This window comes from Cupressus sempervirens, chromosome 4 (genome assembly GCF_028749045.1).
Source record: "Cupressus sempervirens isolate cs-2001-9-10 chromosome 4, ASM2874904v1, whole genome shotgun sequence".
Taxonomy (NCBI): Eukaryota; Viridiplantae; Streptophyta; class Pinopsida; order Cupressales; family Cupressaceae; genus Cupressus; species Cupressus sempervirens.
Window position 1 is genome coordinate 399,740,582 of NC_143121.1, and position 144,179 is coordinate 399,884,760.

The following is a 144,179-nucleotide window of genomic DNA, read 5'->3' on the forward strand; positions in this document are numbered from 1 at the left end:
GGCTAAGTAAACCCTAGTCCCAAGCTTTTACCATCTTTTTGGAGATCAGATTCCATTTTGATTTTGTAGCCCCATCTCGAGTGATGCTAAAAATTGTAGTGTTGTCTAGTACAAAGTCATTAACTAGTAAGTCTCTCCAACCATTCATCATGGGATTGAACTATCTACTCTATTAGCTCCAAGTCATCAAGTAAACTTCAGTCCCAAGCTCATCCTATCTCATTGAGAAATTAAACATTCTCGGGCATACCAAACCAAATTGACCCTAAGAATCACTAAATGTCATAGGGTAGTGATATTTTATGAGGCATATCTTAGAGCTCATGTGAGATATGGATAAACTTCTAGGTACTATAGGACTATGTTTTTAACACCTACAATAACCTCTCTCACTTTTTAGAGATCAAATTCTATTTTGATTTTTTGGCCAGATGCTAAAGCTTGTAGTATTGGCCAATACAAAGTTTCCAACTAGTGAATCTCTCCAACCATTCATCATGGGATCAAATTTTCTATTGCATTATCTCTAAGTGGCTAGGTAAACCCTATTCTCAAGCTCGTCTTGTCCTATTAAGCACTCAAACATTCTTGGGCATGCCAAAATGAATTGACCCTATGAGTCACTAAATTCTTTAGAGAAGTGATCTTTGATGTGGCATATCTCAGAGTTCTTGTAAGGTATGGATGAAATTATAGGTTATATAGGATCATGTTTCTAACACCTACAATAACTTCTTTCACTTTATGGAGATTTTATTTTGTTTTGATTCTATAGCCCCATCTTGAGTAATGCTAAAACTTGTAGTGTTGGCCAATACAAAACCACCAACTAGTGAATCTATCCAACCATTCATCATGAGATCAAACTATCTATTCTTTTATCTCTAGGTGGCTAAGTAAATTCTAGTCCCAAGATCATCCAATCCCTTTGAGTGGTTAAATGTTCTCAAGCATGTCAAACCAAATAGACCATAAGAGTCAATAAATGCCATAGGGAAGCGATCTTTGATGGGAAATATCTCAAAGCTCATGATAGGTATGGATGAAATTATAAGTTCTACATGATCATGTTTATGATACCTACAATAACCTCTCCCTTTTGGGATTGGATTCCATTCTGATTTTGTGACCCCATCTTAGGCAATACTAAAACTTGTGGTGTAGGGTACCTAGGTGGAAACTATATATGCCATTTCATCTAATGATGGAGACTGATGATAGAATGTAAAGGAATGATTATACACCTCATTTTTAACATGTTAATTTTTTATAGTAAGAAGGCAATCCTTGTTTGTAAGGTCAACGAACTTTAGGTCACCTATAAACCCAAGTTGCCTTAGTCCTAAAGATTTTTGCTTTTTTGTTGCTTTGTTAATAAGTTGACTCAAGAAGTGTTTTGAGATTCATTACAACTTATATAGGTCTAATTTTTTTTCAAAAAACAACTTGGTTAAGTTCTAGGAAGAATGAGTAATTTTAACTTCTTTGAAAATGTTGAAATTAACCTTATAACTGAAAAAACCAATGAGTAATTAGTTGGAATGGATGTAAAATAATCAAAATATCCTCTAAAAAGTTAGAGGAGGCATAAGGTATTGGTGATTATTAAGTTCTTTTGATATGGAAAGGAACCATTGTTGTTGTTAAACTCGTATATAGGATCATTGAGTTATTGTCAAATATCATTACTCCCTATTTTAGAACATAAAACCCATACTTTTTAAGAATGAAACATCACTTTAGCAGCATGTTATCATTCAATGGAGTTAGTGGAATATGTTAAGGATCTTCTTGGTTGTCTTAATATCCATTTAATGGGTTTGAAACATAATCACTTCCCTTTGTGAAGAGTTGGTCAAAAATTAGCAAATCACATGTTGCAAAGAAAATACAGTCATAGGATGTTGGAAGGTTTTTTTCACTCATAGGATATTTGAAGAATATATTTATAGGATGGAATAGATAATAGACCATAGTTTTTGAGATAGTTATTAGGTGTTCCTTGAAGTGTCTAAGGTGTAAGTTGGAAGCAAGAAGTTGATTATGATCCATTTCTCAAATTTGCTCATTTTTCCCTTATTGCTTCACAAGTCTTGAATAGGGAAATTTATCAAGTACTTTTGTGAAGTTGGGTAAAAGTTTGTTTAGTATTTTAACCAAATTGGAAAGAATCTTTGAAGACACTTAGGAAGGTGGGAAATGTAGTTTGCCTTAAAAGTGTTCTTGTTAGGAATCCACTAGCCTTTGGTGTGAGAACTTTGCACCATTTTGGATGCAAATTAAATTAAAATGAAATACATGAAATGTACTTAAAATGTAAACAATAAAAACAAGATATATATTATGATAACCAATAATGTCATACATGAACTAATAAGATATATATTATGATAACCAATAATGCCATATATGAACTAACATATAATATATTACGATAACCAATCATGACACACATGAAAAAATATATAATATATTATGATAACCAACATTGTCATACATCAATAAACATATCATATATTATGATAACCAATAATTTCATAAGTATAATAATGTCATGCATCAAATGTATGTCATAAATCAAATATAAAATGTCATATATACATCAAATATATTTTAAATATGTCCACTAACACCTATAGATGTGTGTCTATCCATATATCTTCTCCTTTGACAAGGGGAAGGAAAAAAATCCCTAGAGGTCTTTGATTGTTGCATGGAGGGAGATGACAGGGTAATGGGGTCTTCCTCACATGCTCTCTAATCCTCTTATTCAGGATCCTCTCTAAATGGAGTTGATACAAACAAACACACAAAATTAATTATTTTCTTACCACCCTCAAATAGTCACTTTGTACATCCACCTCAAAGGCTCACATATGATTAGGAGTAATAATACTAGTACATTTGACCCCAATTTTTGACCATCTAATAAATTGGGATCAATTTGGTTGAAATGTGCAAGGCTGACATATACTTTTTGTTAAATGTGAGCCCGTGTTGGTCAAAATTTTGACCAACATGGGCTCACAATATGTCAAAATTGTAAAAAGTGATGTTTTTCGCCCTAATCTCATTGTTACATGACCTAGAACTGAGCTTGTGCACTCGACCATTTTCTACACTACATTTTGTGGCCAGGAGTACGTGTCAAAAGGGTTTTATAGCTTTAGCACCAATAGGGTTTGACATCTTGGGTTCTTTGGTGCTTGATTGTAGTAGAGAAGAGCTCGTGAATGCTTCAAAGTTGATCCATTAAGAGAGATTTCAGAAAGAAGGCAGTGTGGAAGGATTAAATAATAGCTAGAAATATTGAAGAGTCTCCTTCCCAGCATTACGAAGGCAAGTTGAAGTTTTGTACGTTTTATAGATTTACATTTGATTAATCATAATACATTTGATTGAAGTTTTATTTTATAGATTTGTTTTATAGTTGAAGTTTTTTTTTTATAGATGTGGTATCCATTTGATTAATTCATTCAAGAATGAAAAGAAAATGAGATAATGGGTTATCAAGAAAGGTTCATCATACAAGACTAACTAGAAATTTTGAGTACAATAGCAAGATGTGTGGTATGAAAATGAATAAGCTCATCATATTAAGCATCAGGCCTAGAAGGGATCAACTACGGCCAATAATATGATTCCTTAGCATTATCCAAAATCAAAGGAACTATGAGAAATCACTTCGAAATCAATATTTCCCAAATTCTGTCATTTATCATCTCCACAATATTTGTGTCTCTCGTCATCATGATTATCTAACTAATTTATTTCATTCATCAACAAATCAATTCTTATCAAAATTAGGTAATGAAACTTTGTCCTTCCTCTTAAAGGATGAGTAACTTTGAACCTTACCAAGATCCAACTCTTGATTATTGTTTAGATACCTCCATTTAATGTACATGCAAAACATATCCTAGTTCAAATTAGCATCTTGATATAATATCAAAGTAGCCCTGCAAAGATATGGATTTCAAATTAGACTCCCAATAAAGTTGAAAGTTGCATACACCGAAAATATTCCAATTTAAAGTTGTCCATGATAATCCTACATAAAAATTGCTTAATGGACAAGCAATCTTGTAAAGGCAGACTATTATGCTTTGCTGAACTAGGATTGGTAGCCCTTAACAAACATTGAAAGCAAAAGATTATAGTCCTTGTTAATAATATATCTGAATGTTGAAGTGAAATATAAGCTAAATGAAGAAGCAATTATCATAAGGAAGCTACGGATAGATGAGGAAGGATCATTGTATAAGGAGGAACAATTATATTAAGCTTGAAGAAGTACAGAAATCATCAGCATTTTAAAGATCTAACTACCCTTGCATCATGAAGAATGTGTCTTAAACTAACTTATATTTATGGTTGACCACATTCATCAGGGAAAATATAAGTACTCTCTATTGCTGAGAGACTTGTTATGTCATGTCTTCCTTGATTTTTTCTACAAATTATAAACAATGAACAAAAACAACAAATCAGGCATCAATCAATATTAATATATATAGAAGTGATTTTGAAAAAGGATTATAACTTATAATCATAGGAGTAAAGAGATGTAAAAATGTTATTACTTTGAAATTAAAATAAAAATCAATACTAAGGGGGCATCAACTTATTAAAGATTGTACCTATGCCTGAAAAAGAGTCAACTTCCAAAAAGATTTCTACTTTCAAGGAGATATTAAGATATATATGGGAGAAGACCACAATGGGAAAAAGATCAAGGAAAGAAATCTAATAAGCATTGGTGCTAATAAGAGCAGAACAAGTCATAACATCGATCAAAATCAAAATTAGAAACCAATATTTATTGCAGGCAATAGCATTGTCATTCATTTGTGGTGTGGATGGATATATCTTTAATATATTCTTGATGTATTCCACATAAGAATAATTGAACCTGGTATTCCAATGCAATATGTGATGTACTGGTGGGTGATATTTCTTGTATGACTACTTTGCAGTATACAACAATGTCTCGTAGGACTCACCTCAACCTGCACGCACTTGCCACTTCATAGTGTATGAGACACCCATATATGTACAGAGTGGTGACACTCTCCACTTTGTACCCATATGACTCACATTGTACAAAATGGATCACTATACGATGACTTCAACTACTATTCCACTAAGTCTTTTACAATAGTTTAAGAGGAGATATAAGATAGAACCAATACTTAGTATGGTGAAACAATTGCACAATTCCTTAGCTATTAATATAAGCTATAATATGTGTACAAAAGAAATATATTTGATGCATAACATCATATATAGTTAGATATAAGCAAAGATGTTGAATTTCTAGCTTATCCACTAAATGGTAACAATCAATCATAGCAAGGTGGGAGGAAATACAAGGGGGTAAACTAACACAGGGTTTAGTAGCCACCCCATCTCATGAAGGATGGATAGAAGGTCACTTGAGGTTCAAGAGCGATAGTATATCTGCTCTTGGGTCTAGGGTAGATGATCATTTCAAGCACCCTATCGTGTCTCTGTATCCAAGCCTCATTGTGGTTAAACACATAATAAGTTATATATGTTATATGATTAAGATGATTATAAATATATTTTCTTGGACTCTAGAACTAATAAAAAAAATTATAAATTGTATCTTCAATAATCGTCTAGCATGATTGCAAGATTTCAACAAGGATATATCCTACTTTTACATTCTTTACGATAAGTTATATCTCGAACTATAATATGTTTCTTGTTTTTATTGAATTTGTGATTAAGGGTAATCCCAAAATAAGACATCACAATTGGCATTAGAGATTTGATCCTACTGGTGTACAAGGTAAAGCTATAACAATAAGATGTATTCTATTCAAAGAGATTTGAAGGGCTAAGCAAGGGATCTATAAATTCTCCCAATAATAGAATCAAGTAGGCCAATATTGCTCTTTTGTGCATGTCTATGCCTTTCAAATGTGTGTTCCATCCCTTGTGTATTTCTATAATTTTTCATGGTTAATGCCTTGTGGTCTTCATAGAACATGGTAACCCAAAATTTTATCCTTCCTAAGCCAAAAGGCAGTCCACTTGTGCCCCTTTGGCCTCATGGGGACTCCCCAATCACAACCATGAGGTGGTCCACTTAGAGGGTGACCACATTACCATTCTCTCAAAGGCAACAACCTCATTTTACTGACCTTTATTGATATAGCAATTAGGAACATAACATCTTTACATATTTTTTATATTAAGTCATTATACCATCAATATACCTATCATTGCTAAATCAGATAGTTATAAAACACATATAAGATCATTGATATATAGATGTAGATAAGTTTGTAGAAATATCTACAATCTACATATAAAATTACCCATTATAATTTATGTTCCTAAAATGTACACAAAGACCAAATAAGAATACCCAATAATCTAAATCATATGGTCTTCTTGTCTTTTATATTTCTTTATTCACTCAGGATGATTGAATGATTAATATAGATTGATTGAATTAATTGAAGAATTGATTGCAAGTCTATTTGATTCCCAACTAATGTTTGATGAATGATAGAATGATTTCCTTTGATTTGACAATTTGATAGTTAGTGAATGATGACTATATGAATGTTGTAATTCATAAATTGAGGAGTGATGATTGTGTGTTGATTTAATGTATTTGGAAGTGATGATTGGTAAATGATCATAAATTTTTTTTCTTCTTTTATATATTATTCATGGAAGGTTCAACACCTGTCATAAAAATTGAATCACCACTTTAGATTAATATGTTATTCCCCAACTTTATCTCCCTTGGATACCCTCCTTAAATGAAACCTCTTCTTTATATCTTACCATGTAAGAGTCACTTCTCTTCACCATAGGTGCCCCTTGCATTGATCACAACCTTTCACAATTACCACTCTTCAAATAAGGTTAAAATCTTCATCATTGTTGACCAAATGAAGGTACTTCCTTACTATATTCCCCTCCCTTCTTCCATCAATCCTTCCTTAATTCCTATGCTCCCTTTATGCATATCTTCATGATGGGAGAGTCAAAACCTTTCATTATTACAACTCTTCATCCTTTATGCCCTTTGAAAGAGTCACAACCTTTCATAGCTACCCCCGTATGAAAGAGTCACAACCTTTCTCAATTACCACATTTTGGGAGAGACACGACCTTTCCCTTTGAAGGAGTCACTTTCCTATTCTTTCTTCTCCATTAATTCTCTCTTGATTCACCTTCAAACTTTTTCATCTCTTTATACTTCTCTATTAAGTTTGCATCGACTTTCCTTTTCAATTTGTGTCAGCATATTCCTTTATATCTACACATATTCCTTCTTTATGTTTGAATATAGTGTCTATTGGTATTATGTATATGAGAGACTTTAATATATCCTAGCCATGTAAGCACATGCATTCCTTGCTGGTGGCAATATTAGTTCAAATGCTTGGCGAGTATTAATCATTGCCCATGAACTTATTTTTCCTACTTTTTTGCAAGTGGGTACCTATCCCATTCTTGGATTGATGCTTTTATATATTTTATTTGGGGGATACAAAGTGTCATTCACGGGGTTGTGTCCCTTTTTTAGGATGTCCATAAGTATATTTTCCACTTTAGGGTTAGCATTGGTTACAACATGTTAGCTCAAAAAAGCCGATACAATAGCCCCAAAAATAATTTCTCGAGGCTTGGCCCATCCTTGAACTCTGTCGAGGAATTATGGAGAGTGTACAAGATTTCCCTGATCAATCATCAAAATCTAACATATTCTATATGTTGTAGTGGAACAAACCTCACATCAATACATAGATACCAAGCTTTTGGATCTCCCAGATGATCTTGAAAATAAGGTTACAATAGAACTTGGAGGCATAAGTGCATTCCATGTAATCGAGAGGATGAAATTATTTGGTGTGGGGCCAAACCTGGTCAATAGAAGATACAAGACGAGCAGGAAAGAGAAACGGAATGGACCTACTTTTATGTTGAGATCAATCAGCTCTCCCTAATGCTCATACATTCTAATGGACGGTGATACATAAAAAGGTGCTTAACCATGGATAGGCTGAATAATATGGGCATTCATGGTCCCTCCTAGTCTGTCTTATGTAAATGGATGTGGAGCCAACTGATCACTTATTTTTAAATTGAGTTCACTGATGAGTGTTGGAACTGGCTTCAAAGTACATTGATATGGATGGAGCCTAGACCTAGATGCCTATTACAGTTCTTACAAGGATGGTCTAATGTGTAGAAATGTAATGTGGGCTTCCATTTGGACCATTGCTCCTTCTCACTCATTTGGAATAACTAGAAGGAACAGAACTATAGAATTTTTAAGAGAAAGAGATGTTTTGGGAGGCTCTGATTACCAAAATTATTTATGAAATTGTAGAGATGGCCAGTGCTGGAATTAAAATCAAGGACACCAAGTTCTCCAAGTGAGAAGAATGGATTAAGAAGGAGTGGGTATATTTAAATTGGGCTGCATTTCTACTATCCAAAAACATGATTCATCATATGTAGGTATTATGGTGCTACCCCAAATTCCACATATGGGATATGGAGGCACTGGATGTATCATTCAGAATTGGAGTGATGAGTGTGAATGACCATCCTCAAAAAGATTAGGTGTAGTTTCCAATAATGAAGTTGAATTTGAGGCTTTCATACTAGGCTTAAGATTGTGTTGAGATAAAGGCAGTCGAGTTGTTGACATAGAGGGAGATTCACAAATTTGTACCAGAGCAATGATTTGTGGTTCAATTCATAATTGGAAGCTAAGTAATTGGGTCCAAATTGCTACGGATATTCATTTGGAGTTTAAAGTCATTACTTTAAAGTACATACAAAGAGGCTAATAAGGCTATAGATCTGTATGCTATTGTTTGGGTTTGTCAAGAGGAATCAATAGTTTCAAGTTCGGATATTACTATGGCCTAGACTGCAAGGAATATTGTTGCTTGAAATAGAGTAGAAGCTTCATGGTAACAATGGGCAGTTTTTGTAGATTGTAGTGGTAGCCATATACCTTGCTCTATCATTTCTCCCATAGCTGTATGTGGTAAGATTGTTGCAGATTCCAAATATGCTGCGAGGCATCCAATCTATTGATTGATTCCAATTTTGGTGATGATTGAAGCTGAAATCTATCTTTGGCTGAATTTTGTGTCAAATTGGGTACCAAAATAGGTCTGGCAAAGTTTATCAAGTGTTACAAATGAACTTGAATGTGCTATAAAGAGATTATAGAGTAACAAATGAACTTGAATGGGAATGAAAAATGGGGGTGTACCACAACAATACCAAGATGATATATAGCTTAGATTTTTTTCTTAGATTTCAAAGACAAAAGTGGGGCATTTTATACCCAATTCATTTGGAAAGTTAAATGATGCATGTACATCATAATATCTTGTGCTATCATTCATTTACTCCATTACACAATGTCAATTTTGTCACCATTCATGAGGCTTGATATTATATCAGTGCTCTCTATACGACCCTTTTATGATCTCCTTTATTACTTTTTTGGTTGTATTTACTAAAAGATGACTAATTGAAGAATTATGTCCTTCAAAATATCATCTCCACTCTTCACTTTCAATATTCTCATTATATAATGAAATATATGTATAGTTCTTCCAACCTTTCTTTTCACCAGCATGTTAAGAACAAGTTATGCAATTATGTATATTTAACTATGAATATAAATTTTGGACATAGGTTTAGAAAACTTGGTTACCCTTTAAGATATATTATTTCCTATTAGTTCTTCTCTTGAACACACAATTTAAACTTCATAAATGCCTACAATAATACCATCAATGATATAGGAAAATATCAAAGTATCCAGTTAAAGGTTTCTTAAACCAATTCACTTCACTACACCAACTAGCCTGATGCATAATGGACATACAAACAAAGCATAGAAATTAATACATTATACCTAAACATAACTATGTTTGAGATGATATCCATTATTGCCTAAAAATAATTATAATACATTGAGGCCTTGAGCCCTAAGATTTAATACACAATGAATCTTTGAAGATTTATAAAAACCATTGATTATATAAACCTAGTATGGACTTCATGATATGGTGTTCTTTGATATTATATCTCCTTGGCCCCTTATTTTTCAAATGAACATTTTAACTTATGATGGCATTGCATGAATTCAAAATATGCTTCAACTTATGTACTTTATGTGGCAACAAAATTCCATCCTATATATGTATTCAAATGAGTAATGAAAATAACATGGGTCAATTCTGCATCTATGAACCAAAACTTTGGTGATTTTTGATAGAGATTGCAAGATTAGAGCTAGACCTTTTGGATGTATACATGTAAATTAAGTTGGGTTGATATTATTTACCAACTTCCATGCAAAAATCACCTACTTTAAATCTAATCAATTTACAAAACAACCTGATTAAAATGATGTCAAAACATGTTAAATTTTGGGACTCTAATTTGTGTATCAAAGTTGGATGAGTTACCTTTGCATCTATGAATCAAAACTAAGGTGACGAATAATAGAAATTCCAAAACTAGATCTAGACCTATAGGATTCACACATATAAATGAAACTAAAATAAGATTATTCACCAACTTTCATACAAAAATATATCAACATATATGGTCATATATATATGAAAACAACTTGATCAAAATGTCACCAAACCAAGAAATGAAAAAGGCATGGGTATGTAATTAAGGGCAATTTAGATCAGTGTATCATTTTCCCCCTTTTTGTTGATTAGAAAAAATCCATTGGAGAAGTAAGTACATTGATAAGCAAAGCATATAGGTATAGGTGTTTAAGTTGATCAACTCCTTCACATGTGAAAGTTGAGATGTCAGCATCCCCACGAAAGAGAGATGGTCATCTTTAAGACAATAATGGAGGTGAATCCTCTAGGTGAATGATTGAATGGCTCTGAAACTTCTAGGGAATGAACTTCTATTGTTTTCATTGGGACACCTTGTCTCCATTCATGCATCCACACCCAAATGGATGAGAAGTGTTCCTCATTATTAGGATGACTTGTCTTAATACCTAAATCCATACCCAAGTTGACCAAAATTGATTGCATTAATTATACTGTCTCCTCCATCATATATGATATAATTTGAAAATCACAAGGCATTTAGCCAGTCCCATATCATCTTCACATGCTTATCATATTTTCTTCCAAATAGACAGACCACTTCATAGCACATGGAAGTGATGGAAGTCTCAAAAAAAAGTCTTAAAGACCTCTTTATTCAGTCCAGATTAAGCCCACATGCATTAAATGTAAAGGTATGGAAGCCCATCAACATTGATGGAATAGAAAACAAAACTTACGTACCATGTTGGAGAGACAAATATTGTTAACTTATTACAATGAGTAATAGAGAGACAAATAATTTTCCATGCTTAAGGAAAAAAAAGGTTATGTTTAGAAATCTCAACACATAGAAGATGAATAAATAAAACACACTAATTGTATTTCTTTGTAGCAAAAGTATCACAAATTGACATTGGGACAATAGCTCACAATGGAATTGTAACTATGCTTGAAATTTGACCCTTGTTTGAAGTAACTTACAAGACCATAAAATATGGGTCCTTATCTATAATAATACATATGACTCTCTTATACACATTGTCTCAATTTGTTTTTACAGTAGGGCAATTCTAAAAACCAACTACCTTACCAACTGCCTTACTAAAAATATTAATGGTTCTCTCTATTAACTCCTAACCTACTATAACTAGTAATTCCCTAAATATTTGATAAAATTAGTAGTGCCAAGGGTCATCACTACATTGAGATTGGTCTAGGTGCCTTGCCAAATGTAGAAATGTTGGATACATAACTTACTATAAATTGTAAGTGTAGCTAACTGATACAAACGAGGAGCAATCCTAAACACTTCTGCAATATAGAAGGGAAAGATCCTCTTGTTTCACTAGATGGGGCCCTCTAGCCATCAACCTTAACCTATGAGGGCCAATAATAGGTCAATCCAAACATAAACCATGGTGAGCTAAAATGAGGACATTACACTTTGTAACCAATCCTACTTGTCAAAAAACACATAGGACACTTCAACAAACACTTTGACTTAAGTACCTTTAGGAATTTTTGGCAACTTGACTGCATTATGGAACCATGAGAAAGGTATGATGACACATCTAAGCAACTCTTGGCAAGGGAATGTCCATTTGGTGTTTCTCAAATCAAATATCATGGTTAATCTAATTTGACATTCAAACACTTTCCAATACTATACATGAATTCAATTTTCAATAGTTGTGCATTTTAGGCATGTAACATATATCCTTGTGATTTGACCACGTGTTTTCATTATGAAAGTGTCTATGATTTAGCATTCAAGGTCATCCCATTTAACTTGATAGTCGTAATATTTTATTAATATTATGAGATTCCAATTATAAGACAAATGTATTAAATATAGTTTGCTACCTACATTGTTTTTTATGTTTTGAAGAGTATAATTTGGAGATTAGTTATCATACAATTCTCAAAGTGGATATATAAGACCAAAATACCTTACAATTTGAGAAAATACTTGTAGAAAAGCTCCTGAATTCCCAGCTCAAACTTTGTTACTTTAGAGAAGCAATTGTTTGGATTTTGTGCTTGTACAATTGCTACAAGAGTCCATGTGGCTACTGTAACTGGAGAGTGTACAAGAGGGGTCTGTTGAAGAGGGATAATTTGTGATCTTTAAAAATACACTAGAATGTATTTTAGGTTAGTTCTGCTCAACATATAGAGAAAAATGTTCAACCATTCCTGTTAGTGGATGAGAATCTCTCTTACTTTTCTTTTCATGTTTACTTTTGAAACGATGATTTTTGCTAGTTACTTTAGACACTTCAAAGAATGTAATCCATGGTTGATCTGATATGATTACCAATTTTTGTAGTATTATGGAGATGGCAAGGGAACAATTGCATTGATTTATATCACTGATTCTAACATGAATTCGATTGATTCCCAGTTGGGCATAACTTATAATAGTTTGTATGGTCTCTTTCACTTTAAACTTGATGATAGATGATATATTCTAGGAATTGATACCTCAGATTTTGTGGAGCATAGAACTATTTTCAAGTTGACAGTTGTATTAAAATTTAAAAATTTCATTCAATTTTTACAAAGACTACTCTCTGCAGCAAAACAGCAGTTAGGAGAGATCATCTCAGCATTTGAATTTCTAGATCATTCTTCTCTGGACATGGTAAACACAAACTTCAATTTAAAATTATCTACATGGTGGAAATTTCTCAATAATGATATTTCTTTATTTAATATTTAGACAAGGAGACTTTTGAAATATGTTTCAGTATTATTTTTCTCCATACTAACCTATTTGACATTTTGTCTATTAGTAGTGTTATTTAGTAGATGTAGTTTACAAGATATTCTTAGATGAGACTTACATTTGGGATGTTGTATGGTGAGCAGAAACACTCTGATCGAGCAGACCTATACACCTCTCTCTAATTTGGAGAGATCTATTAAAGACATTGAAGGGTTATTTGCTAAAATAGGTATGTTGACCCATGCCTTTTCAAAGATTCAAAATATTTTATGACATTACAATGCATAGATTGTTAGCTAGACATTTTTTTTCTGATTGTGTCAATTTATATAAATGAAAATCATTATAGGGAATGGATTCAAAATTTTGTACCTTGTAAAGTAGTAGTTTAGTCTTATGGAGGGTAATAATGTAGGGACACCGTGTGAATCAGATTTTCTAGTGTTCCATGTAGAAACATACCATTTTTATAAGATGTTCCACACACTAATGTATTATATTGCTGCCAAATATTAGTCATCCTTATATTTTTGAATGTAGATATTAATACTCATTCTATTAAGCATTTGAGATCTATTTTCTATAAGCTACATTGCAAGATTCTCTAAACCTAAATAATATGATAATATTTCACCTACTCACTGCCATGAAACTATCATATGTAGTTTTGATAATTTTGATTCTATTATTCATAACTTTTAAACTATACATTATTACACCAATCACAGTGGTGGGATTGTGGATATTCAGCCTTCCTAAAACATATCCAAAAATCAGAATCATCCAACAATTAGATAGAAATTTATGGCCTTTGCACTAAGACCAATTATTATTGTCATAGAATTTATGAGTTCTTCCCTCTAGAACGTCAAATAACTTCCAAGATACAAAACCAAACAATATCAAAACAAATTTATTTGAAAGATGCATGAATCTTATTTCCCAAAAGGTAAAACTCAGCATTCTTCCATGGTCAAAATGTGTTATTTGATCAAACCCTTATCACTAGGTCTGTAAATAAGAGTTTCAAGACAATTTTTACAAAAACCAAAGGATTTGTCAATATACTTCTCATCCAAAACCTCTAATTTTCTTCAAATGAAAGAGGATTAAATATACTTCACTTCCAAATAGATTGAACTTATTTATCAATCCATTAACATAACAATAAATGCATGGAAATAGGATGTAACATGACTTCAAACAAAAAGATAGTTTTGAATTTATACAAATCATATTAAAAATTTCCTTGAATATTCTTACAAAGTTTAGCCAAATGGTTTTATTCATATGTTGACCCTTTCTTTACTTCTTTAAAAGTCTTAATTAACAAAGCTCCTCTAAGTCCCATTGTAGTTGGGTTACTCATTCCTTCTCTAGCAAGATTGGTTGATTCTAAGTCTCTATGCTTTTATGCCTGTAATTTCATGCTCACCATATAGGTCTGAAATGAGACAAGACCATCTTTAAAAGAAGTAACAGTACTAACATTAGATATTTCTCTTCCTTTGGAGGAATTGGCCTCATTACCATTGCTATCAATATAGAAAACTGGGATCTCCTTACATTATTTCTCTCCCTCTTAACTTCAACAAGCCCTATTCATCTTTAGAGATCCCATTTTTCATCACCAAATCTCCATTAATTGATCTCTAGCTTCTCATGGAGTTCCTATATTAGAAGCTTCATACATAGTATCACTTCCATCATCTGCAATAGCTGGTGATAATCCAAATGTAACCAATGCACGATTGCCAACTAAAGAAATACTAGAGCCAATGTTGAGATCTAACTCCACAATAATAGCTAATGAGTTTCCATGTTTTTTTATCAATGGGTTAATCTATTGAATTATTAGAAAATTTACAAGTCAATAAAAAAAAACTCATCAAATCAAGCTCGATGTTATTCTCAATTATAACAACAACCATTTAGGCCAATTGTTCATAAACTACATATTGATATTTGGTTCAAACTCAATAGTTTGGATGGTGAATCTAATAATTTTTTTATGGTTGTAGAAGAAGAACTCATTTTTAGCATATCCTTGCTCAAAATAGTTTTGACAAAAATTAAGATCCACCAAATATTCTACACCTCAAAATAGAAAACAATCAAATGATGCTAGTTGTGCACACCATGTTTACTTTGGTTCTAATTATCTTCCTAGCAGATAATAGTATAGGGATTTTCTATAAAACAATGCTACTAGCTGCCACATTTCTAAAATGATCAACTGCATGCCAATATCGACTATACTCTTGCACCTATGCAGTTGCATCATTAAAAGAACTTACTACAGGAGTGTTATAAACTATAGTACAAATTGCCTGAACCTATTTAGTTATCCTATTCTGAATATGAGTTGTTTGATTGCATTATGATCCAAATCTATGCAAAAGTAAACATGTTCTACTGATAAAATGTTCAACTGAGCATCTAATATCATCTTCATCTATAGATATGGGATATCTTGAGTTGGATGTGAAACTATTTATGGGAGCAGTGGAGTAATGTACAAAATGCATTTCAATATATTTGAGTTTGTGTGTTTGTCCCTAGACATATTGGATTCACAAAATTTTGAATTTTCCACACTTGGTTTTGGGTTTACAAGAGATTTACATTTTAAACACCATGCATACTAATTTAGTCTCATCTATGCAATTTTTGCAATTAGTCGAAGAAAGTGGGAGTTTTTGTTCTTAGTTCATTTGGAAATTTTTGTCGGCATCCATGGAAATTCATGCATCTTTGTATCTTAAGATGCTAGCTATAACTAAACAAGTCCTTTAAGCTATAGATTTAGGTGTAGCCAACTAATGCTAATTGTAAGGTACACAAATTTTCTATACCTTCTTACTCTGTTTTCCATTTAATCGTTGACATAATATGTCAATTTTTGGTAACTAGACGTTATTTTCAAAATTAAATATGAGGAGCCACACTTGTATATTTAATATTAATACCATTAATGTATAAGTAGAGGTGATATGATTCATCATGTTGAGAGTTTTCTATTTCTAGACTCTAGATGTTATTTATGGGACTCCTTTGCCATTATGAATCCAAAGTGATTGTGAAGCAAAATGTATTGCAATTTCTTAAAAATTGGATTTGGAAATTTGTAACAGGTTCAACTTATACTTATGCTAAATATGTTCTGTTCAGAGCTTCACATACATATGCAGTTTGATCTAAAAGGCTCATCTCAAGGTCGATCAACAGACAAAGTTGAAATTGGTGAGACTTGTTGACTGAAGAACCAATGCCCTCTTGAGAAAACGAGAGCTGTTATATAACAGAAAAAACTAATTCTTAGTAATGCAATAAAACAAAGTGGAAAAACAACAAGTATTTTATAAAGTTGTCAAAGGACCCAAGAAAGCAATCTCATTTCAACTAAATGACCACACAAAGAAAGCATTCGTAGAGATAATAAATGAAAAGTAGATACAAAAAATAATCCTATACAAGAAAAATTAGTTTTACTGACACTCAAAGAAACACCAAAGAACACTTGTACAATATTAAACCATATCCAGACTCTACACTCCACTTGGCCACATGCCCTATTATATATTTAGGTTTCCAACATTTGATGTGAAGCTTAAGTAACACTAGGATCATAGATAGATAAATAGAAGGGCTATATTATTTTTTGCATTGGCAAAGCACATACTTATGTTGGTGTATCTAAGCCATGTGTAGTAGGCAGTATTCAGGATAGCAATAGAAAAGTTTTTTATGTAACTTATGATAGACATGTATCCTAAAAACCATTGAACCATGAACTACTATAATATAAGTAATTACTAAATAGATTAAACATTGGCACCAAACAGATATGCAAAATGTAACAATTATCATCCAAGATCATTGTAGATCAAAGCATGTAAGAAAATCATTCTTTATCCACATTCATAATGGACAAATAGAACTGAGCCCTCATAGGCTAAAACTAGCAAGACATCAATCAATCATTTGATTCTAGAGAATCAACTCTTTTATTTGTGTCATTTGAGCAGCAGTGCATGTTGATCTTTGTTACTATTAAAGTTATTTCTTTATCTATGGGCAAAGATAAAATGATTTTTTTTATTTCAAGTTTCAAAATTATTTTTATCAGTCATTTTTTTCCTTGTTGGTTCTTGGTCATTGCTTTCTCAGAACCATTCCATTAATTCTCAAAATACATCTAATCAAATGGCTATTGTAGATAGTGAACAAAGAGGAAGGTCTCTATATTGTTGCAAATATTATGAATTTGAGGTATACTTTGATTGTTATTCAGGAATTTGATGCTGAAGTTGGCTCATTCATAATATTTCTCCATCAGAACTATTCCACTTTTTGCTATGTCATATTTTAGATTCATAACGATGGATACAGTTTCTAGCTCAAGTGATTTATCTTTAATACACATGCTATTATTATTCATTACTGGTAGAGTGACATTGGATCAAGCATCTAATAGGATGGGGCTAGGCCAAGTTAAAAATATTGGTATTGTTGAAAATAAAAGATATAGTCAAAATAAGCTTGCTAGAGATCAAGTCCACCTACAGCAGGGGATACAAATGACTTGGAGAGTTGACCTAGGGGGCAGACTTGGTGAGAAAACTTAAAGAGTTGACTTGGCAAGCATACTTAAATTGTTAGCTTGGTGAGTTCACTTGGAGAGCCAGCCTGGCAATTTGACATGGTGAGTGGGCTTAGAGTGGTGACTTGGTGGGGCAAGTTAGCGAGGCCACTTGGAGAGGCAACTTGGTGAGCTAACTTGGTGAGCGGACTCAAAGACTGACCTTGATGAGGTGCTTTGGTGGGGTGACTTGATGAGTGAACTCAAAGTCAACTTGGTGAGCCTACCAAGTGAGCTAACATGGTGAGTGGGCTTAGAGAAGCAACTTAGTGGGGCAACTTGGCAAGCACACATAACGAGCCAACTTGTAGAGGCAAGGTGGTAAAACCACTATGTGAGCTGACTTGGTGAGCTGACTTAAAGAGTTGACTCATTGAGGTGACTATGTGGGGGTGACTTGGTGAGCTGACCTAGGGGCAGACATGGTGAGCGAACATAAAGAGTCAACTTGGTGAGTGTACTTGAATTGTCAGCTTGGCAAGCTAACTAGGGGAGTCAACTTGGTGAACTAACATGGAAAGTCAACTTAAAGTGGCGAGTTGGTGGGGAAAGTGGGGGTGACTTGGTGAGCTGACCTGGAGAGTTAGCATAGTGGGCAGACTTGGTGAGCAAACTTAGAGAGTCAACTTGGTGAGTGTACTTTAATTGTTAGCTTTGCGAGCTGACTAGGGGAGCTGGCCTAACAATCCAACATGGTGAGTGGGCTTAAAGTGGCAACTTGGTGGGGCAAGTTGGCCAATCGACTTAGCAAGGCCACTTAGAGACATGACATGGTGAGCTGACTTGGTGAGCAAGCTCAATGAGCAGACCTCAAGACTAACCTTGATGAGGCAGTTTGGTGGGGTGACTTGATGACCGAACTCAAAGAGTCAACTTGGCAAGCATACTTGAACAATCAACTTGGTGGGGCAAGTTGGCGAGTTGACTTAGCGAGTACACTAGGTGAGGTGAGATGGTGAGTCAACTTGGTGTGGTGACTTGGTGAGCTAACTTGGTGAGCAGACTTAAATACTGACCTTGATGAGGTGATTAATTAGTGGGGTGACTTGATGAGCAAACTTAAAGAGTCAACTTGGTGAGCGTACTCGAACAGTTGACTTGGTGACATGACTTGGTGGGCTAGCTTGATGATCTGACCTGGCATGTGTACTTGAATAGTAGACTTGGTGAGTTGACTGAAAGAGTCAACTCATTGAGGTGATTGGGTGGGAGTGACTTAGCAAGCTGACATGGAGAGTTGACCTAGGGGATGGGCTTGGTGAGCAAACTTAGAGAGTTGACTTGGTGAGTACACTTGAATTGTCGGCTTGGCGAGCAGACTTGGGGACTTGGTGCGACATGTGGGTAAGACAACTTGGTGAGCTAACTTGGTGAGTAGATTTAAGTATTGACCTTGATAAGGTGCTTTGGTGGGGTGACTTGATGAACAAACTCTAAGTGAACTTTGTGAGCACACTTGAATAGTGGACTTGGCGAGCGTACTTCAATTGTTAGCTTGGCAAGTTGACTTGGGGAGTTGGCTTGGTGAGCTAACATGGTGAGTGGGCTTAAAGTGGAAACTTGGTGGGGCAAGTTGGCAAGCCGACTTAGCAAGGCCACTTAGAGATACGACATGGTGAGCTGACTTGGTGAGCAAGCTCGATGAGTGGACCTAAAGACTAACCTTGATGAGGCACTTTGGTGGGGTGACTTGATGACAGAACTCAAAGAGTCAACTTGGCAAGCATACTTGCACTAGTACATTTGGGCTCAATTTTTGAACTTTATTGGTCAAATTTTTGACCAAATTTTGACCAAATTTTACCAACCCATTGGTCAAAATTTTTTTTCTTGAAATTTTGACAAATGATTAGAGGAAATGACTATGCAATAAATCAAAACATGTATAGCTAAATGATATGGAAAATATGAGTTTATTGTTTACTGCTAAGATTGAAAAGAGAGATTACAGACCTATTATCAGTCACAAACCAAACTATAACAATTCAATCCATAGGTTTTAATGCCATATAATCAACATGTATCACATCCAGATGTTAGCTAGCTATTGTAGGCTTTTGTAGACCACTTTAAGGTATGATATGAATTATGATCTGCAATAGAAAGACTAATATTATCCTACATGAGTTTGATATGCAACCATCATATTTAGTGCCATGAATCTAATATGCACTTTCATCCACTATATCCCTTCAGATATGGTAAGTTTGAATGACACCAAATTTTTCTTTGCTTCAAGTGACTTGGAGGGGTGACTTGGTGAGCTGACTTGATGATCTGACATGGCAAGCCAACTTGGTGAGGCGACTTGGTGAGCATACTTGAATAGTTGACTTGATGAGTCAACTTTAGGAATAGACCTAGGAAGCCAACATTGTCAGCTCCCTTAAAGAGGCAACTTGGTGGGGCAGATTGGTGAGCCTATGTAGAGAGCTTCACTTGGTGAGATGAGATGGTGATTCGACTTGGTGAGATGACTTGGAGAGCTAAGTTGGTGAGCAGACTTAAGGAGTCAACTCAATGAGGTGACTCAGTGAGGTTACTTGATGAGAGAACTCAGAGTCAACTTGGCGAGCATATACTTGAACAATCAACTTGTTAACATGACTTGGTGGGGTGACTTGGTGAGCCCACTCAGTGAGCGTACTTGAACAGTCAACTTGGTGAGCCAAACAAGTGAACTGACATGGTGAGTGGGCTTAGAGAGGAAACTTAGTGGGGCAACTTGGCAAGCACACATAATGAGCCAACTTGCTAAGGCAAGGTGGTAAAACCATTGGGTGAGCTGACTTGGTGAACTGACTTAAAGAGTTGACTCATTGAGGTGACTTGGTGGGGGTGACTTGGTGAGCTGACTTAGGGGGAAAAATTGGTGAGTGATCATAAAGAGTCAACTTGGTGAGCGTACTTGAATTGTCAGCTTGGTGAGCTGACATGGCGAGTCAAATTAAAGTGGCGAGTTGGTGGGGCAAGTGGGGGTGACTTGGTGAGATGACCTGGAGAGTTGGCTTAGGGGGTGGACTTGGTGAGCAAACTTAGAGAGTCAACTTGGTGAGCATACTTCAATTGTCAGCTTGGCAAACTAACTTGGGGAGCTAGCCTGACAATCTAACATGGTGAGTGGGCTTAAAGTGGCAACTTGGTGGGGCAAGTTGGTGAGCCGACTTAGCAAGGCCACTTAGAGATGCAACATGGCAAGCTAACTTGGTGAGCAAGCTCGATGAGTGGACCTAAAGATTGACCTTGATGAGGCACTTTGGTGGGGTGACTTGATGACCAAACTCAAAGAGTCAACTTGGTGAGCATACTTGAATAGTTGACTTAGTGGGGCAAGTTGGTGAGCCAACTTAGCGAGTTCAATCAATCAAGAGGAAATAGTTGAGAGCTTAGAGTGACACAATTTTCAAATGATCATATGAAATGAAATGGGCATTCGAGTAGAAAGAAACTAGAAAGACATTGTGTACAGATGAAGGCATGAAATGGATGGTTTTGGAGCACTCAGCATAGACACTCAACATTTAGTACATATCATCATCTGAGATCAAATGGGTGTATGGGATTATATGCATAGTGAATAATAAAGGAGGTAATTGAACCCTCCCTAAGGATCATAGTTGTTGAGGTCCACTTCAGCAATAGCCCTTCCTGTGAAATTTCCATCTAAAATCTTTCTAATGAGATAATGTGTTATGAGCTCTTCATCAGTGGGATGGAACGTGAATCCAGGAGGTAGTTGTCCATCATGGATGATGGACAACTACCTCTTGGATTCACGTTCCATCCCACTAATGAAGAGCTCATAACACATTATCTCATTAGAAATATTTTAGATGGCAATGTCACAGGAAGGGCCTTTGCTGAAGTGGACCTCAATAACTGTGACCTGCAAAACAAATTTGACTAAGCATTGGTCAAAATTTTGACCATGCCATGTAGTTTTCTACCAAGCATTGGTCAAAATTTTGACCAATTCCCTATAGTTTTCTACCAAGTATTGGTCAAAATTTTGACCAATGAACTACTAATTTCCACAAAGAATTGGTCAAAAGTTTGGCCAATGAATGGCAGAAAATGTGCTAACAATCCCAACATTTTTCGACCATCGTATTGGTCAAAATTTTGACCAACCTACTAGTTGGTCCAATTTTTGACCAAAAAGTTTTCAACCAATGCCCTGTAGTTTTCTACCATGCATTGGTTGAAATTTTGACCAATGCCCTATAGTTTTCTACCATGCATTGGTCAAAATTTTGACCAATGGCCTGAAGATTTCTACCAAGCATTGGTCGAAAATTTGACCAATGAATTGCAGAAAATGTCCTAACAATTACAACATTTTTTGACCAACTAGTAGGTTGATCAAATTTTTGACCAATGTGTTGGTCGAATTTGGTCGAAGGTTGGTCAAAAAATGGGTCAAAATTTCAACCAATAAAGGTCAAAAAATGAGCCCAAATGTACTAGTGTAAGGCCCTAAAATAATTCAATCAATATAATCATTTGATCATATACCTATAAATATCATTTGAAATTTCAATACTAACTATTATAAATAACAACTAAAGCTATGAAAAATCTTTCATACCTTGGTCAATGGCTTTGAACTAGCCATCGCAGTAGCAACTCCATGATCGATGGACTAGCAAAGATGAGGAGGAGTCTCAGATGTCAATAACTACAAATTATATAATTCAATTTACATAAACAAATATAATAAAATGAATTAAATTAACATGAAATAAATATACCCCTATGAAGCTCATATCATGTCTAGGCTTAGAGTCCCTTGTGAATGTCAATGGTCTAGTAGAGAACTGATGCACATGGAAAATTTATTTTTGTCAATCATTCATATGATTACTTAATAAATATATTTATTAATTTAAATGATTAAATTGATCTCATACCTCTCATTTCATTGGTGAGACATAAAATGAGGCCAAGGAATCTATACTAGGGCCATCAACACTCTTACCTTGAATTTTGAATAATGTCAAGACATGCTAATTAAGTAGTCATTCACTATACATATGACATGAGATCAAAATCATTTATTATAATTATAATTTACTTGTGTGTCAATACCAAATATGTCTCTAAGGAGATCATTAGTGACGAGCCCATCATCTATAGTGTCTCCAACATGACCTCCAATTATGCATAAGGATCCACATGATGTGCACATGTGATTGCGATGCAAAGAAGGATCCTCCTCAACTAATGGACTAGTACAATGAATGAGGGTCTATGTCAAAGCATTGATAGTCCCTAGAGTACTGGTCTCTACATGTTCCTTCACTATTAAAGGAATGATCACATGCTCACCTTGTGGCTTGACAACAGGCACCCTATTTACATTAGGGTCATGATGTACCCTTGACCTCTCAAATGATGACCCCAACCTCTACCCTAAGAATCTAACATATCAAAATAATTGGAGATTTTTCCAAGGAAAAATTTACAATATAATTTCTTTAAGAAATAAAATGGAACCTCATGATTATTGTGGGGAGGGGCATAAAGGACCATCCACCATTTATCTCAAAATTTATTTATAATATCATCAATTTTTCACTAGTGGATGGGGAACATTTTAGTTGTATGTTTAATTGTGTCTTGTTCTCCAAGTTTTTTAGACAATGCACATATGCTACCTTATGTTATTTCATTTTTTCTTACATCTTTATAGGATAATTTGTTTGCACAATATCTTCTTTGTTCTTCTCTCTTTACATGCCATCTAACTGATTACTAACACAAGCTACATGGCTCATAATGGACTCAATAGAGGATGCCAATTTTTCTAGGATGAGTATTCTTCCAAGCTTTCAACCTACCAATGATTGCTTCTAATAATTTTTCCCTCTTTCTACTTCATTCATTTATATTGTCTTGGGTGACAAGTGAAGGTCTCTGAATTGGTAGAGGTTATGAAAGTTCATTTTAATCTTATGGAGGGTTTTGATTTTGATATTGTGGAGAATTTTGATTTTGATCTTGTGGAGGGTTATCATTTTGATTTTATTGATGAGGCTAGGGATGTGATGGTTGATTATTCACATTTCCTAATAAGAAATGAATTGCATTTCAAATAAATAAACATATACAAATCAAAACTAAGAAAAATATACAAAAAAAAATGCAAAAACAAGAGTAGAAAACATACTAAATTATCCCAATCTTGATCTTTGGTGATGAAGAGGCATTTTGAGGAGTAGAGTGAGAAAATTCTTCAAATTCTACAAACTGTGTGTGAGGTATTAAGGAGAAAGAAGGCAACAACAAAAAGAAATAAAAACAAATGGAATGGGTTAGAGGTTTGCAGCTCACATATTAAAAAAATTATGTTTTAAAAGTGTGCATGTGCTATAGCATACACATGCTTTGGCTTGGACTTCACCAGCCTAAACTGTGTGGATCCCAAGCCCCAACATGTGTGTGGTATATTGTATACATGCTAAGTGTGTGTATACTATAGTATGTGCAAATTATATGACATGTTCTCTATAGCACATGCACACTTTTAGAATTTTAAAAATTAGAGTTGTGTGTCATCTTTTTGGCACCACAACTTAGTGCATTCACCCCATAATACAATACAATTTTAGAAAAAGATAAAGTAATGAAAATATCCTTAGTTTCATTTTGATTTTTATTCATGAGAACTCCTTCTATCAATGTGAACTTCCTCTTCCTTCGATTTATCCCTTTATTAGCAAACTCTCCCTCTTTATAAAATTTTTGTGAATATGACATCAAACTCTCCCTCTTTGACATCTTATTCCAAAGACAATATTTAGTGAATATTAATATAACCCCATGTACTAATTCATATGCAATCTATTTTTTTAATACCGCATAAACTTGATTGATCTTCAACATGCACTGGTTGATGCATGTCTAAACATGATTTAGTGAGCTTTGGAGAGGGGAATGACCCCTAATTTACCTCTTAGATATTAATATGCACCCTTAGGTATTGATTTTGTGAATATGTCTGCAATTTTTTCTTTGATATTTACATATTCCAATCATGCCTCTTTATCTTGCACCGATTCTCTCAGAAAATAATATTTTATTGTAATGTGTTTGGTCTTGATATGCATCACAAGATACCATATTTTTTCTATTGAATCTGTAATCCAACAAAGAATTTTATTTTTCCAAAAATGGACATCTCAAATGCCTTACTCATTTCATCTAAAAAATATTTGCACAAGTCATCATTTCCATTGAACAATGTGTCATCCACAAATATTTCTACCAACACAATCTTCTTGTCTAGTCCTTCTTTTATATATTGGTTTTTTTTATCATTTATCATTTAAAAATGAATCTTGATCAAATAGTTATGGAGTCTTTCATATCAAGCTAGCAGAGATTTCTTGAGACCATACAATGTTTTATGCAGTCTGCAAACCATATCCCCTTTTTCTAGGATCTAAAAAACCTTCAGGTTTTTCTAGGTAAGCTTCTTCTTTGAGAATTCCATTCAAAAATGTTGATTTCACATCAATTTGATAAACTTTAAATCCTTTATATGCATCATAAGAAAGCAAAGTCCTAGCATCTTCTAATCTTGCAACAAGAGAAAAAAAATCACCATAATCAATACCTTTCTCTTGAGAATAACCTTTACATAGTAAGCTTTCTTTGTTTCTAGAAGCTTCCCCATCTTCATTTAGCTTATTTCTAAAAACCCACTTTGTGCCAATTACATTTTTATCCTTGGGTCTAGGAAGAAGAGTCCACATCTTATTCCTTTATATTTGTTCTATCTCTTCATTCATTGATTCAATCCATCTTTCAATATCCAAGCATCTTTAAGTGATCTAGGTTCAAATTTAGTAAGCAAACATGTACCTTTCAATTCATTTCTTGTTATTGTACCATATGACTTGTATCTAATGATCTAATCAGGTGTATGGTGCATTTTGACATATCTTCCCAACATAGGTAGTTTGGATCTAGAATTTGTTCCACTAACATTGCCATGATCTTGTATTTCAAACTCAAGTCCCACTATCTATAACTCAAGTTCTTTAGACTTGATTTTTTCTAGTTATAGCTTGGTAGCGTTTGCCTATGACTTGAGTCCTCCATATAATGACTTGAGTTACACTAGATGCAACTCAAGTGCTTTTGGAGATTTTGGAGACTTTGGAGGTGAAGTCTCTTGACATGGTTCATAAGGAGTCTGATTTGAGTATGTCCTCAATTGTATGATATTCAAGGTATCCATTGTAGTATTAATTGCTTCCTTCTAGTATTTGATTGCAACATTCTTTTCTGTCATCAAGGTTCTTGCAGAATCCATGATTGATTTTTTCCTTCTTTTAGCTATAGCATTATGTTGTAGTGTACCATGGGATGATACTTGTTTATTGATTTCTTTTTCAGTGTAAAACTCATTGAATTCATTGGAAATGAATTCACCACCTCTATCTAATCTAAAACATTTCAACTTCTTTCCTGTTTCCTTCTCTACTCTTGCCAGATACCACTTAAACTTTTGAAAAACTCTAGACTTATCTTTTAGATATATTATAGTCATCAGTCTAGAATAAACATCAACAAAAAGAATAAAGTACTTATCTCCATTATAGCTCTCAATTCCAATAGGTCCATATAAGTTAGTATGAACTAGCTCCAAGACTTCTTCAAAATGATAGTGCTTACTTTTTAAATTTTATTTTCCCATCTTACTAATTTGACAATTTTTTGCATAGGATCATATTAGGTCTCCTCAAACTAGGAACACCTCTCACTCTTTTGTTTTTTCTTATCATGATCAAATTATCCAAGTTCAGATGACACAACCTTTTATGCCATAACCATCTTTCTTCTACTTGAGCAATGAAACATGAACTTTCACTGAGATTTAGGTAGAATAAGTTACCTTTTGCTTGGTTACCCGACCCAACCAAATTTCCTTTTTCATCTAGTAGCTTGGCCTTCCTATTCATGAATTCTACCTTGAATCCAATGTTATTCAACTATGCCACACTTAGTAGATTATACTTTACTCCTTCAACCCAATAAGCATTATCACAAATAAGTTTTGGAAGTATGAGGTAGGCAAGGTTACTAAGAGGGGAGAGGTGAATAAGGAACCAATAAAACTTAATCTTATTTTACCAATTAATCCATCATTTAATATTCTGATCTAATTGCATGTATGAAAGAATGAAATTAGTAGAACATTCATAACACTTAACACAAAATATGGTAACCCAAAAACCTTCCAAATAGATAGAAAAATTAGGGTGGGGATGATACTATTGGAGTTGATGAAATCCAACTCTACAGATGTCCAAGATCACCTGCATGCAAATAACCTGTCAAAGGGAAGCCAAGGAAGGAAGAGCGAGGAGCTAGGGAAAAACCCTAGATGGACATGAGAGAGAAAATATGCAAACATAAGAAAATATGTATTTACAATATCCAAATGTCTTGATATTTATGAAAATACAAAGAGGGAGCTCGAATATAAAGAGCTCAAAGAATCTTCTAGAGTGAGCTAGAAGATGCTAGGAGATAAGTGTGACAACTAAGCATACATCCACATAAGGTGGAAAGTACTCGAACAAGGTGAGAGGATAAGTATGACTTAGAGAGAAAAAACTCCTATATTGTCAACAACTTATAACAAACTCCTAGACTACAACTAATGAATAAATGCATTTACCTAAGTGAGCTTAAGTAAATAGAATAAATAATTAATAAATTAATTATTTACTCTAACAACCCCCCTTAAGTGCAACTTAGGGAAATGCCTTGAGCTCAAAAAACTAAGATGAAATGCAAAATGGGTCTCGGTAATGAGGCCATGTTAGGTACCCATGAAAAATATAACAAAATGCAACCTCTGTAAATGGGGAAAGAGAGAAAACCATGCGGGAAAAACCCTCCCCTAAAAAGAGGTAAGAATCTAGTGAAGAATTGAAGAAGCCTCCAACTAAGGGAATGTCCCCTAAAATAGGAACAAAGAGTGATCATGAAGAGTATCGCTGAAGCATGAAGAAGCTACAAAATCTGTCATAAGAAAAAAAAAAATTGATCTAAAGAACCTCCAAGGAAGAAGAAGGCACAAACCAAGCGTGTCTATATTGTAGATGATCCATCTCACTGAAATGCATAGGTAGCCAGCCACTGCAATCGCCTTGTATATAGGATCAACCACTAAATACATAGTTCACACTATCGAACCATCAAACAATGGATACATTATAACAACATCATAACCCCCCCTTAATGCAGACAAGGTGAGATGATAGGCAACTAAAAAGGTGGGCCAAAGTCTCCTATAGACGAACCAAGAATGATGAGAGAGGAAGAGGTACAAACACCTATAAAGACACGGTCACACTGACACTAGATGGGGCTAATTTCATGGAAGGGAAACTCACTTGACAGAGGGAGAAAGCCTAAAATAGAAAAAAAATATCCCTCCATGGTGCTTTATAAAAATAGTTCATGTACAACTATCTCAAAACAACATTCATGACCCCCAAAATGCAAGAGTGGCACTTTATCTTAGTGCGATATAGAAAGGTACTTCAAAATGATAGCTACAATGATTAAAACTAAAAACAAGCTGCAACAAAACATAGTACCATCAAAAACAAAGGAAACTATGCTAGGAAAATGATCCTCAGACCTAAAACACCCAAGATATCCACCATAGACCAAAAATGCCAAAATAATGATAGAAAGAGCATGGGGCATAATCTGAAGGAAATGATAGTATTTTTGAAAAGTAGACAAAACTCGCTGTCCAAAAATATAATGTTTTCAAAAAATTGACATGGGATGCAAAAGATATGCATGCCAAAGTCAAAAACACAACTTCAAACTTTAACTTAAAAAAAGGAAACAAAATTGCATTAAAACCTAAAAATACCTACACTAATGCCTCCATCTCAGAATCAGTTTTTTGACACTTCTTTTGCATCAAAAAAATACCTCCGTATGCTCAAGTTATGGCCAAAAAATTGAAGGTAGGTCAAAAAGGACCTAGGAGAGGTACAAGAAGGTGCTGATGTAGTATGACATCATGATGATGTCATCAATCTACAAAATTAAAATTGACAGCCAGTTAGCCATAGCCCAAAAAAAGAGAGGCCATGTGGTGTCCATGTGGTAGCCATGTGGTAGACATGATGGTGTGGCAGGTGATGTAGTAGTGGCCACGTGGCAATGCCACGTGTCACTTGCGCACTGTGCCAAGTGGCAAGAAATCCACGTAACAGTCCATGCAATTGAGCTAATGAAACAAGTGACTGTACCAAAGTTGACTGTGTAGAAGGACCAGCGATAGACACATGGTAACATGGGAGCAATTACGATAGAGGGCAATGTTGACGGTGCAGAAACAGGTGGTGAGGAGGCTGTTGAGCAGCGTTGCAAAATAGAGGTGCTACCAGGAGGGCGACGGGTTGGGCGAGCCATGGTGGCTATGGAGTGGGGGCCATGCAGTGGCATTAGTGCTTGGGTGGTGCATGGGTGGGGCTGCAGTGGTGCGGCAGTGGCCCTACATTTAAAAAAAATAAAATTTCAATAAATGCCCTAACAATTGTCTGTAGGACCTCCTAAACAAATTTTTTTTGCCTCCCAAAGCCCTGTCACCAAAATGGAAAAGTTTTATATGAATCCTAACTGCAAACAACCTTCTAGATCTAATGGCAACATCCGTTTGGGTCCAATGTGCTTTGAAAATTTGTTGTTCCCCTGATTTGAAGAAAAATACATAAACAAACTAGGGTTTGTGTCTTCGAATCACGGCTTCAAAAATCCTTCAACAAAGTAGCAGTAGGAAGGCTCTAATACCATGTTGAAGTTGATGAAATCTAACTTTGAAGATGCCCAAGATCACCTACATGCAAATAAATTGTCAAAGGGAAGCCAAGGAATGAAAAGTGAGGAGCTAGGGAAAAACCCTAAGTGGAGATGAGAGATAAAATATGCAAACACAAGAAAATATGTATTTAAAATATGCAAAATGTCTTGATATTTATGAAAATACAAAGAGAGAGCTTGAATATACAGAGCTCAAGGAATCTTCTAGAGTGAGCAAGATGATGCTAGGAGATAAGTGTGACAACTAAGCATACATCCACATAAGGTGGAAAGTCCTTGAACAAGGTTAGAAGATAAGTATGACTTAGAGAGAACAAACTCTCGTATTGTCAACAACTTATAACAAACTCCTAGACTACAACTAATGAATAAATGCCTTTACCTAAGTAAGCTTAAGTAAATAGAATAAATAATTAATAAATTAATTATTTACTCTAACATATACACACAAGCTTTTGTACTAAATTATAAATTTAACTTGGTAAGGCTTACAATTGACCAATTATGATGAGTTACCCTATTAGGAGCAATAAAGGATATGAGGATCACCTTGTGAAAGGATTTACAAAACATGCAATGAAGTATGCACTCAATAAATGGGAATAAGAGAGAGGGGTGAATCAATTACCACTAAAATAAATCCTAGATCCCTTAGACCTTAGGACATAACATAAGCACTACTAAAAAACATTGTTGATCAAAAAACATAGAGGCACTTAGTTAATACTGATAATATGATTTAACTTGATAACCACTGAAATAAAACCTTTAATTTAGAAAATTCTTAACATGAAAATATAAAAATATTTTTTTGCAATTAACCTTAATTAACTTAGTTGCATACACATGAAAGAAATAGCATGAACATAAGTGACACCAAGATTTAAGGTGGAAACCTAATTTGGGAAAAACCACCAATTACAACTAGTTATTTATTTTCACTCTTTTGAAGTGAGCCATGTTAGGAGCCAACCTTGTTAAAGGTTACAAAACAAATTGCTAGGTGTGACCTTGTTAAAGGATTTAATCACCTTGTTAGGAGTGGCCTTGTTAGAGGTCTATAGACAATTCATTCTAGAAATTCCACCTTGTAGAGGATTTACAAATAGCTATTAAGCCAACTCTATTAAGAGATTTAGATCACTACTACAATGGTTAGAGAGTAACAATGAGATGACCTAATTTTTGTTGCAACTAAATTTTTGATTATAGATCTCAATTATGGCTTGAATACTTGACCCTTCCTGATAAAATGTATCTTTGCAACTCCGTAAGTATATTTTGTTTATCCTTTGAATTCGCTTCCTCTTAGCATCTTCTATTCTTCCATACACTTTTTCTCATTCAATCCTCAACTTGACCTTATATCATAACCATTGTCAAGTTGGCATAAATACAACTTAGAATAATTAATATTCATCTCCTTAGTTAGATAGAATGGAAAAAATAAATTCAATTGAACAAAACATGCTAAAACAAGATAATACTTCATTAGCAGACCCTTCTTGGTAGACATTAACTCAAAAATGATTTTTTTGTGTTAACCAAGTGAACTTGATTAACACTACTCCTTCACAAGTTCGTTTGGTAGCCAAGTGAGCTTGGTTAATACTAATTCCATCCAACTTTCCTTTGTTACCCAAGTGAGCTCAATTAATACTCAACTTTTTCTTTGACACACAAGTGAACTCCATAGTCACGAACTTCTAAACTTGGCAAACACTAGAATGCTTGGTAGAAATAAAAAACTATCTTCATCACCTGAGTGATCTTGACATACATTGTCTAGTAAAGATATGACATTTTGTGTAACATCAAAGATAGTATACAATTAACCAATTGTTTTCAACATATTCTTTTTCTAGAACCTCAACACCAAAGGTTATATGACTTTTGTTTGAAAAAAAAGTATATATATCTCTAATGATACTTGATGGATAAACTTAAAAATAATGCAAGAAATGTAAAATTCATTCATAAACTTATCCATATAATTATCCATACCTAATTTATGCAATAGTGTTTCATATAGACCTCAAAATAAACAAAAACATGGGGAAAATGAAAGAAAATTTGAGATTTTGTTAATTTTTATCACCAAATCAACCAAAAACATTCCCTCAAGGTTTGTAAGGCTTAGATATATGTTTTCCAATAATATCCAATGTTTCCTCATATATTTTTTAAATAGGTAATTCTTGGGCACCAAAATTGTACTCTTGACAATATGACAATTTGAAAAGTTGTCAAGCAGCTTTTACAACTTTTCACAAACATTGACAATATTGCCACACTTGACTCCGAATGACTTATAAACATAAAAAAAATTCCTTGTGAACCTAATGACATTCGAATAGGAATAAATCCCATAAAAAAATGCCATTTACCCAAGATTACATCATTTTTAATGTCTATCTTTTAAAATTGAAGCACTTAATTTTGAGACCTTTTAGCCCTCATTGGTGTGATTTTGGTCCCTTTATATTGTACAATATTTCTAAATTTTCTACTTAATCTCTCATTTCCATATATTTTTCTTAATATAGGTGTTATTTTATCATCTTTTTGGACATATATTCTAGTTCTTTTAGTATTTCCCTATTCTTTTGCACAAACTTAAGACCTCAAGGTCACCTTTCCTCAAGATACCCTTAGGTATATGTTGACCTAGTCAACCTATACTGATATAGTGAACTATGTCAACTTGAACGTATAAGGATTTTAGTCTCAATGCCTTATATGTCTTGAGTGTTTAATTATTTTTATTGTACTCTAGTTAGCTTGATTTATTTTTTATCTCAGAAACTAGTATATAAGGGAGGTTGGGCATTTAATCTTGACCTATAACCTATACATGAAGAATTCAAGACAAAGTAAACACATATTCATGAGACATAAAGTAACAATTTTCAAGGCACACTTCAAGAATTCTTCATGATCTAGCATTTTCTTCTTGCATCAAGCTTCTTCCTTTGAGGTGGTAGTGGAGTTTTTTGTTCCAAGGAGGAGATCCTCCATAAATTCATTCATTTTCTTTTATTCTTCATCAAGGAAAACCACAAGAATTTCCCTTCATGAGTTTTTGGCTTACTTATTTTCTTTTTGGTTTCCTTTTGTTAAGTCAAGGCTATTACATTATCATACTTGATTACATACTAAATTAAATTACATCTATAAAGGTAATTATATTGCTCATTGTCAATTTCAATTCTACTAATTGTAAAATTTCCTTTATCATTTACATTTAAATTTCAAGTTCAATTCCTCAATCTAGGGCTTGACTAAGGAAACCCCTCTGAAAAAAAATGAAACCATTTTTCTTGTGTACAAGAACATGTTATCATAATTGTAGATTTATTTTTGGAAGCCTACACTTGGGAGCTTACAAGAAATCTAGCCTTCATTTCTTCCCTCTAGAAACATGATCATTAGGTTGTAAACCTTCCTATATAGATCAACTAAGTTAATCTATACTAGGAGGTTTGTTCTTTCTAGGGTTTTCTATTTTTGCTTTAGATTCACAATTTGATTTTCTATTACAATTTAAGATCCAAAATATTCTGAGTAGAAAGGTTCTTTCCCTTACACACTCTTGAGGCCATATTTCTCTATCATATATCTAGATTCTTACTTTAACTAGGTAGACTTCGTACATATTACTCATATATCTAAGAGTCTTAATATATCTTTGTCATTTAATCAGTTTGATCAATTTTTTTCACATTTCACATATAAGGTTAAAGAACATTGCATGAAAGAGGACTTGCTTGTGTAGTTCTTTAGTATAATCTAGGTTTAGTATTGGCATCTCCTCATCTTATTTGGATTTCCCTAATATAACTTGAGTTATATTGAGAGTTATGCTTGTAATCCCATATTTCTCCTATAGTTGAATGTTTGGGGAGTGGAAGTTTTATATTTATACATATTATTGGATGTTTTCATTTCACTAGTAGACATTATGGTGTTACCAATGTCCATTGCTACACTTTGACTATGCCTAAATTAAGATACTAGCCTTCTATTAACAAATTTATTAATAGATTTTGATATCCTTTTAAATACAATAATGATCATTTACTTTTTGATTCTCATGAGTTCCATTTCCACACTCATGATAAAGTTGAAAAAGGTAAAATTTCATATACACAAGATATTCTATTTCTTCTTCATAATATTGCATAGTATTACTAATACATATTAGGGTAACCCATTGTTATTCTACATAATATTTTTTAAAAATATGGCATAAAAGGGGGTATGTATCTCATTGTGTGCCAAAAAGTGGTGATCTAAAAAATATGTAGTTCTGAAATGCCTCAAAGCATTTCAAAATCTATTCCATCTTTTTTCCCACCCATCCCAATACTAAACTAAAACAACTAATACCTTTATAAGGCCTACTATATCTTTTGGTACATACCCTATATGGTCAACTTTAAAAATGTCCAAGAAATGTGTTTATGACATGTTCTTGTGTGTTTTTTACTTCAAATATATAGCTGACAACTTTTTTTCACCAAAATTTGATGAAATAAAAAGGGTATCTCAAGAATGCTATTAGCTTTCCATAAATGTTATTTTGTAGAATTACGAGTTTAGTAAGTAAATATTACTTATTTTCTAATGGAGTTATGTATAAAGTGTAGATTAACACACTGCTTGACAAACACCTATAACTTTCAAATGGTACAAAAAAATTTGAAATCCAAAAGATGCATCACATTCTATGCTTCTTCTACTATAAGGAAAAAAAAGAAAAATAAAATTTTGTAGAATTTTGAATTAGTTAAGGTGGTTAGACATGAGATTATTTTATTCCAAAAATTCTAACGTACAAAATTAATAATTAGTTATTTATTTAGAATAAAAATACCCAAAAATATGTGTCACATCCAGGCATGAGTCTATTTCTTCTATCTAAAATATTATTTAAAAATATTTTCATTTTATTTTGACTAAGGGGGTGAGGCATATGTCTACTTCTTATATTTTTCCTTTTTTTTTTGTACTATTGCATTAAAATTCAAAATTTTGACCAATCAAATTTTTTTTTTCTAGATAAGGCCTAGTATTTTAGACACTAAATTCATTTTTTAAGTTATTCTTTTGTCTCAACCTTTTGATATAAACTTTATAACAAGTAAAAAATTGCATGTCGAGTTGACATAATCCTAATTTGCTGATTTTTTATTGCCACTTAAGAGCATAGTTTGGTTGACCATGATCCTACACATACCCAAGGTTCTTCTCCTTGTTCTTTTTAATTGAGAAGAAATGTCCATCTTTTGTTTGGGTTCTTTATTTCTCTTTTTTGCATGTTTCTATATACTTTAATATCCTTCCTATATGTTTTTATGTTCAATAGGAAATGTATATTTTGTATCTAGGACAAAATATCAAAGGGTTCTTATATGTTATCCCACTCTTTTTTTCTCCTCTTGAGCATATTTGTGTTCTTTATAATGTTATTATTTTACATTTTTTTTGTATTGCATTTATGTGTGCAACGTTATCTTTGTATCATAGGTATATTATAGGGGGTCCATCATGTCCTCTCTTTTCTCCTTTGTGAATCTATTATCTCTTTTGTTGTTCTTCTCATGATCACTAATTATGCATAACGTGGTATCTTTGCATATCCCTTTTCATTTCTTTATCAATTTTTATTATTTTATGATACATTTTTATTTTTCGGTATATAATACTTTCTTTCATACAAGGTAATATTTTTGTTTCTTAAATCAATCTTTCCATACCTTGGTTTTGAGTGCTTGTCATTTAATAATCAAATATCACATCTCATATCTGGCATCTTTTCTAGCACTATGTGTTGATTCAAAAATTGTATAATGATATCTATTGAGGATTTTGATCATATATTTTTCATCACTAGAAAAATACTATACATGAAGAAATATTATTGACAAGTTAGACAAATAGGTAAAGAGGTAATGATAACAAGTAAATATTAGATAACTGAAAGGTAGGGTGAATCATTTATGTCGAGTTAATATGCAATCCCTTCAAATAATTCCAATACCAATATAACTTCACAAATTTTATCAAAAATCACTTAGTGTAGCCATTCAACTTATCAATTCAATGTTTCAATCACTTTACTCCGCACTACAAACGTATTGTTCTTTGCATTACCAAGTATCAATAAACTTACAAGTAGTTATATCTGACCATAAACTTAGTTGTTACTTAGTTGCAATAAATAGTAAAATAACTTGAAACACAAATAACATTCACATATTTAACCCCAATATTTTAATGGAGAAACCCTATGAAGAGAAAAACAACTTGTGATCAGAAACCCAAAAGTATTATGTCTTCTAAAGTGAGCTCTACTAGGAGCCAACCTTGTTAAATGTTACATACACATTGTTAATGTGATATTGTTAGAGGATTTTACAATAATATCCTTATTCCTAACTAACAAGTGGCCTTATTTAAAGGACTTACAAACATCACTAATCAATGTTACCATATAGGATTTCACATACTTTTTAGGTCCATTCAATTTTCTTAAGATTTTAATCTACTATAATTGTTAAAATGAAATAATATAAATAATCTATCAAGAATAGAAACTACCTCTTCTTATTCAAATCTCTATTCCTTTCTCTTTATCTATCTAATCTCTCTCTATTCTCCTTTCACTCTATAATTTGACTAGCTAATTAATGCCTTCTCTTTCTCCTTACACTACTCAGTTCTCTTGGCTCAACTATTTTATTTCATCGTCTTTTCACTTCACATTCACAAAAAATTAACACACTACCAATATGATCAACAACTAAATTAGCTTCAAACCAACAATCTAAAATTGTCTTAATCTCCTTAAATAGTCATCTCTAAGCTTCTAGATTCTTCCATCTTTTATCTCTTAATCAAATTTGTCAATCTTAGACTCATACCAAATTTCTAGATTTCAAACTTCATACAATGAATCTAGACACTCAAAAAATATAACCTTTTTAGAACTTTGTGTCCATTCTTATCCTTTGTCATTCTCCATCATCAGATTTTTTTAATTTTTTCTCTAAGTATTTGATCTTGTAAAAAACTTTGACTTATGCCTTAGACCATCTCGAACTTTATAAATTTCCATCAAAAGTTGGCCTTAGATTCCAATCTCCAAGCTTGTTCATGCAAGTGTTACTCAAGTAATATAGAACTCAGTTGTTATTGACTTGCTCAAGCAATACTATATTTCCCTTTTTATTTTTCAATCACTTGGAAAATATTGTAGTCACTCAGTGAATACAATCTCCCTTGTTAACATTATCATTTGGTTAGACTTGTATTCTTCAATATATTGCAACAATATATGATTATGAAACAATCAAATGAATATTACATTATTATTGTCCAACTCATTAAAGTACCCATTGAGTATCTTACATGTAATATTATCTTCATCGAAATTTATTCAAATCTTGTTCATCAATAAAATAATATGGCACTCTACATGCTTAACATAATGTCTAGCTAACTAATACTTTTACATCAACAATAATATTAAAACTTATATGAATATTCATAGCATTACCTATTATATTATCAGTTGGAGATATCAATCTCCACCTCTGGCATTGATGGAAATGCATAACATATTATTTTACATTACATAAGATAAGATAATCAAATGTATGCATTGACAACAAAACTACTTTTCAACTTTTTTCCTTCAACAATAGAAACTTTGTAATTCATTATGTATGCTTCAACACTAGAAACAACAATCATCATCATCATATCTCCCGCTTAGGTTATGATCTCCAATGTTCTCTTTTACATTCTTCTCTGCCTTTAGTATATTATTTCTCTTTCTTTTTTGGAAATCTTATCATTTTTATTCATTCTCCCCTTTGACAACAATGCAAAAGGTCATTATAAATTTCATCATGAAACTTATAAAATCTTGTAGGTATCCTTATACCTTGCATGTATTGATTACATTAGTTTCATCACAATTAACTTCATAACTTCATAAATGCTCCTAAAGTGTGAAGACTTACGCATCAATTCTTTAAAGATATTACAATTCATCCTTGAATTGATGCAGCATGCTTCTTCACCTAGTGAATTTTGGATAGAAGCAAGACCCCCAATTTACCTCTTAGATACTTAAAAAAATCCTTAGGTAATGGATTGGTAATTATATCATATATTTTCTCCTTAGACTTCACATATTCAGGCCTCACTTGTTTCTCTTGAACTTGTTCCCTCAAATAATGATATTTGATTGATATGTTCTATGTTTTTTCTTGCATCACTAGATATGTTAAAATATTTATGTCACTGGTATTATCACAATAAATGGTAATAGGATAGGTTACCTTTTCTTTCATCCCTTCAAACATTTTCTTAATCCATATACTAGTTGAACAATTGGTTACAAAAATAATATATTTAGCTTCAATAGTAGATTGTGAAATACAACTTTATTTCATTCGTATTCATGTAATTAATCTTTCTCTTAAAAAGAGAGCTCCACCACTTGTACTTTTTTCTATCATCAACATTACTAGCCCAATCAAAATCTATGTAGACTAAGAATTAATTCATTCTCTTCTTTATATCATAGTCCATAATCTTTAGTTCCTTTTAGATATCTAGATATCCTTTTCACATCAATCATATGAGTCTCCTTTGGATTAGATGAAAACCTTACAATAATCACAACATCAATTGCAATATCTGGTCTACTATGTACAATATATTATAACTTTCCAATCATAGATCTATATAATGTTTCATTTACCTCACAAGTAGTGTCTTCCTTTTATTAGTTTACTCCTATCACCATAGGTGTACTAACTGGTTTAGACCCATCCATCCCAAATTTCTTCAATATTTCTTTTACATACTTATACTAAGGCACATATATACCTTTCTTTGTTTTATAGCCTTATCATCTCACCAAACATAGACATCTCAAATTTAGCACTCATTTGTTCAGAAAATGTCTTACTCAACATGCCATTTTCTCCAAATATTATGTCATCAACAAAAATTTCAGAAATCAACTCCATTTCTTCATATTCATTTTTCAAATATAGGTTATTTTCTTCACTTGTTCTAGAAAATACAATCTTAATTAGATAATAGTGTAGCTTTTCATGCCATGCTCTTGGGACTTGTTTCAATCCATACAATTCTTTTTTCAACTTATAGATAATGTTCTTCTTTTTAGCTTCAATGAATCCTTTAGGTTGTTCAATCTATATTTCCTCCTCATATATTCCATTCAAAAATGCATATTTGACATCCATTTGATATAATTTGAACTTCCATATATAGCATAAGCTAGTAGTTTTCTTACTTCTTCTAATCTTAACATAGTTGAAAAAGTGTCACCATAATCAATTCAATTTCAGGAGCATCCAGTGGTGTAAGCACAATATTGTATCCCTAAAAAATATGCTTAGTTATAGTTTCTATTTAATGTGTCTTTATTTCTAGATACCCATTTGGGTAGATTCCAACTCTCGTAACTCCACTACTAGTTTTCTGGGTTAGAGTCTTTGACCACTTTGGGATAAATGCCAAGGCAAAAAAAAGAGGTTATTTTATAATTGATCCATAATTATGATGATTTATAGGTGTAAGTTGGAGTTATGATTATACTTGCAATTTAAAGCACTGTAGAAAATAAATCAAGTCAAAAGGTTTTATGGTTTGAAAGTTATTGTAGTTTTAAGTTGTTTGGAGACCCCCTTAGAGTGATTAAAATTCATATTTGAGAAACTAAACATCCTTGTGTGGGATTGAAAATTGCAGGATGATAATATATAGTCCATACAGCTATAGAGCACTTGGAAAGCTTTCCTAAAATGTAAATGGTTTGTCAGTTAGACTCCCAGATCAAAAGTTATGCCTCCCAGAAGTTGGACTACTAGTTTTGGATTCTTCTAATTTTACACCGACTTTTGATGTGTTTTATAGAACCTTCTATTTTGGTGGTGAATTCCAAATAGCATACTCTAAAATTTATTCCTAACCCTAAATCTAATTTAGGTTACTTAAGGTCATTTCTAGCATTGTAAATGTAATTTTTGGTGGAGTTTTGGAGAAGGTACTACAAGGAGGGTTTTTCTCTAGAATTTACAATATTGTAATCCCATAGGGAATGTCATTGAGTCTTTTTTAATTTTAATAAATGTAATAGTATATCACTTTTGATAATATGATTCCCCTTTTCCTATTTTGTTTATTTTTTCTTGGGTTGTGGCCTCATTAGGTCATAATAGAGTAGGTTTTCCTAAGTGTGTAGATAGAGCACAAACTGTGAGGTAGTTTGCACCAAGATTGTGTGGTTGTGGGATTTGATATAGTGAGAAGGTGCCTTCACAAAGGGAGTGTGATGGAAGGGCAAAAATTGTTCCTTCTAAAGTTAGATCCCTTTAGAGATCAGTTTAGGCATTGAAAGAGGAGATCCATAAAGGGATGAATATTATCGTAGGGAATGAAAGTGAGGAGGAAAATGAAGAAGAATGAAATATTGTGCAGGTAGGGGAATAAGACATAGAATTTCTAAATTAGATAGAGAAGAAGATTTTAAGGGTCATTGTTAAGATGGGAAAAGGACCTAAAATAATGTCGGCATGTTTTCAAGAAATCTAGACCTGAATGAGTTGATGGATTGAATCAATGAGCTAGAGGAATATTTTGAGTATGAGGATATCAAGAACCTAATAGGGTTAAGTTTGTGAAAGAAAAAATGGAAATCCATGACAAAATATGGTGGCAAGAGATTTAGTTGGAAATAAATAGAAGAGGAAAGTAGAAAATCACAACATGGGATGACATGGTGGACAAACTAAAGAAGTTGTTCATTCCTATTGATTATGAGCTTGATTGATTCAGGAAGATGCAAGGGTTAAATCAAGTGAGAAAATTTGTCCAAGAATTCATAAAGGAGTTTTATCAACTCTTTATTAGGGAAGGGCCTGTACAAGTAAACAAGGAGAAGGTTTCCCATTACCTTAATGGGTTAAGACCTAGCATTTAGGAGGAGTTCAGTCTAGTTAGAATGAATAGCATTGAAGAGGCATACAGTTTTTCCTTGTGAGTTGAGGAGAAGTTTTTTTTTTTAAATTGATGAAAGGAAAGAGGGTGCAATCAAGGAGGAAGGGGCAATGGCAAGTTATTTGAAGGCTAAAATGAGAACCAAAAGAAAAATAAAGATGTGGATACTAGCTATAACTAGAGAAATAAGGGTTTCAACTGCTCCTATGATCAAAAATTTTGAGATCAGAGGGGAAGAGGCAGAGGACATGGAAAAGGTTCAAGAAGAGGAGGATTCCATGGTACTTGTTTTCATTGCATTGTGGAAGGTCATCACACCTAGGAATCCCCTCAATGGCAAGGAAGGATAGATAGGAGAGCTAATTGTCAGGCAAGGATTGCTCATGTGGATTAAGATGCATAGTCATTGAATTCAGAGGATGTAGAAAGAGGAGAGGTGCTAGTTAATGAAAGGGTCTTACTAAGTGGTGAGACTAAACTTGGACAAAGGAGGAGTTTTCTTCATAACAAGTACACATGTGAGGGTAAATGTTTTAATGTGATTGTTGATGGTGGAAGCACTGGCAACTTTGGGTAAGAGGAGATGGTCTCAAAACTAAAGCTCAAGAGGGAGAAACACCCCATCCCTATCAAATTTCTTGGGTGTAGAATTATTATAAAGTCCTAGTTAGTGAGAAATGTTTGGTAAAGTTTAATATTGGAAGTTACCATTAGTAGCTTCTCTATGACATCATCCCAATGGATTTCTTCCATTTATTATTGGGAAGGTCATGAAAATTTGATAGGCATGCTATGCATGATGATCATGCAAATACATACTCTCTAACAAAGGATGGAGTTCACCATGAATTTTAGCCCTTGACAAAGGAGAGTGAAAAGGTTTGCAATAGTGCTAGGCTATGTCTTGTTGATGGAAGAAAATTTCTTGATGACATGAAGCATCATCATATGTGTTATGCTTTAATTCCTAGAAATGATAAGGAAGGTAGTTGTGAAGTTCGACATGAAGTTTTAGGTCTATTAAGTGAGTATGGATATGTCATACTTAATAATGTTCCACAAGAGTTTCTACCAATAAGGAAAATTAGTTTTCAAATATATTTAGTCCCTAGAGCTAGTTTTCCTAACAAGGCTTCTCATAGGATGACTCCTACTAAGATTGAGGAGCTAAACACACAATTTTAGGAGCTGTTGAGGAAAGGTTTAATTTGAGAGAGCTTGAGTCCATGTGTAGTACCTATAGTGTTAGCACCAAAGAAGGATGGAGAGTGGAGAATGTGTAGAGACTCTCAGCCTATAAATAAAATAACCATCAAGTACTAGCCTTTCTTAAGGATGGATGATCTTATGGACTGCTTGAGTGGAGTTCAGTAATTCACAAAGATAGATCTTAAGAGTAGCTATCACTAGATAAATATATGAGAGGGAGATGAGTGGAAGACTACATTCAAGACCAAGAATGGTCTATATGAGTGGTTATTCATGCCCTTTGGACTAACCAATGCACCAAGCACCTTCATGATGCTTATGAATGAAGTACTAAGAAAATTTTGGGAAAAAAAATTATTGTCTATTTGGATGATATTTTAATTTTTGGTATGTCTATAGATGAACATTTGTTGCACATTTTTAGTATCCTTGAAAAATTGAGGGAAGAGAAATTGTTGATTTATTTGAAGAAATATAGCATTTTCAAAAGGGATTTAGTCCATTTGGGGTTTTTTGTATCAGCTAAAGGTCTCAAAATGGACCAAGAGAAGGTGAAAGTCATCTTGGAATGGCCTACTCCAAGGTTTGTCACTAAGGTGAGGTTATTCCATGGTCTTGCTAGTTTTTAGAGGAAGTTCATTAGGAATTTCAATGGTATATGTGCACCCCTAACTGAACAATGAGGGGGGATAGAAAAGAGTTCAAGTGGACTACAAGAGCTACAAGGAGTTTTGAATTGCTAAAGAAGAAGGTGATAGAGAAACCCATGTTGGCACTTTCTAATTTTAACAAAGTGTTTCAGATGGATTGCAATGTTACTAGTAGTGCTACTAGGGTTGTGTTAAGCCAAGAAGGTAAGCCTATTACTTATTTTAGTGAAAATTTGAATGATGCAAAGAAGTATTTTATTTATGATTAGGAGTTCTATGTAATAGTTTAGGCCTTATACATTTTAAATGGGTAGAGTTTATGCAAAATTATACATTTATATTGAAACATAGAAGTAGAAGGTCTAATAGAGTTGAAAATGCGTTAAGTAGGAGAAAATTTTTGCTAATAGAAATGTAAGTTGAAGTGATTGGGTTTGATGAACTCAAGAATCTGTACCTTGAGGATCCTAACTTTTCAAAGAATTTAAAGCCTTGTGAGAAACCTATTACTCTAAAGATGACTAGGTGCCTAGATTACATGATTCAAGATGGTATGTTGTTCAAGGGTAGTCAATTGTGTATTCCAAGGAGTTCTATGAAGGAGAACTTGATCAAGCACAAAAAAAGTGGAGGGATGGTAGGACACTTTGGTCAAGATAAGACCATTTACATTATTAGTGAACATTATTTTTGGCCTCAATTGTCATAGGATGCCAAAAAGTTTGTGTAGAGTTGTCAAGTATGTCAAATAGCCAAAGGATTTGGTCAAAATACTAGACTCTATCAACCATTTCCTATTCCATCAAAGCCTTGGGAGGACATAAGTATAAATTTTTTTCTTGGATTGTCAAGGACATAAAGGGGTAATGACTTTGCATTTGTGGTGTTTGATAGTTTCTCCAAGATGGCACACTTCATTCCATGCCACAAGACTCATGATACAATGCATATGGAAGATTTATTTTTTAGAGAAGTGGTGAGACTATATGATCTCTGAAAAAGTATTGTTTCTGACAGAGATACTAAATTTTTTGGGTATTTTAGGAGGACTTTGTGGAAGAAGTTGGAGACAGAATTAAAGTTTAGTTTTTCACATCATCCATAGAGTGATGGACAAACAAAAGTAGTAAATAGAAGTTTGGGCAATTTGCTAAGGTATTTAGTAGGAGATAAGCCCAAAGGATGAGATTTTATTCTACCACAAGTAGAATATGCTTACGAAAATTCTATGAATAGGAGTATTGGTAGATATCTATTCCAAATTATATATGGGAGTAGTTTAAGGACTCCACTAGAGCTAAGGAAAATGGAGCAAGGAGGGAGGACAAGGCTAGATTAACCTCTAGTATATGGCTAGATTATATCAAAAGAGAAGACATAAGGAGTTCTAAGTTGGGGACGTGGTTATGGTATACTTGAGGAAGCAACAATTTATAGTGGGTACCTACAACAAGCTAAAGATGAAGAAATTTGGTCCCTATAAAATTTTGAAGAAGCATGATTTAGGGAATGCATATGAGGGGGAGTTGCCAGATGGGATTCACATTTCTCCTATTTCTAATATTGCAGACTTGACAACATATCATGATGATAGTGCATAGGAGGAGTTGATGTTGGAGCCATGCCCAATTCCTACTTTGGAGAAGGAAGAGATTGAATAAATTTTGGATGGTCATGTGTGCCAGAGTACCTGAAATAAGTAGTATGAATAATACCTAGTGAAGTGGAAAGGATGACCAATGGAAGATTCAAATTGGATAGGAACACTAGAGGTTTCCCATTTAGTTTTTCCTCTACCAACTATAAAGTGAAAAGGTCACTTCTCAATATACCTTGGGTGTTTGATGAAGGAGCATCTAGTGGTGTAAGGGAATCTTGTATCACCCAAAACTATGATTCGTGTTAGTTTCTATTTAATGTGTCTTTATTTCTGGATACCCATTTGGGTCAGATAGAGATTCCAACTCTCATAGCTCCACCATTGGTTTTTTGGGTTAAAGTTTTTGAGCACCTTGGGATTTGTGCCAAGGTAGAAAATAGGTTATTTTATAATTGAGCCATAATTATGATGAGTTAGAAGGTTTAAGCTGGTGGGATGATTATAATTATAATTTAAAGTGCTTCAAAAAAAAAAAGGTCAAAAGGCTTTACGGTTTGAAAGTTATTGTAGTTTTAAGTTGCCTGGAGACCCCTAAGAGCACCTAAAAGTCATATTTGAGGCCCTAAATGGCCTTGTACCAGCTTGAAAAATGGGGGACAAGAATAGCTAGTCCATAGGGCCATAGAGAACTTAGAAAGCTTTCCCAAAATGTAAATGATTCCTCAATTAGAGTCTCAGATCAAAAGTTGTGGCTCCCAAAAGTTGGACTACCATTTCTAGATTATTCTAATTTTACACTAACTTTTGACATGTTTTCTAGAACCTACTATTTTGGGGGTGGATTCCAAATGGCATATTCTAAAATTTATTCCTAGCACTAGACCTAATTTGAGTTACTTAAGGTCATTTTTGGCATTGTAAACACAGTTTTTGGTGGAATTTGGGAGAAGGTATTGTGAGGAGGGTTTTTCTCTAGAATTAGACAACATTATAAGTCCATAGGGCATGTCATTGAGTCTATTTTCATTGTACAGAATGTAATATCTTATCACTTCTAATAGTAATATTCCCCTTTTCATATTGTGTTCATTTCATCTTGGGTTGTGCCCTCATTAAATTCCTTCTTCTTGTGCATAAAATTTTCAAACCAATCTTTTCTTGTTCTTAACTGCTTCTTGATTCTCATTCAACTTGAGTCTAAAAATCCAATTGGTTCTAATCACAATTTCATCAGCTAGTCTTAGTACTAGTTTCTAGGAATTGTTCTTTATAATATGATCAATATCCTCATTCATATCATTAACTTGACATTCACCATCCAATGCAACCTTTACTATGTTTGGTTCAAAATTGGAAATTAAACAAGTACTCTCTCTTAACTTCTTATATGTAATCCAATAGTTTTGTCTCCAATTATATATTCAATTGAATGACTCTTTCTCACATATATGGCCAACACAGGTTCAACGCTTTGATTTCCAACACTTCCTTCATTTGATAGAGGTTCATCTTCATACTTGGGTTAAACTATCTTGTGCTCAAGTAAAACATTATATAGCTCGGGTGTCAACATACGTCCATCTCATAACTTAACATGTAAATTGAAAAAAGTAACCATTCATCACATTCAAAGAATGAAGTAAATCAACACATAACACATAAGATTTTAGTTACCCAAAAAACCTACATGGAGAAGGTAAAACTGGGATGGGGATGACACGTACAAGTATTTACTAGTATAATTATAAATTTTGGCCTATTATGAATACAATTTTTTGATCACAAACTATGATCTACCCTATTAAAGGTTTTCCTTGTTAAAGGCTTACAAAGACTATTAGGTCTCACCTTGATAACATTTAAATAAACTCACAATGAAGTAAGCACTTAGTTCAAAAATTTATAAAAGCCTTTTATGACTACTTTGTATCTCCTAATATAATAATTCAAAACCCAATCCTTTAATTACCACCTTAATACTTGATGTTATATCTCCTCTTTATTTGTTATCTCTTGATCCCCTTGATCAGATTTATCTTCTCTAACCTTTCACTACTTGTTTTTGTTCTTCTTTGACTGATTCTTCATTGCCTAACTATGTCTTAGCCATCTTTTCCATGTTTCTTTTGCACTAGATACTCTCCTTAGTATCCTCCTTCATAATAGATGTTACTCTTAGGGTTTACTTCTTTTATAAACATCATGGAGATGAAATTAGGTTAGAATCAATAGTTGTGGTTGATCCATATTGTCACCTAATTCTCCATTAATTTGATTGGTTCCATGCATAATATGACTCCCTCCTTATTTATTATAATAAAAAATTTGTGTTCATGTTTGCTAAAAATGGTTTACATAGAAATTTCTACCATTACAAAAATTTATGACAAACTCTCCACTCGACATCAATAGACTCCGATGCTCAACCTTCATTGTGCTCTATATATTGATACTCAACATTTGAATGGCTCAAAACTGACTCTTACTCAACACCATAATCACTTGACACACACTATTTTCCCAAATCCTTTCATTTGATCAACACCTAAGTGATTTAGGACATACCATTTGCTTGGCACTAACTATCATATTACTTGACATGAATTATCTAGAGACTTATGCTCGACATGCTCTATTTTCTCATCTTGGCTTGATCAATTGAATCAATTTGTTCACTTGACATGCACTTTGCATTTGACTTCCACTACTATTGGCTAGATAATGACCATTGGTTTTGTCACTACAATGTCAAAACAATAATGAGATTAACAATCTCCTCCTTTGAAATGAGTGAGAAAAATACTTTGTTAGGGCATATAAATTCATTCATGAATAAGTTAGATAATGTATCTTCTCTAAAAATCTTGTATGCAAGATCTTCAAAATTTTCAAAATTTTCAAACAATGTTGAAATTCCCTTGTTAATTTTAATCACCCTGAGTAAATGTTTCACTTCCATTCTATAGCTCCCTCTAAATAGATATTTTCCTTGACAAAATCTTCAAAATTTTCAAAAATTGATATAATCCCCCTTTTTTAACACTTATGTCATTTGGGTGATACATTTCAAGTGTATTTGTCCAAAAATGGCTTATGTAGATCCATAATGATTTTCAATGCTAAATCCCAACTATCAGTGGCTTCATCTAGAGATTGAATGCTGAATCACAATTATCAAAGGCTACATCCAAATCAACTAAGCTATCATGACCAGAAATATGGGAATCTTTCTTCATCAATGTCTAAGCATAAGCTAGTTCCTTCTACAAAACTTCCATGTAAGGAGTTATCTTAGATTATATATTGATTAATGTCAATCTTATGTTTTCATCCTTGTCTTGCAAGCTTGCTCTCTGTCATTAGTAACCTCTAAAAATGTACTTGAATGGTGTTAAGAGATTTTTTAAATATAGTACAAGTCAATTGTAAATATCCTTGTCACTAGTCAATAGACTATTGAGTTTCTTTTGTAATTATATGAATGTTAAATAGATTAGTATATAGAGATCAAATGTTCTCTAATACCATTTTTACACTATCCATTTTGGTTGACAAGTCAGCCAATCTCAAAGCAATGGAACTAGATATCTTATCGAGGACGTATGTGTGAAATGTTTTCTTAGATCATTCCAATAATTTAACGTTGGTCTCAAGGTCCTCATCATTTATCTTATCAACTATGTGGACAAGTTTATCTATAATAGGCTTATCAGATAATGAATTTGAGAGACTAAAATCATCAACAAAAATTTCTTTGATTTCATGCATAACTTTCTTTTGCTTGTGCTCTCTCCTTAAAATTTCTCTCCTTTTCTTCTTTTGTAGAGGCTCTTGAAGAATATTCATTTCTTCAAGTGTGATTGTTGTCAGATAAAATGTTGGTAATACAATCATATCATCTAAAGTTACATCCTCAAATGATGTAGCTTCAACACTCTCGGGTGTGATGGTACTTGACACTGATATCTACAAGGGTGTGGCCTGAGTACTAGGTACATGAAGAGTCTAGCTACTAGGAGGAGGTGTAGTGAGTGGTAAAGTAACTAGTGTCTAAATTTCTACCTATTCCTCACTCTCAATAGTCATCTTATCCTCTTCCTCCTATTCATTCCCCTATTGTTCTTCATTAGGTTTTAGTGGGGCTACTATTGGGTTTTCTTCCTAATCATTTCTCTTTTCATTTATCTCTTTATCAACTTCAGTAATAAATGGTAATCTTGAACTTAATAGACTTGGAAGTGATATGATTGGTACTCCCTCCTTCTCTTTCATCTTAATAACAATTATTTGTATTAAAGATTGTTCTTGGTTGAGCTCTTATTTTTGTTCAAGAGTTACACTTTGATATGTTGTATTTTCTTGTGGATAATTTTCTTTCACCTTAGCAAGACTTGGTGGCATTGATGATGTATCTTTCTCTTTCTCATTCTCAATGGATGCAAGCTCAGCCTATTGAGATTCATCAATCCTTACCAATACAAGATTTGTGCATGGTAGAATAGTATTGGTGGATTCCTATTGTAGTGATTTTATCTCCTCCTCACTTAGTGGATTAACATTATATGTAGATTTATCATGTATGTATTCAATAGTTACAGACTCTTGCTCTGCATGTGGGGGACTGGTGCTCAACACTTGATCATCCTATGCATCTTCCTCAAATATGTCATCATTTTCTTTTCTTATATCCTTATTTTAGCCTGCTGTTGTTGTGATTTCCTTTTCTTGGTCTCCCTTGTCTTCCATAGCTTTGGTGGATAACCCATAGATAACTTTTCATTGTACCTTGTGATGGCTTATTTTTCACCTAGAATTTTTTTTGAGACATTCTATCAAAATTAGGAAGAAATTGAGTTTAGATTGCTTAGGGTTTCTAAAAATGCTTTATCCCTCATAATAACCCAAAGGAATTTTTTTTAATGGTTTTGTGCTGTTGAAATATTTGTAAGTTGACATGCAAGTGCTAAATAGGGATATATAAAAATCTTTCTTACATAATTATATCCCTAAGTATTTTGATCTATTACTATAAACTCCTTTAATTTCAATATCACTCTATTTTGATCGCTAACCATGTTCAAGGATGTGAAACAATTTGTCATTAGTTCATCATGGCATCAAAATAGTTAGCACTAGAATTCAAGAAAGGGGTACAAAGGAGTGATACAATGGAAAGTGCATCATCGTAGGTCAATGTGGGCATAAATAAATTCAAGTCATGATGGTGCAAAAGGAATAAACAACAACTATGTTTTAAGATTAGTGTATCTTTACATATGGTTACAAATAACCTGGGATTAAGGATGCAAAATATTGCAATTGCATTGTCAGAAGATTAATTGTTGAATTAAGTGTTCAAGTTATGAAATAATAATAAAGGAGAAAGAAGTCAAGTAAAAATACTATTGCATGAGTGCATAGTTGAACCATGAAGAAATATTGTAAGCTACGAAACCATTAGGAATATCTAATAGTTAGAGAAAATAGTCATCACTCTTTTGCAAGGGTTTGAAATGGAGTAAAAGTTCAAGTTGTAAAGATGTTGAAAGTAATCATGCAGTTAAGATTCAAACTGTCACAACGACGCAAGAATTTATGATTAACCAAAGGTTACAATAGAGAAGTGTTGAAAGCTTTAAATCATATTGTTACAAGGTTTAATTGAGGTTAAGATTTTTTTTCTACAAAGCTACAAAGTAAAGTGGTAGTTAATGTAAAAAAATGATCACAACATTTCATGACTAAGAAATGATTTGTATCTAATAGTTGTGAATCTGTAGATAGTGACCTAACAGTTAAGATCAAATAAATTGAAGCATTGAAAGGAGTAAAGGCTAACTTGATGTCAAAATTTGAAAGTAGAAAAATGCTCATAATCACTTCTTCATGGATCAAAATTCATAGTTAAGAAATTAAGTTGAAAGCTTGCAAACAAAGACAATATTACAATTAAATTTTATCTTTGCATCTTCACACGGTTTCATTTGTTGTTAATATTTTAAGTTGCAAAGCATCAAAGAACTATTTATCACACTTTAAAAGATTTCAATGATAGTTGAAATTTTTGATTTGTGATGTTGTGAGATAAAGTAGTAGTTAAGGGACATGGTTCCATGCAACATCACATGGTTAGAGAAAACATCATGTTTGGTAGTTACAAAGAAGCGACAAGGTTAAGATAAGAAGCATTGCATCATCACAAGTGACAAAAGTACTAAGTTTCAAACCACTACAAAGATGCAAAGTAGTAAAAAAATAGGTCATGTCTAGATCATATTAGTTAGAAAGATAAAGTTGTGAACAACTATGAAGTAGTGATAAAACATTTAAAGAGGTGATCGCCATCCCATGCGGTGTGATAGCCCTTATTTTCACTAAGCAAAATTTGCAAAATTTATCATGAAAATGTTTTAGAAATTTTGTTGTGATGTTAGGGTTCATGTTTTATTTATTTTCATTTTCAAAGGATGTCCTTAATATAATTATTTTTTTCCTAATCTAGTATTAAATTCCCTTGGCCTAGTGTGAAAAATAATGCCCTAAGATTGTGTTTTCATCTTTCTCATGAAAATTTTCATAACATTCAAAATCTATCCCTTACCCTAGGTTTTATATATAAGCAGAAGACTATTTATCTTTTAATTCTTCCCTTATGATCTTATGATCAAAGGGGTTGTCAAGTAGTCATAGGGTTAAAATCCAAGTCTCCCAATCTTACAATTTCTTTGTGTCATATTATCATAAGTGCTAATGAAAGGGTTTTCAAACCAAGGTGTAAGATGTTAAGACAAATGAGTGATTGAAGGATCATAGAGGTAGAAAAGATGGGTCACAACCTTATGATAACTAGTTTATCATAGGATTGTAGAAGTGTGAAATACAAAGAAGTAGCTAAGGTTCTCTGATGTTATAATAAGGCCCCAGTTGTAGGATCATGAGAGAAATTTTTGAGGTTTCTAATGGCATGATAAAAAGACAATCATAAGATCATATGGTTTAGTTTGATAAAGAAATGTGGGGCTAGGTAATGAAGTAGAAATATTTTTGTGACAAGTGGCTAGTCATCCCCTCCAATCTTATGATAGATAGTAGATTATAAGATCTAAAAAGTAGTTTCAAGGCTTTATGATGCTACAAAGCAATGGGTATCATAAGTTTGTAAGGAAGAAGTTTTAAGCTTATGATGCCATAGGGGGCTTATGATTGTAAGATTGTAAGATAACAAATGACAAGGAAAGGTGGTAATTCAGTGTTAGAAAAGTGACATGTGTCCTATCTTGATTGATTAGTGATTAAATCTATAAAAGGTGGATGCCAAGTTGGATTAGTGGGGCCAACATCTTATTTTGCATAAGTTTATTTGAATATAAAATATTGTGATCTCCGATCTTAAGATAAATAGTGTATTGTAAGATCTCAAGGTTAGAGATAAAGTGTTACAATTCTATGAGGTGAGTGTATTGTGAGATTGTAAATTTGAAAGATAATGTCGACAATGCTATGATAGAAAAGGGTAATGGTTTCTCGTATTATCATAAGGGTTTGAAGGGTAACTGCTGAAGTTATGAAATGATATATAAACCATGACCATAATATTGTGAGGTAAATAAAATTGAAATAAGATGCTATGCTATTTATGTAAACTACCTATTGTAAGATCGTAAAGAATTAAAATGGTAAGCTCTAATGTTACAATAACTAGTGGGTCATGAGATCATAAAGGATTTAATTTCAAGGTACGTAAGATCATACATCCTCTCTTTTGATCATAAGATAATATGAGAGATCTCTTTCTTTACTAATGATCGTAAGATCATAGAGCCATTGATCCCTACCTAAAATACTACAAAGGTTGTCAACTTCTATGATGATCATAAGATTGTAAACCCTAAGTTTGATAGGATATGTGCTTTTCACTTTTTTTAATTGGAAATAATAGAGAACACTTACCAATAGGATTTGAGTATGTACAAAAAAGGTGTAACACTAGATAGTAATGGAAATTCTCCCCTAAGGTAATAAAGAATTTGATTTCATGGCTCAAGCATGCTCAAAATCAATGCAAAATCAATGTTGACATTGTAAACTAAAGTATAAAGACATCTTAATGATTAGGTAAATATTACCATTCACAAAGAGAAGAGAATTCAAGAAATTACAAAGTTTTTAGTGTGTACAAATTATTGCTTTTAGTGCCTGAGTATAGTTTTTTCCCACTATTTTCTAGCATTACAATTAGTATGTTTGATAAGGAGATTGAAGAGATTCAAGCATCAGATGTGAAAGTTGTAGAGAGCTTAACTTCCAAGGGAGGGGAAAAAAGACCAAGGAAGCTAATTAGTTTGTTGAAGAGTGGATAAAGTTGTTCCTAGGATCCTCAAATGCAAATGCAATAGATGATCATTCTTTTGTTGACCATTATGCATTTTGTAGAGATGCTACATGTCCTAGAGTCATAGGTTCTAAGATTTCTAAATATTTATACAATATTAGAGAGAAAAAGATCCCTATTTGAAACTCTTGGAAGAAGAATATGACAAAGTTAATCTTTCAAGAGGGTTTTGTAGATGTTGATTTAGTGAAGGCCATAATTAAATCATAAAACCAAATTGCTAAGTCATTCCACAAGTGGGATTGAATTGTTCTATGAACACTAGACCATGCCTCTTTTATTGATGCATTAGGATTGGATGATTCTATGAGTGAACTAGTAGATCTATTTGACCTACAAAAGAAATTTGAAAGAAACACCAAGGCATACACAAGGAAGTCAATGCTACAACATATTCCCATGGACCTAGAGTAGGTGGGTGACTATCCAAATAAGGTGGAGAAGATGTTGCCTCTAGACAAATTTAAGAATTGTTTTTAAAAAATAGAATATGTTGTCCACAATATGGTGGGAAAAGATCTAACATACATGGTGTATGGAGCTGAATTTATCTTTACCAAAGATATAAAAGACTCCTACCATGGTAGAGAATATGATTATGTAGATTATATTTTGGAGGTGTAAAGGATAACTTTGCACTGGCATAGAGTAGGGAGATGAAATATTTCAAATTCCACCATTACTCACTGCTGCTGCACATGATCCTATATAAGAACGTGGGCTACATAAGCCCAAATTTTATTGATCACACCTATGATTCAAATATGGAGCTACTAGTGTAGCTATCAACATGGGTATGGGATAGTTCCTATCATTACTCTAATATTGTCTCATTTTAAAATAGTTTTAGTGTTTTTATAATGAAAATGATAGACCTAGCTTACTTTAGGGAACATGAAATTTTGAAGAGTCTTTTGAGACTAGGCTTACTCCCTAAGGATAAAATATTAGATCACAATTGGGGGATATTTTCCTATTCCCAACTTTTTTCCTAATGAGAGTATATGGTTGTCACCAACCATCCCACCTAATTCCAAAATTCATTCCCCCTAGGTTGGGTATTATAGAATTCATCTGGCAACTATTTATGGTAAGCAAAGAGCATCTAGGACCTAAAGTGCACAAAGGCACATTCCTATGTAGGTGTTTTAAAGCAGGAGACTTTTTAATTGGAAAAGAATCCCTAGGCCAAATTTATTCTTCCCTCCATCATTATAATCTATCAATTGGCCTATATATGATGTATGATCTTGATAACTTGATGAGGAACACCCTCAAGGAAATTAGAAACTATTTTTTGCCTAGCACTAAATAATTGCCTAATAAAGATCTCATTCCCAATATTGTTACTAAAGGGGAGGTAGCTGAAAAGCTATCCAAGTTTAATGATGTTATGAGGGTAGAAATAGAAATGAAGAGGATAGATCCTAGCTTCACAAGATTTTACATGGATGTCCCCTATCCTCAAAGGATAAGGAAGATGTTTGTCAACCATCTAGATATTATGGAACAAATACTAGATGTACCACTTGAAGAGGAGGAGAGGGTATGTCTTGATAGCTCTAAGCTTGATGTGATATTAGAAATGGAAGAAGATGAGCATGCTGAGGAATCATGGGTCACCAAGGGAGACATGAGGAAAAGGATTTCTCACATCCCTGAGATAGTAAAATAGAGGAAGTTACAAATCTTTCTTTTAGAAATCAATACTTTGCTAAATTAAGTCAAAGTTATATCCAAGATAGGATCAATGTAGCTAAGAGCACACTCACTAACTTAGAAATAGTAGTAGCAAGGCTGGATGATAGGATCATCTAAGCCCAACAATTCATAGAAGATGATGAACTCATCAAATTAGCTGAGTTTAAAAGATTTTTTTGTACAAAATCAAATAGAGTGAACTGGTCCTAAAGATGAAACTAAATGAATTAGTTAAAAAGAAGCAGAATTTGGTCAAGAAACTACATGCCTATGATCGTGAAAGTGAGATAATGTATCTAGTGCATAAAAGTGGAATGCTACTAGTCCTTAGTTAGGATTTGGAACAAGATTTTATGGTTGACCAAATCAAAAGACAAGAGTGTTCAATTTCATATTAGGCATATGGAGTTGATGGTTTGCAAAGAGGAACTAGTTTCAATATTGACACTAATTCTCTAGGAGTGTGGAACATATCTCCCTCATCAAACAATCCCAAGCTAGTGGATGTGAAAAGCATAGAGTAGGGCAATATGATTGTGTGGACCTTAGAAAGAGCCTCTTGGATAGAAATTTCTAAGGCCTTAAAATCTTTCTTATTCATGAATGGAGAAAAGGTAGAGGAAATAGAAAAAAGACTAACCAAGTTTTTCCATGATTACATTGATGTGAGGAACCTCTATGAGGATGAGCTTAGGAAAGCCATATTTACAAAGAAAAGATTGAAGAGCTTGAGGATAAGATCCAGGTGATAGAGGCTGAAGTTACATCTCTCAAATAGTGACTATCCAATGTTGAGTAGGTTTCCATTGAAAAATAGGGCAAGGAATATAGTTTTCAAGAAAAACCATCCAAGGTCACATTAGAGTTGACTACATAGGGGGGTGAGATGTATATAGAGGATACAACAAAGCTAGAAATGATGAGTATTTTTACTCCACCAACTTAGCAAGGAGTTGACGTAAGGACTTCTATCCTGAAGAGTCTGATGAGAAACATGGTTTAAACTCTAAATATTATATCACAACAGGCTCATACTTTTAATGTTGCTTTACAAAGTCATAATAAATTTTGCAATGAGGCACTTTCATGGCTATCATCCATATTCAATTTGTAGGGATCATATACTCAATTCTTAGAGAGGCTTATTGTATTGATGATTAAAAATATAGATTTTCTTGATAAGATAATTATGGCAAAGGAGGGATTAGAATTATTTGAAGAATGAATTAACTTCTTTACTAGGAAATTACAATTCATATAGGGAGAGTTGAAAGTTTTATCTTAGGGAATTCAGCCCACATATGACCAAATTTGGATTCTACTAATATAGTGAGGGATTGGCATGAATGGTCTAATTACTTTGGTATCATTTTGACTCAAGAAGCCATAGTGGCAATTTTTGAAGACAATGGTGATGCCCCTTTTAATGAAATAGTTGACTCCTTGTTCAGAGCAAAGTTAGAATTGAACAAATTTTTTTTTGAGTCTAAAGCTATCATAGATTCTAGGTGGACTAAAGCCACTAAGGATGTAGAAGAGGTTAAAACCAAAGAGTGGCCCACTAAGCAAGATAAATATGTCTGTAAAGCACTAGGAGATATAAAGGATCTACCAGTAGGGAGTAGTTGAGAAAAAGTCTTGGTTTAAAGGCAGTGAGAGATTTAGATAGGATCAAATATGATAAGTAATATATTAAGTACATATCTCTCATAGATATTTTTATTTTGATTCTTTATAAGGAAGTTAAATAAGTTGAAGACAATAGAAGAGAAAGGGGAGTAAAGTCAAAGCACATGCAATAAATTTTTACCTATTGACTTTTTCAACTACTTCCTCTATTGGATCGAACACTGAGGAATGTCTTATATAACTTTCTAGGCATGTCTTGCCACCTTTTTTATCCATTCCAATTTTGACATGTGTCCTCCTCCCATCTATATCTTGTTGCAATCCTATATAAGGATTTCTAGGATGTGGAGTTGAGGTTGGAATTTTGTATAATCTTTAGTCTTATGTTACTTTATAGTTTGTCCAATTTTTTTTGATTGTATGAATATGTTCATGCTTTTGAATTTGAAAGAAGAATGAATATAAATGATCAAGTGGCCAGGTTTTGAGTTATATTGTGAGTCTATATCAGTATTGTGTTCATTTTCAAAGAGAATAATACAAAGGAAAATTTCACATATCTGTGTATCTAAATTTTGTCTCCTTCCTTGCATGTCTGTGATCTTGAGATTGAAATAAGCAATGTTCTTTTAGTTTAATACAATTTAGATAAGTTGTATAGCTCTTATTGATTACTTTTAGTTCAAAAAATTAAGTACTTAATTGATTTCACTAAGTGATATGGTTTTGGTTATATAAGGAGGATATGAAAGAATGAGATTTAGAGTCCACTATTGATAAATTTGATTGCAAGTCAATTGATTAGGTCTAAGATTGCTAGTTCCGACTCTATATAACAATAGATAAGGCATTGATCAATTAATTTCAGTTGAAAATTGATGGTTTGTATAGTTGAGAATTGCACACATCAAACACAAATCAATTTCCCATTCTATGTAATGAAGAACTAAAAGTGTTGGTTGTCACTTATTTTCTTTTATTTCATCTTTGGTTATAGTCAGCTACTATGATTAGGAAATTTATAAAAAAATCATAGAAGAACATTGATTACTTTCTAGTATAAGGGAGAGTTTTGAAGAGAAGAATATCAATAAGTCAGATTAATCACTAAGGTTTTCCCACCTCGGCCCTATAGAGCCTAGAGTGAAGGGAGTTCTAGTGACACTATTGAAGTTGGCTCAGAATTAAGATTTAACCATGCTGATAATAGGATTTAGATGATTGTTAGTCTTGTCTCTATCTTATACTTCCTAATATTAGGCCCAAATTGACCTAGTTTGTTCCTTGTCAAAAAGAACTCCAACAAAATGGTGACTCTACTAGCAAATATTGAATTTGAAAGGTGATTCAATATAGTTAGAAGGACATGAATCTCTAGTGTAAACTAAATATTTTAGTCTAACATCCTAGTAGTGATTTATCCAGCACAAAAGTAGCTTTGAAGGTTAAACAAAGATTTCCTTGTTACTAGTGTTTCCACCATCAATTAGTTTAGCCAAGAAGTGTTTTCAAGGTGCTATAGTGTTCAGAGTCAAGAATGAACAATAGTGTTTCTTCTCATTTTCAAGATTGTAAATCTACAAGAGTGCTTTGATGATTTTCATTTTTTCTACAATTGAAAGTTTGGTTCAAATTTTGTCAAGTGATAAATTTTATTTTATTTGTCATGTTTATAAGTGGTAACTCTATATCTCTATACCAGTGTATCCTAGTTGTTTTTATATTCTAAATTTTGAAGGAATTTTAGTTTGTATGGTCAAATCTAAATCTCTTGAGAGTCATTCTTACAAACAAAATTTGATTCTTGATTTAAAAGTTGAGTTGTTGCATTTGTTGTTATAATAAATTTGAATGTTTTGAAGGTGAATAATAGCTATGATTTATCTATCCTTTTTAAGGATGTGGTGGATCTAGAAGGTTTTGATGAATAGTGTGCAAGAATTTTAGTTTGCAACCATGCCAAATTAGTAGAGGAAAGTTTCATGCATAAACACTAAAAGATATTTTACTTTTCATGAGTTTCATTTTCATGAAAGTTTAATGTTAGAAATCAATGGTTGCCTCTATTCAATGATTTTTAGCACTACATGAGAGAGGTGAAGATTTTATTTTAAGATGGAGTTAGATCTTGATTTTGAGGTTAGTTTTGCAAGTTATGATAGTTTGGAAACTGTGGTTAGTAATATTGCTATGTTGAAAAAAAAAATCTACAATAATATTGTTAGATTTATAAGAATTGTAGTAGGAAGTACTGAGGGTCTAAAAGTTGAGAAATTTTATATAAAGTTTAAATTAGTAATCAACATGATGCTTTTTCATTCTAGATCTAAGGAATCTTCCCTACCTAGTGTTTTCCTAGATATTCTTATGCCTGATTCAAGTTTTTGGCCAGCAGTTGTATGATTACAAGAGCTTTTACAAGCCAAAAGATTCAATAAGAAGAAAGAAAGTGATAATAAAATTATTCATGTTATGTCTTCTAATGATGATAATTGGTGTGTTTAAAGTCAAGGTAGTAATGAATATAATGAATCCATGTATAGTGATAATCTATCTTTTGAATGTGAAGAGATGGATTTAGTATTTAGTGAATCACATGATTACAACCAACATGAGGAAAATTGATATATAACTAAGAATGAGTCTTGTGATAGTGAATATGAGATTGAAGAAGTGCATGAAAAATAGTAGAGGTAATTTTTACCATCGTGAAAAGGAATGTAGTGCAGCTTCTAATTTTCTAGATTTTACTACTACGATTTTTTGTTGTTATGAGTTCTTCTTGTTAGATAGATAATAATCATAGCCAAGAGAAGATTTCTAAGGAAATATTCTTCAGCCTTGATGAAATTTTAGCTTTTTTAGCTCATGAATTTTGAAAAATATGTAAGTTATATTAAGGATGCTTGTATTTTCCCTTATAATTTTTCTTCATTTAGTCAAGTCACTTCCCCAATGTTTGATGTGGAAAAATATAAAAAATCTAAATTATCTCGATTAAGATTTGGAGGTTCATATGATAGTACCTCAAATTTTATTGCACATGATGACTTTTTAAATGCACAGGATGTGATTGAAGGGAATTTTGGCATGGATTCAAATTCTTCTCATGTTGATATTGTTGCAATATGTTTTGATGTTTTAGGAGATGTATAGGAAAATAGTGAGGGTTGTATTTCTGATATTGAGTGTTCCTTTTATGCTAATAAATCTTGTAATGATCATTTTGATGAGTGCAAGTTCATTCTAAATAGTTTGTTAGATAGAAACTATGATTATGATCAATATTTTCATGACTATTTTTTGAACTTGATGACTAATAGTTTTTTTAGTGTGAACAGGTTTCAGTAAGTGATAAATCTAATTTGATGATTAGCATGACTACAAGTAGGTGGGGATCATATTTTGTGTACTCCTCACACCCAGATACACAAGGTGAGTTGCAATTTCTTAACATGTGCAACTTTTTGAACAAAGTGGAGTATGAATACTTTGTGTTTCTTCTTGATAGCATGCATCCATCATATGTTCATGATGGTTCTCAATTTGATTTTTGTATTCAAGAGCATGCTGATATGTATTTTCATAGTGAGCATGACTAAGAAAGTAATTCAAGTTTTTATATGCACTATGTGAATGATTTTGTTTCACCTAATCTACTAATGAGAAATTTTGATGTGTGTGGTTAAACTAATGGAAATGATACTAACATCTTACCTCTAAGAGATTTAAATAAAAATCATGTACTTGACAAAGGTAAGAAGTTTTGAGAAGTTTCGATGGCCTGGGGCCACCATCTTGCATAGTTAAAGTAGTTTTCCTATTTTCAATAAGTTTTTTGAGAGAGTTTTTGAGATTGGTCTACTTCCTCCAGATATATGAATCCTTTCCATGACTTTAAGGGTCATGCATCCCTAAAAAAATCCACTGATGGGACTCAAAATTGTTTTCCCATTTTGAGTACCATTCTAAACATTTGAGTTCATTTTGAGCCCTATAAGCACATTTTATTGCTTATGTACCTTACTATCATTCTAAGGCCTAAGAGTTTTTTAATGTTTCTAACACCTTGCATTCAAAATATGCATGCATCCTATAATGATAAAGTGTCCTTCTAAATCATTCAATGAAGTTCTATATTGAGCAATGTTCAATTTTTCATTTTTTCCTAAGTGTCAAATAGCAACAGGAAGCCTAGTTTACATTTGAATATCTTGTATCTAGTAATGTTTCATAACACACTACTTTGGAAGTATTTATTACATATATCAAAGATCCTATGTTTCAACTTTCATGTTATTTAGATATGTTTTAACTAGTTTTTGAATCCCTCAAAGTTGTTTACTTATCTCTGTCACACTAATGCAAATTGCCCTAAATTCTAGGAGGCCCTGTTTGACTGATTATAAATTTAACCTATTTGATCATACTGAGAAAATTATTTTTGCACTTCATTCTAGAGGTCACACACTTGCTATGTTCTAGATTTTAGCCTATGATGAATCTATTTGATTACTTTTCAAATGCAATTCCAAATGCAACTTGTGAAATTTTACTGGTCTCTTCACTAGTAGAATTTTGGCAAATAAATGACCATGTGACTAAAAATTTTAGTCACAACACTAACAATTTTAGTCACGTGCCAAAATTGATCAAATTTTGGTAATGTTTTGTAATTTATAAGTGACTAAATAGATGACTAATGTGGTCATCAGGTAAAATCACAAGGTTATACAAAGATAAGTGACTAAATAAATGATCAAAAAAATGATTAAACAATTGGTCACTAATAATTAGTCACCTAAACAAATAACTAATTGAATGACTAATGAATTTTTCATCATATTAACTTATTCTTTTTACTCTTTAATAATTTTTTTTATTCAATAATGAAGTTTTTGATCTATAAATACATCATTGTTAGTTAACTTCCTCAAATATCCTATCCATTAATATTTTCCTTTTATGATCATCCATTCCCCTCAGTAGTGGTTATCCATTAATACATTAAAAATAGAGGAATGCCAAATTGAAGTTGGCAATGATGGATCAACTACATCAACATGACATAGAAATTGTACCACATGTGATGTAAAACAAGAGTAGAGGAAAGACACTAACTATGGTGAAACATATTGCACTCATTCAAATGAAATGCTCCATGCTACATCTGATGCCATGACCTGCATAGTGTTTTCCTATCTATCATATAGTGCTTGACTAGAGTACAATCACTATTAATAAGAATAATACATTTTAGAAGAACTTTTTATTAATTTTAATTTTTTAAAACTTTTTATACGTTGTAAAATTATATTGAAAGATAGAAATAAGATATGTACAAGCTTTAATTTTTTTAATAAAGTTTTTAGACTTAGTATAATTATATTAAAAAAATAGAAATGAGATAAGTCATGTCCTCTATAAAAGTTAGATTTTTTAAAAGTTAAATTTAATGTTTCTTTTACATTAAAAATCTTGAATGCATGTAGAGTGGCTAATATTATGATATTTATATTTATAATTTTAAGGTTTAAGTTTGTTTATGAAATAAACTGTCTATCAAGATGAATCAAATTTAATTTTGAAATATTAAGATGACTTTATTTGGAATGTGATATATAAGAAAGGACAAACATGTTATTTCAATAATACATTCTAATCTATCATTAAATATATATTATATGTTATTCTATAATTATTATTATATTAAATAAGAAATAAAGTTTTAAAAGATTAGATAATGCATTCTCCAATCATTTTATTATATGTTATATATTTTATAATATAATTATTATTACAATAAAGAATAATTTTTAAAAATTAAACATATTAAAATTGTTATTAAAATTTTAAATATATATTTAACTATTAATATACTCAATTTTTTTTTTTTGAAAAATATAAGTAAAACACAAATATCATAGACTAACTATTTTTTGAACTAAAAATAATAATAAATTTAGTTGGTTTTTAAAATTTAACTAAAAATAAAATAATTAATTAATTATATTATTAATATTATATAGGACATGCAAGAATGCAAAAAGAGTAAAATTACTTTAAAAAATTAGACATACTAGTTTTAATAAAAATGGAATAATAATCTACACAACGATTAAAATGGAGGTAAATATTTGACAAATTTAATATTTATTGATCATGAAATAAGGATAATGTAAATTCAAAGAGGTAGTAGCCTTATTGCACCATAAAATGATTCTTTGATAGTGCTCATCAGTGACTTTTGTGATTTCATAAATCTGTTTCATTATTCTTTGAGATGATAAAATTTTGTTTGTGATACTACTATTGTATTAAATTATTGTATATGATTTAAGTTCTTTTAAAAATCTTTTTTTATTTGATTTATAATTTTAATAAAAATGTTTTATAAATAATTAGAAATGCATTATATGTTTTTATAATGTTGATCATTTTTTTAAAAAATATTTTTAAATGGTTATTTTGAAAAATAATATATCTTTTAAATTGTTATTATAGTGATATGTAGCACACAATTTAGTCAATGATTATTAAATTTTGACATTATAAAATTCTATTTGTAATAGTATTATTGTTAAGTAGGAGATAAATTCGACATGAAGTGAAATAGTGATATTGTTATTTGAATTTAATTGTGTAGTTTTTGAGTCAAACTCATTTACCCATATTTCATGAGTAGCAATTCACACAAATCCATCTCCCATGAGAATAAATAGAACCTTAGAACTCATTAGATCAAGGGGATGTTGACAGAGGTAAAGCATGAATACTTCTTGGGAGGTCACCCATCCCACTACTACTCCATCTTGAGTTCACTTAACTGTGGAGTTTCCTTCATAGTTAAACCCACTCTTCTTGCAACCCCATTTCCAATACTTGCACTGAGTTTTGTGCCTTATAAACTATTCATTAGGAAGCCCCTTAAGCTCATTAATTGATAAGTAAGAGATATTCTCCACAGCAAGTCAAATTGTAATATTGTTATATATTAGGATTTAATTGTGTAGTTTTTGAGTCAAACTCATTGACCCATGTTTCAGGAGTATAAATTATTTATACAAATGAATCTCTCATGAAAATAAATGGAACACTTAGCACTCATTGGATCTAGGTGATGCTTACAAAGGTAAAGTGCTAGGAATTCCTATGAGGTCACCTATTTGAAGACTACTACAACTTAAGCATGTTTAACTACATAGTCTTGTCCATGGTTAAAACTAGTCTACTTGCAACTCCATTTTCAAAACCTTCGCCAACTTTTGTGCCTTATAAACCATTCATTAGAAAGCCCCTTAAGCTGATCAATTTATAAGTGAGAGATATTTTCCACATCACGTTAAGTTGTGATATTACTACAAGGATTTACGTATGTAGGTTTTGAGACAAACTCATTGACTCATGTTTCATGAGTAGTGATTCACATGAATCCATCTCTGATGAGAATAAATGGATCACTTAGCACTCATTAGATCTAGGTGATGCTTACATAGGTGAAGCATAGAGACTTCTGAGAGGTTACCCATTCTTGCACTACTGTATTGAATTCCTTTATAAGATTTGTTCTTTTAAAAGTCTTTTTTTATTTGATTCATTAATAATAATAATATTTACAAATAATTAAAAATATATTATACATCTATTTAATATTACATCTATTTAATATTGACCATTTTTTTTGTTAATATTTTAAAATTATTATTTTGAAAAATAGCATATCTCCTAAATTGTTATTATATTGATACATGGGAAAATATCTAACCAATGATCATTAAAATTGTAATGGTTTTCAACACGAAAATTTTTAATTAAAATTTTGAATAGCCCTTCTATTAAATTAAAATCACTTTAATAGTAATGTTGTTATTCAAACATTTGATTTTTTGATATTATATATTATTTTACTAAAATATATTATAAGACCAAAATATATGAACATTAAAATAAAAAAATTGTTAACATTAGATTCCATGCTCTTTCTACATAGTTGACATCCTAGACATTGTTCCAAAATCATGAAATGACCCTTAATTCAGAATTCCTCATCAATAAATTTTGTAAACATGTGAAAGAGATACTATAAATTAAATATATCAAGATAATTAGTTATAAAAGTCTCATGTAACCAGGAAAATCCAATAGGATATGCTTTTTAGTTTCCTAGAAAAGGTCATATTGAGGATTTTTACACTAGGGTTGGAAGAGGAAATTTACAAGCATAATGGCGATAGGGAATTTTCTTGATTTATTAGGTTATGATGATAGTAGCAACCTAATGATGGTGTTGAATGCATAGGATATTATTGTTGGCATTATGATACATTTTTGTCATTAGTTACAACACTTATTGGATTCTGAATGCTTACCGAGCTCTCACCGGAAGCCAAGCTTTACCTAGTTCTCAGTGTTTACCGAGTAATCAAGGTGAACAAAGAAGTCAGTGTTTACCGAGTAATCAAGGTGAACAAAGAAGTCAATGTTTACCGAGTAATCAAGGTGAACAAAGAAGTCAGTGTTTACCGAGTGATCAAGGTGAACAAAGCAGCCAGTGTTTACTGAGTGTTCAAGGTAAAGAAAGGAATCAGTTTTGACCGAGTAAAGATGTACTAAGATGTAACCAAGAACTTCATGATAACTAAGCTCCTGAGGTTATCAAGGAAATTAATTTTTACCGAGCTCAGACGGATATCAAGGAAACTAACTATCACCGAGTCACAAGGTTCTATCAAGTGTTTCCTTTGATCACCAAGCTACAGTTTAGATAGAAGTATTCACTGAGTGACATCTCTTCTACCGAGTCTCCAGTGGTTACCGAGTTCAGAACTACTCGAAGTGTTTAGTATGAACCGTCCCTTCACTTCTACCGAGTGCATGATGATGCCGAGTAATGCAGTGGACGCCGAGTATCAGAAGGACACCGAGTCAGTTCAGTGAACCCGAGTTTTTACCTTGGGCCGACTTTGTATAGAGATTTGCACTTGTTGTTTTGGCCGACCTTGCATGCATTGTTTATTTGGATGGTATATATATGTAATTTATTGTATCATTCAGATGTAATGAAGTAAGAAATGAGATGAAAAGCAATTGCAATGGCAATAGAAATTGTGATTAATGAAACTGCGAAAGTGTGAAAGAAATACATGCGTGTGAAAGTATGTGTGCTGAGTTGTGAAGATATTTAGCAAGGTCGAGTTTTGGAGTAGAAAAGTTTTATCTATCACATCAAGGTGAATCAGAGCATAGCAAATCTTATTAGCAATCAGTTGTAATCAGATCCACTATTTCATTCTAACAGGTGAATCAGTTTTTGTAAATCCTTTAACAAGGTAGACTTAACAGTCTTTTGTAAATCTCCTAACAGAGTGCATACTTTATTGTATGTTTGGAAATCCTCTAACAAGGTGGATCTAGCAATCCTTTGTGCTCCTAACAGGGCAGATCACCAGAAGTGGTCATTGTAAGCCTTAACCGGCCAACTTCATACTGCAGTAACGAAGCTTGTGGGTTTCATCCCCACCCCAGTTTTACTTTCTATTTGGAAGGTTTCTGGGTCACCAAATCTGTGTGTTCAAGTGTTGCAAATGATTTTGTTTCATGCTTACAATAGGTTACTTGGATGAATGGTGAATATATCAGCATACAGTTTTATTGTTTAAAATTTTAGAAGTTACTGATTCACCCCTCCCCTCTCAGTAACTTATCATATCTTGAATATTTCCAACAATTATTAAAAAAGTAGAGGGGAAAAATGTGGAAGCATAGGCAAGGCGCATGCATTAGCTATTTTCCAAAATGGCTCAAAGAAATTTGATCTCATGGTATGTAATGCTCATAGGATATGTAGAAATGGGTTTCTTGACAAGCATTTGGATGCTGTTAAGAAAAAGAAATTGGAAGATGTAAAGCCAAATTGTACATCCTTCACCAGTATCCTCCCAATATGCACCAATATGGGAGCTTTGGAATAGGGTATGTAGATTTAAGGGTTTCTTTTTACAATCCGCTACTTCCCAAACACATATTCTATAAACCTGCGCTAATTACAAAGCACAATAAGAATTCCTAAATGAAACATGAAATATTTTATAGCAAAAAACATAAAAACATTCTTGAGAATTTCTTCAGATGAAGAAAAAAATCCCAAACAAGTGATTGAGTGCTGAAAAGAAGAAGGTGCAATGGAAATTCTAGAAATCCCCTTCTCTTGCATATGTCTCTAGAACCCTACTAATTTTTTGAACTTCTCCAAATCCACTTATTAGGGTCTACCAGTTTAATTACCACGATAATAGAAAATGTGCTATGAACAGAATTGCACATCATCAACATAATTGAATCTAGAATAGACAACCACAAATATCTCTATTTAGTGGTTCATTAAAATAATATATTCTGCAACCATAGGAGAGAAAGCATTTTCAAGACTTAGTATTACTGATTGATATAGAGTTAAACCAAAGATTATCTAGGAGATAAGTGATCACACTCCTACTTTGTCTTAGACTGAGAAAAAAATATGCTTGGAGATATGATCTTGAATAGTTGTGACCATCTTGGATATTTAATGATCCACATGATATAGGTCCTATGGTCAGATCATCTACAAGCACAAATAATGATAGCAAAATTGACCATTTGTATATCCTTTTATATACTGTTAATATCCATATTCTTAAAAATTCTTGTCGATTCATCTTTGTGCATTATCCATGAGATAGATAAAGAACATGATGGTTTGATATCCTTATTTACATGTTAGAAAAAAATCATCATTCAAAATAAGCTGGAGATTCTCTAGAATTCACATGTCTGATGAAAGTCTTGCAAATGAATTGCCCCACAATGATTTTTCTTTAAATAATTTATGTATTTTGCATTAGTTCAATCATCTGATAAGCATAGTAGAGTCCAGTATTTATGCTTTGTATAGTAGGATTCTTGTGTCTTTTAATTGTATTTGTCACTTATTATTCTTAGGTGAATCCTGATGGCTTCTTCAGTTCAGTCATAGTATCATAGAGTTTAGTTTCTCATACTGATTGTTTTATATCTTCATTAGACTAGATCATTCTCTGCCCCTACCAAGTATGGCATCAAATGTCATTTGATTTTGCATGTTGATTGAAAATGTGGTACATGATCCTTGATGTCTAATACCCCCTCTTCTTAATCTAGGGTTTTTCAATCTTCTCAGTTTATCTACAACCTGGTTCAATTGGCACTTCCTTATGTATCTGTTTTTATAGAGTTAGTGTAGGAATTGTCTTTGTTCTAAATTTAATATTGTGGATGTATAGTCTTCTATGTATTTCTCAAATGAAGTATGATGTGAATTTTTTGAGTTATTTGTTATAATTTCATTTCCCCTATCTTCCTACATCTGAAGCCCAAAGGCTATGCCTGACCTCTCACCATGATAACAAAGAAAATGCCCCCTCTGTTCATCTTCTACATCATGGAGCATAATGTTTTTGTTAGACACATATCCTTTTACTTAGATCTTCATAATTAGGTCCAAATATTTTATAAATATCTCATCTATTTTCTTGTGTGATCTATCTTCAACAACAAATTTATGGACTCTATTCTTGAGTTCAGTGCAACTACAATGTGGTTCCATTTTTCACTTGTCTCTACTCCATTATTCTTTTAACCTTTGTTACACTATCCCATCTTTTAGTAGTAGTGTAGATATTTGATAGCAATACATATGTTGCAGAATCTTGTGTTTCCAACTCAATAATATGTTTGGTTTCCTTCTTTCCAAGTTGCATATTTCTATGGACCCTAGAAGCACTAAGCAAGGTGTGCCAAATTAAAGCATTTGGTTCAAATTTCATTGTATATCTATTATTGTACTCTATATATTTCCAGCATAAAATCTATGCTTTATAATTAAAAAATTCTAAACAAATTATGTTGTTGTTTTTTTTTCTTAGAAATACGTTGACCAATATTCATGAAAAGATCATTACATGTCAAGACATTAACTACTATCCATAATTGGACAACATTATTTCTCAGCCGAGAAAGTCTAGCTTAAATGTAAGCTTGATCTATTGAACCCTTGGATATCTTAGCACATTTCTTGATTCTGAAACCCAATGTAGAATATATAAAATTTGTATGCACGATTGGAGCATCTAACTTGTACTATTTTATTTCACTTGTGTGAGCTATTGTTATTCAAAATCAGAACTAAGAGATCCATTTCATAATAAAAAAATTTAAGAGAAACTTCAATTTGTTTTATTTTCCTAGCATCACAATAAGGCTATAGAGTGTTGTTGTAGATGTCAAATCCCCAAATCTAGGGTCAATTTTCCTATCAACTAAGTTTAGACAAGTTTAAAATCATGAGGGTATCTATTGTATTATTCCAATTAGGATTTCAAAACTTCTATTTTTATAAATGGATTAACTAGTTTTAATAATAAAATTATTGTGAACAAAATGTGTAATAGCTATGAGAAGATTTCACTTGGATAGATTGAAGTACTCCTCTATCTTAGAAGATTTGGGCTCCTAGATCTATCTTAGTTATGTGTAGATTTCACTTGTATAGAGAATATTTTTTCTTCATATTTCTTGCTGAATTTTCAAAATGAGATCATCACAATCTAAATGAATCATAAGAACACAAATTCTAATAAGATCCATTATTTCTAAAACCTTCATCCTCCTACCATAAGAAGAGCCTCTAGTATCTTATAGCCCATGAAAACTATATCAATGATTAGTTGTTGAATCTACCTCATTATGTCATCTTTATAAGCTCCAACAAGAGCTGACATCCTGATAATGTCACTAAGATAAGTGCTAACAATAGGTCTAAGATTTCATCTAAATGCCTCATCATTTGAGGTTGAACTAAAGAAACCACGGGAGTTTTTTTTACACACTTCAAACCATTGAAGTCAAATTGGTCCAATTTTGATATCATTTGTATTTTTCCAAACTTCTTAAGAAGAACATTCTTGGATGGAGAATGACTTGTAAGTTATCTTCTCAAACAATAGAGCACACTTCTCACTTTAAGAACTTCATTTGAAGATGTATATTCGACTTCTCTCAATAATTCATGACATTCAACTATTAAGTGACCCCTCTCGGCTATTTTCATTCACTGAATTTCAACACACTATAAGATTCTTAAGGGAATCTTGCCCAAATAAGGACTCTAAACTTCTCAATGATTTAGTATTTAGACAATTCGTAAAAAATATCATGTGCAAGCTGGTTGAGAACTTTAGACTGAATATTTTGGTTTAGGCTATTGCTTGATAACTTTCAAAATTCCACCCAACATGACTTAGGGTGATAAGAAGATTAAATAGATATGAAAAACTAAATTGGTACTAAAATCTTTTATTTAACCTTCACTTTATCTTTGAATTCCTTCTTATATTTCTTATGCACATGATTATTGGATTTACAATCTTTTGTGGTTGACAAACTTGATAGATTTTTACTAGCTTGCTCACTTTTACCTAAAAAAGGGAAAAACTTGTGTCCAATAGTACATTCTGAGATTTCACATTATAGTGAAGTATGTGGTATCTACACTTCTCCTACAAATATAGAAGTCCTCACACTATCCCTAGAACAATCTCCTAGTTGTACATACAATGATAATGCATTGGGCAAACCCAATATGGGTGTAGGGTCCTATTGAACTAGTGCAGTGGCACCCACAAACATTAATTTATTTTCATGTAATGTTTCCTAAACATCTCAATGTTTTGGTTCTCAGTTATAGGATTTACAATAAAACTATGCTTTTTACTATATTTGGATAGAGATTAAATGTATGAAGGTTGTTGGTTGAATTATGTAATTGAAACTGATATTCAAGAATTAGATACAATAGCAAGTTAAAAGGTAAGTCATTAGTTCTTATGGAAGTGAAAGAGTCTGTAGTTACAAAGTTAGGCAATGTAATAAGGGAAAACAATTGGATGTGGAATATTAATCTTTATATATGCAGATCAACATCTTAGTAGTCAATCAATGTTTTTGATAAAGAATAGTTAGTATAAGAGTAGCCGATATATGGGTCTGTAAGGTTGGTGCATGAAGGTTTGAATATCAATAAAATGAGATTTCTGCACATTGTTATATGTCTAATTGTTTTCTTGATTGTTTTTAGTCTATTTTTTCATTTGATTTTAGTTATTGTACTAGTTGATTCAAAGAGCCACTCATATGGCATGGTAGGTTATTATATATATTACATTTTAGCTCTTATAATATCCAATTTCATTAATATAAACTGAGAACCAATTAAATCTTGTGACTATTAAACTCTTAGCTTAGGAAAACATAGTCAGGTGCAGGGGTGATATCTCAGAATAGAACTATTAGATTTTTCTCATTTTCGAATATGTGGTCGGAAATCCAATTTGCAAGATTCTCACTGGGGTGATTGTGAGAATGTTTCATGGTTAAAAAGTTATTCTTGAATGTGTGTGGGTGTATATGGAATCAAGGAAGTGGTGTTATAAATTAAGATTTCATTTCTAAATGTTTGTTTGATTTTTTTTTGTCTCTTTGGGAGAAATGATTTCTCTTTTCTATATTAAGCTGCTTGTTCGATTACAATGGTAGGTATATCTTAGAGTTTGAATCCTTTTCCCCAAAATGATGCAAGACTCAAACCCATCACAGCCATAAGCACCATAGAAAAAGCTATTGGAATTGCTTGACTTCCACCAAGGAATTGTGTGGCTAAGAGACCAGTAAGGGTAGAGCTCTACATTCTAGTAGAAAGAGATATGGTTCTGCAAACATTCTCTTCCTGCCTTAAATGAGGCAATTTGGATACTTGGTAGCCAATCATAAATGTTGAGTCATGGAATGCCAGTATTGGTAGTAGCAACTGCACTCCTTCCATAGATATTATCTAACTTTGATTTAATTCAAATGAACTTCTGATTCATAGTGACATGCAAACAATGGCCACCAGTGGCATGAATGGACAAATTAAATTTACTAATGGCTTTGCATAACCATTGAGAACCAAACCCATTGACACAAGAATCAATGCAACTTGTAATATTGACTTGGACATCACTATAGCATCCACTAGAACCATAGAACTAATCAATAGAATAGTCAATAATAGGGTGACAATTACTGATGTTATTGTTGAAAAACTAGTTAAAATGATGCTTAATGTCACATCTCCCTTTCTTAAAAAGCTAGCATAGCTTGATAATTGGGCACCAGCAATGCAAGTAGTGAGAATGAAACCAGAAGCAAATATTGGTGGTGTTCTAAAAGCTCTTGCTATCAAAAATGCCAATACAAGTTTCACTACATATTGTGCTTGATATCTAATTGTCAAGGGCAAAGGACTGCATACAAGATATTCAACCTTTGAAATGCTAGTGCAAGATCCTTGACAAAAATTTGGATGTCAATGGAGAGCATTATCCCCCCAAGAGCTGGGGCATAATACTCTTTGGTAACCCAAGTAAAGGTGGCAGGATTGATAAGGGTTGCAACTGTTGTTCCTATGACAACCATAGGTACCATTGCAGGTAAAAATTGAGAAAAATCCATCCTGATGTCTTTGGGAAATTTCTTGTGCTTAAACCAAAACGAGGCCAATGAAGCATTTCCCTTCCAATATATTGTGCCCACTCTTCCAGTGTATGCTTCACTTGAACAAGACACTTTAAATCCACCATGTCTTCTTCTATTGCAATTGCTCTTAATCAGGCCATTAGTTGAGTTCAGAGGAAAAGAAAGAAACCTCCTACTTGAACAATTGGGTACCCTTACCTTAGAAGGCTTGAATCAAATGAGCATTCTTTTTATTAGTCAAAAAAGAACAAGTATTGAATGTGGCAATAGCTGTGGCTGCCATTGCAAAAAACTTGCCTTGCACAAATGATTGGAACTAGTGATGAGGAAGGCAAGCATTGCAGACCATAGATGGACCCCCAATCGTTTAATTATAGGAGAAAAAATATTGGTGAAGGGATACTATAATTGAGTGTATGAGTTTGGAAGCTAAATTAGATAATGTAGGGATATGCTAGAATTTGTATACATGGAAACCCTATGTGGATTGAAGCTTGTCACCACAGCCTTCATAGTGTGGAAAACTTTTGTCAAGCCTCAATTTTATTCCATTCTTTTACTTTGTTTTGATGTGGAAACAAGGAGAATCCTTCAACCTCTCACGTCCACACTTGAAGTCTTCATTTCTAAAAGTTAATAAAGTCTGGGTATTGTATGTTGGGTTTGTATAGACAAAGCCTAGAGTGTTTGAAGTGAGAATATAGTAGCAAGGTAGGAGTCTATTGGGTGGTTGGTTAAGTGAATCTATGATATCCATAGAAATAGGACAACAGGTTCACAAATACAAGGTTATTCAATATTTGGAATTTGAATCACAGATTGATTATGTTGATGAATGCATTAAAATATGAGAAATAAGGAGAAGCTAATTGATTATTTTATTTGTGAAGACTAAGGAATATAGGTGGATTATAGTTTGAAATTTATGGATATAGGTTGCTGTCACAATGATGCTATCAGTCTGTAATAAGTTGTATTATTGATAGCAACAAAAGCACCCATGTAGTACTTTGGGGTTGTGAATGTTCGCTCTGCATCACCAACATATATTGCAATTAACAATGAACTAAATTTTAATCTCTTGGAACTACTAAAGATAATTGCACAAATTGAAAAGAAGTGAAATATTCACATGGATATGGAATTAACAAGGTAATAATAACCTAATTTCTTATTGATATATTCTATGGTATTATCTGTCTTTTTTTCTTTCTTTTTTTGCAGCATAGTTCATTTGAATCTAGTTCAATCATGATTTTTGTTTCTACTTATCATGTGAGAATATTTTATAAAGATAGTTGTGAACAATATTCTCCTATTTTTACTTTTCAATCTAAATTTTTAATATTAAGTAATTCCACAAGTTTATACTATATTGTTTATGCAATAAAACCAGTAATGAACTTTTGAATTAAGATTTATATAGAAAAATGTTCATGCAAGAGTTATTTAACTATTTTTTATAAGATCTGTGAAATCATTTATTGAATACTGTGCTTATATAAATATCTTTGCAAGGTTTCAGATCTGTATGGATACAAGAATTACATTTCTTTGTCCCTAGAGTAGCTACTTCCAAAGCCAAGGGATAATAAGCTGGGAATTACAATACAGGTATGTTTTTATGTTGCACATTTCACTTTTTCCTTTTTCATCAAATATTTCATTATTTCCATATTAATGTTCTACATTGTATATATCTACTCCATTCCTTGTCTAGTAGAATATTATATCTTTGAAATATAATTTTTTATCTTAGAAATATTTTTTCTATCCTGAAATATATTATAGAACATCATTGTGCATGTTTGGCACTAATTTTTGACTATTAAGAGACATCATTTTTAGAAACTAACATCACTATAGTACACACCCATGTTTTCTATCCTTAAATACATTCTCCATTAATTTGAAATTCCAAAATTCATTATCCCATCTATCCATTTCTTAAGTAAAATACTATAATTACCTATGTGTGATCTATATTTTCATTTTAGGCATTTTCAAATACTAGACTTTTAAGGGTCTAATATCTGTTCTCAATGATAGTGCATAGATTAATATAGAAAACTAAACTATAATCAAATTAGATAAAGGTCACCAATCAATAAAAATATAATCTTTAAGGGTAGTGAAAAAAAATTAATCATAGAAGTGAATGCAACATGATTAGTAAATGGATCCTTTTAATGAAGATGGAACAAAGAAGATAGTGGTGAAGGCTTTCTCTAAAATACCATCAAAATCAAACCTTGCCCAAGTTAGAAATGATCAATATTGTGTAAAAATGAATGAACTGTACACATATGATCTTTTTTTTCAATTATTGCAAAGACTATGAAAAGAAAAACTAGTTGGTTTGATGCTATTTTTTAATGGGGTTTGATGTTTTTATTTATTGCAAAGGTCTATTTTCTTGACATAAGTTGTATAATCATTTGTATCTTTTTCTAAAAAGTTAGCACAAGAAACAATACTTCTATGTGGCCAAAGTGCTCCAAATTATATTTTATAAGAGTCTATCACTACAATAATTTAGAGAAGTGTAATTAACATGAACTATAATTTTAAAATACTTGAACAACAAAATTTAAAAATGTTGAATTATTATTTATAAAGATTTAGATTATTGTTTTTCATAATAACTAAAATTTGTGTACTTTGAGAAGAGTATATCATGTTACAATGACCATGATCATGGTAGATCTAAGGTTGGGAAAAAAACCTTCACAATTTTTTGCATTGTTCTTTAAAGGGTACTAGCTCAATGGAAGAGCACTTGCTTTATAAGTAGGAGGATGGTGGTTCAATTCCATTGTGCCCTAATATGACTAAATTAATTATTAAATAAACTACCAAATATACTACAATATAGACTACAAAATAAACTACCAAATATACTACCATATATGCTACTCAAAAACTAACAAATCAACTATTAAATCAACCACCAAATATACTACCAAATATAGTACCATGCATACTACCCAAGAAACTACCAAATAAACTACTAGAATTACTAAATAAACAAAAATATAAACTACCAAGTAACAACAATAAATGACTAAATCAATGACCTAATCAATGATTAAAATAGTTTAGTCATAAATTTGGTTGGGAGATAAATCTCTGGCAATAAACTACCATCAGTCACGTGATCAAAATTAGTCATATATCTACAATTTTTAGTAGTTTATCTAGTAATATATTGTTGTTTTTGTACTAGTGCTTGAAATACAAATTGGTTAGTACTTCTATTTGGGATGTCATATCTTTGAGTCCATGAATAATGAGATCAAATGGATTTTACCACTATGTTCTACTCCAAAAATTCTTCAAGTGTGCTAGTTTTTAAGTCTTGATGAATCCATTTGCACACTTTCTCAAAGCCACTCCATTTGTGAAAATCACTTTTTTGCTGATTTTTCCAATCTTGCATGCAATTCTGAGTACCTAAGTTCAATTGCTCTCCAAATGTGCCTAGTTATTTATCATGATCCGAGATAATATAATTCTATTACCCTCATTATAGTGAATGAACATCCCAATTTTCAAGCCTCCAAATATCTATTTGACCTATTTTCAAAGCCAAAACTGAATCCACTTTCCTACTTTCTAACATGTTTATTTGTAGATAGTTTTAACTAGGAAAATTTGACAATTAATATATTTTGACCCCAAAGTATTCATGGGACAAGATCTAACAAGGTGAAAGAATGTGGAAAAAAGTATTAGCATGTCATCTTTTAAAGCCCGATTATATATTTTAGTCAATTTTTAAAGTCATCCTATAGGCCTTTCTATCAACCAATATCAATTTGTGAAAAAGGGGTAAAAAAGTTTTGAAACTTGTTTCAGTGGTCTAATTTGATTTTAATCAATGCTAGAGGATCAATGTATCATTTCAAGGAATTAATTGTTTGAAAAAATTATTATTTTTAGCCAGACCCACTTTGGGGTTCAACTAATTTCATCAAATCAATATAATGCAGATAGCAAGGTCGCCTTAAAGGTCTTAGTGATTGTGATCATTAAAGATTATGTTATTCCTATACCTTCATTGGAAATCAAATAGATATGGATATTAAACACACAAAAAATCAAAGTGAATAAGGTCTAATGTTATGCATGAAGTTGTGACCTTGAGACTGACCATGCTTAGTTTTTGTGTCAAGGGATTTTTGTTTTAAGTTGAGGAAGAATTTGATTTCCCATATTAGATTTTGTGACTTCCAATTCAATATGTTTTTTTGTGCAAGGGTCACATATCGAGGAGTCTTATCCACCAAGTTCAAAATAGACACTCATGATTGGTTGGCACAAACTAATTATATCCCCTCACATTTTATATGGAGAGTTGCTGAATTAGAGGAGGGTAGGGTTGGGGTTGGCCTAGAGTTGTAACTTATATGGGTAGTCTCTTTGATGTCTTTTTTCTCCTTTTTTAGAATTATTTGCACGAGGTGTTTTATTCTACAATAGAGGAGGGCACAAGCCTTGTGATCAAGAGGAAAAGGGGAATATGTTGTCACATTAAGGATGGTCTCCACATTTCACTGTGGTAATGAGAAAGATACAAAGAGCACCCATGGCATAAAAAGGGGGGCAAAAAACCCTATGTTGAAGAGAAGAAGATCATGTTGGAAGTAGAAATGCAAGGGATGACTATAAAACCCACAAGCATGAATGAAGACGAGAGAAATCCATGTTGGGAGGAAACAAGTAGAACTTCATGACATGGAAAGGGGAGCATAACTCCACATCAAGGATAGATTATGCATGAAGTTTGAATGTAGGGAGAGGATTTTTGCATGGCATGAAGACTAGAAAAATGCAATCCACACAAGGAGTATTACAGGGCCTCCATAGCATGTGAGGAGGGCACAACTTATAACATCCACACAACATATGAGCACTCCCATGACAAGATAAGTAGGAAGATATGAAACGGGAGTAGAACAAGGGCCATAGAGCATGAAAGACTTTTTCATATTGATGCCTCCATCAAAGCCAACATTGGGCTGCCACTTTATTCATATAGAATGATTAAAATTTTGATGGGCTTTTGTCCCACATTTGTTATGCCATCAAGTTTTCTTTTTTTATATGCATAAGAACTCCTTTGTAATGTGTCTTGAAAGGCACATGTTTCTTGAAGGGTGCTAGCAAATGTGGAGGGGCTCATTGTAGCAAAGTGGGTAGTGTGGTCAACAAAGTTTTGACCTAGACCAAAAGATTAATGTCACATGGAAAGTGAAAACATTTTGTGAGATTGAGACATAAAGGAGGAAGAGGTGTGATCCTACAACATTGTCATAATATCATGAGACAATGTTTAAAGGCTTGAGAAGTTATGATAGAAGCCTTAATTTTGAGATAGGGAGATAGGGGAAATAATTTTATGATGCTATTCCCATCATAGGATCATAAAGCTAAAGTTGATGTCATGAGATGCTATGCCCATCATAAAATCATAAGGTAGCTTGAGGGGAGCTAAGATATTACAAAATTGTCGGGTTTGGTGTAAGATTAGGAGAGGAAAATTATAATGCTAAGATGCTATGACTTATCATAATATTGTATGTGTGAGATCAGGAACCATAAATTTCAAACATTTCAAAATATTGCATAGGAATTGTGGGGCCTGCTTGGGTGAGATGGAAAATGACAAAATGACAAGTGGTATCTAATAATTGGAGGAGAGGGAGAAAATGAAAACAAATTATTCAAATTCAAATATCCCTAATCTGAACACACATTTGGAGTTAAAGTTGAAATATTTGATTTAAATTTGATATATTATATTTATACTATATATATATATATATATATATTTTTTTTTTTTTTAAATTTGTAATGCTCAGTTCATGGCCCGGGCCTAGATTTTTAAATCAATGTTAGGGGCACAATTTCTATCAGAAATGTAGAGTATGATATACTGCCAAAACTAGGAGAATATTTACTTTTCATTTCCACAATTATTATTTGCACATGTCTTCATTGGAAAGTGCCACAAGTAGATTTATAATTTTGGGACTTTTCTCATAATTAACACAATTTTCCTATTTTAGAGGGGAAAAAGATTAGATATGATTAGATTTGCATAAGATTAGATACACTAAAACCATAAAGTGTAATAAATGTGTTTTGAAGGAAGTTGCAAGTGATAAGTTTTTTTTGGTAGGAGTAGTTGGAGTTTCATAGTTAAGGGTAGAATAGGACAAGCCAAATCAGATTGGATTTCTACACATCTTATCAGATATTTGGCATTCCTTTAGAAAGAGGTTTTCTTATTAATTTTAAGAAAGATATATTAGGCATTCTAGCAATAGTCAATAATGTGATTTGACCTATTGTTAGATGAAGAAAGGAGATGAGTTTCAACAACAATAGGAATGAAGACTTTCAACATGACACTTGTTAGAATTAGATTTCAGATCTAGAAGCCTTCTTCTTCTCTATAAATATTTCTTCTCCTTTCACTGTAAGGGTTTTGGGCTTGGACCTTTTTCATTATTGTGTGACCACTCTATTGGTTCTAGTCTAATTGAAATTTCCTCCACAACTGTGATTCCACATTTCTCATCATTATCTCTAATTTAAACATGTTGTAGTTTCTTTTGAAGTATCCATAAGATGCATTCATTCATTGTATATTATTTGAGTTTTGGCATACAAATGATATATTAGTTTCAATGAGATTAATGCAAAAGCTTTATTTTCTTAGTTTCATTCTAATTCTCATATCCTTACTCTATTATCTCCAATGTTTTGTGTATAAGAACAAAGAGTTGAGACCCTTTTGCAATCCCTTAAGTTTTATGTTTAGATAGATTTTCTATTGGAACAAAGAGCCATTTAAATGTTTATTTACATTGATAGGGTTATAGGTTTCACTAGGAGGATATTCAATAAATCCATGTGTATTTTTTGACTTATTGAATGCCCAATGGATAAGGGATTGATTAGCTTAGAGGTTACATACTGTTGTTGTTGCATAACCAAGTTATGTTGATTCAATCATTAATCAAATATCTTTTCCCTTGATTTTTAAGAGTAAAGATGAGTTTCCCTCACTTAGTTTATCAGATTCATGTGTCCTATTATTAGTTATTTCATGTCCATGAATGTTTGAATAAAAATAGAAGATTTAGGGGTTTTATTTATTTTATAGATTCAATTATATGCATTTACAATGGTACCATATAAAGAATCTGAGGTCCACCAGCCTAGGCCTTGCATACCCTAAAGAAAAAGGAGAGAAAATAACTTTATAGTTGGCCCTAGAGTTTGAATAGCTACATTGAACATGGGAATTAATTTCCCCTTGCTATATGTGTTCTTATCACCAGTTTATTAAAAAATAGTTCATTCAAGAGCCAACATAGTGAATAAAGATGTGAAGTTGTAAAGTAGCAATTAAAGGTAATCACAGTCTCATGGGCTAGACATAGGAGTTGAGGAAAATGGTAATAAAATTGTTAATCAATTTAAGGAAACCCATTTTACATTGTCATAACTAGAAATGAAGGAAGAAAGGAAATTGAGGTGAGGTAGTGATGAGATGGTCATTACATCATTGCAATTTTTAGTTTTAATGCGCAAAATACTTTTCAATGGCCATGTATGAGCTTGAGGAAACAATACGAGTTGGAAGTACAAAATATGAAAAAGTGAAGATTTTGCCAATTTTTTGAAGCTTGATAGGTTTTGAAGTGTGATAATTTAAATTCCATTAATCCATTCTCCTATTGCAAATATAGGTAAATTATAAAGTCACGGATAGTTTCATCACCAGTTTCATAATTGTTGAGTTTTCTATGTGAAATTTGAGTTGTAGAGTGATTTTCTATGATTTTCTAGCATACAACATTCAAGGTTTAATTGAATTATTTTGAAGAAATGGGTCAGAGAGAAGGTGAATTGATTACATAGGTCCAAATTGAAGAATCTATATCACAAACAAAAAGTCCTAGTTCATTTGTAGAAGAGTGGATGCACATTCTACCTGGTTCTACCAATTCACAATATTTGAATGATCATGCCTTCAAAGATCCATTTGTATTTTGTAGATATGTAGAGGTTCTTGATAGGAGTGGATATGAATTTTATTGGTTCTTTTACAAGAACAAAATAGAGAATGTCCTAATTTGAAACCCTTGGCCTAGGAATTTGGGCAAGATGATTATGCTAAAAGTATTTGTGGATGTGTACCTAGTAAAGGCATTGATAAAGTACTATAATTTAGTCAGCAAGTCATTCCACAAGAAAGATAGAAGCACTTTCCTAGCCCTAGATAAGGAGACATTCATAGAGGCATTCAACTTGGGATGCCAAATGTCATTTTCTATTGAGATAGATGAGCTAAACAAAAATTTTAAGAGTTAGAAGAGCTTTTATATGGGTGGGCAAAAGACAAGGAACATCTCTTTGTCTAGGAAAGAGAAGGGGGAAATTCCAATGGAGGTAGAAAATCTTATACCATTTGAATTCTTTCAAATATATTTCAAGAATATTATCTTTAGTCTCAACAAGTTCCTAGGTTCAGATGGAACAATGAATTCTCTAGGAGGACATTATGTCATGGCACAAAATATTTAATACCCTAACAAAAATATTGGGTACGATTATGTGACAAAAATCATCAACAAGATCCATTATGAGATCATTGCTACACAACAAGGACAATTGGACAATGTTAAGTTTCATCATTACTCTTTAATCATGCATTTGATCTTGTTTAAAAATGTTGATTCCTTTGATTAGAGTTTCTTCAAATGCATAGAGGAATGGGGAGAAAGGTTACTGATGCAAAGGTTGACAAGGGTGTGACAAAGATTCTAGTTGTATTCAAATGTTATTTCCTTTTATAATGACTTTGTGCATCCTATTTAAAAAATGAAAGGACTGGTTAATGAAAGAATACCTAAAAATGTTAGGAAAATTGCTAAGCCTAAAATGTGATTTGATGCTGGGAAATAATTGGTACATGATTGGGGAATTGTTTTTCTATTTGTGGAATATACTATTATTAGAATATATGGATGCCCTCAGCCACCTCACATTCTACTTAAGTATGTCCTAGAGAGACTAGGGTTTATAGAAGTTTTTTGGCAACTAATCTCATTAACCAAAGAGTAACTATGTAAAACTGTCAAGAAAGGAACATTTTTGTGTAGATGCATTAAAGTAGGAGATTTTGAGATAGATAAAAATTCCATTGAGGATTGTAATGCATATTTTGAGAAGCTACAAATTCCCAACTGGACCAGCAAGAACATATGACCCTTGCAATGTAGTTAGGAATGCCCTAAAGAGCATGAGGAGATATAATTTACCTCCTGCAAAACCTCTTGGAGGAGGATGTCATTGCTAAGAGATTAAATGAGGAAATCTATAGAGAAAGAATGATCAAATATAGAGATGTTTTGAGCTTTTATTAGGATATGAAAAAGGTAGATCTATATTCTAAAGGATTCTATGTTGAAGAAGACTAAATTGGTCAAAATTTGACAAATGTGTACCAAATTTTGATGAAATGTCAGCATAATTTCTTGAAGACATAAGACAAAAATTTGATCTTAATTATTTTGATGAAGATGTTGTGGTTGAAGTTAGTGATGGTGAAGAAGATAAAATTGAGAGTTTAGAGAAAGAAGAGTAGAAGAATAAGAAGCAAAAAATGGTGGAGATTCCACAATAGGCTTAGCAAAAATCCTTATAGATCTTGTATAGGGGTAGCTAGTATTTCAATGATGTTAGAAGAATATATTTGATAGCTTAAGTAGTTGAGGATAAGAAAAGGGCTAAAAAACTATGGCTATATACTCAAATGATCAATAATAGGATCATTAAAGAATTTTTTTTTATGAGTGATGATAATTTCATCAAAATAGAAGAATTTAAAACCTTCCTTTTCAAGTTGAAACAAAATGAGTTGTCATTAAAAATGAAGCCAATCGACTCTAATGAGGTAGTTGCTAAATTAGTATAGAAACTACAAGTGTATGATCTTCTAATGAAACCCTCACTGTAGAAGAAGCTAGAGATCTAGTAAGAAGAAGTTGTATGATTTTCTTCCTAGGATGGGATATCAGTTCTTCCTTTCTACTAGACCAAATGAGGAGACCAGACAAGTCAATCTCATTTTAAAATGAGAATCAGTTAGGATAATTAAGAGGATTAGTTACAACATAGATGCTCAAACAATGCCTATATGGAGTTTGGCTCTAGATTGTCAAAATATCACCCTTATGGAAATCAAAGAGTCCCCTAGGGGTAATGTGATATTTTGGAATGTACATTCTACCTCTAGAAGACAAATATATAGAATGCAAACTTCAGTGGCACTATTGGGAAAGAAGAAAATGGATCTCCTTGAAGCACAACTAGAAGGAGCCTATGAACAATATATCAAAACTAGGAGACATTATGAGGAAAAAATGAAGAAGACTTATGTCTTGGAATAAAAAAAACCTCAGGTTGGAAAATGAGATAGTAGCATTAAGGAACATTGTTAAACTAGCTATAGAAATCTAGGATAGAGATGTGCAAACAGAGGGCTAACTACATGAGATAGATGATGTGACAAGTCAAGAAATGGTTATGGATAAAGAAGGATTAGATTCAAGCAAGGAGATTGGGATTAGAACAATTAAGAATTTTTTGACTCACAAAATAAATGCACTAAAACTTGTCTCTCAAAGTGTGCATAGCAATTATCTTGTCCTGAAGTGAGCAAAGTAGAAGTGTTCTTAGCCAATTGCTTTGATGTCTCCTCTTTTATCACATGGGGCCCTTATACCAAGATCTTTGATAATCTTGTACTTGTGCAAGCACAAAAGAAAGACTTTCCTAAGAAAATGATTATCCATGTTAGAAAAATGGTCAATAAGGTAAAGGATTTGAATGGTTTCTTTGCTCGAAAGTTGTAACTATTTCAAAATAAGATGAAAGCAATTGCTACAGGAACACCCAATTTCGTGCCTATGATTTTGGATAATGATGTAGGAGATAAGGATTGGATGGAATGGTCATATTATTTTCACAACATTTTGAACTATCCCAAATTTCTAGCCTATTGTAATGATGAAGGTATAGTAGTAGTATATGATTTGATTGATATGCTTTACAAGTTAGAGGCTAAAATGTCCAAGATATTTGTAGAGGTTAAGGTAGTAAAAGATGGTAAATGGAGAAAATACTTCAAGGAATTAAATGCAGTTAGAGATGCCACTTGGCCTAATGTGGACATAGATATAGCCATTTTTAAGGTCATAGTAGATACTAAATCTTTGCCATCCAAGGAAAGTGATTAAGTTGGCATAATCATGTAGTTAGAGGTAGAAGAGGCAAAGAGAAAGGAAAGATAAGGAAAGTGATAGAAAGTTGAAGACAAACTAAATTATGTTGAAGACACCTATAGAAAGTGCCACTGCCAATTTTTTAACTACTTCTCTAAAGATTTTTTTCAAATACAAAGAATTTTTGTAATGTAACAATATAAAGTATATTTTTATTTTCTTTCCAATAAAATTTTGATATATTTCCTCGCATCTGAATCATGTTGTAGTCCTTCCTCTAAAAGGATTTCCAAGATGTGGAGTAAGGGTCTAAAGCTTGTTTAATTTTAGTAATTATGCTATTTTATAGTTGGTCCAACTAGTCATTATGTTCATATGATGTATTTAGTTGTGCAAATAAAATAATAAAAATGAATCTTGAATGCCACTTTTGTCATATCTTGAGTTATTCTTGAGTCCACATCAGAAATGTATTATTTTCAAGGAAATTGATACAAAGGAATGTTCTGAAATATCTATGTCTCTGAGTTTTATCTCCTTTTCCATATATCTATAATTTTGGGATTGAAATGAGCAAGGTTCTTTCACTTTAATGAAACTTAGATGAGTTGGATATATTTTCATTGATTTCTTTTAATTCAAGGAGTTAAGTAAGTTCATTCATGAATTGATAGGTTTTCTAAGTATATAGGAGGGATATCATAAGAATGAAATTTAAGGTTAACTTTTGATAAATTTTATTGCAAGACAATTGACTAGTTCTAGGGTTATTGATGTGACTTTATATAATAGTGGATAAGGCACTGATCATCTATTTAGATATAAATTGATAAATTATTGTGGTTGCACAAAGCACTATAAATAAAATTAAAATTAATATTTACTTTTTTGCAATGAAGAATCAAATTGTTGGTTGTTACTTATTTGTAATAGTATTTCTCTGAGTTATACTTAGCTATTGTAATCAAGGAGTTATTGCAAATATAAGAAGATTTGTTGACCATTTTTTTCTATACGGGATAGATTTGAAAGAAGAATATTAGTGAGAATTTTTTTGAAGATAGAATCATAAAACTAGTCAAATTTCCATCCTTAAGGTGCACTCTGCTTGGTCCTATAGAACATAAAGTATAGAGATTCCTTGTAATTCTATTGAAGTTGGTCTAGATCTAATTAAAATCTTGTAGAGTATAGGATCTAGCTAGTCTTCAGGCTTGTTTTTTTCTTTTGAATCCTAGTAATTTATCTTCAACCTTGTAGTTTTCAAACACCATCAACTTGCTCTAGGTTATCACATCTTCTACTTTATTTATCAAAATGTTAAATGTTAGATACTTCGAATAAAATTTCCCTTTGTGTTTCTCTACATCCTTTGTAATCATTCTTTTTTCAAATTCAGACATGACTATGGCTAAAGTAGCCTCTCTAATTTGTTTTTTAGTGTCCAAATAGAACTTCCACTTTTTCTCAACTATCTAATATAGGGTTTTAGGAATAGAGTTAGAAATTTCTAATGGAGTGGTCTTAAATATGGCCATCATATCATAAATATCCTCTTCTATATTATGCTTATCTACATTATCTAACTTATCAAAATCAATATGTGAAAAACTTGATAAATTTGCATTGGTCTTTATATTTTCACATAAATTGTCAATTTCAGATGAGAGATTGTGGCTTACCCCTTTGAATTAACTTAAGTTATTAGATTATGTCTTCTCATCATCTGAGTTGCCTTCTAGTTTGTACTTTCTCTTTGGCTTCTTAGCAAGCTGATTTTTCTCTATTGTGGCCATGTCTCTTTTGTTTGTTGCCTTTTTTCTTTGTCCTTTATAGTGGGAGCCCTATGCTTGATCTTGTCAAAGGTGCAACTAGCTTCTTTATAGTTTTCTTTGTAGTTATCTTTGATTTCTACATTGGCTTCTATTGAGCTTTCCTCTTCTTTTCAATCCCATTAGTTTCCTTCTTAGAAACCTCTTCATCATCATCTACATCCTCACCTAATCCTTGAGTTAGTCTAATGGTACTTCACCTTCTTCTTCTTCTTCTCCTCCTCGTCCTCCTCCTTCACCATCAAATCTTTCTTTTAACTTCTTCACCATCTTATTCTTCTTCCTTATGACTATGGCAGTTTGTAAGTTAATGGTGATTATTTATTTTGCTTCCTCATAGTTCCCAAAGGATATAACATCCTTGTCAATCTCTTATACCAATGATGGAATAATAGTTGCTGAAGTTTCATCAACCTTAATCTCATATGGTAAAGGTATTAACCATCTTACCCTTGGAATTGTTTCCTATACATATGTGTAGTTGAAATCAACTAGAAAATAGACATCATTATAATGTTGTTCAAACAATGACACAGGAATTCTCAACCTCAGGTTCGTGGACTTCTTAAAGTATTCAAAATAACTAGTCATTATTGATTCAAAGTTATCGCTTAATTTCTCAATGAGCTCTTCTTTCCATTAACATATCTATTTGTCTTCCATGTAACCTTGAAAAATGTAGGAAATGTAATTTTCACATAAAATAATATGAAAATGGTAAGTGATACAAACTTACATGAGACAATCTTTTCTTTCCTAATAGCTTCCAAATTTTTTGATTATTGCTGAAGTTATAGCTTAGCTAAGTCATAGTTCTGGTCTCTTTTCACAATCTTATAGCCTAGGTCAATAGCAATACACACATTTTTTATTTGGCTTGACTAGTAGAATCTAGTTTCATTCACTCTTACTGCAAACACTATAATATGGTTTGTAATGGTAACAATTGACATTCCACACTATTCCACAACTCTAGTATTCTTCTCAATAATCTCTTTTGTATTGCTCCTCAATGTCTTCAACCTATCTAAGGTCAGATACCCTATGACTTTGATACACATATATTTTTATTGGTCAACCTTCAACCAAAGATTATTTTCATGAATTTGGCTCGACACTATCTTTATCCATTTAGTTCTAAATATTTGTGGGAAATTTATTGCATGCATTAACCCTTTTCTCTCTATGCAATCTTGTTTTCTTCCCTCAACACACCATTCTCACACAACTTCTAATAAGAATCTCTAATTTACAAATCTCCAACCTCCCATACCTTATAGGTATAACAACACTGTATATCTTGGATCATTAAAAGCTTTGGTGGATTATTGATAGAGCACTAGATGGATCTCCTTTATACAAAATCTTAGGAATGACATAGAATGGAGGTTTTCTCACATCATTGCTAATTAATTGGACATTAAGAACTTCCTTCCCTTCTTTCCTAGGTGCTACTTAAGAACTCACTACCATCTTGACTCTCTAGGGTTTACAAAACATAAAATAGTGTAACTTGACACAAGTTAAATACCTTTCAAATTCATTGTATGATGTTTACTTTCAATAGAATCTAGTTTATAAATTCTTGAATCTCTCACAAATCACCTTCATGCTCTTGAAACTTTGGTAAGTGCAAATGACTCAAAAAATTGAGTATATAGCCTTCAAACCTTGCATTTAATTCTTATTGCATATATAAATATACAACTTGTCATTATAGGGTTTTCCAATATGCTTAGCTATTATAGTGAGGTTGGTTATCACTACCATACATTCTTTACTCATCAATAACTACAAAACTTTTAGTACTCAAAAATAATAAAGAAAGTAAAAAATGATAGATTTTCTATTTGTTCTAATCACTTTATTGCATCTTAATATATGTTGATAGATCCATTTTATTACTTTAATTCTTATAAATGATGTAAGATATATCATTTTAGATGTCAGTTCTATGCATACCTTTGATTGCCTAGTTGGGGGTGATGTGATGACCTGATCCCATGGATGAAGTGATCTCATCTTGGCTTGATGTGCTACAATATTATTTCTTTTTCCATGTCCTATTTATCTACATATTTAACTTTTTAAAAATCTACCTTTTCTTTTCTTTTGTTGAATTCACTTTTGGTGCAGGTTGACTGAGATGGACAATTTCATTTCACATGACCGGTCTTATGAAAACTAATGCATACAACCTCATTCAACAATATATTGTAATTACCTGTGAAATGTGTCCTAATGCAATTTACAATAATATGACCATAATAACCACAATAATAACAAAAATTCCTTGTATTATAATGCTAATAATAAGTATTTCCATGGTGATGTACCTTGTCTTTCTTTTTTGATGTCCCCTTGGGTTTAGATTTGCATCCATATCCCTTGTGTCTATACTTTTGACAATTATTGAAATATCCTTCAAATCTCTAAGTTTCGATGGTCTTTGTCCTACATTCATGTGCTTGATGTCCATTTTTTTAGTAGTTATGGAAATATCCTTTGAATTTCTTCTTAGGGTCTTGATTTCTAGTGTTTCTTCCATAGACATTTTCCATGTTACCCAATTTTCCAAAGTGATGATAACTGGACTTGTTGATCCTTCCCTTATAGTTCCTTTTTCAACCACTTCTAGATGATTCTCCTTTCTTGGTGATAGAATATCCCAATCTAACAATGCCATTGTTTGACCTTGGTCCTTCCATCAAATTTTTAAAACACTTTATGGTTTCACTTGGTTTGTTAAGATTTTCTTTTTCTGTCTTCAAATTTATTCTATAATAGCGTATTGTATGTTTCCAAATTTTTAATCTCAATGTATTTCCTATTTAGTTATTGATTTTTAATCATCAACTATTTCATCAGATCTAATTGAGTGCTTGATAACTTTTTTACATCTGATGATTTCTCCTCAAGTCTATTAGCTGGTATTTTTTTTTCTTCTTCAATCATGTCTTTGTCTTCTTTAGCTTTCCTTTTTAGTTTAGTTTTCTTAGACAACAACACTGACTGAGTTTCTTGTTCCCTTTTCAAATTATTCACTTCTTTACTTAGGGCATTATTCTTTTCCATCAAATTTGCAGTTTTTGGATTGAACTCATCAGAGTTCCTATCCTCAAATAATCTAGTACTATCTTCTTCTTGATATTGAGTGTCATTTTTTTTAATGGCCAATTCCTTTCTTATTTTCACTTAATGTTGTAGTTCATCTCTTGCCTTCTTAAGTTAATGTAGGGTAAGCTATATTTTAATCATCTAGTTCTCAATAGTCTTTCCTAGTTTTTAAAACTTTCATCTTCAAGATCTTACCTCCAAAATTGTCAAACTTTCTTTTCTAGAGAACAAAGATCTAATACCAATATTTTCAATCAATAATGGGAAAATAATTATTTTATTTTTTATTTTTTTTGTTGGGGGGGGGGGGGGGGGGGGGGGGGGTGGGGTGGGGGGAGGAGTGGGGGGTGGGCATTGAATCAACACTTAAACTTTACCTCTAAAACATTTCATCATACATCCATCTCATAACTTAACATATAAACTAAAATAAGTAACCATTCATCACATCCAAAGCATGAAGAAAATCAACACATAACACATAAGATTTTGGTTACCTAGAAACCCTACAAGAATAAGGTAAAAATGTGGTGGGGATGATACCCACAAATCTTTAGTATTGTAGCTATAAAGTGTAGCCTATTATGACTATAAAGTATTGACCATAAACTATGATCTACCATGTTAAAGGTATGTCTTGTTAAAGACTTACAAAGACTATTAGGTCTCACCTTGCTAAAGGATTCAAACTCACAATGAAGTAAGAACTCAGTTAAGAGATTTATAAAATCCTATTAAGACTACTCTATTAAGAGATTTACTCTATATCACCTATTATGATGTTTCAACATCTGATCCTTCAGTTAGCACCTTATTACTTGATGTCAGATCTCTTTACTAGTTATCTCTTGATCCTCCTGATCAAATCTATCTTCTTTACACTACTTCTCTCTATTCTTCTCAAATTGATTTCTCATTATATAACTCTATCTTATCCATCTTCTCCGTGTTTCTTTCACACTACATACTCTCCTTAGTATCCCCCTTCACAATATATGTTACCCTTAGGGTTTCCTTGTTTTATAAACATCATGAAGAATAAATTAGGTTATAATCAATGGTTGTGGTTGATCCATATTGTTTCCTAATACTTCTGTTAATTTGATTGGTTGCATGCATAGCATAGGTATGTGTAATATGGCTCTCTTCTTATTTCTTATAATTGAAAATTCATGTTCTTATTAGACAAAAATGGTTTACATAGAAGTTTTTGTCATTATAAACATCTATGATACAGACTGTTCACTCTACATAATAGGCTCTAATTCTTAGCCTTCATGATGCTCTATATACTAATACTCATGTTTTAAATGGATTGGCACTCACTATTTCTCAACATTTGAATCATTTGGCACACTCTACTTTCTTGGCTCTTTCTATTTTCTTGAAACCTAAGTGACTTAGTATGCATTGACTACTCGACACTAACTATCATATTATTGAGTGTGTATTTTCTAGAGACTTATGATCAATATTCTTTGTTTACTTGGCTTGCAATGATCACTTGGCTCACTTTGTTACATAACTAAATATGGGGGTGTGGGGGAGGGGGGTGATTTAGCATTCCCTTCAAATAATTCATTTACTAATAAAACTTCACAAACTTTATCAAAATAAACTTGGTGTAACCATTCAGTGTATCATTTAACTATTCCAATTACTATATTCCAAATTGTTAACTTACTATTCTTTTCATTATGGAATAACAATAAACTTAACTTTTACCAAGTTGTGGTAAATACTAAAACTTGTGAAATAGCTTGCAACACAAATGGAATTCACACATTTGACACTAATATTATAATATGGAAACCCTATAAAAGGAAAAATCACCTGGAACCCATTGACATTAAGTCAAGTTTTTTATTAGTGAAAACACTTATTCAATTTCTATTTGGCTATCAAGCTCATTGAATAGTCTATAGTGTTTTCCATGTAATTGAGTAGCCACTAAGCTTTATAGTTCCTACAGAGTATTCCAGTGGTTACTAAGTAAATTCAAGCATTGTGAAGTTTTACAATTCTTATCAAGCAGTTCAGTAGTTACCAAGCTTCATAGATTTTATCAAGCTATCAGTTCATGTGAAGTGAAGCTAATGTTAACTGAGTGTAGTGATGGTAAATGAGTAATTTGGTTTCTACCAAGTTGCATAGTATCTATTGAGTCACTAGTGTAGACCAAGACTACTCTAAGATAATTAGTATGGACTAAGCCCCCACTTCTACTGAATGGATGATGATTTCGAGTAACGATAGTGGATGTCGTATATGAAAACTTCACCAAGTCAACCTTTAGAATTTGAGTGTCTTCATTTGAGCCAACTTTGAAATATCAGTGTTAACTTGTATATTGGTCGACTTTATAATTTGGTGAATTATATATATATAATGTATTGTATCATATCCATGTATGAAGATATGTATGTGAATTGAGGCAATATGAATGGAATGTTAGCATGCGAATGTGAATCAATAGCTGGTGTATTGTGAGGCCATATTAGCAAAGGAGCAACAATGTCATAATCATCACATAAAGGTGATTAGTACTTCAAGTATCTCTATCAACAAATTAGTTGTAAGACAGAGATCCACTATTTCATACTAACAGGTGAATCAACTTCAAAATCCTCTAACAAGGTAGATTTAACAGTCTTTTGTCAAATCTCTTTACTGAGTGCATACTTTGTTGTATGTTTGTAAAACCTCTAACAAGGTGGACCTAGTAGTCCTAATTGCTCCTAATAGGGAAAATCATTAGAAGTGATCATTGTAAGCCTTAACAGGCCAACTTTATGTTTTAGTATTGAAGTTTTATGGGTATCATCCCCACCCCAATTTTACTTTCTATTTGGAAGGTTTCTAGGTCACCAAATTATTGTGTTCATGTTTCATGAATGTTTTTTTTAAAAAAATTTCATGCATGTACTTAGATTTGATTTCATGAAGTAAATCATTACTCGATCATTGCAGTTAAGATCTAAGTAGAATAAATTTTTATGGTTATTGATTCACCCCTCCCCTCTCAGTAAACTGACATAGTTTTAAATATTTCCAACAATTGGTATCAAAGCATTGTGGTTCTTAGGATAAAGCTTGATAGCTTGAGGAAAGATCAAGGACAATGGAGATATTTAAACTTGATAATACAATTGAAAATAAAAAATTAGATCTAGAAATGGCCATTTCACAACTCAAGAAAGCTAAGGAGCAACTTTCCCAATCCCTAAAAAGAAGGAAGGAACTTGCAAATTAGATGAATGATCACTAGTACATTAAAGAAAAGATTGAAGATTTTCTCCCTTCAAGCAATTCAGATGAAGCAAATAATGCAATCAAAGAACTCCTAGAAAAGAATGGATCCTTGCAAGAAGAAATAAGAAAGTTCAAAAGAGAACAAGAAATTTAGTCAATAAGATTATGTGAAATCTTAGAATAGAGAAATAATGCCAAAGAAGACTTGAATGGAAGGAACAATGAAATTCAAAATCAATCCCTTCAGCATGAAGGCCTTATTGATCAAATCTCCAATGCAAATGAAGAAATCGTGAGTTTGAGATAGGAAAAATGAAACAATAAGAAATGATCTAAACTTTGAAAGACAAATCAATGAAAGAACAAGAAGTGTGCTAAGATCTAAAAATAAAATCAGTGAAAGATTGAAAAATGACCTAAACACTAAAAAGCAAGTCAATGGGAGAATGATGAAGTCCCAAGCAGACATGAATCAGTTGAATCAACTAAATGAGTAGAATCTATATAGAAAAAAGGGTAAAGTAAGAATTGGATACAAAGATGAAGGTGAATCCTCCAAACAATGTGCTCAAAGGAATCAAAGACCCACTTGCAATCACTATGGAAAGATAGGTCATACATCAAACAAATGTTGGAGTAATGGAAAATAAAAATTCAATGGTAAATGTTACAATTGCAATCAAAATGGTCACAAGGCTAATGAATGCAAAGAGAAACCAAAATTTGAAGGTAAATGTCACCAATGCAAGAAACAAGGTCACAAGGCATCAAACTATAGAACCAAGTCATTCAATCTAGCAGAACAAATTGTGAAAGCAATATTCGGTTGGGACTATAACACCTGGTGTAGATGTCATTGTTGTGGAGAATATGGACACATTTGCATGAACTATGTTAAACATCATACAAGAAAGAGAGATACCACCATAAGATATTACACTTGTACATAACTTGGTCATCTAGCCAAGAATTGCATGAATACAGGTAGAGTGGAAGATGAAAAGAAAGAAAAAGTAGATAACATCAGAAAGAAAATGAGGCAACAATGGAATCCTAAATCTACTAAGGAAGCTAGTTCAAGCAATGATGATCATGTCACTCAAGATGTGGGTGACTCCACCATTTCCAACTAGATTCCCAAGTAAGAATTGGAACTATGTTATCATGATCACGTCTAAATAGTTCCAAAATTGAAAGAAAGTGAAGATCCAAATCAATATTCAAGATAGAAGGGGATCATAGAAGATCAATATCGGTCATCACTGAGTGAGGTTGAGTTAAGGACTCTACCAAGAAACTTGGGAGTAACTAGTCACACATGTTTGATTACTAAGTTATGATGTATTCACTAAGCTATTTGAACAAGTAGTGGATGACACTCTGTTATGCATAATGATGTCATCATAGCAAATTTTGTACCAAGCATTGATGGAAAATTGTTATCAAATGGTAGGAAATTGAACTCATTTTTCACCGAAATCTTAAAGTGATATTGCAAACAAGAAAATTGCAGAAGTGATCAAGCGATTTCAAATAGAATTAGTAGTATAATATTTGAAGTTTTATATAACCTACCAAGTAGCCATGGAAGCATGAAGCAGTAGTAGCAAGACAAGGAAACAATTAGAAATGTTGGTCCAAGGAGTTGAATGGAAGGCACCTAATTTCAAGCTTGTACCAGCAATTGCAGAAGCCTTCAATCCAAATGGAGGGCAATCATAAATCTGTGCTAAGATACTACCAATTAATGATATCCGAATTGATTTTAAGTGTACAATTCAAGAAATTGGAACTCTAGAGATGGATGAAGCCCTAGGTGAACTGTGTGTGAATGGTATTCTTAAACTTGAGCATAAGCACTTAGAAGCTAAGGGTTTAACCCACATTCCCCATCTGCCCCATAGTTTTCAAATCAAATGGATCATATACATCCTATGCCAAGTTTACAATGGTCAGCTATGGCTTGAGAAACTAGTTTTGATCACTAAGAAGATGATTCATCACATCACTAGCCTTCTCATGCTCTTCAAAGCCAATGCCACTAAAACCCTAGGGTAGGTGGAGTTAGAGAAGAAAGCCCTAGCTAAGTGGGATGGTAAAGGAACGAAGATTAGTAGTGTAATTGATGCATAACTAAATTTTAGCATACATATGATAGCTCATAAAATCTATAGCTCTAGTCACCTAAATAGTGTGTTGTGTGAAGTAGTAGACTTGGCATTCAAAGTAGTGAAGAACAACCTGTCATATGATCTTGGTAACTTGTTACTAAAACAATTTAACAAAAACATGGAAAGTATAAGGACATCCAAAAATAATCCTTTCAAATTTGGTTTGTTGTTGACATGTCTATTTTTCTATGTTCAGAAGTTTTTTCCTTCCAAAGGCACAATAGGATGGAGAAAGGATATGCCTATTTTATATCAAATTAATGAGTATATTACAAAAATGGATGAGAAATTTGTCAGCATAATGGATAACTACTTTGAATTCTCCAAGGAGAAAATGAATAATAGATTCAAAATTCCCAAGAAATTGGTTGAAGCCTACAAGGATGATATATGCTTCATGGTAGACACTAAGAAAATCTACATTCAAGAAGTTATATCGAGACTTGTATGTGTAAAACCTCTTCCCTACGAGGTGAACATTGATGAAGCAAAGGAAATACTTGAAGCCTTGATAAATGAACTTCTTGATCAAAAGGCACCACACTTTGGAACATATGAGGAGGCTAAGGCAAGAATAGAGCTTGCAATCAAGCTTCCACAAGCAGTCAATAAAGGCAAGAGGAGAATAGAAAAACTCAAATCCAACACACCTCTTTTTTTGACCGAGGGTAAAGGAGAAGATGTTGATAATGAAGTAGAGGATGAAGAAGAATCTAAAAAGGAAGAAGAGCCAGTGAAGATGAAAGGCAAGGTGATTATCACCAAGCCACCCAAGCCATCCACTACAATATTTACTAGGAGATCAAGGAACAAAGGTAGTGAAGTTTTGTTTAGTAAGCCTCCTATCACCTTCCAAGAAAGGATAATGCAATGAGAAGTAGGTGTAGGCATAACCAAATTCAAATCATTGAAGTATGGGACTAGGAAAGAGGCTCAAAAACAAAAAGCTGAGGAATTGGTGCTAACCAAGATGAGTAAATGGAAGTATTCCCCTAATCAGATAGCCTGTCAGATCTTTAAAGATATATTAGAGAGATTGTAGCCAAGATGGGACTTAGCTATGAAAAAGACAAGAGATATCTATGAATAAACCCTAATGTAGTTGTTATTGAGCATTACCAATGCTGAGGTAAAAGAGTCTATGAAGAAAAATGAAACAAAGATGACTCTTAGATTCAACACTTGTTTAATTTTGTTAAAAGACATAGAGCATGTAGTCAAAAATGCTACAAATATGTGGAAGAATGTTTACCTCTTACATAAACAAAGTGAATTTCCTGTAGAAGTCAAGGATGATGACAGTGATGATGAGGAAGAAGAAACAAACTTTGAGACAATAAAGTTTGACAATGAAGAATTTGAAGACAAAGAAGATGATGAGGAGACTGATCCTATGAGAATAGCAATAGTAGTCATTGCCTCACTTCCTCACTCTCCAAAAAAATAAGTAGCCACATCAAGTTTAGAGACAGCTTCAACAAGTTTGATTGTGACCACAACAGATACATCAAATGTCCAATCACTCTTTGCTCCCTCATAGCTCAGTACATCACTAATGGAAGTGTCTACCATTTCATCTACCAATATGTAGCCTATCTCTTCTTTAGTTCTTGAGTCAACATCATTAGTAGTGAGCATAGCATGTTCCACAATTTTGTGTTCTTTAGTAATAAGTATAGTTTCAAGTTCTACAATTTTTGATTCTACAATTTTTTCTTCTATAGCTTTGGATACATCTATAAGTATGTCAATTTTGGATTCAGTAAGCATTCCAGATAGTAGTCCATCTATTGGTAGTATATTAGTTTTTACTACTAGTCTTGCTATCTCCACTATTGTTTCCATTCCAGATTCTAAGGCAGAATGTACAAAGGCAGTTGAACCTAAGGCTCAACCATGTTTGAGACTTTTGAGTGTAAAGGAGATAGAGGAAGATATTGATCTAGATGAAGAGACTGAGATTCCAAAGTTAGATTTTGATAATGGCACTATAGATCAAATGCACTTAGCCAGTGAACTCATCCTTAAGAAAGTAAAACAAAAGAAATTGAGAGAAGAAAGAGACAAGGAGTATAGAATCATTGAAAGTGCTAAGAATATCTTGACTGAGGTGATAGGTGTTGAAGTTGATACTTCTCAACACATAGTATTTCAATTAGAAGAGGTAGTTCAAAAGTTCAATGAGGACTCTAGTGATCAAGAAAAATTGATTGAGAAAATAGAAAGGAAGTTTGATAACAAGGTGCTTGAGCACATTGCTCAACAAATTTCTATTCAGTAAATTGAGCTTTCCTCAATCTTGACTAATCTTGAAAACTCCTACACAAATGTAACATCACTTTTTGAAAAATTATGAAATGTTATTGAGTTCACCAAGGAAATTAAGAGAAAATTGATAAAGATTGATGATGATCTAAAGGAAAGTGCACAACAATTGAAACGTGACCTGATTTTGAGTTCTGTAAATCATATGAAAAATAGATTCTTGTCAGAGATGTAGGTAGAATTATTGAAAGAAGAAGCAAGGATCTAGTCTACACTAATAGATATTCAAATTAAAATCCTTCCCATCATGGACAGAATGCAGAAGCACATTTTTTACTCAAAAGCATTGATCCATGATAGAAACTTCTCAATTGCTGACCACATGATAAAACTCTCTACAGAAGTCCAAATTACTTTTCATACATGCAAAGTTTTGCAATAAAATTGGGATAAGACTTTGGCACTAATACTCAAGGTACATTATTATTTTCTTTCTTATATTGGTGTCTCTATGTAAATAAGTTTTGAATAAACCTTTGGCATTATTGTCAAAAAGGGGGACAAACAAAGTATATAAGAGAAATAGAGTATTTAATATAAATAGCATATATATATAGTATTTAAATTTTATGGGGGAGAATCTTGCATTCACAAAGGAAAAGAAAGTATATACTTACAAAGATAAATTTTGAGAAAAAAAAACTATATATCATACCAAGCGAGTACCACATTGTGATGTATATGAGTTCTGGCTAATAATTGTTTTTATCACTAATGCCAAAGGGAGAGATTGTCAACATTAAGTCAATTTTTTATTAGTGATAACACTTATTTGATTTATTTTTGGCTACCAAGCTCATTGAATAATCTATAGTGTTTTCCATGTAATTCAGTAGCCACTGAGATTTATAGTTCCTATTGAGCATTCTAGTGGTTACTGAGTAAATTCAGGCATTGTGAAGTTTTACAATTCTTATCAATCAGTTTAGTGGTTACCAAGCTTCATACTTTCTATTGAGCTATTATTTCATGTGAAGTGAAGCTAGTGTTAACTGAGTGATGAGATGATTAGTGTTTACCAAGTGTAGTGATGCTAAACGAGTAACTTAGTTTCTACCGAGTTGCACAGTATCTTCCAAGTCATCAATGTAGACCAAGTTCAAGACTACTCTAAGATTATTATTATGGACTGAGCCTCCACTTCTATTAAATGCATGGTGATGTTGAGTAATGATAGTGGATGTCTTGTATCAGAACTTCACCAAGTCAGTCTTCAAAACACAAGTGTCTTAATTTGAGCTGACTTTGCAATATTGGTGTTAACTTGTATATTGGGTGACTTTGTAATTTTGTGAATTGGATTGATATATATGTAATGTATTGTATCATATCCATATATGAAGATATGTATCTAAATTGAGGCAATGTGAATGGAATGTAAGCATGTGAATGTGAATCAGTAGCTAGTGTATTGTGAGGCCATATCAACAAAGGAGCAGCAATGTCATATTCATCACATAAAGGTGATTAGTACTTCAAGTATCTCTATTAGAAAATAAATTGTAAGTCAGAGATCCACTATTTCATCCTAAAAGGTTAATCAACTTCAAAATCCTCTAACAAGGTAGACTTAACAATTTTTTGTCAAATCTCTTTACCGAGTGCATACTTTGTTGTATGTTTATAAAATCTCTAACAACGTGGACCTAGAAATCCTAATTGCTCCTAATAGGGTAGATCATTAGAGGTAATCATTGTAAGCCTTAATAGACCAACTTTATGCTACAGTATTGAAGAATTGTGGATATCATCCCCACCCCAGTTTTACTTTCTATTTGGAAGGTTTCTAGGTCATCAAATTATTGTGTTCATGTGCCATGAATGTTTTATTTTCAGTTTCTCATGCATGCAATTAGATTTGATTTCATGAAATAAATGATTACTATATTATTGCAATTAAAACCTAAATAGAATAAATTTTTACAGTTACTGATTCACCCCTCCCTTCTTAGTAACCTAGCATAGTCTTGAATATTTCCAACAAAACCAATAAACCAAAAATATTCATTCTTCCAAAGTGTGGGTTCTATTATGAGCCAACCTTGTTAAATATTACATAGACATGGTTAATGTGATCTTGTTACAGGATTTCACCAAAAGATCATCTAGATCACTCCTTGTTTCTAAGTAAATGGTAGTCTTATTTAAAGGACTTAAAAACACCACTAATCAATGTATAGGATTTTACATACTTCTTAGATCAACTCAGTTCTTCTAAGATTAAGGGTGCTCCTCTTAATACCACAAAAACATAAGAAAAATAAAAAAATAAAAGCAATTGGTGAGAACAAAATATTGGCTTCTTATTATCACTACAAATGAGGAATTACAAAATTTTGAAAGACAATACGCAAACCCACATGGACATATTCCTTACAATAATTTGCAACATAGAGTTGTGAACTATCACCAAGAGTTGTCCTAGACAATGTACTAGCATTCCTTATATAGAATTTTTTTACCACTCAAGAAATTTATACGCATCAAACCCTAATGCTTGTGACTGACTAACTCTAAAATTATAGAAAGAGTCATCGCCAATATACTTTTGACAATTATTTTGGAAAATTTTGGTTAACCTAACTTTGAAATGGCCATAACTTTCAAACCATTTCTTTGATTGGCTATTATAAGCCCTTTTTGGAATCCACAATTTATAATTTATAGGGCCCTATTGGCCTAAGTTCTAGTTGACCCTATTTTGGAGATGATCTGTGGCCTCTAAGATCTTCAAAATGAGCTTAAAGTTTTTAGACAAAAATTACACACCAAAAATCTACATTGAATTCACCAATACTTATGATATGGTACTGAGCCTCAACTAGTAGGTTGATATATCTAAGATAAAAATCTAGCTATGAAATAAAGACATTTCAAGCTTGTATGAGTGACTTATTAACTATAAATCCTTCATAGACAACAACTCTACACTCATACAACCCTTATTCAAGAAGAAAAAAGGAAATATTTTTAAGTGATGCAAGATTTCTCTTCCACCCACGATGGTTATGTATCAAACACCTAGGATAATTTGAGAAGTGACCCCATCATATTTTAGGTGTTTAGAGGAAGACAAAGATACATATCCTCCTCACTTTCTAGAAGTGATCAATAAATCTTCTATTGTCACCCCTTTCCATTTTAGTAACTACTCTTCATAAGTTTTGTTCCTTGTACATTTTCCAACACAGTTGTCTAGTATCTCCTTAATCTCCTTTAAAGCCTAACCAATTGCTAGAATATTTTACTATGTTGGTAGTGGGCCAGTGTCCCTTATAGGATTTGTAACATCACCTCTTGTGGTTCTATAATACTATTGGTTGCATTAGGAATTAATAGGTTGACCTTTTGGTATAACAACAACCTTGGCCTTTCTAATAATTTGTACTAGAGCTTGGTCATAGATTTGAATTTTGCAAACCATGACAAGTGATGTGGGGAGAGGGATTGTTGGTAATGTGCCACTTTCCCTTACTAGGTTCATGGCATGTCTTAACCACCTCCTATGGTTCTTAAGACTATTGGTTGTATCAAGCATTAACATCTTAATCTTTTGGCACAATGAAAACCCTAGCCTTTCTCATACAATGTACCTCTACAACTTCATCTCCATCACTTCCTTCATAATAATCTATCAAATTTGAAATATTTAATACTGGTAAAATATTCAATTTGTTAGGAAACTCTACTTTATAGGTATTTCCAAAATCACACCTCTTTACTATCTTGCATGGTCCAAACTTCTTCATTTTCATCTTATTATATGTACCCACTAGAAAATACTCCTTTCTCAAATGAGACATGACTTCATTTCCAATCTAAAATTCTTTATAACTCTTTTTCACATATTCCTTATCCTTTTACTTTGTATTTATCTTAATAATGTTCTTCCTTGCCTCCTTATGGATATTGTTCAAATGTTTAGCAAATTTTTCTACTTCTACACTAATTTCTCATTTATAAAACCATCTTAATTCATAATCATTTTTGGGACTTCTCCCATATACAATCTAGAATGGTGATTTACTAGACTCGTGTTGATAAAATTATTATATGAAAATTTTTCCTTTGAAAAAATCAAATCCCAACCTTTTGGATTAATTCTAACCAAACATCTCGGCAAATTCTACAAACTCTTATACACAACTTCTAATTGTCCATAAATTTTGGATGATGTGATGAACTAAACTATAACTTCATCTTCAACTTCTTCCAAAATGTTGTATGCCAAAAATACCCAACAAAATTGGTATCCTAATTAGAAACTATACTCTTTGGAAGACCATGTAGTCTTACTATTACTCTAAGAAATAACTCTACCACATGAACAACATCACTCATCTTATGATATGTAATGAAGTGTTCCATTTTAAAAAATTTGTCAACCCCTACAAATACAAAATCATGTCCTCAATGTTTTCTTGGTAAACCAAAAACAAAATCCATGGTAACATCTTCCAACAACTTGTCTGGTATAGGTAATAGCTGAAACACCCCAGTATTTTGTTTCACCCCTTTTTCCATTAGCCATACTTTGCCCAAACTTCTTCACATCTTGCTACAATTGTAGCTAATAATAATTCTCAGTAACTAGAGAAATAGTCTTATCTCTCCCAAAGTGTCCATCCAACCCTCCACTATTCTTCTTCTTGATGAGATTATCTCTCATAGAACTTCTAGGAATGCACAACTTACTTTCATTGAACAAAATACCATCTTGGATTATGAAATCCAACCACTTTGTCCTACCTAGTGTAACAATTATTGTATAATACTTCCAATCTTTGCCAAAATTAGGTTCCTCTGGATAAAAATTCTTGAGTTTCTTGAAGCCAACTACCTTAATCTATATCTCCATTAGAAAAAAATTGTCCTCTACTAATAGTTTAAATAAGTTTATTAGACTTCCCACTCCTACATTTCAAAAAAAATTTATAACTCTACAAAAAAATAACCCACTTCAAATTCCTTTGGTTCCAACTTCCTTTACTATTCAACTATTGCAAAGCTTAATGATCACTACACAAAAAAAGACTCCTTAGGATGAAGATAGTGTCTCCACTTCTTCAATGCTTGAAGTATAGCATAAAAATCCTAATCACAAATAGCCTATTTTATTTTGGCATCATTAAACTTCTCATTGAAACAAGCAACATGTATACCTTCTTGGCTTAAAATATCTCTTATTGTAGTACCACTAGCATCACAGTCTACTTGAAACATTTTTTTAAAATCTAGAAGTGTTAAAATAGATTTCTCTATAACTTTCTTCTTCAATAGATTGAAATGCTTAATTGTTCCTATAGTACACTTAAATACATCCCTACCCTCTCTCATTTTTTTAGGAAAATGCCCACAAATACTACTATAACCTCTTATAAATTTTTTGTAAGAACAAGTCATCCCATAAAAAATATCTTACCTCTATTTTACTCCTTGGATTAGGCCATTTGGGTATAGCTTTCACTTTCTTAGGGTCCATTTTTAGACCTTCTACAACAACTACAAATCCTCAATACAAAAATTCCTTCAAAAAAGTGCACTTCTTTAAATTTATTAGAAACTTTTCCTCCCTCAACTTATAAAACATGTTGCAAATGTGTGTCAAATGACCATCCAATGTCATACTAAATATCAAAATATCATCTAAGTATACAATGGAAAACTTACCTAGAAACTCCTTCAGTACCTCATTCATGAGCATCATGAAAGTGCTCAGTGCATTAGTTAACTATAAAGGCATGACTAACCACTCCTACAATCCTTCCCTTGTATTGAAGGTAGTCTTCCACTCATCTCTATGTATAATAAAAATTTAATGGTACCCACTCTTCAAATCTATCTTTGTGAAATACACAGCTTCACTCAAATAATCCATAATATCATCCATATAGGGCAATGGAAATATATACTTTATTATGATCTTCTTGATAGCATGTGAATCTATGCACATCCTCCATTATCACTTCTTCTTTGGTGCTAATACTATTGGTACACCACATGGACTTAGACTCTCTTGAATCAACCCCTTTCTACATAACCCATGCACTTGTCTATTCAAATCTTCACTTCCTACTAGTATCATTCTATACATGATCTTATTTGGATAACTAGCCCCTAGAATCAAGTCCATCTAATTTCTAATCTTCCTCACTAGGGATAATCTTTCATGTACCTTTTCTCACACAATATTAAGAAATTCTTCCAATAAATTTGAAAATTTTGCATGTACCTCCTCTACTTCTTCTTTACCATCTTTTGGAATTACAAAAAAACACATATGCTCATTCTTCATACCTTGGAGAAAATCCTTTTTATCAACAAGAAATATTCTGGTAGGACTACATACCTTTTCTTCTTTCTCCTTCAATGGCATCAACTTCAAAGTGTAGGCACTTACTCATCCATTATGTACAACACAACTATCAAACTGCAATGAACTACCCAAAAACATATCACATATTTCTATATGTATGATATCACAAATTATTTGCCTCATATTGGTAGCTTCCAATTTTCAACTTTACTAGGCACTACTGATGTAGTGCAAGGTAGGAGAATCCCCAAAGGAGATGTCCTAGCCCCCAACTATACAACCATGTAGCAGAAACATAATAACAAAGAAAGATCTAATACCAAATCACAACTATTACATGCAATTTACCAGACTATAAGGCCTTCCTAGTTACAGCCAAATACAATTGCAATTACAATAACAATTCTACAAGATCCCTCAAGACCTAATCCAAACCCTAGCTAGTCCAGATCTGCACTTTGGTAGAAACCCCAAGGAAGATCTTAACTTGTGCTTGCAAGCCCATCAAGAAATCTCATTTTTTCCCAAGCCATAGCTACTAGCCCTTCTCCAAATTTTCTCCAAGATCCAAGTATAGACTACCTCACATTTGGCACTCTATTCATACATTCACATCTCCATCACAATCTTACTATAAATTGCCTCACCTTCGGCACTCTGTCCATAGACTTAGGAAAACTCGATCTTCAGCTACTCTCCACTTCTCCAAGATGGATCAATAATGCCTAAATACTTCACAATAACCCCTATATATACCAATCTAAGCCACAAGTTGGCCCAAAACACAAATTAAATACAATTACACAAATTAAATGCCACAAGTCAGCCTCCTACAACAATTAAATTCTTAAAATTGATGTCTTAGTAAAATTGCCATATCTCCTAGCTCCAAATGAAATAGAACTCGAGCTTCAAACCATAGTTAGAAATCTATTCTCTCTTCTATCCTTGAAATTTTCATCCTCTAACTCATTGTATAAAATTGCGTACATGGCCTACAAAAGGCACCAAATTCCTAAGAAAAGTCGAGCTCCTCCTAGACCATGCAGAGTAACCAAAGACCATGCCGAGTGACCAAAGACCATGCCAAGTCCTAAGAAAATGCCGAGAAACCATAGACCATGCCAAGAAACCAAGGACCATGCCAAGCTCCTAGACCATATCAAGCTCCAACACCATGCCAAGCTCCAAGACCATGTTGAGCTCCAAAGAACATGCTGAGCTCCAAGACCATGCTGAACTCCATAGTAGTCACCAAGAAAACACAAGATGCTCCTGCATCAAAATCCCTAGGTAAATAGAAAAGTGTGTCCCACACTTTGATGCCCAAAGAAAAAGCAACAACCAACTTCATCTTCACCAAAGGCTTCCACTCCAATAGGGATAAGAAAACCAATCTGCACATCATCCACATCCACATCATTCTGTCAAACACTATAATCTCAACCATCTAATCAGCTTGCTCACTCCCAGGAAAAAATTGAATATAATACTTCAACATCAAATCCTCATCCATAACAACAAGTAGTGAATCCACACCAGAAGCAATAAACTCCATATCAGCCACAAAATCCACATCAATAGCAACATGAAGATCTCCATCAACACATGCCAAACTTTCAACACTAGCAATCTCATTGCTCACAACAAGATGCTCTGTAATATACAACTCACCACCAACAACAACTGGATCATCCATGACCGAGTGGTCTGCAATTTCCATGTCAGACCCAACTGCTTGATCATGAAAACCAATCTCAACCTCCCTATGCCATCTTCTCTCATGAACAAGTCTCTTAACTAGCCAAACAACTCTCTTCCAAATTGGTAGACTCTAGCTCCACAAACAACTGCAAAATTCCTTCCTCACCTCGTCCTTAACATGATCATCCAAGCTAGCTTCAAATTAGGCAGTCATCTTAGAAAACCTCCTCTCCGCCACATTATGGAGATTCACAATCATCTCAGGGTCCAACTCTCTCAAAGCCATCTCCCAAGATCTTCATAAACCCTCTACAAAAAATCCTTCCCATGCTCCTTGTGACAACTAAATTGTTTTCAAGTTAGATTGCAACCTGCCACCTCACACAAAAAATTAGGAACCACATCGCAAGTCTAGGACCATGGATTTGCAATCCACAAATTCTCTATTATCATGCCTCAACAAGATCGGGCATCCATCTTTGCATCCATTGATCCATCTATAAGCCCTCAGATCAAGAACAACTTAGATCTACTTCTCCAACCAAGTCTTGGTGCAAACTACCTCAACTTTGGCATTCTGTCTACACACTCAAAAACAACCTTTGCTCTGATACCACTTGATGCAGTGCAAGGTAGGAGAATCCCCAAAGAAGATGTCCTAGCCCCTAGCTATACAACCATGCAGTGAAAACATAATAACAAAGCAAGATCTAATACCAAATAACAACTCTTTATTTATAACACAATTTTTACATGCAATGTGTCAGGCTATAAGGCCTTCCTAGTTACGACTAAATACAATATCAATTACAATAACAATTCTACAAGATCCCTCAAGATCTAATCCAAACCCTTTCTAGTCCAGATCCACACTCTGGTAGAAACCCTAACGAAGATCTTAACTTGTGCTCGCAAGCCCACCAAGAAATCTCCCTTTTTCCCAAGCCATATCTACTAGCCCTTCTCCAAATTCACTCCAAGATCCAAGTATAGATTGCCTCACATTTGATGCTCTATCCATACATTCACATCTCCATCACAATCCTGCTATAAACTGCCTCACCTTCGGTGCTCTATCCACAAACTCAGGAAAACTCGCTCTTCAGCTACTCTCCACTTCTCCAAGATGGATCAATAATTCCTAAAGACTTCCAAATAACCCCTACTTATACTAATCTAAGCAACAAGTTTTCCCAAAAGAAAAATTAAATACAATTACATAAATTAAATGACACAAGTTGGCCTCCTACAACAATTAAATTATCATTCTTGATGTCTTAGTAAAATTTCCATATCTCCTAGCTCCAAATGAATTAGAAATCGAGCTTGAAACCGTATTTATAAATCTAGACCCTCTTCTGTCCTTGAAATTTTCATCCTCTAATTCACTATAAAAAATTAGATACATAGCCTACAATAGGCACCAAGTTCCTAAGAAAGGCCAAGCTCCTCCCAGACCATGCCGACTAACCAAAGACCATGTCGAGTGACTAAAGACCATGACAAGTCCCAAGACCATGTTGGAAAAGCAAGGACAATGCCAAGATTCTAAACCATGTCAAGGTCCAAGACCATGCTCAGCTCCAAAGAACATGCCAAGCTCCAAGACCATGCGAAGCTCCATAGTAGTCACCAAGAAAACACAAGATGCTCCTGCATCAACTACTCATTGACCATGACCTTGTGGTCATCCTACACAAAGGGCTATACAATATGCACATAGGTATTTCTACCTCTTGACATTTAACTTTTTGATCATCTTTTCTAAGACCAGATTAATATTGTCCCCACCATCAATGTTCGCATCACAACACTTATCTTAATATTTTGAACTGGTATGAAACAAGCTCCCAATTTGACCAAGTTCACTCTCACCACTCAACATGACTCTTTTGTTAACTAGGAATTCTCCTCTTTTAAAATCTTCATCAACATGTGCTAATGTAGTGTGGCCTTTTCTTCTCCAAATTTTCCTTCCTTGGCACTGGAAATATTCAAAATTCTCAATACCCTTCTTCCCTATAGTGAAAACATTTTCCACAGAAACCTCCTCAAAATCCTTGCTCTCTTTCTCTTTCTCTTTGATCTCTATTGTTTTGATAATGTAAATGATTGTAATTATATCCCCTCTAGTTCTGACTACTATTTCTCACTTCATCCTTGTTCTTTTAATCATCATTTCAAACTCAATAAGACAATCCACTAGATATTTTATTGTAACCTCTTCCACTATTCTCATTATCAATTTTTTTCATCTTTTTCTCAACTCTAGGGAAAACTAGTATGCCTCTTCAATAATGTCCATTTGAACCAAACTCAATTCCTCATGAATTTTTGGCCTCTACCCTTTAAGATAATAGGAAACCTTCTTGTTATGTTTTGTGTGTCTTGTTCTAATGTGATGTAATGCAAGGAAAGAGATTATTTTATGTGTGTCATGTTTTGATGTGATGTAATAGAAGAACATCTTTTGGGATTCAACACATAAATCCCAAACTGTTTCTCCACATGCATTTCCTCCAGGTCTTCAACTTGCACACTCTTTACCTTATTCCATTTGGTGTTCCACATGTGTGTTTTCCACTTTGATATCTAACCCTCTCATAATCCTTCAACTCAACTAAGCTATGAATACTCAGTTTACTCCTACTGAATTCTTCATTCTGCAAAGGAATCATAAAATTATTCTTCCCACTTTTCTCAATAGTAATTACATTCTTGACACGAGAATGCATAGCCCTAAAGTTATAATGCCAATGTCTATCAAGAAATATGTGACAACTATTCATGTCCACAATATCACACAACACTTGATCCTTATATTGTCCAATCTGAAAATCAACAAGACATTTCTCCCTCACTCCAAAAGCATGATCATCTTGTGACCTACCAATCCTATAAGGACAAGGATGTCTCACTATCTTCAACCCTAGTTTTTGAACCATCTCCTCAACAACAAGGTTATTAGTATTGCCACAATTTGTAATCACATTGTAAACTTTACCACCATAATTAAAATTAGTCTTGAACAAATTATTTCTTTTTGCTCACATTCATTGAAATTGTCCTCACCTGCAATATCTCTCTTATTGCCATCCTTCTAGTAACATTCACAAGCTATATGTCCTTCTTTACCATAATAAAAAAAATTAACTTTAAAGGAAATGTTACATGTTCTCTTCCTCGACTCAACAAGTTTTGGTTCATCTTCTACACTCAGTCTATCCTTTGTTGAGTGATCATGCTTCTCCTTTCCATGGGACTTACATTGATTTATCCTCTTTAACTTATTTGCTACCTTTAGAGCATACTAATAACAATCCTCAATAGAAGCAATATTCAACATACCAATGTCATCCTAAATATTGAATCACAAGCCACTAATGTATCAAGCCACCTTTTCCTTAGAAATTTCTTAATGTTCAAACTGAATAGTCAACTTGTAAAATTCCATGGCATAATCCTTCACAAAAAAATCTTTCTATTTTAGATTCTACAACCTCTTAAGCAACTCAAGTTCAAAATTGTTGAGGAGTCATTTTGCACGATGCTTAACAACGGGAATCCTTTGGAACTCCTCTCTTGAAAAGCTAATTTAGGATCAAGTCCATTGTTTTGGGTGGTCTTTCAACTTACTAGAATCCACTTGATTGAAGATAAATGTGTATGTTAATGAGGAGGCCTTTTTTTGTTCCAACCAATTTCAAATAAGATGTTTGATCTGTAGTTTTGAAAAGTAACCACAAAATAGATATATTTTTGGTATTTCCTATTTTATGATGAATTCAATTTATCAATGCAACTAAATGAATTCCTATTTTAACCAAGTTTTAATAAAGAAATATCAAAGATAAGGTAACAATAGATTAAAGAAATTAAATTTGAAAGGGAAAATCCAAGCATACATTAACCATGATAAGAAAACATCTGCGAGTTAAATTGTCAAAAAGATCGGATAGAAAACTAATGAAAATAGGGGAAATGTTTCCTCAATTCCACTTATGCAATTGATGATGGAAACTCAATAATAGCTGAAATATGCACTTCTCATTAAATCAAAAGGCCATAGAAAGTGCATTCATGTGAGACAAGAACTTGTGCAAGGAAAATAGGTGATCTTTTTGCCAACTCGGTACATTAGTTGAATTTGTTAAATGAGGCAACCACCACAACTAAAAGGTCACACAATGATAACAACACAATAAAACCATTGGCTCCATCATTATTCATGAACATGCATTCATAAAACAACACACTCTGGAAAGAATAAAATGAATAACTACACTCAAAATGAGAGCACCAATATCATATAGTATTGCATCAAAATAATGGCATGGAATACATATTACATCCATATATTTATAAGAAAACATTTCCTCCCTTTGTACTAAGAGATAGAGTTCTTAAAATACAACTCATGCTAAAAAACTAATAAAACAAATCTAATTATAAATAGCTATAGAAGAGAAACATATGATTTAAAAAGTGTCTAGCTTCTGCATCCAACTTTTGCATTTGGCTTTGACTCCCATGTCTATCTTTTGCATATGGATTTGACTCCTACATCCAACTCCTACATTTGTCATCAACTCTTGCATTTGGCTTTATGGTGGTAGCTCTAACTTTTTGTCTTGATGTGGTTTTTGCCATGGCTTTTACTACTTTTCAGGCTACAACTTCTCCTATTCTTGGTGTGGATATTCATTCCCTAGGAGCTATAGGTGATTCAGCCATTTCATATGCTAATGTGGCCACCTATGAGGCTGGTCTTGGTGGTCAGGTTGTGGATCTAGGGATTCATGCTATTGTGCCTATTCCAGTAAGTAACCATGTGATTATTCTTGACTCTAATATTGTTGATGAGGTTTCAACTCAAGTGGAGTACTACTCCTCTACTTCTTCCATCTTTCATTTTAGGGGTTTCTAGCCATCTCTATCAGATCTACAAGCCTGGATTTCCAAATTTTGGCAGCCTTTAGTTTTAGGTATTCTCCAAATTTTCCCTATGGCAAAGGGTTTTCTCATTGTGAATTTGTCTTCTATGGAGGATTGAAATGCTATCCTAAGGCATAGTTTCTCTTGGGAGGAGAGGTTACCCTTGATGGCTAAACCTTGGTATGTAGATTTTTATCTATCTATTGAATCATTTAACAAGATTCTTCTATGGGTAAGGCTACCTAACCTTCCCCTTCACTTATGGATCAAGTTATTTTTGGAGGCCATGGGAGATGCCCTATAGGATTTTTTGTTGGTTGACTCTACATCTTGCAATTTTTTTTGAATGATGTATGCATGCATCCTTGTGGAGATAGATGTATCTAAGGGGCTTCCAAAAATGAGTAAATTGGTCTCTCCCATTGGCACTTAGAATTAGCTTCTTTATTATGAGGGCATCTCATTTAGATGTTAGATATGCCAAAAGACTGGCCACCTCATAGTGAGTTACTCCACTAGAAAGGTTAGATCAAATAAGTCACCTTCTTGGTGGAAGGGGGTTTTGGATAATTAATACTCTATTTAGAAAGCTCCCTCTATTGGGGATGGGTTGGGTGTTTGTTTTTAGGTTACTTTGGAGGTGGATTCTATTGCTATTCCACATATTTCCCCTATGGTGGTGGCTAATACTATTTGTTTTTCCCTAGCTGCTAATATGTCTTTGGATTATACTATCCTAGTTTATGGTGTGGATTCTATTGCTATCTCTATTAGTCTATCCCCTCCTTTGGCTCCTTTTGTGGTGGCAACTAGTTTGTATTTGGATTTTGTTGTCCTAGTTTTTGGTATGGACTTTGTAGCTATCTTTGTTAATCCATCCATTCTTATCATATTGATGGTGGATTCACCTTTGGCTCCTTTTGTAGTGGTAGCTAGTCCATCACTAGATTTTGTTGTCTCATTTTTTGGTCTTTCTAAGGTGTCTCCTCCTATAGTTCCTTTTTAGGGTGTTCTTCTTCCATCTTAAGCCTTTATTGTCACTTCCTCTTCTATGGCCTTTTCCCTGGCTTTGGGGGTTTTAGGATCTAGCTGTGATGGTGCTAATTTTCAATGGTAGAAGGTTGTTAGTTTGGTGGAGGATGGATGGACCATAGTAAAAGGAAAAAAGGTCAAAACCTCCAATCCCTCTTTTGATATGGCATTATGGTCTAACAAGAAGGGTTCAAATGGGAAAGTCTAAAGTCCCTATCTTTTTTTCACTCTCCTGGCTTTTGGCCTGTTTTCCTCTATAGTATTCCCCTAGCTCTTTTGGACAATAGTACTTTGTAGTGTGTCTCACCATGGGGTTTTAGGAGCCTGGTAAAAACCTATTTTTGTGGTTGTAGTGCTCTATATTATATGTGTTTCCATCTTGGTCACCTTTTGTTTGGTGACTTTTTCTAGCTTGAGTTGTTGTTTTGTATAGGGTTATAGGAAAACTTCAAAACCTATTTGGGGTTTTAGGTGCCCATTCAAAACCTATTTGTGTGGCTGATGAGTATTGTGTTATCTTCGATGCCACCTTGGTCACTGTGTCATGTTGGGTGACCTATTTCACCTTTGGACTATAGCTTCTTTGAATATTCCATGGTTTGTAAAGGGTTTTAGATTCCCTTCAAAACCTATTTTTCTTATCAAAAACAAATCTAGTTATACAAAATGACTCTCTAAATGATGTTAAGTATGTCTCCACCCTTAGTTATATCAAATGGGTGCATGAGCCTTTACATGACTTAAAATAATAGAAGAATGATAAGATAAGAAGAAGGAAGCTTCAAGTTGATTTGGAAGTCTCTATGAGCTGTAAAAAAGGAAACTTGTCCTTCTCTAGGCATTTCTAGGAGTTAAAATGTCATTAGTATGCATTTTTGGTGCATGGAAAGCTCTAAATTAGGAACTGGTAGTTAACTATCAGTGTACTACTTCTTCTTCAAAAAATTAGGTGTACCTCTAAAAATAGCACACTTGTGCACCTTAATGACAGGTTCCAAAAATGCAAAATTTTCTCAAGTATCAAAGTCAAACTTCCAATGTGGTTTTCTTCCTCTTTACCCCAAAGTGATGTCTATATTCTTATTCTTGAATTTATCTATGATCTCTATTACTTGGGAAACCTTAGGAAAATCCAAAGCCCCATACATATTCTTCATTTTTTGCTGGTAATTGCTAACCTCTATACAAGTATCTACAAAATCCTCAAGTTTAGTGTCTAGTTCCAACAATACCTCTTTAGTCTTAAATGCTTACTTGATATCTTCATTTGAAAAGGCATCCTAGAAATTTCCTTGGAATTATTGAACTACTAATTGCACTAAATTGACTTGGTTTTCAAATCATCTTCAAAAATGTCAAGGCCAGAAGTGTTGTAGTACCTCTCTACTTCCAAAATTTTTTCTTGAGTCTGATCCCTTAACCTCTATATATCCTCATGTAGTTCCTACATAACTTTATTCCTAATAGATATTTTCTCTATCCAATCATCTAGCTTGTCTAGTCCTCTACAGTATATACTTCCATGAGCATACAATATCTTTTACCTTTTATTTATGTCAAATCCTAAAGGTATTTTCCATATGTAGACCTCATCCATCAACCCAAAATCATTGTTCACTATGGATGCTCATTTATCCATAACCAATTGAATATGGTACAATAGACCTAAATTTTCTTGTATTATTTGAACACCTTTCTCTTCAATATTATCATGCCATTGCTGACATGCTCCCAAAAGTGAATCCATCTATACATTACCCTTTTCCTTCCTCTCTAGTTCTATAACAAGAGTGATCTATGAATGATCTACGTCTATAGGGCCCACTACTCTATGTGAGTAGCCTCTCAAAAGCTCTCTTTTCTCATAGTATCAACAAATTAGACTCATCTCTATCCATATGCTTGAACACCTCTTTCATGCCCATAGTGGTCATCACTTGTTTAGTATCTACCATGGGCTTTCCTATTACAACCTCCTTGATCTGGTAATCTTTAGGAGTCAGTTTTTAGTGTTAGCATGTGGATGAGGAATAGCTATATGGGCAATAAAGTCTTGATCTTGGTTTGTCATGATATAAGCCAGTATTCATGCATCACCCATAGGTGGCTCAAGTTTTTATATGGCCTTAAACATCTCAATCATTCCCTCATCAATAGTTAAGTCCAATTGCTTCTTTTTTTGGAACATTACCTCCCTCTTTAGCTATGCTAGTGTGGTGCCCATTAGAGACATATATTTCACTAAAGAGGTGGTTTCAACTATAGGCCCCTTCCCCTTATCACTCCTCTCTAGAGTCTTCTCCTTCTAAGAGAGATCTACATTTGGAGTCTATATATATGTTATGGCCAAAGTCCTAGCCTCTGTATCATGAGATGTTTGTTGGGGTTCTTCAATTATTTGACCCTCCTCTGATACTTCATTGTCATGCATTTATTTAGGCTCTTCCTCCTTTATTGCATGTTCTTATGTTTTCATAGTGGAAGGAAGTGGAGTGACTAAGCCTTTTTCTAAAAACAATAAATCTAGAGATGGTGGTGGTGGTATACCCAATGGTTCTTGAGGTAAAGGTGGTAATTTATTCCAAATGTCTCCTAGGGATTACTTAATAGGTGTGACCCTTATCTTCTCACCCACCATCACAATGCCCACTGATATGAAGTCAAAATCAAAGAGGTCAAAGACATCTACTTCTTTTCCCTCCATGATGACAATCCATTGTTGTTACTCATACTCCAAAGTGAAAACTTGAATAGGCTCTTTTGTAATGGTTAGAGGAGTTGTGGTTGAGATTTTTCTTCTTTCCTCTTCTATAGCCCTGGCTAAGTGAGTCAAACATAATCTATATGTTCATCCTCTCCATATTCTGCATCATCTTTATGGATGGCTTTTGGGACTTGGGCAATAGGAGTATTTTTTTTCTTCAACTTCCTCCTTTTTGTGCTCAACACCTGAGTTTTGACTCTTACTCTTTAGGGTGCTAAACGTGAGGCTTCTTCCTCTATGGATATAGGTGAAACTTTTTCTCTTCTTTATCCTATTCCTATGCTTTCTCTTTATCTTTTTGAGGGGGAACTTTCTCAATTCCTTGAGCTTGCTATGTAGGGTTAGCTCAAGGCTCTTCTTATTTAGGTTGTACATGTTCTTCCTAAGATGCTTGTGTAGGAGCCATTTGCCTCTTCACCTTAGCTAGAGCTCTTTTCCTCCTTACTCTCCCATCTTCTTTTAAGTACCCAAACTCCCATGTGTGTTGATGCACTATCTCTATCCTCATTGGGGATTTAGCTGGGAATGTTGGCATTGTGACTCTAACACCATTATCCTTTACTAGGCATGTTGTGGCTTACCTATGGAACTGGATCAAGTTTAAGGATTCTTTATCCATTCCCTTGTTAGTTGGACTATGTGGTGAGCTCTATGGTTGATGTCAAGAGCTCTCATCCCTTATGACTACTGCATTCATTATCAACCTATCATAAATTTTGTCCCCATTATACAATGGATCTAAGACATCTTCCATATCTTTCTTGATAGCCTTTAATGGGATCTTTATTTTTAGGGCCTTTTCTACCATATATAGAGTCATCCTAAAAGAATCACATATTTAGATATCATATTCATCTATTGCATTCATCTAGTGATCCTCTAATGCATCTTCATGTATGAACTACTTCCCTACCAGATGTTAAACCATCCCAATATTTTCAAATTATGGGTAAGAGGATTTTTACTCTTCTAAGGGATATTGATCCCATTCTCAATTGAAGGTTGTGATTTCTTGCTTTTATTTGACCTCAAAAGAGCTAATGGTGATTGGCCACACCCACATCTTTTTGTGTTGTTTCCTTACTCTATTATATGTAGTTGTGATTTTCTTGGAAATTTCTAGTAGAATGAGCCTATCCAATGGATACCTTAGGAGTTTTTTTGGGTTCACTTGTGTGCTTGTGACCCTAACTTATGTGAATTTTTTAAACTAAATGCAGTAGGAACCAATCTCTATGATTCAACCCATTGTTTCTACTAACATTCTTTTAGCAATATCACCTTCTATAAGTTAGATGATTTCAAATATAAAACCATCATTCACTATCTTGTACTCCACACTCTGCTCTAAGAGCTTCTTCTTAATCAGCTAAGGATACACCACATAAGACCATGCATTAGAATCTTGCATGCTTTCCTTCTTATAAAATCTTGGGTAGTATATTATTTGGGCCAGCAATAAGTACACCAAAAATGATGTCATATAGAATTTAGGTAGGCCTTGACAACTACCAAATACTCATCTAGCTTATCACTCAAAATTTTAGGCTATTCAATAGGCATTCTTTTAATTATAATTGTCTCTATAAAGTGGACCATCCAAGTTTGAAGATGTCCAACCACTAGGAATCCCATTTCTCTGCTTAGAAGCACAATCACATAGATAATACCATCCTTCATGTACCCTTAGGTCATGTCCACTTTACCAACTATGTGGCCTACTGGTGTTCTATCAATCAAGAAGGATGATTGAATTATCTCTTTTGATTCCTTCTCATTCTCCTAATAGCACCTCTCATCTCCTTCATATGTGATCTCTAACTATTGAGTGATGGAAAACCACCTTAATATTTTGAGATTAGAGGTCAAGAACTATTTCTCTAGTGACACTCTTAACAACCTTTACTTTAGAGACATAATGTTTCACTGAGTCTATGATCAACCCTAAAGATTGTATTGAAATTGAATGTGAGGTTGCATTGACTAGGCTAGAATGAATGTGTACAAATACCATAGTGGATCATTCTTTTGGCTTATTGCATATGATGAGGAAGGAATTCCAATCAATTTGTCCAAGCTCAATGTCTCTGCTTTCAGCATGTCCATCTTGAAACTAAGATTTTCTTGGTTCACCTTAGTACTTGAATATAATTGTCTTAGGATAAATATTTTCTATCATTGAGGATGATGATCACACCATTTTATCTACACAAGAGATGAGACATTAGTCCGAAAAGATAAACCAGGAAATAAAACAAACCTAATAGAATAAAAACCTAGCACAAAACCCTCCAAAATATTAAGAAACTAGTTTATCCCCCCTATTATCCATAATATGAAAACTAGCATACCTAGGACACCCTTATAGGTGCACTAGGTGCAATAAATGGTTTCCAAATGACCATTTTAGTGTAGTTGCACACCTGTGCACTTTAGTGAGGTGTGCACATGCACAATGAAAAATCCAAGTGGGAGAAAAGACAAGATTTGATTGTTTAGTGCATAAAGGGTGCATGCATGCACACCTTTATGGGGTTTGTATGTGTGCACCCTATGATACACAAGTATTTTAAAAGCACAAAATATGCACATATGTGCATCTTGAGGATGTACACACATCCATACTTTTTCCTAACATTTTGTTTATTATTTTTAGGTTCAAAAAAGGGTTTACACATGCACACCTTAAAGAGGTGTGCATGTGTGCACCTTTGATGAATTAGTCGTTTGTTTAGTTTGTTTTTTTAGTAGCAAAAAAAGGTACACATGTGTGGCCATTTTGGTTTTTGACCTGACTAAGTGTTTTTGTGTTGCAAGTTGGTAGCTAAGCACAGTGGCGAGGGTGCACAGTGAGGTTGGCGAGGTGTGTGGAGACAATGAAGGTAAGTAGGGGGATTTTGGGGTTTATATAGACCCCAAGCTTGGGTGCGCACCTCTACACAAGTGCACCCCCGTAGGCGTGCACCCTCTAAAGGTGCACACATGAGTACACTAAGCCCACTTGCACACCTTGAATAGGTGTACATGTGTGCTAGTTCACATTCTTTTACTAATACACTTAGAAACTTCATTTTTTCTCCTATTCTAATACCCTAGACTTCCCTAGTCAGAGACTGAGACTTGACCTAGACTCTTGGAGGAGTCCAAAAATGACCCAGACCCTAGACTAGGGGTCAAGGAGATAAAAATTTACTAGGAGGTCCCTATTTCTATGAGAAATGGGGTGTGCATTGTGAGACAACAATAATAATCAACAAGAATGAACTTATCCTTGAACTTAGTCACTATCAATCTCCAACAAGTGATCTTCATTTCACCTTCTTCTTCTCTATATCTTTGTAATTATTTGCACCAAAGAGAAGCATGTCCTTTCAACTTAGTTTGTGATAAAATCACTCTAAGTGGATCACAAATACTATCTAACTCAAAGTCATCTTCCAATTCCTCAATCTAATCAATCAAGTCTTTAGGATTTAATATACAAGATAGATTAGAAATATCCATTTTGTGCTTCATCTTCAACTAAGTGTCAAATATATATGGTCAACCAACTTTGTCTTCCACAGATATATCAACTTGGTTAGTTCTATCTTCACCACTTAATCGACCAAGCTTGAAGTCTTTAATAAATTCCTCATTACCATCTTCAATACCCATATGTTGAGGTACACATGCTATAGCCCTCATGGTCTCATTCTTCATCAACTCTATTATAGTCATGAAATCTATTTTAACCTTCTCTCATATCCTTACTTCCATGGCAACATAGAGATCATTAATCGCCTTAGGGTCCAATATTCTTGAAGGCATCTTCCAAGATCTTTTCAAACTCACTACAAAAAATCCACAAGATCAACCAGATGAAACTATTTCTCTGATAATCTTCACCTCAAGTCCTAGCAAACACTACCTCAACTTCAATAATCTATCTACACACTGAGGAAAACTTGAGCTTTAATACCAACTGGTGTAGTGCAAGGTAGGAGAATCTAAAAAGGAGATGTCCTAGTTGCTAGAAAATAACCATACAATGGAAATACAACATGAGATACTTGATCTGATACCAAACATAACTATCTATTTATAAATCAATTGATTACATACAAATTTTTAGGTTGTAGTGGCTTCCCACTTATGACCAAAAACAAAATAAGTAATAGTTCTAAAAGATCCCTCAAGATCAAACCTAAACCCTATCTAGTCCAAATCTATAGCACAACAACACTCTAGTAGAAACCTCTAAAATGATCTAAACTTGTGCTCACAAGCCACCAAGCAATCTCCTTGTTTCCCAAGTTGTAGCTACTAGCTTTGCTATAATTTTCTCCTCTCTTCTACTTTACGTTGAGCTAGATAATGACTCAAGACTCCAAAAGACCCTTTACTTATACCCAACTAAGGCATAGTTAGACCTAACAAGTTACAAATTAAATGAACCCTTACAGTAAATACATATGTAGGCCACAAGTCAACATGCAATAGATATTAAATACTAAATACATTAGAAGGATTACAACATCCATTAAATACACATAGGAAAAAGAAAAAAGACCCAAATAGGCCCATACTGTTGGAATACTTTAGAATAACTGGGGGGTGGTGAATAAGTTATCCAAGGTCCAAATGTACGAATAAAACTTTTTAGTACTACAACTTATCCTTATTCATGAATTGACCATTCAATACTTTAAACCTATGCATATTGTTGTCTATATTAACATAACTTTGCAGAAATGTAAACATGAAAAACCACAAAATCAATCATGGATTTTGACACAAGGGTTTTATGTGGAAACCCATTTTGGTAAAAACCATTAATATTATGCTACCAATTTTCACTCTTCTAAAGTGAACTTTGTGAGGAGCCAACCTTCTTAAAGAGTACAATGCACATTGTTAAATGTGACCTAGTTAAAGGATTTCAATCATCCTATTAGGAGTGAGACTTGTTAGAGTACTTTAGAATATTCCATTAGAATGTCACCCTATTGATTTACTAATGAATATTATGTCAACCTTAATCCAATGAATTTATCCAAACTGATATAATTTTTAGAGAGTAACAATAGGACTTGATTTGGTCATAATAACAACTCACTTGCAGATTATGAATCTCACATTCAACCCTCCATTCTACTTGGCATTCATCCTCTTCCTCTCTCATAGTTTGTTCACCCTTTAATTATTCACCCTCTTAAGCCTTATTTCCTTGGATCCCAATTGTAGAATCTTTTATTTGGCCACCATTTAAGCAACACCCTAGGCTTCTTGTTGTCCTTAGGTTCTCACACATAACAACTATCGCTTCTATCCTGCTATACCTATAGATAGAGAATTTAGGTGTGTTTCTACTTAACCATAATTGCCCATTCTAGGTTTAGGTAAGATTCAATGAATCCACCCACTTTTCCATTTTAATCCCTTCTAGAAACTTCTTCTATAATCCTCTTTGAATTCTCCTCAAAATAATTTATTGTAAATTTTATGCCACCATCTCATTATAGAAATCTTCCACAGACTTCACATAATTCAAAAATCAATTTTGTTAGCTCAGATTCATTAAATCTTTGATCTAACACATTTTACTAAAACTCTAAAATAACAATCTATTTTCTTAGAAAACATTGTAATCTAATGCTTAGCCAACACTAGGTTGTTGGGCATCCAATGTGTCTTTATTGGTGCTCAATGCATACTAACTATCTTCACTAGGTACTAACTAAATTTCTCTTGCTCAGCTCATAAAAAAATTCTTCACTCGGCACATACTGAACTTGGCTACTTGGATTTAACTATTTTCTACTTATCCTTCACTAGCTTTGTTCAACTTGCACTATTTGCTTTGTCAGGTTTGGTAGAAACTTTTCTATACTTAGCCTTCTTAAAGTCTATTTTTAGGTGACTTAAGTAGATAAATAATATGTTATGTCATCAATGTCTTTCTTGGTCTTAGTGCTCCTTTTATACACCAAATAACTTAACCTTTCTCTAGGTTCTCTTGGTATCCTTTCTTTTCAAATCATCTTCATCAATCAAACAAATGATAGCATTCAAAACAAAGAAGAAATTATCTCACCAACAAGTAGTAGGTTTGACATCACTGATAGAGTAATAATTATTCCATGATAGTTTCATTAATCTTCATCACTTCAACAATCTCATTTCAACACATGCAAACTCCCACAATCACTCCACATTGCAATCAAACTTCTCACATAAATGCACCAAGTTGATTGGTCAAATATGTAAAAGCTCCATTTAGAAAACTAAACTATAAATTATCAACAAATACCACCAAGCATGATCAAGATCCTACAAGAATTGTTGATTTCCTCACATGTTGAGCAACATAGTATACATTGAGCAACATTATATGTTGAGCTCCTTTAGTTACCAAGCACTTTGGCCAGCACTACACCTAGTTTTGACCGAGCACCACTCCTTTGGTGATCAAGTCTTCAACTCCAAATAAAAAATCACTCCAACATGAAGGATTGATAACTACCCTAAGATTTTCCTACATTATAATGAGAACTCAGTAGAACTCATTTATCTACTCCTGAACAGATCTTCCCACCTACTTCAACCCTTGTAATTTCTTAAGTAGATCAAGCTCATAATCTATAGGAATGAAATGTTGCTTCATTTTAGCTATCATTCAATTCCATCGAGTGATTTTGTCCTTCCCTCTTCTATTATTGTACAATTGGTCCCCCCCCCCCACAAAATTTTCACATGATCCTTCATTTTGACCTTTATAAACTTAACCCTATTAAGGTCTTCAATATCATAATATTCAACGTACTATTCAAATTCATTGATCCAATTGATCAATTTCTCTTGGTTGATACTTCCTAAAAATGTGGAAACATAAAACTTAGCTATTTTTCCAATCTTGAAAATGACCTTAAATTTGTATTCCTCCTCTTGGTTAAGAACTTCATCTAGTAATACTTGATTAGTGTTTCCTTTTTCTTCTCTTTCTTCCTCACTTTCATCATCTCCTATGATAAGATTCATTCCTCTAAAAATTATTCTTGCAATGAATGCATTTTCCTCTAGAGGGCTTTAAAACCCTTAGGTGTAACATCTACAACTCTCCCACCATTCTCTCTTTGTGGAGGCATCTACATGCTTCCACTGAAGCCCTAGTGCAAATTGTCTCATAGCTGAGGATATGTCTACATGTGCAACCCAAAACATGGTCCTGATGCAACTATGCCACAATCGGTGATCTATTTACACACTCAACAACTCCTCTAATATCACTTCATGAAGGGCACCTCCCTTAATACCAAAAACACATAATAGAAACAAAAAAAAAAACTAGTGAGGATAAAATATTGGCTTCTTATTATTTTTAAAAATTAGAAATTAAAGAATTTTGAAATAAAATATGTAAACCCACATAGGCACCTTCCTTACAATAATTTCCAATAGAAAGCTACAAACTATAACCCAAAGCTATCCTAGAAAATGTTTAGGTATTCCTTATATATGCATTTTGACATCACTCGAGAAGTTTTGAGACATCAAACCCTAACCCTTGAGACCAACTAATTCCAAAATTACAAAAAGAGGTAGCCTTATACACCTTTGACACTTTTTTTAGAAATTTTTGTCGGCCCACCTTTGGAAGGCCATCACTTTCAAATTATTTCTTTGATTGACTATTATAACTCCTTTTTGGAATTTGAAACATTTGATCTATAGGTTCTGACTCACGTAAGCTCTAGTTGACCCCATTTTGGAGACTATTTGGGGCCTCTATGGTCTTCAAAACTGAGCCTAAATTTTTTATACCAAAATTACACACAAATAATCTATAATATATTCATGAATACTAATGATATTGCACTACACATCAACTGGTAGATTGATTTATCTAAGATGAGCATCCACCTCTGAAATTAGGACATTCTGAGCTCCTATGACTCACTTACTAAGTAGCAAACCTTCACAGAAAAAAACTCTACATTGAGACAACCCTTATTCAAGAAACAAAATGGAAATGTTTATGGGTGATGCAATATTTCTCTTATACCCAAGATGCTCCTGCGTCTGAGATTTTCTTCTATAATGGTTAAGAAGTAACAATAGAATTGATTTATTAAGAATACCATCTACCTTTTCTTGTTAAGATATGTATTCCTTTATCTTTCTCTATTAGATCTTCTAGCTCCATTCTCATTTTTCTTTGTACTTTTACTAATTTATTAACACCTTCTTTTTCTCCTTATGCAACTCAATTCTCTTGGTTCAACTATCTTCTTTCACCTTCTTTAAATTTGCATTTACAATAAATTAGCATACCAACAATATGATCAAAAACTAAAGCTATATTAATCTCCACCTTAAATATTAATTTTCAGGCTTCCAAATTCTAACATATTTTTTTGCTTAATAATAATCTTTTTGTTGGATACAATTGTCCAATTGTGTGTTGTCTTTGGTGTTATACAAATGTCATATCAGTTCTTAGTTATTGCTTACCAAGCTCACTTGGTTAGCAAGACCATTTTTATTGTCTACCAAGCATTCTTAGAGATTACTCTAAGAAAATTGTGTCTACCAAGCTCACTCAAGCATCAAAGGAAATTCTACAAGGAAATAGTGTTAATCAAGTTCTCATAGTTAATGAAGGAAAGTTGATCAAAGTTAGTATGAACTGAGTTCACTCGGTTGCCAAAGGATTTTGGAAGTTCATAGTGTTAACCGAACATCTATTGGTTAACACAAAGAATTAGTTCAGGACCAGTGTTTACCAAGATAGGTTGGCCAGCAAAGGATTTTGTTAATATGGGATATAAAATGTTACTATTTCAAGTATTGATTCTAGCCAACTAGGGTAATGATTATTGTTCAGTGTAATTTGCATTGAGCCGACTTGACAATTTGAACTATATAAATATAAGGTCAAATTGTGATTTTAATGTACGCAAGTGTATTGATTGATTTAGGAGAGTGAGAGAAAATTTAAAGGATGATTATATATTCTTATGGAGTAGCAAAGTAATATTTTATTAGAAAGGATCTAGTGTGGAGTAGAAAAGAGATCTATAATCAAAAATTTAGTTGCATCAAATTTAGGTAATCTCATTGTTACTCTTTAAACATTGTAGTACTAATTGGAAATATCTTAACAGAGTTGGCTTAATAGCCATTTTTAAATCATCTAACAAGGTGACAATTCTATTGAATTGTTTAAAGACCTCTCACAAGGCCACTTCTTATAGGGTGATTAAATCCTCTAACAAGGTCACACCTAACAGTGTGTTTTATAACCTTTAACTAGGTTGGCTCCTAACAAGGCTCACTTCAAAAGCGTGAAAACAAGTAACTAGTTATATTGGTGGTTTTTCCCATATTGGGTTTCCATGTTAAATTTGGTGTCTCTTGTGTTAATTTCTTTTCTCTCATGTTTGCAGGTTATTTCTATTGATGTTAGGTCTACTAAAGTTAGACATACTCTGCATTTACCAAGTTACAACATTTTTTGTATGTTTACCGAGTGACAACAATAATTAGTTTTATTAGACATCTAAGGGATCTGTGGATTTAGATTTGTGGTAACTAATTCACCCCACTCTAAGTTACTCAATCTATATTTCCAAAAATTGGTATTAGAGCTTTTGGTGCTTATAGGAAACTTTTTAAGGACCTAAGCTAAAGATCAAGATGTCTTACAATAGACAAATTCCAAAGCTTAATAGAGATAACTTTTCGGCATGGCAGGGACTTATGAGACTTCATCTAGCTTCCATTGGTGATTTAGAATGCAAATATCTTGATGAAGAATATACAACTCCTACTGGTACATTATTTTTTGGAGATATTGCTGAGAAAAAGAACCATAACACCATGATGATAGGTATTGCATCAACTCTTAGTTATGAAGAATTTGATGAGATGAAGGACTACAAAAATGGTCTTAAAATGTGGAAAAAGCTAAGGGAAATCTATGGTGGTGATGACAATGTGAAGAGAGCCAAAGTATAAATTCTTAGAGAACAATTTGATTAGATGAGAATGAGATAGGATGAAAATATTGCCAAATATGTGGAAAGAGTCAAAGCTAGTCTCAGTGCAATCAGAGCTTCTAGAGGAAAACTCAAGGATGAAACTAGTATAAGTAAAGTTCTTAGAAAGTTACTTCCTATCTATGCAATTAGAGTATTTGCTATTCAAGAAAGAAGATGTGAGGTAAATCATAAGCTAACTTTGGATTCCATAGTGGAAATATTGTCATCTTTTGAGCTAGACAACTATGACAATTATGTTCTAGCTTCTAAGAATATTGAATCTGCATTTGAGGCCAAACTTTCACTTAAGGAGAAAGGCAAGAAAATAAAGGACATTCAGTTAGAAGGTGAAGAAGAATCAAAGGAAATTTCTCATAGTGATCTTGAAGTTGTTGAAGTATTTCTTGCAAGGAAATATTCTAGAGGTGGAGGAAAATACAAAGGTAAAGTTCCCTTAATTTATTTTTCATGTGAAGAAATTGGTCATATTGCTACTAGGTGTGCAAAAAAAGAAGGCGAGGATGAGAAGAAAGGTCACAAGTTCAATGGTAAGAAGGATTTCAAAAATCACAAATCATTCAAGGACAAAAGTAACTATTATGGCTAAAGATTATGATAATATGGCACTTATCTCTTATGTGAGAAAAAATGATACATGGATCAGAGATAATGGATGTTCACATCATATGATTGTAGACAAGACAAAGTTTGAACACTTTGAAGACTATGATGGTGGTAGTGTAAGATTTGGAAACAATGAACCTTGTTTGATAAAAGGAAGAGCCATAATCTCATTGACTAAAGAACTTGTATGTGATAATGCTTATTGGGTTGAAGGACTAAAGAATAGTCTTTTGAGTGTGGCATTCCTAATCAACATTGGATTCAAAGTAGAATTTATGCATGGCAAGGCAAGACTACTGGATAACTGAGAAAAACTGATTGGCTTAGGCAAACAAATGAAATGTAATCTATTTTATCTTGATATTGGTGATTGCTTATGTTTTATTTCTCAATTTGAAGAAAGTTGGTTATGTCATAGAAGGTTGTGTCATGTAAATTTTTATAACCTAGTGAAGATAAGAAAATTAAAAAAAGTAAGAGGTATTCCTAGTTTGAAGAAACTAGATGTCAATTTATGCAAGAACTATCAAATTGGCAAAATGGGAAAGTCTAGTTTTAAAAGCAAAAACTATCAAATTGAAGATATCTTGGAAATTGTGCATACTTATTTATGTGGACCTATTGGAGTAGAAAGCTATAATGGTGAAAAATTATTTATTCTTTTTGTTGATGACTACTTTAGAATGATGACTATTATGTATTTAAAAGAGAAGTTAGAAGAATTTGAGAAATTCAAATGGTATTTAGAAAGAGTAGAGAAACAAAAAGGGAAAAAACTAAAATTCTTAAGATCAGACAGATGTGGTGAATTTATCTCCAATGAATTTAACAACTTTTGCATTGAAAGAGGAATCAAAAAATAGGTATTGGCTCTTGGAACTCCTAAGAAAAATGGAATAGCTGAAAGGAGAAAAAGATTTATCATGGATTGTGTAAGGACTTTAATGATTGAAAAGAACATTGCTATCAAAAATTGGAAGGAAGCTATGAGCAATGTAGTTCATACTTTGAACTGAGTTCAGTTGAAGAATTATTCAAACAAAACTACCTATTAATTATGGTATGGCTATAGACCTAATATAAGTTATCTAAAAGTATTTGGAAGTAAATGTTATATCTTAAGAGAATCTTAAAAAGGCAAGATGGATGTAAAAGGTGATGAAGGTATATTCTTAGGATATTCTTTCAAAAGTAAGGCATATAGATGTTCAAATCTGTCTAATCATAAAATCATAGAAAGTGCACATGTGAGAATTGATGCATTTGCAGAAAGGATTGAAGAAGAAAGCAAAAAGGAACCAGAAGATTACATGAAATTTTTTTACATTGAACTTGATACATTGTCAGACACATGTGTCAATAAGGAGACTTCATCTACCAAGCCCAATATAGTTACCAAGTTGCAAGAAGTTCAAACTGATTCACAAGGACCCAAGTCACATTATAAAGCTACCGAGCCAATGCCTACTAAGTCTAAGAAACTGAAGCCAAAAATTGAAATTCAAAATGAAGATAGTGGAATTTAGTCAAAAGGCAAAGAACCTATATTGACCAAGTATGTTAGAAGGCATCATGCACCTGATTAGATTATTGGTGATAAATTAAAAGGTACTATGAGAAGAATTAAGTTAAAAGGTACATGTTTACTTGCTAAATTTGAACCTAGAAGTGTTAAAGATGCATGGAAAAATGAAATTTGGATTGAGGCTATGAATGAAGAAATGGAATAAATAGAAAAGAACAAAACTTGGACTCTTGTGCCTAGGACCAAAGATAAAAATGTGATTGGAACAGAATGGGTATTCAGAAATAAGTTAAATGAAGATGGAAAAGTATCAAGAAACAAAGAAAGACTATTGTGTAAGGGATATAATCAAGAAGAAGGAATTGATTATGGTGAGACATTTGCTCCTATTGCAAGATTAGAAGGCATCAGGACCCTACTTGCATATGCAGCGTATAAATGATTTAACGTATATCAGATGGATGCCAAATCTACATTTCTCAATGGTATTCTTAATGAAGAAGTCTACATTGAACAACCTAAAGGTTTTGTTGATTCAAATAAGAAGGACATGGTCTGCAAGCTGCACAAAGCTTTATATGGTCTAAAACAAGCTCCTAGATCATGGTATGACAAGTTACACAACTATCTTATATAGATTAGTTTTCAAAGAACTAATGACAATAGTAGTTTGTACATCAAGGAAGCACCAAACAACAAGATTGCATTAGCAAAAATTTTTTTGGATGACACTGTATTCACAGAGAATGGAGATCTATGCAAAGAATTTTTAAAGAAAATGAACAAAGAGTTTGAAATGTCTATATTTGGAGAGATTAAGTTCTTTGTTGGATTGCAAATATAGCAAAGTAGGAATGGTATCTACATCACTCAGTATAAGTATATAAAAGAGATACTCAAGAAATTTGTAATCAAATATTATAAACTAGTTGGAACCCCCATGTGTACTGGACTAAAGCTTACTAAAGATGATGATTTTAAAGACGTAGATTAGACCCTATATAGATCAATGATTGAAAAATTATAGTATGTGGTTCATACAAGGCCTAATATTGCTCTAGCAGCTGGTATAGTGGAAAGATTCTTAGCAAAGCCCAGAGAAAATCATATGATGGCAATCAAAAGGATCTTGAGATACTTGAAAGGAACTAAAGACTATGGATTATGTTATAAATTTGGAGGAAATTTGGGCCTAAAAGTTTTTATTGATGCTGATTAGGCAAGAAATCTTGATGATAGAAAGAGCACAAGTCGTAGAGCATTCTTTCTTAGTAAAAGTTTGGTATCTTGGACAAGCAAAAAGTAAAACTGCACATCCCAATCTACAGTAGAGGAAGAATATGTTGCAGCAACAATGAATTGCTCTAATATTGTTTGGTTTAAATAGCTACTACAAGGTAAGAAGGTTGAAATCAATGAATCTGTTGTCATGTTTTGTGATAATACAAGCACAATCAATATATCAAAGAATCCAGTGATGCATTCTAAAACAAAGAATATCGCCATAAAATATCACTTTGTCAAAGAACTAGTGTAGTATAAAGAAATTAGATTGGAATATGTCTATAAAAAAGAACAAATTGCAAACATATTTACCAAGCCATTACCTAAAGGATGCATTCTTGTATTTAAGAGGTAAGTTAGGGGTCATTCCCCTATCTAAAGCTCACTAAATAAAGTTTTAGTGATACATCAATAGGAACCTAGTTGAAGATCTATTGGTTGATGCAGCAGAGTCAAGAGAGCATTGCATATGAATTATTACTCAAGGTTCATTTATATTCACTTGGTATGTGTTTTCTTTGGCATGTGTTGTCATAGAGGGAGAGTTTGCTATCATATCTTCTGAAATTTGTTTGGAGAATAGGCTATGTAATTCCTTCACAGAGGGAGATTACTGCATATAAGAGAAACTTTGGTATAAAATAAAAGAGGGAGAAACTTTCTATCAGAGAAAGTCTTGTTCTCAAATTTCATTGTTCTATGACATGTTGTGTTGCTATCAATGCCAAATAGGGAGATTGTTAGATACAATTATCCAATTGTGTATTGTCTTTGATGTTACACAAATGTCATATCAGTTGTTAGTTAGTGCTTACCAAGCTCACTTGGTTAGCAAGACAATTTTTATTGTCTACTAAGCATTCTTGGAGATTACTCTAAGAAGACTATGTCTACTGAGCTCACTCAGGTGTTGAAGGAAATTCTAGTAGGAAACAAAGTTAACTAAGTTCTCATGGTTAATGAAGGAAAGTTGATTAGATTCAGTATGAACTAAGTTCACTCAATTGCCAAAGGATTTTGCAAGTTCACAATGTTAACCAAGCATCTATTGGTTAACAAAAGGAATCAGTTTAGGACTAGTGTTTACTAAGCTAGGTTAGCTAGCAAAGGATTTTGTTAATATGGGATATGAAGTGTAACTATTTCAGGTATTGGTTCCAACCAACTAGGGTAATGATTATTGGTCATTATAAATTTTATTTTGCCGACTTGACAATCTAAACTATATAAATATAAGTTCAAGTTGTGATTTTAATGTATGCAAGTGTATTGATTGATTATGAAGGAGAGTGAGAGAAAATTTAAAGGATGATCAGATATCCTTATGGAGCAACAAAGTAATATTCGACTAGAAAGGATCTACTATGGAGCAGAACAGAGATCTGTAATCTGCAATTTAGGTCATCTCATTGTTACTCTTTAACCATTGTAGAAGTGATTGGAAATATCTTAATAGAGTTGGTTTAATAGCCATTTTTAAATCCTCTAACAAGTTGATAGTTCCATTGAATTGTTTAAAGACCTCTCACAAGGCCACTCCTTACAGGGTGATTAAATCCTCTAACAAGGTCATAGCTAACAGTGTGCTTTGTAACCTAAGCAAGTTGGCTCCTAATTTACATTGGCATTTTTTCCCATATTGGGTTTCTACATTAAATCTAGTGTATCTTGTGTTCATTTCTTTTCTCTCATGTTCGCAAGCTATTTCTATTGATGTTAGATCTGCTAATGTTTGAGATACTTCACATTTATCGAGTTACAACATTTCATGTATGTTTAATAAGTGAAAATAGTAATTAGTTTTATCAGACATTTAAGGGATCTATGGATTTATTTTTGTGGTAAGTGATTCACCCCCCTCTCCATTACTCCATCTATATTTCTAACACTTCTATGTTAGATTCATACCAAATTTCTAGATTGGAAATTGCAAACAACTAATCTAGACACTCAAAAAATATATCTTCATAGAACCATGGATCCATCCTTGTCCTTCTTCAATCTACATCATTAGATCATTTTTATTTTTCCAAGTTGTTGATCTTGTAACAAACTTTTATGCATGCTTTATAACTTCTCAAACTGCCCAAATTTCCATTGAAAGCTATTCTTATATTCCAATTCTCCAAATTTGTTCATCTAGTTGTTACTCAAGAAAAACAACATTTCTCAAGTAATATCGAACTCATTTATTATTGACTTTCTTGATAAATACTATGTTTTTCTTTTTCTTGGTCAATCTTTCAAGAAATACTCTACTCACTTAGTGAATACAATCTCCTTTGTTAACCTTTTCACTCAGTTAAGCTTGTGTTCTTCAATATATTACAAAAATATATGATTGTAAAGTAATAAAATGAATATTAAATCATCATTTTCCAACTCATTAAATTACCCATTTAATATCTTATATATAAATATTGTCTTCATAAAACTTTCTTCAAATCCTCTTCATCAATTGAATGATATAGCACTCTATTGAGTTAGGATAATGTCTATCTAACTAAGATTTCATATCAGTGATAATATAATAACTTATATGACTCTTTTACATAAATGCAGAGCATTAATGATTATCAGTTGGGGCTAACAATAAATAGTATACACTATCAACAAAGAAGGAACTTATTGAAAAATAGGAAATCAAGAAAATAGCTAAAAGTAGTGATATCAGAAGATAGGATTACTATTAGTATAATTAGTACAAAGGATATATAAAGATGTAATTCATGCAAAGGAAAGTCAATCTACTATTGGAAGACAAGATGTTAATGATGAATAGAAGAAAATTTTTGATAAGAAAAAAGGTTTTATGGGGATCCTGAAACCCAAAAGTTGTTACATATCAAAGGGCTGAGAATAAGAAACAAAAGCCTAGCATCATAAATATAGCCATCCAAAAGGATAGAATGAAAGAAAGGAAAAAATATAAAAAATAAAAACCTATAGAAGCCTAAAAAACCAAAAGATAGCTAATGATAGTCCTTTGCTTACTCCTCTACCTTTTTTTTCAAGCTCTTACATTGTTTCCAATGCTTCATAGGATTTCTAAATCTCCTCAGCCATCTGCTCCTAGTTCTTTTGACTGATATGATCAAAGTGGCTAAAGGTAATGTCTACAGTAGTGTCCTCATCCATCCTATCTTTGATTCTATCCTTTTCCTCATTTTCCTCTAGAAAGCCCCTAGCTTTTAGCTTTCCAACTATAGAAGAATTGTTATCATTTAGAAAATTTAGAATAGAGATCATTTGGTTTTCTATGCTATGATTGTAATTCTCCAAATTCTACACCCTCTTTTCAACCAACCTAAGCCCATCCCCTTGATCTATCAATTTTCCATGCTCAAGCTTCTTCCCTTGGCTCTCTAGCTAATCCATTCTTTCTTTAACCTCCTCTAATTCATGGTAAAGCCATTTATTTGACCTAAAATTATCAATCATGCTATTTTTAGCATTATTAAGCAAGTTCATGCCAACTTCCCTCACATTATTAGTGATAGCCAGTAGTACTAGATAAATGAGTTCCTTCGTGTATTGATTTCCTTATTTTCCTTTGAGGATTTGGGAATTCATGACTTCACTCACAATTCCCATCTTTGAGGTTCTAACATTAAAAATTTTCCAGGCCAAGCACCTATCTTTTATAACCACCTCTCCACTCTCATCCTCCATCTTCTCCTTTTCATGTTCCTGAGGGGTAGTAGGGGAAGGAGGAAGGGAAAAAATCTTTAGACCAAAATCCATTTTCCCCTCTGAGGGAATGTCATCCTCTTTAGTCCTCTTCTGTTTCTTTTTGGGATTTGCAACCTGCTCCTCCCTATTGCCATCCTCCTCCTCCTTATTCTCTTTATTAGTAACCATGCCTTCTCCTTCCTTATTATACTCTTCATCTCCCTAACCAACAATTTTGAGCCCATTTCCCCTAAGGATTTTCTTGGATGGAGCTTTAGTTAAGGGAGGAAAAATCTTGGCCTTTTCCTTTGCTTCTTGCCAGATAAGAGATACTCTTCCTCCTCTAAGCTCTATCAGATGAGAAGTTAGAGATCCCTATCTACTCAGAGGTAGCCACTACATGGGTGAGGGTTTTACTTCTAGATTGAGCCTTGAAATTCTCATAAATCAAGAGTAGTAGATCCTCATGCAGGACGAGGTTAGAAGTAGGTTTTTTCTTATACCCAAAAATATTATTATGCATGGAAGTATTTAAATAAAAAGAAAAAGAAACCTTAACCCCATAACAAAAATGATTGAGTAAAACAAAATGATTGGTTCTAACTCTATCAAATCTCATATCCAAAGAAATATATCCAATAGAAACCCTAAATACATACCTCTAGAGATTCTTAATTGAGTCCATCTCATAGTATGTCTCGCTTTTGACTAGTTCCCTTTCTCTTCTATATTCTTTATGAAATCCTTCACTGCATCTATAGACACCTTCTTATCTTTGTAGAGCTTCACTCCCTCATTAGGAATTTTAGTAACATGAGAAATGATTTCCATAGTGACCTAATAAGAAACCCCATCAATTTTGACCCTAAATCCTTTCTCAAATTTACGATAAGGTTAGTGATCACTGGGTCATATCCATGGAGTTTGGCAATATAGTTGGCTATTCCACCATTTTCAAGATTCTCCCATACTTTAGTACTTTTATTATCTGCCTTTCCTACTAGTTCTTTCCTACTTCTTTCACCCACCATCTTTGTATCCTTTGTGTTTTCTATTCTTATAAACTTTGTACTCTATTTCCCTTCCTCAATCCAAATATATGATTTTTTTCTTTCCTTCCAAACTCCCTAGTAGAAGTAAGGCAAAGACCAGGTGCTTAAAGCGTAAAAATTATTTCCTTTATACATATTATCCCATTGACAAAAGAAATCCAAAAAATTACCTGGCTTGCACCAACAAAACCCAAAATTCTTCAAAAGAAGATCCCAAACTTCCGTAGAATAAGAACAATGGTAAAACATATGATTAACTGACTCCAATTCATGCTTGTACAAAATACATCTATTTGAGATATACTAGCCTCTCTTAATAAAATTTTCTAGAGTCAGTATTTTATCTTGTAACACCAGCGAGAATACAATATTAATCTTAGGAGTAAGATTAGGCATTAGGCCTTTGCACAAGCAAGTTTCTCAATTAAGCTCCAAAGAGAATTATTTCCAGAAGTGACCAAGTAACAATTATTATTATTATCCTCCCATATTAATTCATCCCTATTATTATTAAGAATCAATAAGTTCAACATCACCATTATTAGCTTGAAATCACTCAAGATGAAAAACAAGTCTCTCCATCCCTAGTCAATTCTATAGTCTTTAACTTTCAAACCAAATTGCCTAATACAAATATTTGCCTAGTTGCCAAAAATGGGATTTTTAATTAAATGATCTTGAATCAACTAGTTATCATGCCAGAAGAGGATGTCAACACCATTACCCATTTTCCACTTGGTCTTATCATTAGCTAGGTCTCTTGCCTTAAGAATACCATTCCAAATGACTGAACCATTCAGGATGTCAAGATCGTTGAACAAAAACTTTAATGAAGGCCTCCTGATGTACTTCTCCACTAAAATATCTCTCCATTCCCCCATACTATTGAATATGCACCAAATTTGTTTAGCTAGAAGAGCCTTATTGAGATTTTTTAATTTACTAATACCAAGACCTCCATAACTCTTAAGAAGGAAAACATTATCCCAAGCCACTAGAGGATATCTTTTACATTCCTCAAGACTAGACCATAGAAAATCTCTCTGGATCTTTTCCGTTTTATCCACAAATTTGTTCAGTATCCCAAAGAGGTTTGGGGCATATATCAAGAGATTCTAAAGAGTGGATTTGACCAAAAAAACATTTATCAACCTAGCTTAGAGTGGACCCTTTCCACCCAACCAACTTCTTACTAAACCTGTCAAGAATCTCATTCCAAAAGGAATCAGGACACTTAGTTCCCATTGGGAGACCAAGATAGTTGGAAGGTAGCTTACCAACCCCATACCCAACAATTGTAGTTATCTTCCTTTATCTTTCAATGGGAGTATTGATAAAGAAAAATGAGCTCTTACCCTAATTAATTAGTTGGCCAGATCTTATGATACACACAACTAGGATATCCTTCATCACTTTAGCCTCCTTAACTAATACTTTCCCTCCTATAATAGTATCATCCACAAACTATTGATGAGAAAATGAAACATTCCTAGAAGAAGGCTTGATTCCTCTTAGCACCCCTTCTTGACATTTCTTCTCAACCAACCTTCCAATACACTTAGCCATAATAATGAATAGAATGGGAGAGAGGGGATGCTCCTACCTTAATCCTCTTGAAGGATTGAATAAGTTAGAAGGAACCCAATTGACCATAATCGAAAGAAAAGAAGTAGAGATAAGTTGAGAAATAAGCTTGCACATAGCTTGGTCAAAGCCAAAATCCTAGAGAGTAGAACCAAGGAAAGTCCAATCCACCTGGTCATAGGCTTTGAAGAGATCCAACTTTAGTAGCAATCCTCTTTTTCTTGCTTCTAGAAAATGAATAACTTTATGTACCACAAAATCTGTCTACCAGGGAAAAATCCCATCTACTATTGGGATATGATTAAAGGAAGAATACTAAGGATTCTAGTTGTTAACACCTTCAAAATGATCTTTTATAAAGAATTACAAAGACTTATAGGCCTAAATTGATCCATGGAGTTAGCCCCTAGAACTTTGGGAATGAGAACCAAGAAAGTAGAGTTAAGTTCTTTTAGAAGGCTCCTAGCACCAAAAAATTCCAAAATAGTCTTCACCACATCATCCATAACCAAATCCCAATAAACCTAAAAAAATAAAGCAAGAAAACCATCCAACCCAGGGGTTTTATCTACTGATAGAGAGAACAAAGATTGTTTAACTTCTTGAGCTTTTGGAATCACCCCCAATCTTTTATTGTTATGAAGTTGGATTAGCTGAGGGAGACATGAAATAATTTCATCCCTATCCACCACAAATAACATGGGATCCCATGAAAGAAGAGAAGAGGAAAAAGAAATAGTTTCAACAAAATTATCATTTTCAAAAGTCAATATAGACTGGCTCTTCTTAATACATGATATGTTGTTATTATCTCTATGCTTAAGAGTGGAGAGGTGAAGAAACCTATATTTTGATCTCCCTATTTAAGCTATTTAATTCTTCATCTTTGTTTCTAGAAATTCTCTTCTCTAATTATAATGTTGTGCAAATCAATAAGAATGAACATCTCAATATTCCTATTCTAATCATTATACACATCCTATTAAATAATATCTTGAATAGAACTGAGATTTTTTGACATCTCCTCTTTATCCTAAAAAATGGCCAAAATATATCTTGTTCCAGACTTTAATCATCCATTTCACATTACTCAACTTATTTTCAAATCTAAACATAATAGTTCCTTCCACTTCTATACACCACCAATAGGATATCTTTTTAAATAAGTCTAGATGAGAAATCTGCATCTTTTCAAACCTAAAAGGATATTTCCTCCTGGGCTCAAGAGAAACAAATGAAAGGGATATGGGGGAGTGGTCAAACCCAACTCTAGGGAGAAGGGAAAGTTTACAAGAAAAAGAGTTCAACCAATATAGAGAGAGGAAAGTTCTATCCAATCTAACTTACACTCACTGCCAAGTCTTTTGTTGGACCAAGTGAAAATCCCACTTGAAAGATCAACATGTAGTAGAGCCAAGCTATTTATGAAATTAGAAAGATCCAACTTACTTTCCAGATTTGAGGCTAGAACTCCTAATTTTTCCTCATCTATTAGGGGATTCTTGAAATCTCCCATAACAATACCTTTATTAAAATTACAATTTTGAATAATAGAGAAAATCTTAGTCTAATAATTCTTCCTTTCCCTCTTTGAATTAGGGGTATAAACATTCAAAAGAAACCAAGAATCATTGGTATTCATTTGGAACACTTTATATAATAAATTATTATCTTCATTATACAAGGGGGTAACTTTAAAATGTTTATTATTAAAGATAGTAAGAAAACCTCTCGATGCCCCCTCAGAATTAGTGGCCTCACTAGCCATGTTGTTGCTAAAGGAAATCTTACCCAGAATCTCCTTCTTCATTTTTGTCTGTTGAATCAACATAAAATCAGGTCTTTGATCTCTGATCATATTCCTAAAAATGTCTTGTTTATGGACCCCATTTAGTCCCCTAATATTCCAAGATATTACCTTCATTTCTTTTTACTAGCACACTCAAAAATGGTTCTTTGGCTCCCATCTACCAAGTTCCTTCTAGTCTCCTCTTGTAAGACTTGATTTAATTTCCTCATGCCCAGTATCTTTGGTTTGACTCCCACATCCCATTTTCCATGACTTTTGGTTATTATTAGTGGCACAGTGGGGGGGATCCCTACTATTCTTCTTTTTGACCCTTGACTAACTTCCCTTTCTTTCCTCCAACCATTCCTCTAACCTTGATAACTTACCAAGGGATGATAATCTAACCATATTCAAAATCCACTCTTCTAAATTACAAGAAATAGATTTTCCTTCAAAGGAAATGAAGAAACCTCTATGATTCCCCACTACTCTTGGTTGGCCCTTACAAACTCCACTTCCTCTGGGAGCTCCTCGTCCCTCACCAATTGAGAGGATAATCTACTAATTTCTTATGAGGATTTCTCATTCTGAACTCTTTCCTCCTAAGATGATGATTTTAAGCTCTCCTTATTCAACCCTATATCTCCCCTTGATGTATTACTTACCTAGGGGCCAACCAACTCTAAATTTAATGGGATATCCACCTCTATACCCTAAGAACTAGGCAACATCACTAGGATATCCACCTCTATGGCCTCTGCAACCTAAAAACTAGGTAGCTTCATTGGGATAGCCACCTATGTGATTTAATGACCAGGAACAATTGGAACCATCACTACATGTTCCTTTCCTACCTTTGTTCCATTCTAGACTAGTTTATTCCCTTCTTTAATAAGAATATCCATGATCACCTCCTGATTCACAAGTCCATCCTTTACTTTCTCCTTTTTCCAAATATTTTTCTCCTTTCTACGTTTGGAGATTTTTTTCCTAGACTTTTCAGCTTTTACCTTAGGGCAATGATTCTCCTTATGACATAATCTCAAATAATGAAAGCAAGCAAAAGGAACACTGAATGAAATCTCACAACCTCTAGCATATCATCCCCCTTTCAAGCTCAAATATAGATCCAAGCATACATGAGTCATCTTCTAGAAGTAGTTATTAGGTCTATAGAAGGAAGTTCACCAAAGGAGTTTGGCACTCCCACAAACACATCCTCATTCCAAAATTCCAATGGTAACTCTAGAATTCTAACCTAGACTGGTGCTTGCACAAAAAATGAATCATTTAAATCTAGCTCTGAAGACGACTTTTGAGCATTTACCTTAGGGCAATGATTCTCTTTATGACCTAATCTCAAATAATTAAAGCAAGCAAAAGGAACACTAAATTAAATCTCATAACCTCTAGCATATCATCCCCCTCTCAAGCTTCAATATAGATCTAAGCATACCTGAGTCATCTTCTAGAAGTAGTTATCAAGTCTATAGAAGGAAGTTCACCAAAGGAGTTTGCCTCTCCCATAAACACATCCTCATTCCAAAACTCCAATGGTACCTCTAGAAGTCTAACCTAGACTGGTGCATGCACAAAAAATTAATCATTTAAATCTAGCTCTGAAGACCACTTTTGGAGAACTAGAGTCAAGCAACCTATAATACATGCTCCTTCACACAAAATGCTTGAGAGGTCCTCACTGCATGAAAATTCAAAAGATAGGAAACCTTTTTCTATTGCCATGATAGTGACCTATCCCTTGAGTGTCCAATTTTTGTGTGGACAACCTAGCAATATCTAAATTCATCCTTTGCCCAATAAACTTACCCAGCAGAGTAGAAGCCATAGAAATAATTCTATGATCTACAAGCTCATTGGGGATTACAATCACATATGAACCCTTATCCTAACCAGATAGTATTTTAACTATTCAAAAAGAAGACTTACCAATTGGTTTAACTCCAAAAAGAGAAGACCATTTTGCAAAAAGGTACCCCAGATTGATCCACCTTGGATGATAGAAAAGACTTGTTCAGACCATTTCCCTAGTCAGATGGGTCCTCATCTCCATTATATGTTGCATCTCAAATCTCAAAAATCCCTTGACACTCTACATCCCCTCCTTGTGATCCATGCTTATGATCCCTCCCACCCAGAGGAATCTCGCCCAAGATAGTTTTCAAATTTTGAAAAGCCACACTTCCTCATCCTCTTCCCTGTCTGCTCTTGCTTGCCATCATAAACGAAACAAAATTTAACCCTTGGTTGTAAGCACTACAGGAAAGAAGCCCCACTATTTCACCAAGGGTCAATGGAAAACATTCTCAATTAAGATCCATAGTAGAGAATGTCTTGGTGGGGACTTGAACCTTGGTTATAGTCCCTATAGGAAAGAATCCCCACCATTCCACCAAATGGATAAGCCCTTAATTTTATGAACCCTTGGTTTTAAGCACTATAGGCAAGAAGGCTGACTATTTCATGAAGGGTCAATGAAAATCATTCTTAAAATTAAGATCCACAGTAGAGAATGGGCTTGTGGGGACTGGAACCTCAGTTGTAGGCCTTATAGGAAAGAAGCCCCACCATTTCACCAAAGGGACAAGCCCTTGAATAGATGAATGTTGAACATGAATAGTTAACTAGTTGATAGAAAAATAGAACAAATATTGAATGTGATCAAACCGATCATGCTATAATCAAATTCTTCAAACATGGAAAACATATAAAGTGATCTACATAGGGAATTGTAAATATTGAAAATATTTAAGGATATTGATGATAATATCTAAGTACATGTTTTGAGGAAAGTTGGATGAATAAAATAAAAAAACTATTTTACCTTGTAAATTATAAAATATCACGAGGAAACTGATATGATTAAAAATGTATTATGGAAGGACATATATGGATTCAAGTTAAAATCAAAAGAAAACTCCTAATTAGGTCACACAATATTTCATAACTATGAAAGAAGAATAAAAGTAGATCAAGTTACAAAAAGAGTTAAAGTTGTTGAAGTTGTTTAGAGTTAAGAGGTTGAAGAAATAAAGCATAATTGAATTGGGACAACAAATTAGAGTATAGAGAGGAAGAAAAAATAGTATATAAAGGATACAACTTTGAGAGGAAATAATTTACAAGTCAATTACTTTGTGTTAGAATACATAAAAAATTCTAGAAGTTATTGTAGAATCCCTTAACCAAGTATTGTTTATGATGACTTAGAATTCTAGATTGGATTGATTGTAAATCCTCTAACAAGGTAAACACTATATAAGTAGGATTATGACTCTTATTAGAGTATTTCATAATAATATTGTTAGATACATCTAACAAAATTTTAGTCATTCTTAATAGGGTGAGTTACTTGGAAGGTGACATATATAGCCCTTAGCCAAGCATATCTTTTTACTATAACGAAGAATTATGGGTACCCTTGTAGGAGAAGATTAGTAAAAATTTCAAGAGGTATAAAATTAAATAGAAATGTTGTGTTACCACAAAAATTAATCTACAAATCCCTTAGATGTCTGATAAAACTAATTATTGTTGTCACACAGTAAACATACAAATTATGTTGTAACCCGGTAATGCAGAGTATGTCTAACTTTAACAAATCCAACATTAATAGAAATAACTTAAAACATGAGAGAAAAAAAATGAACACAAGAGACACCAGATTTAACATGGAAACCCAATATGGGAAAAAACACCAATGTAACTAATTACTATTTTTCACTCTTCTAAAGTGAGCCCTATTAGTAGCTAACCTGGTTAAAGGTTACAAAACACATTATTAGGTGTGACCTTGTTAGAGGATTTAATCACTCTATTAGGAGTGGTCTTGCAAGAGGTCTTTAGAACAATTCAATAGAACTGTCACCTGATTAGAGGATTTACAAATGGCTATTAAGCCAACTCTACTAAGAGATTTTGGAATCACTGCTACAATGATAAGAAAGTAACAACGAAATGAATTGAATGAGATGCAACTGAATTGCTGATTATAGATCTCTATTCTACTTCACTAGATCCTTCCTGATCAAATATAACTTTGCTTCTCCTCAAGGATATCTAACCATCCTTTGAAGTTCGCTCACACTTTCCTTCTCAAATAATCAATACACCTACATACTCACTCATACACTTTTAGAATTCTTAACTTTACCTTTCATATGTACCATTCAAATTATCAAGTTAGCTCATTTACAAGTTCCAATCACCAATAATCATTACGTCAGCAAGTTGGAATTAATACTTGAAACAATGAAACTTTATTTCTCAAATCAAAAATATCCTTAATTGGCTGACCCTACTCAGTAGACACTGATCCTACAAAGATTTCTTGTGTTAACCAATAGAAGCTTGGTTAACACTATGAACCCTATAGAATCCTTTGGAGACCAAGTGAACTTGGTAAACACTAACTTTCCTCCATTAACCATGAAAGCTTAGTTAACACTTGTTTCTACCACATTTTGCTTCGATGCTCAAGTGATCTCATTAGACACTTTCTATGTAGAGTAATGTCCAAGGATGCTTGGTAGACACTAAAAATCATCGTGCTGACCAACTGAGCTTAGTAGATACCGACTCATAACTAATATGACATTTGTGTGACATCAAAGAAAACACACAATTAGATAATAACATCCAACAATCTCCCTCTTTGGCATTGGTGGCAACACAACATTTCATAGCACGATGAAATTTGAAAAAAAGTCATTCTTTGATAGAAAATTTTCTCCTTAGATTTTATGCCTCAAATTTTTGTAGTGCAATAATCTCCCTCTGTGAAGGAATTACATTGCTTCTTCTTCAAACAACAAGCTCTCCCTCAAAAAAATTTCTCAAAAATATATAACAGTAAACTCTCCCTCTTTGACAACACATGCCAAAGAAAATACATAACAAATGAGTATTAATGTACCTTGAGTATTGATTCATATGCAATGTTCTATTGGCTATGCTTTATCAACAGATAGATCTTCCACTTGGTTTCTACTGATGCATCACTAAAAATTTATTTTAGTGAGCTTTAGATAGGGAAATGACCCCTAACTTACCTCTTACATACAAGAATGCATCCTTAGGTAATGGCTTGGTAAATATGTCTACAATCTATTCTTTTGTATGGACATATTCCAATCTAATTTCCTTGTCGTGCACCAATTCTCTAACAAAGTGATATTTTATAGCAATGTGCTTGGTTTTGGAATACATCACTAGATTCTTTGAAATTTAATTGCACTTGTATTATCACAAAACATGACAACTAGTTTTTTGATCTCAACCTTCATGCCTTCCAAAAACTATTTAAACCAAACAATATTAGAATAGTTCACTATTTCTACAACATATGTTGCCTCTGCTATAGATTGGGACATGCAATTTTTCTTTTTACTTGTCCAAGATACCAACCTTTTCCCAAGAAAGAATGCTCCACCACTTGTACTCTTTCTATCATCAATTTTTCCTACCTAATAAGCATTAATAAACACTTTTAAGTCCAAATTTCCTCCAAGTTTATGCCACAAGCCATAATCTTTAGTTCCTTTCAAGTATCTCAAGATTCTTTTGATTTCCATCATATGATTTTCATTGGGCTTTATTGAGAATCTTGCTACTATACCAACTACAAGAGCAATATCAGGCCTTGTATGAACTACATACTACAATTTTCCAATCACTGATCTATATAAGGTCTGATCTACCTCTTTTGGATCATCATCTTTGGTAAGCTTTAGTCTAGTACACATGGGGGTTCCAACTGGTTTTGAATCTTCCATACCAAATTTCTTGAGTATCTCCTTTATATACTTAGATTGAGTGATGTAGATACCATTATATCTCTGCTAAATCTAAAGACCAACAAAGAACTTAATCTCACCAAATATAGACATTTCAAATTCCTTGTTCATTTGTTTTAAAAATTCTTTTCATTGATCATCATTCCTTGTAAACAAAGTATATATCATCCACAAATATTTCTACCAAAATAATCTTGTTATCTAGTCCTTCTTTGGTGTACAAATTACTGCTATCATTAGTTTGTTGAAGACCAATCTAAATAATGTAGTTATACAATCTCTCATACCATGCTCTAGGGGCTTGTTTCAAACCATACAATGCTTTGTGTAACTTCTTCATCAAGAATACCATTGAAAAATGTAGATTTGACATCCATCTGATATACCTTAAATCTTTTATGTGTTGGATATGCAAGTAAGGTCTTGACACCTTCCAATCTTGCAATAGGAGAAAAAGTCTCACCATAATCTATGCCTTCTTTTTGAGAATATCCTTTACATACCAATCTAGTTTTGTTTCTTGATATTTTACCATCTTCATTCAATTTATTCTTGAATACCCAATTTATTCCAATCACATGTTTATCTTTAGGTCTAGGTACAAGAGTCCAAGTTTTGTTCTTCTCTATTTGTTCTATTTCTTTATTCATAGCATCAATCCAACTTTCATTTTCCAATGCATCTTTGACATTTCTAGGTTCAAAATTAGCAAGTAAACATGTAACTTTTAGCTTACTTCTTGTCATAGTACCTTCTAATTTGTCTCCAATAATTTGATCTAGTGCATGATGCCTCCTGGCGTACTTGGCCAATATAGGGTCCTTGCCTCTTGAATGAATTGCATTGTCATCCTCTTGAACTTCAACTTTAGGTTCGAGTTGCTTAGACTCGATAGGTATTGGCTTGGTAGCTTCAAATTAAGACTAGAGTCCTTGTGACTTAGTTTGAACTTCTGGCAACTTGGTGACTATGCTAAGCTCGGTAGATGAGGTCTCCTTTTTACAAACGTATCTGGCAATGTACTAGGTTCAATGAAAACAAATCTTCTATAATCTTTTGGTTCCTTTTTATTTTCTTCCTCAGTACTTTCTGCAAACTCATCAACTTTCACCTGTGCACTTTCTATGATTTTGTGAGTAGAAAAATTTAAACATATATATGCCTTACTCTTGCAAAAATATCCTAAAAATATACCTTTATCACCTTTCACATCAAATTTTCCTTTTCTAGATTCTTTCAAGATGTAACATTTACTTCCAAATATTTTCAAGTAACGTACATTGGGTTTATAGCCATACCATAAGTCATAGGGGGTTTTAAATGAGTCCTTCAACTGTACTCAGTTTAAGGCTTGAACTACAGAGCTGATAGCTTCCTTCTAGTATTTAATAGCAATGTTCTTTTCAATCATTAGAGTCCTTGCACAATACATGATAGATTTATTCCTCCTTTTAGCTATTCCATTCTACTCAGGAGTTCCAAGAGCTAATACATGTCTTTCGATTCCTCTTTCAATGCAAAACTTATTGAATTCATGAGAGATGAATTCACAACCTATGTCTGATCTTAAGCATTTCAATATTTTTCCTATTTCTTTCTTTACTCTTTCCAAATACCATTTGAATTTTTCAAATGCTTCTAACTTCTCTCTTAGATACATAATAGTCATCATTCTAGAGTAGTCATCCAAAAAAAGAATAAAGAATTTTTCTCCATTATAGCTTTCTACTCCAATAGGTCCACATACATCAATATACACAATTTCCAAAATATCTTTAGATTGATCATTTTTACTTTCAAAGCTAGTCTTTCCTATTTTACCAATTTGACAATTCTTGTATAGACGAACATCAAGTTTCTTCAAATTAGGAATGCCTTTTACTTTCCTAAATTTTCTTATTGTATGATGTTATTAAAATTTACATGACATACCCTTTTGTGCCATAACCAAATTTCTTCAATTTGAGCAATAAAATGTGAGCATTCACCAAGATCAAGATAAAACAAGTCACCTTTTGTTTGTTTGCCTAGTCCAATTAGTTTTCCTTTATCATCTAGTAGTCTTGCTTTGCCATGCATGAATTCTACCTTGAATCCAATGTTGATTAGCTGTGCCACACTCAACAAATTATATTTTAGTCCTTCAAACAAATATGCATTATCACATACAAGTTCTTTGGTTAATGAGATTTGTCCTCTTCCTTTTATGCAACAAGGTTCATTGTTTCCAAACCTTACTACCACCATCATAGTCTTCAAAGTGTTCAAACTTTATTTTTTTGCTAGTCATATGATGTGAACATCCACTGTCTATGATCCTTGTATCATTTTTTCTCACATGAGAGATAAGTTCCATCTTATCTTCTTCATCACTATCAGATTCATCTTTCACAACAATGTAAACAATTTCATCTTCACTTTTATTAGAATCCTTAGAGTCCTTAGCCATAAAAGATTTTTTCTTACCTTTATCTATGAATGATTTGAAATCCTTCTTGCCATTGCACTTGTATGGACACTTAGCTACAATATGACCAATTTCTTCACATGAAAAATAGATTAAGGGAAATTTACCTTGGTATTTTCCTTTGACTCTAGAATATTTCCTTGTGAGTAATGCTTCAACAACTTCAAGATCACTGTTAGAATATTCCTCTAATTCTTCCTCATTTTTTGATTGAGTGTCCTTAATTTTCTTTCCTTTTTTCTTAAATGAAAGCTTGGCCTCAAATGTAGATTCAATACTCTTGGAAGCTGGAACATAATTGTCATAATTGTCTAGCTCAAAATTTGTCAATCTTCCCACTATGGCATCCAAAGTTATCTTCTAATTTGCCTCAAATCTTCGTTCTTGAATAGTAGATACTCTAATCACATAAATAGGAAGTAATGTTTTGAGAACTTTACTTATAACAATTTCATCTTTCATTTCTTCTCCTGAAGATTTGATTGCACTAGCACTAGATTTGACTCTTTCCACATATTTGGCAATATTTTCATCTTCTCTCATTCTCATATGATCAAACTATCCTCTAAGGCTTTCTACTTTGGATCTTCTCACATTATCATCACCACCATACATTTCCTTTAGCCTTTTCCACATTTCATAAGCATTTTGCAGTCTTTGATCTCATCAAATTCCTCATAGCTTAGGGTAGCTGCAATGTCTATCATTTCATGGTGTTATGGTTCTTTTTCTCTACAATGTCTCCAACAGATAATGTACCATTAGGAGTTGTATATTCTTCATCAAGTTATTTTCATCTTGAATCACCAATGGAAGCTAGATGAAGTCTCATAAGTCCCTACTATGCTAAAAAGTTATCTTTGTTAAGCTTTGGAATTTCTCTCTTGTAAGACATCTCGACTAGTAGCTTACATCCTTGAAACCTTTCCTAAAAGCACCAAAAGCTCTAATAAAAATTGTTGGAAATATAGGTGTAGTAACTAAGAGGGGGGTGAATTAGTTACAACAAAAATTAATCCACAAATCCCTTAGATGTCTGATAAAACTAATTACTATTGTCACTCGACAAACATACAAAAAATGTTATAACTTAGTAAATGCAGAGTATGTCTAACTTTAATAGATCCAACATTAATAAAAATAACTTGCAAACATGAGAGAGAAAAAATGAATAGAAGAGACACCTAATTTAATTTGGAAACCCAATATGGGAAAAACCACCAATGTAACTAGTTACTATTTTTTCCCTCTTGTGAAGTGAGCCCTGTTAGGAGCCAACCTGGTTAAAGGTTACAAAACACACTATTAGGTGTGACCTTGTTAGAGTATTTAATCACCCTATTAGGAGTGGCCTTGTAAGAGGTCTTTAGAAAAATTCAATAGAACTGTCACCTTGTTAAAGGATTTACAAATGGCTATTAAACCAACTCTACTAAGAGATTTTGGAATCACTGCTAGAATGATAAGAAAGTAACAATGAAATGAATTAAATGAGATGCAACTAAAGTTTTGATTATAGATCTCTATTCTGATTCACTAGATCCTTTGTGATCAAATATAACTTTGCTTCTCCTCAAGGATATCTAACCATCCTTCAAAGTTTTCTCACACTTTCCTTCTCCAATAATCAATACACTTGCATACTCACTCATACATTTTTAGAATTCTAAACTTGACATTTCATATATACTACTCAAATTATCAAGTTGGCTTATTTACAAGTTACAATCACTAATAATCATTACCTCAGTCGGCTAGAATTAATACTTGAAACAATTAAACTTTATTTCTCAAATCAACAAAATCTTTCATTAGTTGACCTTGCTCGATAGACACTATTCCTAAAAGGATTTCCTATGTTAACCAATAGAAGCTTGGTTAACACTATGAACCCTACAAAATCCTTTGGAGACCAAGTGAACTTGATAAACACTAACTTTCCTTC

At 33.1% G+C, this 144,179-nt stretch overlaps 1 pseudogene; it reads right to left on the reverse strand.

The window, feature by feature from the left end:
• Nucleotides 1-70,641: 70,641 nt before the first annotated feature.
• On the reverse strand, nucleotides 70,642-71,934 carry LOC149561738 (putative sodium/metabolite cotransporter BASS3, chloroplastic pseudogene; annotated as a pseudogene).
• Between the last annotated feature and the right edge of the window lie 72,245 nt (nucleotides 71,935-144,179).